Source organism: Eriocheir sinensis, chromosome 13 (genome assembly GCF_024679095.1).
Source record: "Eriocheir sinensis breed Jianghai 21 chromosome 13, ASM2467909v1, whole genome shotgun sequence".
NCBI lineage: Eukaryota > Metazoa > Arthropoda > Malacostraca > Decapoda > Varunidae > Eriocheir > Eriocheir sinensis.
Window position 1 is genome coordinate 17209263 of NC_066521.1, and position 135000 is coordinate 17344262.

At 41.1% G+C, this 135000-nt stretch overlaps 3 protein-coding genes and 1 long non-coding RNA gene across 12 annotated transcripts; 2 read left to right on the plus strand and 2 right to left on the minus strand.

Moving 5' to 3' along the window:
• The first annotated feature begins 8507 nt into the window (after positions 1–8507).
• On the plus strand, positions 8508–11964 carry LOC126998108 (beta-1,3-galactosyltransferase 5-like). 2 transcript variants are annotated; one of them, XM_050859505.1, is made up of 3 exons: positions 8508–8673; positions 9223–10230; positions 10868–11964. In XM_050859505.1, exons 2-3 carry the CDS (start codon positions 9239–9241, stop codon positions 11016–11018), a joined length of 1143 nt encoding a protein of 380 aa, XP_050715462.1. In that variant the 5' UTR covers positions 8508–8673; positions 9223–9238; the 3' UTR covers positions 11019–11964. The 2 variants fall into 2 exon arrangements, with proteins under 2 accessions (XP_050715462.1, XP_050715461.1); XM_050859504.1 differs by having other exon boundaries at positions 8509–10230.
• Positions 11319–17472, minus strand: LOC126998107 (sialidase-like). The gene is made up of 9 exons (XM_050859503.1): positions 17006–17472; positions 15095–16772; positions 14438–14567; positions 13900–14021; positions 13553–13672; positions 13169–13303; positions 12848–12956; positions 12513–12657; positions 11319–12082 (listed from the first exon to the last, which is right to left on the minus strand). The coding sequence occupies exons 1-9, from the start codon at positions 17450–17452 to the stop codon at positions 11996–11998; spliced, it is 2973 nt and encodes a 990-aa protein (XP_050715460.1). The 5' UTR covers positions 17453–17472; the 3' UTR covers positions 11319–11995.
• Positions 17473–25271: 7799 nt separating this feature from the next.
• LOC126998109 (sialin-like) lies at positions 25272–60847 on the plus strand. Of its 2 annotated transcripts, none has more exons than XM_050859506.1 (13): positions 25272–25468; positions 30709–30758; positions 31993–32145; positions 35168–35241; positions 37068–37184; positions 40440–40595; positions 42177–42264; positions 43340–43496; positions 44969–45185; positions 46106–46238; positions 49497–49652; positions 53041–53126; positions 58447–60847. In XM_050859506.1, exons 2-13 carry the CDS (start codon positions 30716–30718, stop codon positions 58675–58677), a joined length of 1611 nt encoding a protein of 536 aa, XP_050715463.1. In that variant the 5' UTR covers positions 25272–25468; positions 30709–30715; the 3' UTR covers positions 58678–60847. The 2 variants fall into 2 exon arrangements, with proteins under 2 accessions (XP_050715463.1, XP_050715464.1); XM_050859507.1 differs by having other exon boundaries at positions 35168–35235.
• A 28295-nt stretch (positions 60848–89142) lies between these two features.
• Positions 89143–90605, minus strand: LOC126998110 (uncharacterized). 7 transcript variants are annotated; one of them, XR_007752637.1, is made up of 4 exons: positions 90117–90560; positions 89928–90053; positions 89752–89864; positions 89143–89688 (listed from the first exon to the last, which is right to left on the minus strand). It is a non-coding gene; the product is annotated as an uncharacterized LOC126998110 (long non-coding RNA). The 7 variants fall into 7 exon arrangements; XR_007752635.1 differs by having other exon boundaries at positions 89752–90053; XR_007752633.1 differs by having other exon boundaries at positions 89143–89864; positions 90117–90559.
• Between the last annotated feature and the right edge of the window lie 44395 nt (positions 90606–135000).

Genomic DNA, 135000 nt, shown 5'->3' on the forward strand with positions numbered 1-135000 from the left:
TGAAGAACAAGAACAGGAAGAATAAAAGGAAAGAAGAAAAGAAAGAAAGAAAAAGAAAACAAAGACAACCCCCATCACGAGCACCCTTTCCTCCTCGCCGTCATCGTCGTCGCCAGATACATATTTTTATACGAGGCAAAAAGAGCGAGAGAGATAAAAGTGATGTGTTTTTATGTATCACGTGAGGCGGGGTCAGGAGGGGGTCACGTGACTGGAAGGGGCGGTGAAAGGGAGGGTCTGAGGAAGGCTGACCTCGCTCTTGACCCTCCCCGTGACCTGACAAGCCCTCGTGACCCTGCTTATTGGGGTCAGCAAATTTGACCTCCATTTACTTGAATAGATCGGTGCCATTTGTAACCTAATTCGTTTTACTTCTTCTTCTTCTTCTTCTTCTTCTTCTTCTTCTTTTTTTTCTTCTTCTTCTCCTTCTTCTCCTTCTTCTTCTTCATTTTATTCTTGTTCTTCTATTTCTTTATCTTTTCTTCTTCTTCTTCTTTTTCTTCTTCTTCTTCCTCTTTCTCTTTGTAGTAGTGGTAGTAGTAGTAGTAGTAGTAGTAGTAGTAGTAGTAGTATCATCGCGTCTGTGTATGAATGAGTGTCTTTCTGTCTGTTTATGTGTCTCTCTGCATCTCTCTCTCTCTCTCTCTCTCTCTCTCTCTCTCTCTCGACAAAGTAACACCCATCACGACACTCGCCTCGCCCCGCACCGGCCCTGTGACAACAAACAAAGGCTGCCCTACAATTAACGTCAACACAGCCACCCAGTCAGCCACCCACCGTGTTGTGTGCCTCTCCAAGACCCCACAATGCACTACTACTACTACTACTACTACTACTACTACTGCTACTACTACTACTACTACTACTACTGGTGCTGTTTTTCTTGCTACTACTACTAATTTTACTCTAATGCTGTTCTGACTCCTAATTCTGCTATTTCTACTACTGCTACAATAGTGGTTACTTATTTTCTTCTTCATCTTCATCATCTTTTTCTTCTTTTCTTTTTTTCCTTCTTTTCTTTCATTTTTTCTTTTTTCTTAATTTCTTGTTATTGTTCTTCTTGTTGTTCTTCTACTTCCTCTGTTACTACGGCTACTACTACTACTACTACTACTACTACTACTACTACTACTACTACTACTGATGTTACTGCGTCTTCTCATCCACTCTAGCTTCTTCACCACCCCAGCATTTCGTCCTCGTACACACATCTCTCTTCTTTCGTTCTCCTCTCTCATCTCATCTCATCCCCACTCTCCTCCCTCCATCTTCCTCCTCCTCCTCCCCCTAAGTGTCCCTCCCAGCCCTGGCACTTCTCAAATTCACGCCCGCTCAGGCCTCTTATCGTCCTCATTTGCATGTTCCACAGTAGATGATTGTGCTGATATCTTCCAGCATCCGCGCCTCTGCACATCTGAGAGGAGAGAGACGCGATGCCTCTCTCTGCGTCTCCCTCTGTCCTTTGATGTGAGGGGAAGACGGAGCGAGGGACCGGAGTATACGAGAAATTTGAGCGCGCGTTTGTGTTCCCCGACTTCGTTCCCTTGAGAGGTCGATTATTTCTTCTCGTAAACATTCTGCCATCTGGTCTTTGTCATCTGGTGCTGAGGGTGATGGGCGAGGCTTGAGGTGAGAGGTGGTAGCGATGGGGTGACGAGGTGAAGGGTGGTGGACAGGTGTGCCGCGTGTCCTCTTCATTTCGAGACAGGTGAAGGGACAGTGGCACCCGAGACGCCTCCTCAGGGTTGTGGCACCTCTCCTCGGCCCTCCAGCGCTGCGCCTTGGATAGTAATCACTCCCACCCGTTTAATGTTAATTGTGGAATACGTAAGGATCATTACTCGCCCTTTACCACCTCCTCCTCTTCCTCATTCTCTTGCTGTTATCCTTTATTTTCCTCCTCCTCTTCCTTGTTTTCGTTTTCATCATTCTTTTGTCTTCACTCCCCTCCATCATGTCGTCTTGTGTCGTATTCTCCTCCATTTTCATTCTCCAGGTTCTCACTTTTCTGTATTTTGCTTTTTGTCGTTGTTCTTCTTGCGTGGTGTCTTGCTTTCGTGTGTGTCTGTTAAGCTCTTCTTGTGTCTGTCAGTCCGCTGTGCTTTGTCTCCCCATCTTCACCCTCTTCATGGCTCTTCCTGCCGACGAAAGTGCGTACGGGAGGGCCAAAGTGCCAGGGCCAGGCCGAGTGCTGCCGAGGGCCTTATTGCCGCTCCTCACCCCGGGTCACCCCAGGAGCCACACCATTAATCGGGGCAGGGTGTTGACGGTGCCTGGGGCCGTTGGTGTGCCAGGCGGTGGGGCGCATCAAGGGTGCCACCCCTCCTCCGCCCCATGTCCTGCGGCTGCCAGAAGTATCCACGAGAAGCACACTTTCCTCGCCTCACACCTACCTCATTTAGCCTCACGTCATGGCCTCGTTACTCATTGATCTTTAAGTCTCCGGTGATCCGTTTCAGTGCTTTGGGAGTCTTGGGAACGTCCAGGTCGCGGCGTATAAACGAGGGTCAAAAGGCACTTGTCCGCACCCGTCTTATCAGCGGGACTAATTGCCAAGTGTTCCCGGCGTGTTCCTCGCAGCTGGACGCCGCAGGTGTCGACGACTTTATTATTTATTGCATTATTTACCGTCGTATTTGGCCGAGCAGCCTCAGCCACGACCCGCGCGTTTTTGCGGCGCCTCGCCCCGCCAGCCGCCCACACCCGCCCGCAGCGTTGTTTGGCGCGAGATTAATGCCGCGTCGTTAGGGGAGGCCACAACATGTGCTACGTCTCCTGCCGGCGAGGAAGACGGGGACGTAACTCGCCTCCTCCTCCTCCTCCTCCTCCTCCTCTATTTCTTCCTACTTTTCCTCCTCCAAGCAGCATATTTCACCGACTTTCTCAGCGGCAAGAATGTGTGCCATGTTTTATGCTAATGGGGAAGACCGGGACGTATCTTGCCTCCTCCACTTCTTCCTCCTCCTCCTCTTTCTCTTTCTCATTTTCCTCCGAGCTGCTAATTTTTCCGACTCCCGACTCTCAGCGGCTACGTGTTCTGGTGACGGGGAAGGCCGGGATGTAACTGACCCTCATCTTCCTCTTGTTCCTCCTCTTGTTCCTCTTCCTTCTCCTCCTCCTCCTCCGGGCAGCTTATTTTTCCGTCCCTCTCAGCGGCGGCGGGTCGTCAGCAGGGTCGCCACAGCCCCGCCTGACCTATCAAAACAACCAAGCTATTGAGGGGCGAGTGGTGCCGAGGCCTCCCGCCGGCGTATTTGTTTGGCTTGTCTCATTACTGTAATGTTGACGCGTGCAGGGCGAGGTGGGGGGCGCGGGGCTGGACGGGGCGGAGAAGAGGTGGAGAAATGCAGAAACGCCTTGACTCTGGGTTCATAGCTTTGAGGACATGTCTGAGTACGAGTCGTTTGCATACACAGACTTTATTGAGGTTGTGTGTTTTATGTCTTTTTTATTGTGTTTCCGTGAAGATGGGTAGACGAAGCACAACGGACTGACAGACACAAGAAGAGCTTAACAGACACACGCGAAAGCAAGACACCACGCATGAAGAACAACGACAAAAAGCAAAATACAAAAAAGTGAGAACCTGGAGAATGAAAATGGAGGAGAATACGACATAGATGGAAGTACAGTCTTTGCAAGCACATACTTAATTGCAGTTGTATATGTTTTTGTCTATTTGTTATTTCTAATGTAAATATGTACGAAATGTATGTAGGACCTTACCTGTGCCCTTAATACACACGAATGTCACTTAGTTAATATACGCTTTGGGTTTACATTAAAAATAACGTAAAATGATACAGCAACACATCAACAGCATCCGTCAGCCTCTTGCTAACCCCACGTCGTTATCACCACAATCAAAAGCAAGTCGTCAGGAGGAAACATAAAAACATGGAGTTGCCTGCAGGGAAGGATTAAAGCACTTTTGTACCTACTCTTGGATACGTTCAGTTCACTCCCGATGCAGCAAAGTGGCGATCAATGCGTTTCTTGAAGGAGTTGATGGGAGGAGAAGGAGGAGGAGGGAGGGAAGAAGAGGGAGAGTGAGGGTCGTGTGGTGGGGCGAGTTATCACCAGGACCAAATGTTTCCTCGGTGTCGGCCTGGCTGCTGGGACTCACTCATTGCGCCGAACAAGAGCCAGGCGGGGTGAGCAAGGGCAGACGGAGCACCCCCAAGACACACCCTCAACACCCCCCTCAACACACCCTCAACACACCCTCACAGAACGTGTCTTGGGTGTCCTCTTGCGCGTGTTGAGAGATTAATACATGTTCTCCCCTCCCCCCCTCTAACCCCGCTCCTTCCCCCTCATTCCTCCTCCTTATCCTCCTTCTGTCTAGCCCTCCCCTTCCCTTCTTCCTCCTCATCTCTTCCCCTTCATCTCTTACGCCGTCCCTCTTCTTTCCTTCCCAGCTTCCTCTTCCTCCTTTCCCTTATCTTCCCCCTCATCCCTCCTCATTCCTCATTCTTATCCTACTCCTCATACTTCTGTCTAGTCCTCCCCTTCCCTTCTTCCTCCTCATCCCTTCCCCCTCATCTCTTCTTTCCTTCCCAGCTTCCTCTTCCTCCTTTCCCTTATCTTCCCTCTCACCTCCTGCAAATTCTTCCTTTCTCTTTCTTTTCCATTTCCACCTCCTCCTCCTCCTTCCCAGCCTTCCTCTTCCTCCTTCCCCTTTATCTTCCCTCCTTATCCTTAACACCTTCCCTCTTTCTCCTTTCTCGCGTTTGCCCTCTTCATCCACCTCCTCCTTTTCCTTCTTCTTCTGCCCACTTGCCTGAACCCATCATTCCTAACGGCTCCTCTCTTCCGTCCTCCTCCTCTTCTTCCTCTCCTCCTCCTCCTCCTCATATGACTTTTGCTGAATGGTTCGTCGTCGTGGTGGTGGCAATGGGCGTGGCTAAAGAGATAAAAAGATTGGCCCCGAGGCGCGAGATAAAAATCGGGTTTATCTAGAGAGTAAATATGGTAATTAACAATCCAAACACAACTTGATACGAGCGAGAGAGTCAAGGGAGGAACCAGCCTTGTAAGAACCTCATGTCCCTCTTAACTCTTCCTCTTCTTCCTCTTCTTCCTCTTTCTGCTGCAAATTTTAATCCTCCTCCTCCTCCATCTCTTCCTACTTCTCCCCTTCCTCCTCCTCCTCCTCCTCCTCCTCCTCCTCCTCCTCTTGAATTAAATGTGATTTGTTCCCGCCTCGTGTCTAGTGAATGCAAACACACACACACACACACACACACACACACACACACACACACACACAAACACATGCACATAATCACACACTCAGAAGCATGCGTGACGAATTGACTTTATTAATTTATATACTTATTTTATTCCTTGTTTATAATGCCCTAAAAGTTGACACATAGGACGATCAAATTACTTATACTCTTAACTTGTGGAATTTAAGGTATTTAGAGCAGAATGATTAAAATGGTGAGTGAAAAAGAAAAAAGACGGTAGAATTTCATACAGTTTAATCGCGGGCCTTATTTTCACATTTGTTTCCTTTTTTTATGCCTTTGAACTGACTCTGCTGTAAAAAAGAAAAAAAAAAAAATCATATATTTTTTAAGCACTTTAATCAACCTCAGCAATATGAAAACGAAGAGTATAAAACCGTATCACCTTAACACAGGAAGAGATACAAACCTTTAACCATTAATTATATACTATTTAACCGCCCCATTTAGCACTATCTTGTCTTCTCCCTCCCATCACCACACCAAGGGAAGGAGATCAACGGGGAAGGGGGCAGGAGAGGGGTAAATGTGAGGGGGTATTTCCAAGGGATCTTATAACAACTTCTAAGCGTGGTTCAGGAGAGGGAGAGGGAGTGTAAAGAGTTGTCACGTGTCATTTCTTTAGTCCTCCCTTAAAGCATGAGATTTTCTGCTAAGTCCTTTTATCGTGTTGTGTTGTGTTCAGTCGTGTGTGTGTGTGTGTGTGTGTGTGTGTGTTTCGTGAGAATTATTATTGTTCTTTTTTTGAGCGGTTTAAAGGCCAAAACAGCTAAACCTAAAGCAGGAGAGAGAGAGAGAGAGAGAGAGAGAGAGAGTGTGTGTACAAGAGCTGCAGCGTCCCATGGGTTTTGACGACGCACACACACACACACACACACACACACACACACACACACACGCCCGCACAGGTGAGCCAAAAAAGAGACCATTAGCCAGGTATAGGACGAGGTATCTCTCTCTCTCTCTCTCTCAGAATAGACCGCCATTAGGGAGTCAATAATAGTAAAAAAGGAGACAAAACAAAGGAGAGGAACGCAACAGCCTCGCCCTAAATAGACTACAAAAGAGAAAGGCGCCTTTGCTCCTTAAGAGGGAAAAGGAACGCAGAGGAGAAGACAGGAGAAGAGAAAAGGTAGAAGGGAAAGAAAAGAAGGAGAGGAGGAAGAGAAAAGAACTAAGTGAGAGGAGGAATAAAGAAACTAGAAAATAATGCAGGAGAGAAGGAGAAGAAAGGTAGAAAATGATTGTAAATAAATAAGGAACACGGAAAAATACAGACGCGATGAGAAGAACGTAGAAGAGGGAAAAAGGGACGTAGAGAAGAAGAAAGGAGGAGAGAAAAAGGTAGGAGTGAAAGAAGAGGAGGAGGAATATAGGAGGAAAAGGAAACAAGAGAGGGAGAAAATAACGAGAGAGGAGAAACACGAAAGAAGAAAATAAATGGAGATAAACAAGGCGCAGAATAGAAAAAAAGGGACACTGTAGAAAGAGAGAAACACTTTGCGAAAAATAAATATATGGGAAGCTGAAGTAGAAGTAAGGTAAAAAAAAAAGTAGAAAAATAGTGAAAAGAAATATAGAAAATCAGGAAAAATAGCGATCGGAAGGAGTGACAATAGCGAAAAAAAGGAAAAATCGGTGGAAAAAAAAAGAAAAAATGCAGTAGATTGGAAATAACATAAAATTAGAATCGTGGAAAATAAAAGATAGACCACGATGGAAATATGTAGAAGATAATAAAGCAAACGAAAGAAATGAGAAACCGATAAAAGCAAGCAGATGATGATAACAGAGAGAAGAATCATCGTCATTTTGTGGTTGCAGGTGGTGGAGGTGGTCGCGGCGCTGTGGTTGAGGTCTAACGGATAGGCGGGTGTCGATGCTGGGATGTTTTGTTTGTTTTTTTTTCTCGCGCGCGCAGGTGAATGTGACCCTGGGTTGCGACATTACCTGTACCGTTTCATTCCTCAACTTTTCTGTTTTTATTTATTTATTTCATTTCATTTACTGTTTTTTTGTTTATTTATTCTACTCACTGTTTTTCATTCATTTTTACGCTGTTTATTTACTTATCCATTCTATTCATCTTATTTTTATTTATTTATTTACTTATCTCTACATTTGTATGGCTTAAAGTATGATGAGAATGTTACTTCCCTTACCATTTACAACTCCATATTTTGGGAGTATTTGTGCGCGACTTTTGTTTTTCTTTATAATCTCAAATGGAAGTTTACGGCACAGGGCATATAATGACGTCACTGTTTCGTGTCCGTTTATCCCTCACTCAGGCCTTTTCTCTTTTATTTTATTTTCTCTTTTATTTCTCTTTTTATGTCTATTTTTGTGAAGAGGGAATGGTTGAGAGGGATTAGTGTAGGGTATAGGGCAGACAGTGGGGGTAAGGGAAGGCAGGATGCAGTGCAGTAACAAAGAGGACATTCCCTACGTGGAGAGAAATGGTTTAGTATACTATAGAAGCGTTGTCGTTTTCTTGGCATGGTTTGGTGCGTAGAAAACGAGTCTTATGATGGCTTCCTAGTGCATATTGGAGCACCGGTCTTTTCCTACTACTATTATTAAAGAAATTGATAAGTTCATTCCGGGCCATTAACAACCGATCACCATAACTTCCATCAATTCATCACCTTTCTAGCCATGCACTTCACCATCATCACCATCACCACTATCATCACCATTTCCACCCTTCTCATAACCACCATCACTTTCATCTCCATCCCTTTTAACTAACACCCATGACTCATATCACTGTTAATTACCATCATTCCCATCACCATTGTTGTCTCATCATCATCATCTTCACTCTTTACATCACCAACAAAAACATCACAGTATCAACACCACCATTACAAACACAAGATCATTTTAGTTCCTGCTTTTTTCTCGTATTTCGTTTTTATTTTTATCTTTCTTCATTTCCTCATATTCTTCTTCCTTTTTTCTTTTCATCATCATCATCATCATCACCATATATCTTTTCATTTTGTCAATTTCCTCCTTTTTCTACTTCTTTTCATCTCTCCTTCTAGCATTATATTCACCATCATCATCATCATCATTATCATCTTTCCATCTTTCTCCATTTCCTCATTTTCTATTTTCTTCTCTTCCTCTAGCATTACAATCATCATCATCATCATCATCATCACACGAGCATCATTAAGTCCCGTTGCTTCAGGCCGCCACGGGAGCATTTTCTGAACCATAGCGCCGGAGGGTTTGGAAGACAGCCCACCCACCGCACCCCCCACACCCCCTTCTCACACTTCCCCGCGTTACGTGTGACTGGCGTAACGCAGAGTAACTGTTCCTGGGAGTCCTGCACCGCGTCGCTACGTTTGCCAGTCATTGCAGGCGGTGGTTAGCTCCTGCCACCTCCTCCTACACGCCTACAGTCAGTTCCTTCCTATCGTCCAGTTCCTCCACGTCTTGTCTCTTCTTCCTGTTTACCTTTGTGTGTTTTTGTTTCGCGTTTGGCTGAGTTGTGTGTTTGGTGTTTACGTGACTTTTGGGTGAGTTCAGTGACGATGTAAAGGAAGTGAAGTCCTCAGTCAGTTATACTTCCTTCCCTCCCACCTCCTCTACTTCGTTCTGTCTCTTCTTCCTGGTTATTTTAGCAGGTGTTATTGTTTTGCGTTTGGCTAAGTATTGTGTATTTTGCGTTTCCCTGACTGGTGAACTTAGTGACGTCCTGAACCAAGGGAAGTGAGTTGTCAGTCAGTTCCTTCTTTCCCTTCACCTCCTCCATATCGTTGTGTCTTTTCTTCCTGTTTAGTTATGTGTGTGTTCCTGTTGTGTTGCGTAAGTTGTGTGTGTTTTGTGTTGACCTGACTGCTGGGTGAGTTGAGTGACATAATGAAGTTTGAAAAGTGAGGTGAAAGAGGAAACCGATACGCGTGGATGTTTGTTTTGTTGTCTCGTGGATGATCGGACGTGTGCGTAGGTGGACCTATGATGTGATGACGATGACCTCCGTGGCTCAGCGAAAGTCACGTGTTCTGTTGGCGGACTGGTTGGGTGTCAAGACAATGTACATGGGCAGCAGGTCGAGCCCCCGGCGTGTGGTGGCGGCGGTGATGGTGACGGGGGTGGCGGCGACGCTCGTGACGGTGATGATGATGATGGAGCCTCGTGCCCTCTCGCTAACCCGCCAGGCACGCCACAGCCCCCGCGTCAGCCCCTCCCCCTTCCCGCCGCCCCTCCCTGAACACCTGAATACCGTGGACACAGAGGCTGCAGGTGGCCAATTCGACACCATACCTGGCTGGCCGTACGGAATGCGGATTAACGAGCCAGACACCTGCAAAGATCAAGACGTTTACCTGTTGAACACCATCACGACGAACCCCACGCAAGTTTACCACCGGAACCTGATCAGGAAGATGTGGGCGAGGAAGGACATCGAGAAGAGACTCAAGATCCGGACGGTGTTCATCATCGCCGCCGTTCGTTCGGAGGTCACGCAGCGGCACCTTCAGGAGGAGAGTGACAAGCACCGCGACATCATCCAGTTCGACTTCTTGGAGACGCGGAGGAACCTGACCGTCAAGTCCCTCGCGGCACTGCACTGGTTCAGGGCCTACTGCGGGAACGCCTCGTGGGTGCTGAAGTGTGACGTGGACGCTTACATCAACTTCTGGGCGCTGCTGGACGTGCTGCGGCCGGCGGAGGGGAGCCAGGATGCTGTTTGTGGCCGCTCGAAGTCGCGATCTGTCTGTAGGGACGCCAACACGATAGGATGCCTGCAGCGCTACGTGGTGAGCCCAGAGGAGTACCCGCTATCCATTTATCCTCCCTACTGCTCGGGGTTCGCTTACGTGCTGCACAGACGCCTGGTGGACCGCATGCTTGAGGTGGACGGAAAAAGGACCGGGCCGCCTCTGTTTCTGGAGGACGCGTATGTGACAGGTCTGCTCCCTCGTGACCTGAATGCCCGCTGGCTGAACGTGAGGTGAGATGACATCCTCGTGTACTTGTAACTATGTGTGTGTGTGTGCTCCTGTTTATATTGCAGTACAGTTATCTTTCTGTAGTTCACCTTTAAGCCCATATTTTTTCCTGCATTATCATAGAGTTTTCCATCTTCGTAATCCTTTTAATAATTTCCCTTTCTTAATTTTCGCGGCCATTCATTACCCCTCTCAACACACCTGTCTCCTCTCTCCCTTCTACCCCTTCTTCTCTAACTCGTAACATACCTGGATCCTCCCTATCTTCTTCCACTATTCATTACTGTAACTCACTTTCGACTCCCAATAATACACCTGCAGGCCTTCTCTCCCTTCTATTCTACACATTTATCTCTTCTCCTCCTTCCTCTTCGATTCTAACTCACTTTCAACACTCATAACACCACATCCACCTTCTCTCCCTTCTTCCCATTTTCACTACACGAACTCACCTTCTATGCTTTTTCATTCCTCTAACTCACCTTCATCTCTTTCCCATTACTCAAGATCACCTTCTTCCCCTTCTCATTACTCCTAACTCACCTCTATCCCTTTTAAACACACCTCCTCCTCCGTCCCTTCATCCCCTTTTTTCATTACTCGAACTCACTCTCTCCCCTTATCCCCCAACACCTCCAGACGCCGCATCATGGTCGTTCCTGAGTACATTCGGCCCGAGTACCACAACGGGACCTTCCTCTTCGTTCACGACCTGGACGGACAGATCGGCCAGGGCGCCACCAGCTACGTGTGGCAGAAGACCCTCCAGTACTATGGAATGGTGCCCTGAGAGAGAGAGAGAGAGAGAGAGAGAGAGAGAGAGAGAGAGAGAGAGTTTATGTAATATCTTATCAGTGGATTTCCTCATATTTAGGGAACTGTTCGCTTATCTTATTTTTATTTACTGCGACCTTTACCGGGGTGAAAACAGCCTCTCGTTTTTTTTTTTTCACCATTTATTGGCCCTCAGGAGCTGCTTTGAGGGTGACCTACACATCTTCTCACTCGTAGATAACACTGTGATATGTTACGTGGAAGAACAGGTTAGAATATATGAGATTGTAATGTCTTAGAAAATAAAGATGAGAAAAACATTGCACTCGTCTATTGTCTTATGGAATGTATGTATAAAGAAGAGTATGTAAGGAGTGGGAATAACTCGATGCTTACAATAATATCTGACAGAACGTTTACCAAAACATGTATATGAGTTTTGGAATCGTACCAGTGTCAGCAATATTACACCAGTCCCCCGTACTCGTTATCCATCCTCTTTACTTCCTTATATTCCTTACAAGACAGAAATTAAATGAAAAACAAAAATGAAAACAATCTATGTCATCTCGTCTCTTTTCACAGTAATTTCCTTGGAATATAACGTTACATTTATTTTTGTCCGTCATTCTTCAAACTACTTCCTATCGAAACCGCTTAACTACATAATTGACGATTTATTCGACTTATTAGAGTATTAAATGATTCCCGCTTTTCACAGTAATGAGTTGAACAAAACCTCAATCATACGGAAGGTTATTTTGGGATACAGGTTACCCTCTACAGAATGATCCAATATAGTTATCCAGCATCAGTGGTCATACGGTGTGCCAAGTCGCCAGCCAAGTCAGTCAGTCAAATGAGGTAGGTGAGTGGCTTGCAAGGTCCTGAGTTGATGTGAGATGTGGCTTAGCATGGCTCCCGTGGCTCCTGTGGCCCTGTATGGCTTTCCGGGGTGTGGGTGTAGGTGTGGGTGAAATGGCGTCGTGTGGTTCATGGAATCTGTTGTGTCGTGATTATGAAGTCGTCGAGAGCCACCACGTTGCCCATCCAGCTGCCCAAGTCCACCTCAATCACCAGCTGCGAAGGACGAGTGTGTGAGACATGTAGACAGACAAACAAACAGGCAGACAGACGGACAAACAGGCAAAGAGGCAGATTGACATACCCACAGACAGAGAAATATTCACCTTACATAAAAGAAACTATACTTGAAATCGAAAGGAAAAGAAGCCTCTAAAATAATGGTGTTAGTAAGTCCCATTTTCTCATACATTTCTGGGCTAACACACCCACATTAGACAAGGCTTTCTTAGAGGAGGTTGTGTTCGTATTTCCAGGGGTAGTTTTATGAGCCTGGTGATAGTTTGACAAGACTTCTGCACCATGAGAGTAAAAAAAAATCATGAGAATCTAACTAATCCCCTTTGTGACCTTTGGAAATACTGGTTGTGAGTGCTGAAAGCGTATGAGAATGAGGCAAAGGACAAAGGAGTGGGGGACATGTTACCTGGTACTGGGAGTCGCCGGGGCTCAGGGGAATATCAATCTCCTGGTCGAGCTGCAGCCACTGTTGGTAGTCGGTGTTCCCGTACTCACGCAGATCGATGAAAGGAAGAGCGTCGTAGGTGCCGTCCGGGGTCTTCATACGGATGCTGTGACGATGATGGTTTTGTTGTTATTATATATTTTTAACTGTTATTATACTCCATCGTTTTTTCATCCCTCCCTTTCTCTACTAGTTTATTCATTCATCCTTGCATCCACTCATATATTCATGCATAGAACTCGTCCATTTTGGTTTATCCATGCATTTATAAATCCTATCCCTTTGTCTGGCCTCACCGGAGCACCACAGGGTAGGTGACGGATCCCCTGACGTAGTAGGAGAAGGTGAGACGCTGCTTCGTGCCGTAACTCGCCTCCATGATGGGCGACTCGATGCTGATGACACCTAAGGGGAGAAAGAGAGATAGTTAGATAGATAGGTAGATAGATATATAATAGAAAGATAGGTAACAGAAATATAAATCGTCTCACAATTTCACGGGTTATGACATTAAAAAGTAGAAATGCTCGGCTAGGAATAATGTTTTAGAGAGAAAGACAGAGGGAGAAATTTTGGTGAGGTGGTGGGGGGGAGAGGGGGCCATTTAACAGCCTTACCGGAATAGATGTTGGACCTGGATGCGATCAGGAACTTTTCTCCCACTTCTGGCGGGGGGATGTTGAGGGCAGGATCGAGTTTGTCCCACGTGGTCAGCACCCAGATGCCTCCGTCCATCTTCCCGGGCATCCAACCTAAGCAGAGAGTAGGAAAGATGTTATATCCGCAGTGGAAAATTTACAGTCACTAGTAGGTGGATTGGTATGCAGTATATCAATTTATTCTTCTTTCACATTTCATTTTAGCGACACGGGACTTTTAACCATGAAATAGACTCTGGTAAGGCTCTTTGAATTCAGATGCCTGTTTTGGCTTTCTGTGGCCTCATAAATTCTCTCGATAACCAGACTCATAGGTTGCTGATCAGCTTTCGGGTTACATACCTCCAAGTCCTCCCTCGAAGTCAAAGAGTGTTGAGTTGTTGTCGTCGATGATCTTGACGCCGGTCACTTCAACGGCGCTCACGGCCACGTCGTTGAAGTTGTCGCCGCCCAGGGAAGCCTCTGAAGGGAGAAGGAAGAGGGAATGAAGGGTGTAATACATCTTGGGTTTCCTGACAAAGAGGACACCGATACTGGAGAAAATAACATTTGGACACATCTAAAGAATCTAATTTGCTCATCTTGCTAAACGAAATCCAGGTCTTCCGTTCTGTGTCTTTTATAATGCCACCTTTTCAAATCTACCTGTTGTCCATCAGTTCAGGTGTGTATGAAACGGGAAAACATACCCATGAATAGTGAAAACTCCTCTCCGATGATCACCGGCTTGGAGGCGGTGTAGGTGTACCAGACCCTGTTGCTTTGGTCACCGAAGGGATCCAGGTTCATCACAGGCGAGTCCTCGAAGGTGCTGAGGACATAAACATTGCCAGGTCACCAGAAACTGCACAGAATTATGAAAAAAATGTATTGTCTAATCAAGTTTTTAGAATCCTTTTTTTAATATATTACAGCGATTTATTAGATTTTGTGGTGTGTAGATTTTGTTCTCTTTGCTTTCATGATGTTTGTTTTTTGTTCAAATTTTGGAGGTTCTTTTTTTTTATCGGTTTGTTTTGGTTGTGTGGGAGTGGCTGTAGCTCTCTATGGTTCTGCGCTGGTTGATCTACAGTTGCCAAGATCTTCCCTACCTGGTCACTTGTATTTCTTCTCTGGTTGATCTAGTTTTCAAGATCTTCCCTCCCTGCTCGCTTTTGTTTCCTTCTGTGGTTGATCTGCAGTTTCTAAGATCTTTCCCATTAGTTCCGTAGCGCCACTCATACTTACTCGTAGGTGAACTGTCGCCGCACCTTCAGCTGTGCCGGGAAGGAGTCGGTACCGTTCATCCAGAAACTAACTCGCACCGTCATCTTTTCCTCGGTCGCCTTGAACCTCGGGCTCTTCGCCACCACAGTTCCTAGAGACATACGAAGGCAGGACGTATTAGTTTGAAGTCTCATGCAGCTCTCTTGGTCTGCTCAGGTTAAGTGGGTGGAAACTCTTTGTCCCCCTGCTCTTGCGCGCCTTACCTCCTCCAGACGCACGCACCTTACGCCCTCCCTTTTCATTTTTTGCTCTTTTGCGATTAGATAAAAGGGAAAACATACACACAAATAAGTAGATATTGGGCAAGATAAATCTATGGGCTGGGAAGGCATGTGGATATCCCTGTAGAGCAGTGATTGTCACAAAGTCAGGCAAGTTGAAAGACAATGAAAATTAAGGAGGCATGACAGACTTGACTGCCCCGTTAGAAATGCACATTTGTCAGGCAGGTGAGAGGAAACCAACACCAGCCCTGTTATGAATGTTATTTAGCCAGACAGGTAAGAAGACACAAGTATCAGCTTGTTAAGAATGCAAGTGAGTGAGAAAGGCGAGAGGAAGCAAATACCAGCTCTATTAAGAATGCAAATCAGTCAGACAGGGAGAGGAAACCCTTACCGGACTGGACGTCATCTGGGAAGACCTGCAGAACCATGGAGCCGCTGGGGGGAGGCTTGATGTCGTAGTGGTCGTGGTCGAAGTTCACCCTCCTGAAGGAAGCGTAGTTCATGTGCACCAGCGACCACCCGTTCATGTCATCCTCGAAGTCAAAGAAAAGGGGTCCTGCTGGGCCTTCCGTGGTGGTGGGTGTATCAGTGGGTGGTTCAGTGGGTGGTTCAGTGGGTGGTTCAGTGGGTGGGTCAGTGGGTGTATCAGTGGGTGTATCAGTGGGTGGGTCAGTGGGTGTGTCAGTGGGTGTATCAGTGGGTGGTTCAGTGGGTGTATCAGTGGGTGGTTCAGTGGGTGGGTCAGTGGGTGTGTCAGTGGGTGTATCAGTGGGTGGTTCAGTGGGTGTATCAGTGGGTGTATCAGTGGGTGGGTCGGTGGGTGTATCAGTGGGTGTATCGGTGGGTGTATCAGTGGGTGGGTCGGTGGGTGTATCAGTGGGTGTATCAGTGGGTGTGTCAGTGGGTGGGTCAGTGGGTGTGTCAGTGGGTGTATCAGTGGGTGTATCAGTGGGTGTGTCAGTGGGTGTATCAGTGGGTGTATCAGTGGGTGTATCAGTGGGTGTGTCAGTGGGTGTATCAGTGGGTGTGTCAGTGGGTGTATCAGTGGGTGTGTCAGTGGGTGTATCAGTGGGTGTATCAGTGGGTGTGTCAGTGGGTGTATCAGTGGGTGTGTCAGTGGGTGTATCAGTGGGTGTGTCAGTGGGTGTATCAGTGGGTGTGTCAGTGGGTGTATCAGTGGGTGTATCAGTGGGTGGGTCAGTGGGTGTATCAGTGGGTGTGTCAGTGGGTGTATCAGTGGGTGTATCAGTGGGTGTGTCAGTGGGTGTATCAGTGGGTGTGTCAGTGGGTGTATCAGTGGGTGTGTCAGTGGGTGTATCAGTGGGTGTGTCAGTGGGTGTATCAGTGGGTGTGTCAGTGGGTGTGTCAGTGGGTGTATCAGTGGGTGTGTCAGTGGGTGTATCAGTGGGTGTGTCAGTGGGTGTATCAGTGGGTGGCTCAGTGGGTGTATCAGTGGGTGTGTCAGTGGGTGTATCAGTGGGTGTGTCAGTGGGTGTATCAGTGGGTGTATCAGTGGGTGTATCAGTGGGTGGCTCAGTGGGTGTATCAGTGGGTGTGTCAGTGGGTGTATCAGTGGGTGTGTCAGTGGGTGTATCAGTGGGTGTGTCAGTGGGTGTATCAGTGGGTGTGTCAGTGGGTGTATCAGTGGGTGTATCAGTGGGTGTATCAGTGGGTGTATCAGTGGGTGGGTCGGTGGGTGCATCAGTGGGTGGGTCAGTGGGGGTATCAGTTGGTGGGTCAGTGGGTGGTTCAGTGGGTGTATCAGTGGGTGGGTCAGTGGGGGTATCAGTTGGTGGTTCAGTGGGTGTGTCAGTGGGTGTATCAGTGGGTGGGTCAGTGGGGGTATCAGTTGGTGGTTCAGTGGGTGTGTCAGTGGGTGTATCAGTGGGTGGGTCAGTGGGGGTATCAGTGGGTGGGTCTGTGGTGGTCGGGTCATGGGTGGTGGTGGTGGTGGTGGGGCCCGGGGTGGTGTTGTCATCATAGATATCGACGGCAATTTGGTCAATGGCGCAGCCGAGGAGTTGCTCACCTGCCCCAGCCGTCATTCCGCTGTAGCAGAAAATCTCAAACTGGAAATCAAAGAATCAATGTGACTAAAACTGAACCTGCAAGGGAGTTTCTATAGTGTGTCTTCATGGAAATTAGTATATAGTGAAGTATTGCAAAACTAAATATTTAAGGGAGGTCACCAATGTCGGTCTTCTTAATAAAGTTATTCCCGACGAGACTAACTAATGAACTAAATAACGCAGTATTGGATGTGGCAGAGGGTGCACTCAAGAAGAGGAGTGGCATCACTTACGCGAACATCGTCGTCATCTGGCGGCAGCTCCTTCTGGGTGATGCTCCAGTAGTAAGAGTCGGGCCGAGAGTACGCCTGGAGGTTGATGAATTCCATTTCTTGGCTCATTCTCTTGCGGGTGTACACCCTCAAGTCGTTGGACCCGATGTATTGAGAACGAACGTAGAACCTCATCGTAAAGTTCCCGCCCTTTGGAGCCCGGAAGTACGGCGTGTAAAGCTCGTCACTGGTCTCATAAGAGTCCATCACAGCTATGCCTCCCTTGAGGTCACTGGGGACGGTGGTCTGCAGTGTGGTCGAGTTTGCCCACCTCCATGCGCCACGCATGGTCTCCCATCCCTGTAGATCACTGTTGAAGTCAAAGACATAAAGAGTGTTTGCCTGAGTCCCCGCAATGAGGGCCAGGAAGACGGCCAGGAGGACGGGTGAGGCGGCGTGAAGACCCATGGCGGAAAGGGTACCGAGGCAGTAGCTCGCAGGGCTTTTATAGCGGCCACTCTTATCTCGTGCCAGGGCGAGGCAGGCCCTTCCGAGCGGCTCACGTCAAGTCGCCATAACCAGGGAGTGTGTGTGTGTGTGTGTGTGTGTGTGTGTGTGTGTGTGTGTTTTGTCATACACGTGATGTTGCGCAAGTGGTTTATGGATGGATATTTAGTGTCGTAGTAATGTTGTTCTTTTTATTGGTTAATTGGTTAATAACGAAGCTACTGCTTTTACTACTTCTATTATTACTACTACTACTATCACTACTACTACCTACTTCTCCTCCTCCTCCTACTACCTCCACTAATAATAATAATATTAATAATAATAACAATACTACTACTAATAATAATGATGAAAATAATAATAGTAATAATAATAATAATAATAATAATAATAATAATAATAATAATAATAATAATAATAATAATAATAATAATAATAATAATAATAATAATAATAATAATAATAATAATAATAATAATAATAATAATAATAATAATAATAATAATAATAATAATAACAGTAATAATAATAATAATGGGATACTTTCGACAAGATGAGAAAAGAGTTGAAAAAAAAATATGGGTGCAATGAAGTGAGAGTTTTCCCGACGGTATCCACATTATTATTATTAGCAGCAGCAGTATCTCTGTTGTTGTTGCAATCACCTTCGTCACCATCGTCATCAACATCAATATCATCATCATTAATGCGTTGGCAGGTCTATGGCAGCCTCTTTGCATGCTTAAATGTTGATGAGGTTCTTTGCATCATTATATAAGCAAGTATCCATGTGTTATCTTTATACTAGGGGTCTTGAGTGAGAAATTTTATTACCCTATGTTTTTTATTGGGAACATATTTTCTTTAATTGTTTCGAGTGTTTTTAGCTTCGTCGTGGTATTTTCGTCACTTTATAACGCTTATATAATCAACAGCAATCAAAAGTGGGTAAAGTTAAGGACATCAGGTAATAGCTACGCGTGGCCTCCGTGCTCATCTCCGTCTCTTTGTCCCTTGAGTCTGTGGTGGGTGGTAACAACAACAGTTATAGCCACGACAAAAAAAAAAGGGACAATAGAGTACCGTCTCGAAATCCGGGGTTGTGTGAAAGAGGGAATGCATTTTATCGGGCAGGGAATAAGGGTTTTGTGCGCCAGGTGGTCACGATAACATAATATTAGAAGGGTGTGTTAAGCAAGACTGTGGGGCCCAACACGTGCTCGGTCCTTTTCGTCTTTTCTTTTTATCAGGGAGGGATTACGGCACGGCCAGCGACAAAGGTAATAACACATACTTCTTCTTCGGCCGCTAGCAACACCCTCACCCGCCCCATTCTTTCTCCTCCTATTTCATTTCTCCTTCGTCTGTCTCTTCCAGCCTTTAATTCTTATCCTGAACCTCTTCTTCCTTATAATCTACTTCTTCGATATTCTGCTTTTCCATCTTCTCCTCCGACTACTTGTACGGCAAAAGCAAAACGTAAGACAAAATCTGTTCAGTTTTTGTCTCCTTTTTCTTTTTCTTTTTTTCTGATTCGTTTTCTTGTTTTCGTTCCTTTTTTTCCCGAATTTTAGCAACATTCACATAATCTGTTTTTTTTCTCAAGTCACAAACGTACCACATGAAAAAAAATATCTAGCTTTTTTTTCAGTCGTCTTCATATTACTTATTATTTGGACGCTTTCGAGAGGGGAGTATTAAGGCATTTCTGTAACTGAATTTAACTCTTTTCCAGCTGCTATTCCTGCTGTCATTTTTACGTGAGCCTTCTCTATACCATATATATATATATCCTTGATCTACCTTCTTTACTTAAACAAATAATAAAGAATGTCCGGGATTTCCTTTAATTTCATGCACGAAAGTTAACGTATCTTGACATCTTCCTTTTTTTTCTCTCTCATCCGTCAGCCTTATCTCGCCTCTAATCTGCTTTCTGACGCAAGAGTTCAAGCCCCACCGTGTGATGCTGTGTTTTCCCGGACCTTATGTTGATCCCTCTTCTTAAGCTTCATCATCATCATCATCAGCAGCAGCAGCAACAGCATCCATTTCCTGTTTAGCATATTTCACTTCTTTTTCTTCTTTTACTTTTTTCTTGTTATTGTTCTCCTTCTTATTCTTGTTCTTCTTGTTCTTGTTTCTTCCTCTTTTTCTTCTTCTTTGTATCGTCGTCATCATCTTCATTATCTTTACCTGCCTTTTCTCTCCTTCTCCTTCTCCTTTTCTTTCCTCTCGTCATCCTCGTTCCCTCTACTTTTTCCTTCCCTTCTTCTCCTCCCCTCTTCTTCTCGCTATTATCCTTCCCTTTCGTTCTCCTTCCCCTCCTTCTCCTTTTCCTCCTCCTCCCCTCTTCTTCTCGCCATTCTCCTTCTCTCTCGTCCTTCTTCCCCTCCTCCTCCTTTTCCTCCTCCTCCCCTCTTCTTCTCGCCATTATCCTTCTCTCTCGTCCTTCTTCCCCTCCTCCTCCTTTTCCTCCTCCTCCCCTCTTCTTCTCGCCATTCTCCTTCTCTCTCGTCCTTCTTTCCCTCCTCCTCCTTTTCCTCCTCCTCCCCCTCTTTCTTCTCGCCATTATCCTTCCCTTTCGTTCTCCTTCCCCTCCTTCTCCTTTTCCTCCTCCTCCCCTCTTCTTTTCGCCATTCTCCTTCCCTCTCGTCCTTCTTTCCTTCCTCCTCCTTTTCCTCCTCCTCTCCCTTTTCTTCTATCCATCCTCTTTCCCTTTCGTTCTCCTTCCCCTCCTCCTCCTTTTCCTCCTCCTCCTCTTTCTTCTCGCCATTCTCCTTCCCTTTCGTCCTTCTTTCCCTCCTCTCTTGCAGACTCCTTACGTTCTTATGTTCTTATGTTCTTCCTTCCCCCCTCCTCCTCCTTCCCTCTTCCTCTCCTCCTCCTCCTCCCACCAGTTATACCCGTGGTGCCCTCTGCGTGCCATTAAGAATAGTCACCGTGGTAGTAAGCAAGGTGAGTATGGGTCTGCCTCCTGCTGTTACCGTGTCAGCCTGTGCTCCTCTTGCGTAAGGGCGAAGTAATATGCTGGTACTGCTGATGGGGATGTTGTTGTTCTTGTTGTTTACTTCTTTTCGGCCGCCAGTAGCACCCTCATTCATCCTCTTCCTCTTCCTCCTGCTCCTTCTCTTTCATTTCTTCTTCTTCCCGCCTCTTCCCCTTCCTAATCCTTATCGTAATCCTTTGTTTTTGCCTCCTTTATAATTTGTTTCTTCAATCTTTTTCGTTTCCATCTCCACCTCCGACTGTTTTTGCTGTTGTTGTAGAATGACAAAACTAAATCAATACAAGAAATCAATCAGTAAATAAATGAAACTGGATAAACTCACCCCTGATTTCCCTTTCATATGTGGCCCCTAAACTAATAATAAAAGGCAAGAGGGAGTGATTGCGTCAGAGAGAAGCACTTGCGCCTTCACTACGCACGCATGACTTGCAACCAAAAATATTTATCTCTGCGCGGCTGGTAAAAAATAAATCATGTATCTTGGTAAACCCAGATAAGAGAGAGAGAGAGAGAGAGAGAGAGAGAGAGAGAGAGAGAGAGAGAGAGAGAGAGAGAGAGAGAGAGAGAGAGAGAGAGAGAGAGAGAGAGAGAGAGAGAGAGAGAGAGACAGACTTTTTAGGCCTATTTGGATGTTATGTCAGCAACCTAGTGATGGAATTTAACTGTCCCTTTCTCTCACGGTTTAAGAAGGCACCAGGGAACGCCATATTATTTTCTGTTTAACTAGACGCAGGAGACTAAAAAAAGAAAAAAAAATCGTTCATGCTGAAACACACACACACACACACACACACACACACACACACACACACACACACACACACACACACACACACACACACACACACACACACATCACGTTATGGTAGTAAAGTCCGAATAATAACTCCCTTCACCAATCCACTATAAGTCCCTTCCAGCTTATCACAAACACACAAACACACTATTAGGGTTTAAAGGGCTTTGGTGGAACGTAGTAAACAAACCAAGTATAGGGGTAGTGAGGTGGGAATGTGTAGAGGGACTAGGCAAGGTGGAGCAGCAGGGCGTGGGGTAGATATATAGGTAAGGTATAGAACATAAGAACATAAGAACGTAGGAGTCTGCAAGAGGTCGGTAGTCCTGTACAAAGCAGCTCCTTTGAACCTAAGCTCCCGTGAATCTACCCCCACCTATCACTGTCCATGAGTTTATCTAATCTATTTTTGAATGCGACAATTGTATTGGGACTCACCACATGACTGTTCAGCCTGTTCCACTCATCTACCACTCTGTTAGTAAACCAACTTCTGCCTATGTCCCTGTTGAATCTGAATTTATCCAGTTTAAACTCATTACTACGTGTCCTACCCGGTTTACTTACCAACATAACCTTATTAATATTCCCCTTATTAAAGCCCTTTATAGATATAGGTAAGTAGGTAGGTAGAAATAGAGGTAAGGAGGAACAGATGCAAGGAAATTAAGTGCAGGCAGAAACGTATTTTAAAGGTAGCTATAGATGGTTATTAGTAGGCAGATAAGAAGGTGAAAAGGAAATAGATTGGAATAGTAGGTAAGAGTATTAGGTAAGTATGTTCGAAGGTAAGAAGATAGTTAATAGGTATGGAAATAGATCGAAAGGGAGGTAGAAATTAACAGATAAAAGTGTCTAGAATAAGTAAGGGGGTAAGGTAGGAAGATAATCAATATGTATTAAGTGGGGATGCAGGTTTTGGGTAGGCGGTAGCTGAGTGGTTAGCGTGCGGGCAGCGCATTCACCGCGCCTTGGACAACGTCGGTTTGAATCCCCACGCTACCACCTGGGATTTTTCAGTCACCGCTGAGTGGCCTAAGACTACCCACATGCTGTCCAGAAGGCCACCCAGCAAGCCGGACTCTAGAAGAAACCGTCCAAATGAATCAAGAATGAGTTCCGGGGGGCAGCATGAGCCAAGCATAACTGGCGGCACTATAAAAATTGCCTGCGCTTTGACGGGCTTGAGCCGACCACCAGGCTCCTGAAGAAAGCCTATTGGCGCTACAGGCGGAGATGAAAAAAAAAAAAAAAGTAGAAGAAACAGAGTAAGTAGACAGAAAGATAAAGGAATAGATAAGACAGTTTGTTAGTCCGGCAGGCAGATAGATAGGCAGGTAGCACGGAGGAAAAGGTAGTAGAAGAGTAGGTAGAGTGGTTGGAATTAGTGGGGATCAGGCAGGTAGAAAGGTAAGAAAAGGTAAGAGAGTTTGTTAGTCCGGTAGGCATGCAGGTAGGTAAGCACATGGGAAAAGGCAGTGGAAATAGGTATACGAAAAGGGTTGGATGGGTAGAGGAAGGAGGGAGAAGGCAGGGAGAAGGGTAACGCATGGGAAAAGGTCATAGGAAGAGGTACAGTACGTAGAAAGGGGGTTGTGGTAGAGTAGGTAGGTAGGGAAGAGAAGGGAGAAGCTAGGAGGGTAGTCAGCACATGGGGAAAGACAGTAGCAATAGGTACAGTACGTAGAAAGGGGTTGGAGAAGGTAGCGAAGGGAGGGAGAAGGCAGAGATAGGTAGAGAGGCAGACACCATATAGGAACAGGTAGAAATAGGCAGGCTACGTAGAAAGGGTTGGCCGGTTTGGGTCTGAGTAGGTAAGGGAGGGAGGAAGGGAGAAGTTAGGTAGGTAGGCAGTACGTAGGAAAAGGCAGTGGAAAATAGGTACGTAGAAAAGGTTTGCGGTAGGAAAGGGAGAGAGGGAGTGGGGGAGGGAGGGCCGTGACGTCGTTCCTTCCTATCCCTCCGTCCTTGCAACGCGGGATCCACTCTACCGCCTCGCCCGCCCAGCAAGGCACCATAAGGCCGGGTTGCTGCGTCCATCTACCGCAGCGGCCGGAGCGAGGCGGAGGCTGAGCTCAATTTTAGCCTCACACTGTATTCCCAGCCTCTTACCACGCGTCACTATGCTATTTTTTCGATGTTTTCTGTCTGAACTTCGAGTGAAAGAAGGGTAATAACGTGAGAAATAGCGATTACCCGAATACTTAACCATATATTATTACACGCCCTAAGCGAAGCAAATGTTTTAAGCTCGATTTTGGCATCATATACCTTCTTCCCATTCTCTTTCTACGCTTCATTAGGCTATAATATCGGTGTTTTCTGTCTGAGCATTGAGTATATGAAGGAAATAAGGTGAGAAATAGCCAGTGGATCAAATACATTATCTCATTACAGTATCTAAGGGAAGCGGATCTTTGAGTCATACCTTCCTCCCATTCTCTTTCCACGCTTTACTAGGCTATAATATCGATGTTTTCTGTCTGAGCATTGAGTATATGAGGAAATAAGGTGAGAAATAGCGAGTAGATCAAATAGATTATCTTATTTCGATATCTAAGGGAAGCGGAGGTTTGAGCTCGATATAAGGCTCACACTGTCTTCCCATTCTCTTCTTCACGGCGTCATTAGGTTACTTATCGATGTGTTCTATCTGAGCTTCGAATATAATAACGAAATAACAACAATAGCGAGGAACACAATACCTTACGTCACTTAATACAATACCCGGACGTTGCTTCTTGTTCATTTCTCACTCGGTAACATCTTTTAGGCCGATAACGAAGGTAGGTTTCAGGTAGGTGCACTGTATAGATTCCCCCAAGGATAAGATAATCTGGCGGGGCCTGGTGAGGAGATATGTGAATGTGTTTACCCGGATTAAGAGTGATGGTGAGAGGAGATTGTGTGGTGGTGATGGTGGTGGTGGTGGTGATGGTGGTGTATGGTTGTCCGATATAAATAAAATACGTTAAATGTCTTGTTTCTTTTATTCGTTTGTCTCTTTCTTGTAGCGCTTCTTTCAGGAATATCAGTACCAGTGTTTGATAAGGGAATGCCGAGATATGGAGAGCACACAGACACACAATTACAATAGCTAGGCTTCCAATATCGTTTTCTACAGAGCTCGTCCGTCCACCATTCTTCCGTGAGTCTCATGGTGGACCTCTCTATTTTTGGTGTTGTCTCATCCATATTCCCCTGTCTTTTTACTGGGGTTTGGAATAAGTCATCGTGCAAATAAGCCACGGATTGATAAGTGAGGAAAATACTATATTCTGCTATAGTGAAATCAGACTGATGAGATTATTTTTTGTGGGTCGATCCTTTCCTCCCCTCCTCTCTGCCACATGTGTTAGCTATAGGTGACACATGTGAGGGAGAAATATATGTTGGGACTGTGTGTGTGTGTGTGTGTGTGTGTGTGTGTTATACACGTGATGTTGCATAAGCGGTTTATGGATAGATTAGTGTCGTAGTAATAATAATGAGACTAGAAGAGAAATGAATAAAGAGGAAAAAAATAAGATTGAAGGATTTAAAAAGACTCATTCACGTGTGTGTGTGTGTGTGTGTGTGTGTGTGTGTGTGTGTTTTGTTATACACGTGATGTTGCACAAGCGGTTTATGGATAGATTAGTGTAACAGTAATAATAATGAGACTAGAAGAGAAAGGAATAAAGTGGAAAAAATGAACATTCAAGGATTTAAAGACTCATCCAGGTGTGTGTGTGTGTGTGTGTGTGTGTGTGTGTGTGTGTGTGTGTGTGTGTGTGTGTGTGTGTGTGTGCCGGCTTTCTAGTTGCTGCATTCGTGGCCTAAGTAGAGAACACAAGCCAAATATTAGGCCAAAGTAGACGTTTCCTGTACATCTCTCCTTGCCTCTCACTCACCCCCTCCTGACACGTCTGGGACTGAAGGAGGAGAGAGGGAGGGGAGACAGAGGGACAGAGGGAGAGAGAGAGAGAGAGGAGTGATGAGTACGGAGATAAACAGAACAAACTAAACATCGACAAGGAGGATAAGACGACTGTAAAGATGAACATGGATAAACAAAATAGATAAGAGGAAACGGAACCATCGAATGAGTGTGCCGAGTAACCATTTCTGATGTAGATTGGTGAAGAGACGGAGAGGGGAGGTCAGTCTTGTTCTCCGTGTCTCCGAGGTAAGGTGGTATTAATGGTGGTGGTGGAGGGAGGTGAAGTGAGAGAAGATGAGAGGCGTTTGAAGTGGAGTTAGGGATGGTGTGGGCGTTTCATTCTTCTCTATATGTGATTGTATGTGTGGAAAAGGAGGCGTAATGACATCAAGAAGGGAGGCATGAGAAAGATATAACAGTTAACGAGAGATGGTGAAACATATGGATGTCTGATGCTTCTCTGTGTGTTTTGTGCGTGGAAAGACGAGACGTGATGGCTTGTAGAAGGAGAGGCATGAAAACGGTGTAATAGATAAAGAAAGGTAGGATTATAAAAGCAAACGGGTATAGATTGTGTTTTGTGTTGGTAAAAAGAGAGGGAGCAATTTGACTTGAAATGTGAGTTAGGAAAAAGGTTGACGGTGGTGGAAATGGCTGCTGAATTGTAAATAGGAAACAGATGAGGTTGCAGTGCTTGGGTTTGAGGGAGAACAGATCATGTGCGGGAAAGGATGCGGGTGTGAAAACATTTGAAAAAGATGAAGAAAAAGACGGAAGAGGAAGAGAATGAGATTGAAATGTTGTTTGTGAGTGAAAATGGGAGTGAACGTCGATAATGTTGAAAGTGATGATGCGATAGACTAGGAAGGAGGAGATTGATAGGAGTGTTAAGAGGCTAGGAACGAGAGTACACTAAAGAGAGATGGGTTAGTGTGTCTGGGGAAGGGTGGATGTGTGAAGACTACTGAGAACGGTGAGGGGAGAGAAGGGGAGAACTTGATAGAGTAAAAAAATAAATAAATAAATAAATAATGGAATGAGACTTTAATGTTTGGTTGTTGGGGAATACGTGAGGGAAAGAGGGGAAGCTTGAAAACTGTAGAAAATGGTGAGGGAAGAGATAGTGCAGACGGCGATGTAATTCCGTAGAAATTTCATGCCCAAATTGAGTAGTGTGTGTTATCGCTTCCCTAAGGTCTAAGGTAATGGAAATGATGGGTGACAAATTTTTCCGACTCCCGTAATCATGGTAACCGTCAAAATCCAATATGGCCGCCGTCACTCATGAAAATTACGAAAAACGTCACATCTTTGGAAATGATCGTCCGATTCGAATGATGTTTGTGTCTATTATAGGATTTTACAACATTTCTGATTGATTGGAATATGTTTCATTGCGATCGGGTGTTGAGATCTGGAAGACATCATCCACTTGTGTCTGTCATACGGAAAAGTACTGTGTGCTCAATGCACCTCGTTATATTCAGAACATGTTCATATCATGTGTCCACACATACATCAGAGAGGACACGTATAAGATTTTTATCACGAACTCTCTGATAAACAGTCCAAGGTAACCCAATAGACAGTGGTGTCTCTGAAATGAGAAAGATATGACAGGTAACGAGATGGTGAAAAAATATGGGTGTTTGACGCTTCTCTGTGTGTATTTGTATGTGTGGAAAAGGAGGCCTAATGACATCGAGAAGGGAGAGATAAGTAAAGAGTAGAAAAAAAAAACACAATGGAATGAGACTTTAATGTTTGGTTGTGGGGAATATGTGAGGTAAATGGGGAAAGCTTGAAAACTGTAGAAAATGGTGAGGGAAGAGATGGAGAAGGAAGGGGACATGGTTGGCAAATTGTATAAAAAAGCAAGATGAAGTTGTAATGGATGCTGCAGCGGGAAATGGATTGTTTGGGGGAAGAGAGGAAGCGCTGACACTCTTAAACGATGCGAATGGAGGTCTGTAAAGTGTAAAGTGAATAATGATGCCTCTTAAGGGGGAAGATCAGGGTTGAACTAGTTAATTAAATGGAGAAATCTTGATGTGAGCAGCAGAGGTCAGGTGATGGTCAGTTTGATGAGATTAATGCGGAAAAGTATCTGAGGAGAGACTGACAGTAATATTAATAAAAAAATAAATAAACTTGGAGGTATGAAACAGTTGACCTTCCCTGACCTTGACATATGGAAGAGAACAGGTGAACACTGGAGAGAAAGGTCAAAGGTGAGATGGGAGGAAATGTTGACATATCCGCAAATCTCTATAGAGAGTATCAAGTTAATGGGATGAGGAAGATTGAGTGAGTGAGTGAGTGAGTGACTGACTGACTGACTGACTGACTGACTGACTGAAAGTGAGATTGAGAGTGTGCGTGTGTGTGTGCGTGTGCGTGAGTGAGAGAGAGAGAGAGAGAGAGAGAGAGAGAGAGAGAGAGAGAGAGAGAGAGAGAGAGAGAGAGAGAGAGAGAGAGAGAGAGAGAGAGAGAGAGAGAGAGAGAGAGACTGGGTACAGAATCATGAGACAGACATAAGGAGGAAAATGCATTGAGAGGGCTAGACTGAAGACAGGAAACCGGGAAGACAACATCTATAAACAAACAAACAAAGACACAAACAGACCAAGTCCATCCTTCTCTTCTGCAATCCTTCCCACACTCTTCCTCCTCCTCCTCCCCAGTCTGACTCTTCCTTCCTTCTGTAGGGGGAAGAATAGATAATCAAATAAATACTCATCTCTCTTTCCTTAGTATACTCATTTTTTGTTATGAGGTTAGATTAGATGCTTGTTAATCTTTTTTTTTTACGTATATAATGGGTAAAAATAGGCAAGGGAGACTTAGAGGATAACTAGACACGGTGGAATACTGAAGCAAAGAGGGAGGGAGGTATTTGTATGAATGACAATGAGTGTAAAGAGACCACCACAAGCCGACTTAGCGTATGGTGAGATAAAGGAAAGATAAATTTAGCGAGAGTAGATATGGAATGGCGGAGACAAGGCAGGCAAGGCGACTCGAGACACGTTGATGTGAGTGACAGACAGAAGATGAAACGAAGGAATAGATAGTAGAAAGAGATAATGGAATAGTGGACACAGGGGTTGAAAGATGACCACAGATACGTTGATGTTGATGATAAATGAGATAAAATAAAGGATTGAACAGATAATGGAATGGAAATGGGAATAGCAAACACGGGGGTAGACATTAGTCAGCATGGTGTTTCTAGGACAGAAAGGAAGGAGGCAAAAATGTACCCTGCTTTTTTGTTAGCTTATTTTCTCATTAGTTTGGGAGCCGCTGTTGCTGCTGGCTCTCAATGCACTTACTGAACTTTCCTCCTCGTCTGTAAGAGCTTTCCTGGATCTGGACTTCCTCTTTTATTTATTTATGTATTTATTATTTATATTTTTACCTGACTAAGCTTTGGAACTGTGACGATAATAATGATGATGATGATAGAGATAGTAAAAATAATGATGATAATGATAATACGTTGCAATGAGTTAATATTCCTCTTCTGTCTAATAGTTTACCTGTATTTCAACATTTTCACTTTTTGTCTATCTATTATCTATCTGTGGTGGGTAACTTTATCTATTTACGTTGAACTGAAGGAAAAGAACGTCAAAATATAAATACCTAATTACTCTCTCTCTCTCTCTCTCTCTCTCTCTCTCTCTCTCTCTCTCTCTCTCTCTCTCTCTCATAAGCTACTAATGATGATGATGATGATGATGATGGTAGTGGTGGTGATGGTAACTCTGCGTAACTCCAACAAAATACAGTGATTACGTAACATCATTTTCACGTGTATATGACAGGTATTAATCTGATAATGGGAGTGTATTCTATTAGGTCATTATGCCTGCCGGATACTTCATTAGTGGCCTGTATTATGTAATGTGAAGCTCGTTATGTATCGTGTCATTCAGCCGGAACACACACACACGCACACACACACACAAACACAGACACGTTCGCTGCGAGTGAGTGCATAAATGTTGTTACCTGAGTTCTTTTTTTTTTTGTCCAATTATAAAAAGTGAGTGATTATTGTGTTTGTTGATTCATATATTCATCTAGTTGTCGTAATGCACTGACACTGGAATTAAAACATAGAGAGTATTTGAAGTTTGTTGTTTATTAATTATTATGAATCTGGTAGACACTGGAATTAAAACATAGAGAGTATTTGAAGTTTGTTGTTTATTAATTATTATGAATCTGGAAAGTAATGTAGAAAGTAACGTAGACACTGGAATTAAAACATAGAGAGTATTTGAAGTTTGTTGTTTATTAATTATCATGAATCTGGAAAGTAATGTAGAAAGTAACGTAGACACTGGAATTAAAACATAGAAAGTATTTGAAGTTTGTTGTTTATTAATTATTATGAATCTGGAAAGTAATGTAGAAAGTAACGTAGACACTGGAATTAAAACATGGAAAGTATTTGAAGTTTGTTGTTTATTTACTTATTTTGAACCTGGAAAATAATGTAGAGAAATAATAATGGACAGAATAGGTAGTATAGGTAGTTATAATACGAAGAAAACTATTGGAGAAAGAAATAATGCAGAATAATGTTGAAAAATAATATCGAAAAAAACAGTGGATAAAATAAACAGCATAGGTAAAATAGGTAGAGTAAGCAGGTAGATAAATTGTGCAGGAAAAATATTGTAGAAATGTAGTAGAGAAATAGTATAGGATAAAATGATGAGTACAATAAGCGGGATAGGTAGAACAAGTAGAGTAGGTAGATGAAAAAAGGTAGAAAACAATGTATGGTCCCCCTCGTTATGTCACTCACGAGGAAGAAGTCAATTAACCTTTCAGATGTCCATTCCCCTTCCTTTATTCTCCCTACTTTCCTCCCTTCTCCCTTTTCTTCCCATCCGCCCCTTTAAATCCACCCTCGCTCCCTTCCTCCCTCTTCTCCCTTTCTCTCTCCTTTATCCGTTGCCCGCATTCCCTTTTCTCTCCCTATTACCCTACTTCCTTGCTTCCTCCCTTTTCTCATTCTCCTTTCTCTCTCCCTTAGCTGGTGCCCGCATTCCCTTCTCTCCCTATTGCCTTACTTCCTTGCCTCCTCCCTTTTTCTCTTCTTCCTCTTCTTCCCTTCCCTTTTCCTCTCCCTCGTGTATTCTTCCCCTTTTCATTGGTCTCTCGCCCCTAGTTTTCTCCCCTTCTTCCTCCTCTTTTTTGTTTTCTCTCAGCCATTTTCCTTCCTTATCAGTTTTCTCTCTTCACATTTTGCTTTCATATTCTCTCTTCTTCCCTCCATATTTCCCTCCTTCCCATTTCATCCCTTCCTCCCTGCCTTCCCTCCTTTCCTCCATCTCTCCTTCCCTTCCTCCTCTCTTTCAAGGACATTGTGGAAGGTTAACACACACTCACACCCACACACACACACACACACACACACACAAAAAAAAAAAAAAGCGCACTCTAATGACTCCTGTTCCATCTTGCAGGTCAAATATGGAGCAATCCTGCATCAACAGAGTCCTGCAGCGGCTGTTTGGTAAGTCCTTCGGCAATGAGTTCCTTTCTATTAAGTTATCCTTCGCCTCCGCCATTTTTTCCTTTTCTTTATGTTTTTTCTTTTTCTTTCAAGCTTTTTTTTATTTATGTTTCCGTGTTCCCGAGGCGTTCGTTTTTCTTTTTTTTTCTCTTCTCTCTATTTTCCTTTATCAGAGTTCCATACTTCATGTGAAAGTTATGGACACGTGCAAGTGAGGGCTTACCATTTTTTTTCTTTTTAGGCAGATGATATATGTAGCAGCATATGGCGGCAGCAACCTGATAGATAAGAAGCATGACTCGGCTCCAAAATGCTAAATGTATGCATATGAATTTAGCGTGACCAAATTTTCAGCGTTTTCTTTGATCTTTCTGCTTTTAAATTGATAGACACACAAGGTTTCAGTATGACGAATGACCTCTGCTTTAACTTTTATTGATTACTTTTTAGCGTCTTTTGCATCACTATTTTCTTGCCCCTTTCAGAGACGGAAGGTGAGGTGATAGATAAAGGTTGTATTTGACTGAGTACGCCGATTTCTCGCTTTCTTATTCTCATTTTAAGGAAGGTATACAGAAGGCATTACCGTAATCGAAAATGACCACGTATTCACAGATCTCTCCCCATCCTTGCAAGTTAAATGCCTGTTGGGGTCTTATTTTTTAAAGTGTCACTACATTCCCCTTATTTATCTAGATGTAAATAAGGTTTTAGTTAGGCCGGTTTCAACGGTTATCACTCTTTTTTTTTCATTTTCCGCTCATTCTTGTAAGGTGATATGACAGGTAGAGTTTCTTTGGACCTGTTTTTTTTTTGTTGTTATTTTTTGTTTTCTCTGACACTACAGTTTTCATGCTTCTTTATCCTTTTAAGCTGAGGTAATAGGTAACATTTAAACTTCTCATGTGTTTACCTTTCCTTCCCTCCTCTCTCACATCACTACACTTTTCCGTCTCTTTCTCCCTTCCATCGTTACAATTTTCCTTTCCTTCCCTTCCTCCTTCACATCGCTGCACTTTCACTTTCCTTTCTCACTTTCCCTTCTCTTCCCTTTTCTTCCCTTCCCTTCCCTCCCCTTCCCTTCCCTTCCCTTTCCTTCTATATCATTCCCTTTCCTTTTCTATCCTTTCCTTCCCTTCCCTTTCTTTCCCTTCCCTTCCATTTCCTTCCCTTCCCTTCCTTTCCCTTCCCTTCTCCTTCCCTTCACTTCACTGCACTTCCCTTCTTCCGCCAGGCAAGGTCCCGGCGCGGATCTCCCTGGGCGCCCTCGCCTTCCTGGGGTTCGTGGTGATGACCAGCGTGCGCATCAACATAGCTGTCGCCATCGTGGGTATGGTGCGCCAGAACGCCTCCTCAGCCCTCACCGCCCAGGCCCAGTGTCTCGGAGGTAAGGGTATTGCCAGGTGTAGGTGGGTGAGGAGGGATGGGGGTGTGTGGCATAGTGTGTGTGGGTGTGGCCGGGTGTGTGTGATAGATGGGAAATAGGAGGAAGAAGAGGAAAAGAGAGACGAAGAGATGAAAGAAGGAAGAGAAGGAGAAGGAGAAAGAGGAGGAGATAGAGGCAAACAGAGAGGAGGAAGAGGAAAAGGGAAAGGGGACGGAGAAGACAGCGCAAGAAAGGAGGAAAACTGAGCGGTAAAAAGTGGAGGAAAAGGAAGAGGAGCAGGAGGAGATAGGTTATAATATGGCCAGAATATAGATAGACAGGTGAATGGAAAGATAGATAGATGAATGGAAAGATAAGTAAGAAGAGAGATAGAGAGATAGAGAGAAAGGTGACAGCTCAAGCGAAAAACAGGAGTACAAAAAAGCCCTCTCGCAATACTTCTGCAAATAGTGTATAGTAAAAGATATATCGATAGAGAGATAGCTAGGCGGAGGGAAATAAAGTAAGGTTCAATAAGATTCAGGTTAGGTGTAAGGGAGAGCGAAGGAAGGGTCATTTGATATAATTGCGTCCCCGTCAAGACCGAGCGTGAAAAACAGGAATCACATCTCACAGACTAATTATAGCACCAGGGAACAGTTCTGAAGCATAAACCCGAATATCCTGCACCGCGAGTTCTCCTTCTCTCTCTTTCTCTAATGATCTCCTTACTCCTTAATCCTTGTCTTCCTTTTTCTTTAAGAGCTTCTCCGTATTCCTCTTCTCAAGCGTATCGGAATCATTGCCAAGTAAAACCGTAAGGATTGAAAGGAGGAGGAAGAGGAAGAGGATGAGGATGAGGATGAGGATGAGGATGAGGATGAGGATGAGGAGGAGGAGGAGGAGGAGGAGTGTTCTTTTAGGAGTTTTATTATCATTCCGAAATGCTTATAAACAGTGTCTTCCTCGCTTCTGTATAACTGTTGGATCAAGGACGCTGAACTCGAAGGCTCCCAAACGCTCCCTCTCTGTCGTGTCATAATTATTTCATCCTGTTCCTTCTTCTCCTCCTTCTATTTCTCCTCTTTCTATTTCTCCTCTTTCTCTCTGTATTGCCCCTCCTTTATCTCCTCCTTCTCCTCGTATTCTTTCTTTTTGTCCTCCTCCTCGTCCTCTTTCTCCTTCTCTTTCTCCTATTTTGTCCTTCTTTTCCTTGTCTTCTTTCGTCTCCTCCTTTTCGTCATCGTACTCGTCTCCATTCTCGTCCCCATCCTCCTCCTCCTCCTCCTCCTCCTCCTCCTTCTCGCTTATCCTATCTCTTCTTTTCCTATTTTAAGTTCTAAGTTCTTGCTGAAAGTTTCATTTCCCGCTTCTTCTCTGGCTTAAAGGTTGTATTTTTTTGGCTTTGCTCGGCTTAAAGATTCCGCTCCTGAGACGCTGTTGTTCTTTTATAATTACACACGTACGCACGAAGACTTAAATAATGAAGTAAGGGATGTTGGTTTTCGTGTATGCTGGCGCTGGTTGAATGTTTATGAAGTTTTAAGTTCCCCCGAAAAAGAATGATGTTTATATTCCACAATTCCTTTTTTCTGTTCTATTTCTTTTCATTTTTTTTTTTATTTCTTCTCCGTTCATTAAGTTTTAAGTATGGCCGAAAAAAAATGTGTATATCTTACCTCTCCTATTTTCTTTTCTATATCTTTTCATTTTCTTTTATTTCTTCTCCGTTCATTAAGTTTTAAGTATGTCCGAGAAAAATCATGTGTATATCTCACCTCTCCTATTTTCTTTTCTATTTCTTTTCATTTCTTTTAATTTTTTCTCCGTTCATTAAGTTTTAAGTATGGCCGGAAAAAAACATGTATCTATTTTACCTCTCCTATTTTCTTTATTTGTCATCTAATCTTCTATTTCTTCTCTGTTCTAACTTATTTTACCTGAGCAGTATTTAGCGGACATTCTTTCGTATTTGTTTTTGCCTTTTAGCTTCTTTCTTTGCCGTAGATTAAAAGGTTCACAGGCAGAAAAAAAAATGGATTCCTGTGATTTTTTTTTGTGTGTGTGTGAATTAAAAGTCATATTTATCTCCCCCTTTAAATAAATCCGCATCATCAGTTCCCATTCTCTCTAACCCCCCCCCCTCCCCCCCCCCCCTCAAGAAAAGGTTTACATACTTCACATTTAATTAAACATCCTTGATCTCTTTCCCAATATGTATTTTTCTCCTTGAGTCTCCCCGTTAAATAGAGTCAGCGCGAGCCTCTAAGTCCGTTTACAAATATTTACGAATCGAATGTGAGATATTAAAATTTTCCACCTTCACGGCAATATGAGTTCAAGATCATTACCTGGAGGTGTAGGTGGCCAGGTAGGAGGAGGAGGAAGAGGAAGAGGAGGAGGAGGAGGAGAAGGAGAAAGAAGACGAAGAGCTTTGCGAGTATGAAAGGAGGAGGAGAAGGAGAAGGAGAGGAAGCTATGAGAGAAGGAGGAGGAAAAGGAGGAGAAGAGAGACGAAGAGCTTTGAGAAGAGGAGGAATAGAAAAAGGAGGAGGAGGGAGTGATAGTTGGAAAATAGGGGGAAGAAGAGGAGAAGAAAGACGAAGAGTTGAAAGAAGGAAGAGAAGAAGGAGAAACAGAAGGAGACAAATGCAAACAGAGAGGAGGAAAATAAAAAGGGAAGTGGACGAAGAAAACGATGCAGGAAAAGAGGAAAATTAAGCGGTATAAAGTGGAGGAATAGGAAGCAGAGCAGGAGGAGATAGATGCAAACAGAGGAGGAAAAGGAAAAGGGAGAGGGGACGAAGAAAACGATGCAGGAGAGGAGGAAAACTAAGGGGTAAAAAGTGGAGGAAAAGAAAGAAGAGCAGAAGGAGATAGATGCAAACAGAGGAGGAAAAGAAAAAGGGAGAGGGGACGAAGAAAACGACGACGTAGGAGAGGAGGAAAACTAGGAGGGAAAAAGTGGAGGTACGAGATGCGTGTGACTGAGCACCTGGAATTACTAATTAAGGAGGAAGTAAAATTACCTTCCGCCGGCCAGGTAATGAGACCAGGTGGACGGACGGGAGGGCGAAGGAAGGCGACAGCAACAGGACCATCTTCCCAACGGTGCGGGTGAGTAGGCTGATGATGCGGATGATGGTAATGGTGATGGTGGTGGTGTGTGTGTGTGTGTGTGTGTGTGTGTGTGTGTGTGTGACTTGTAGGTGGGTGAAAGTGGATGACTGTCATATTACCTCCATTAAATCCTCATAAAATTTGATTATAATAGTTATCCTTCCCCTTCTCTCTCTCTCTCTCTCTCTCTCTCTCTCTCTCTCTCTCTTTTTATATGCTTTTTTCTCTCGTTTAATGTCTTCCTTCCTTCCCTTCTTGCACCCTTTATTCCACTTTCTTTCTTTCCTTCATCGATTCTTTACTTTTTCTTTCAGCTATCTTTCGTTGTACTTATATTCCTTCCTTTCTACCTTCTTCTCTATCTTCAGCTATTTCCATTCCCGTCTTTCTTATCTCCATCTTCCCTTTCATCCCACTAAAACAAAAGAAACGAATATGAACACAACACTGGAGCAGGCGTACACCCTCCCTTACACACCTTCCCCCACCTTGACCTCACAAAAAAGGCTCAAGTAGACGTAAAACATGACACGTTATCTCAGGCCAAGTACATATTTTTACCGGGGACTCGCTTATTCCCGTGTTTTCAGGCCTGTTTGTCTCCTCGCACACTGCTTCCACGCTTCCTCTTCTCTTCTACGCGTGTGTGAGGGCTAAGGAAGGGAAGGAAAGAGAGAGAGGGTGAGGGAGAGTGAGGAGGGCAAGGGAGGGATGAAGGCAGATAGCAGGAGCCGTATATTCCCCGTCTTAAGTAGCTTGAAAGTGCGAGGAATAGATGCCAACGTAGGGAAAAATCAATGCACGGGTTACTGCAGTGGGGGAGGGTTGCGGCGGCGTTGGCAGGCTGAGTGGGGGTGAAAGAGCCACGTTTTAAGATGGGATACTAGGTGAAATTAGCCCGGTTAGTTTTGGGGTTTTATTGTGTGTGTTTAGAGAGGGACACTTTACACTTTTCCCCCACTTATTCCATTTACCAATCGTTCTTTTCCTATCCTATCTGTCACCTATTAGCTCGGTTGTTTTTTGAGTTTTGTGTGTTTAGAAAGGGAAATAACTATGCACCTTCCTCTGACCTATTTCCTTTTCCAATCATTCTTTTCTATCCTCCATTAAAACACTCTTCTTTCACTTTCTCCCTTCGCCATCCATTCTACTTTTCCATCCTCTATTCCCTTCACGAACCCTTACTATTATGCTTTGCCCTCTCACCTGTTTCCTTTGCCATTCATATTTTTCTATCCTTCATTAAAACACTCGTCTCTCACTTACTCTCTCCGCCATCCATTCTACTTTTCCATCCTCCATTCCCTTCATGAACCCTTATTATTTTGGGTTTTATTTACTGTTTGGAAAGGAAAACTATTCACTACTCTCTCTCCTGTTTCCTTTACCAATAATTCTTTTCAATCCTTCCTTCAAACACCTTTCATTTTCATCGAGTCTCTTCACCGTTCATTCTTTTCTATCTTCCATTTCCCTATGAACTCCTCCATTCTTCCCTATTCCCACTCTATTCTCCATTAAAATACCCTTCTATCTTACGTACTCCCTTCACCAACTCCACCCCCCACACCCACACACCTACACAATACAGACTAGAACAATTATTTACATTCACTTTCCACACTCACGTAACACAGTTCTTTCCTCTGTCTACAAAATACAGACTAGAACTCCCCCACCGCACCCATACACACACACAAACACACACAAAAAAAACACATTCTCATTCTTTTCCAGCATACTTTCCTCTCTTGTTATTTTTCACCTTTCTACATCCCAATTGTTTACCTCTTTCTGCATCCCTTCCCTTCCAACACCAGGAGGAGCAAGTGGAGCAAGGCGAGGAGGAGGAGGATCAGGGCGACATGCTGGACTGGGACGAGGTGACGCAGGGACTTGTCATCGCCAGCTTCTTCTACGGTTACACATTCACACAGGTACGAGGAAAAGAGCCGAGGAGAGGAGAGGAGAGGGAAGGAGAGGAGAGAAGAGAAGAGGAGAGGAGAAGAGAAGAGAGGAGAGGAGAAGAGAGGAGAGGAGAGGAGAGAAGAGAAGAGAAGAGAAGAGAAGAGAGGAGAGGAGAGGAGGGGAGAGGAGGGAAGGAGGAGAGGAGAGGAGAGGAGAGGAGGAGGAGGAGAGGAGAGGAGGAGAAGGAGGAGAAAAGTGAAAGGATATTGATGAGAAGGGAAATAAACTGGGAATATTGTAGGCTGATAAAGGAAGATAGAGGAATAGAAGATGAGACGAGATGGATAAGAATGGAGGAGAAGGAAGAAAGGAGGAGAGGATAGAGACAAAAGGATGGATAAGGAGGAAAAAAAGTGAAAGAAAATAGTAAAATGAAAAAAAGAAAAGTAGGAGTGTAAAGAAAAAGAAAAAGAGGAGAAATACAAGCGAGAAAATACAATAAAAAAGTCAAACAAAAAACAAACAGATAAAAAACACGAATAAGAAAAGCAAAAATAAAAAAGGAAGTAAAATCTGAGAACCTGAATAAAAAAAGAAAGAAAAGAAGAGGAGCGGGGTGGCAGGAACCTTTAAAGTCACCGTTAACACGCGCTAAGGCCATGCTGTAAAGTCAGGGCTAAAGGTCATCTCTTAAGGTCAAGGTCACACTCAAGGTGATTCTCAGGTCATCCCCGGCGGGTACAGACGCGCCGCTGGGGTCATTAACTCTCTCTCTCTCTCTCTCTCTCTCTCTCTCTCTCTCTCTCTCTCTCTCTCTCTCTCTCTCTCTCTCTCTCTCTCTCTCTCTCTCTCTCTCTCTCTCTCTCTCTCTCTCTCTCTCTCTCTCTCTCTCTCTCTCTCTCTCTCTCTCTCTCTCGTGTAATTATCCTTGTCGTCTCATTTTTCCCATTTTCTTTGCTTCCTCTTGGCACGTTTTCTTCCTTGTTCCGCTTCCCTTTGTATTTCTTTTATTATTTGATTTTTTACCATTTTTTGTGTGTTTTGCTTTCGCTTTCTATTTTTGCTCTGATTTTTTCTTTATTGTTTGTGTGTGTGTGTTTTGATTCCTTCTCTTTATCTCGTGTTTCTTTATATTCTGTTTTTTTTTTATATATGTTTATCCCTCGTATGTAACTTCCTTTATTTCTATTTTTTCTTCTCTTGTGTTTTTGTTCTCTCAGTTCTTTTATCGTCTATTGTTTCTTTTTATACTTATCGCCTTTTTCATCCTGTTTTTTTTTTTTATTCTCTCCCTGTTGCCGTCCTCTTCCATCTCTTTCCCCCCTTTTTTTATTCCTTTATCTCACGTCCGTCTCATATTTCCAACGTTTTCCTTCTTTTCCGGCTTGTTTTCCACTTATCCTTTTTTTTCAACCCTCTGACAGTTTTCCTTTCTCCTCTTTGATCTCCTCCTCTTGCCCTACATCTTTCTTATCTCTCAAATTTTTGCTCTTCCTTCCTTCTTTTTCTCTTTCGACCTTTCATTGCTCTGTTTAGCCCCATGACCAAAATATCCACACTTCCCATTCTCTGTTTCATTCTCCTTCATCCTCTGTTCTATTATTTCTCCTTCTCATTTTCTTTTCTCCGTCTCATTTTCCCTCTACCCAATTTTTCCTTTTGCTTTTCCTGATTCTCTCTTTCCCATTCTCCTTCTGTTCCATTCTCTCTTTTCCCCTTTTGCATTCTCATTCCTCCTCTATCTCCTTCTCCTTCTTCATCTGTCCCTCTTCCTCTGTCCATATTTTTCCCATTTCCCTATGTTCCATTCTCTCCCTCTTTATCTTCCCCATTCTCCCTTTTCCTCTCCCCCGTTTTTTTCTCCCCCATTCCCCCTTTTCCTCTCTCCCTTTTTTTCTTCCCCATTCACTCTTTTCCTCTCTCCCGTTCTTTTCTTCCCCATTCTCCCTCTCTCTTTCGTTCTCTCTCTTTCTCTTTCTTATTCTCCCTCTCCCTCCGTCCCATTCTCCTTCTCCCATTCTCCCTCTTCCCTTGTCCCATTCTCTTTCATATCCTGTCCCATTCTCCTTCTGTTCCATTCCTTATCGTCCCTGTCCCGTTTTCTCTCTTCCCCAATTCCCATTCTCCCTCTCATTAAACGGGGGAGACTATAGACACTTTTTGGTGGGTGCTCAAATGGCAAGTTTCGTATACACCTTCATTTCACAAGCAATTTAACCCCGCCGGCCGTAGCAATATCCATTCCTCTTTTACACTTGCGCGTTCCATATCTAATCGCAGTTCCCTTCCTTTTCCTCCCTCCCTTCCTCTCTTTCTCCTTATGTTAGCAAAGTCCTCCATACTGTCTGGCCCTCGCCCTTAAACCTGGAAAAGACAGATATTATTAAGGCCTGGAGGTCCGTACGTTAACTTGTAAGGGGGTATTGATTTTGTGAGTCTTTGATGTGTTAGTGATTTTTTTTATTGAAGTGGTGGTGTTTGACTTATTGATCTTGAGCGGCGAAAGGTTAAAGATTGTGGAAATTTCGATATATCGGTGTTTGTATCGGTAGTAAGATTTTGTTTGCTTTATTATTTTTTCATTTACAAGTCTTTCGATATTTTTGTAGTTGTATCAGCAGTAGGGGTTTGAATGCTCAGTTTACTTTTTCTATGATACAAGTCGGCTTTTCCGTCCATATAATACTAACGAGTTCCAAAATGGATATAAATCTACGGAAAAAATAGTTTCTCTTTATTTTAGTGCTGTCTAAAGGACCTCTTGGACGATCCCATCCCGTTTGTGGCGCAGGCGGATATTATTTATAGTAACTGCCGTGATGTATGACTCCTGCTTGGCCCACGCTGACCCCCCGGTGCTCCTCTTGACCCTTGATCTGGGCTGGATTTGTTTATTTGTGGATTTATAGCTTTCTTTGTATATAGCGGGCTTCTTTTTCATATTTGTTTCTTTTTTATTCCCTTGAACTGACTCCTTTGCTATAAAAAAATACTCTTCCACAAGGGATTATTTTCTATGTAACTTTAACTTGTCTCCATTTGAATATCTCTTTCTTTATATTTACTCTTTCACAAGGGATTATTTTCTATATAACTTTAACTTGTCTCCATTTGTGTATCTCTTCCTTTATATTTACTCTTCCAATGGGGACTCTTTTCTATATTAACTTAACTTGACTCCATATTTTTATCTCTTTCTTTGTGTATATTTTTCCAATGGGGATCTTTTCTATATCAACTTATCTCCATTCCTCTCCCTCTTTACTTACCTGGTACTTCTTCAGATCATCGGAGGTCGCCTGGCTGAGAAATATGGGACGCGCATCACCTTCGGGATATGCGGGCTGACCAGCGGCTTCTTCACGCTGCTCTCCCCCGTGGCGGCGCGGTCACACTACGGGGCCCTCATCGCCGTCAGGGTGCTCATGGGCTTCTTCCAGGTGGGTGAGGCAACGCGCAGGTGACTCAGGAATGACGGGAAGGGAGAAAAAAAGGTAGACTAGAGAAGAGGTTTGCGAGAGGGAGGCAAAGAGGGTTGATATGAATTAGAAGGAGTAGATTTTGTAGTACAGGGAATTAAAGGAGGGTGAGAGGGGAGAGGAACGGGAAGAGGTGGAAAAACGGAACTGGTATAGAATGGAGAATGGATGGAAGGTATGGAAAAGGGTTGGGGAGCAGAGTTTGTAGTGTAGGTAATTAAGAGAGGGCAGGAGGGGAGTGTAGAGGGAGGAAATGCTGGTTTAAGGGTGAAGAAAGAGCGGTTTAGGGAAGGGAGGACGCAAATGATGTCCGTTGGAGAGAGGGAGGAAAAGAACGAAGAAGTGTAACTGAGGAAAGGAGAGGAAATGTTTAAAGGATGGTAGGAGTAGAGGAGGGTATCAGGACACCTCTCCCCCCGAAACTGGCACCTCTTTCGGCCACCTCTTTAGATTCTTTTTAGGAGCAGCGAGTAGCGGGCTTTTATTTTCTATTATTGTTTCCTTTTTTTGTGCCCTTGAGCTGTCTCCTTTGTTGTAAAAAAAAAAGGAGACAGGAAAGGTAGCGGAAACGATAGACGTAGTAGGAGATAGGGAAGGACGAGAATTATTGGTGTACAGGATAGCAAAAAAAATTGTATAATTGGAAGGATTAATGAACGATCGGCATAATAATCAGTCGGATTAGCAGAGGATATACAAATGAATAGAGAGTGCGAGGGGGAGACGTGTGGTGGAGAGAGCGTGTAAGAGGAAGAGGAAGAGAAAGGATGGGGGAAGAAAGGAGGGAGGGAGGGAAGAACGGAGAACAGGAAGGTTGTTAGGTGGAGATGGACAGACTTGCTTGCTATTGTTCCTGTGCAGTCTGCTTTGTTTGGGGCTAAAAGGGTTAGTCTGCAGGAATGAACACACACACACACACACACACACACACACACACACACACACACACACACACACACACACACACACACACACACACACACACACACACACACACACACATTTAATTAGCATGATTCCCCTTGCTACAATTTCCTGTTGTGTGCGTCTTTATTTTTTTCTACCTGTCCGCACGTATTGTAAGCTTCAATCATGTGTCTACCTGGTTAATTAGGAAACCATTCATTATCATCAGCTCTTTCATCTTCTCATTCCTTCCTCCTCCTTCTCTCACTTCTCTCCTCTCTGCTCTGCTCTTCTCTTCACCTCCGCTTTCTCTTGTGCTCCTCTTCTATAAGTAACTCATTTCCTCATACTCGACCATTGTTTTCTTGTCTTCTCTGCTTGCTCTCCTTTTCTTCTCCTCCTCTTCTCTCTTATCCGTTTCACACCATCCCGCTTTTCACCTCTGCTTTCTCTTCTCTTTTTTACTTTCCTCTCCGTCTCCTTTCTTTTCCTCTCTGTCCCTTATTTCTTTTCTCTTTCCTGCTATTACTGTTTTACTTTCCCATCCTTTACTTTCTCCTCTCTTGACACTCCTCTTTAGTCCCCTTCCTTTGTCTCCGTCCCTCCCCTTCATGCTCCGCTCTTCTCATCTCGCAGGGTCCCATGTGGCCGTCAATGCACGCCTTGGTGCCCCGCTGGATCCCACCGCTGGAGAGGTCCCGCTTCATAGCTTCCGTGTACTTCGGTAAGTAAAAGAAAATTAAAACAGGGAAAACTACACCTACTATATATATTAGCACTTGTCTACCGCTTCTTTTTGTAAATTTGTACTGAAAACTTTTAACTTGGAGGGAGAGACAGGTAGTTTTTTTTTTTATTCCATATTCAAACGAAGTGATTCTGTGGTGCCTAGGTCTCGTTCGTCAGACCTGTCTTTATTGATTGGATTCATCTCCGGCTGTTATGGAGGTGTTCTTTCAATATCACATTCTCTAGTGCTACAGGCTTCTGTATCATTTGCCTTAGCTCGCTTCTTATACAAGATAAACAGTTATGGTTTACACTATTACACTTAACATTTATAACTGTAAAACTCACTTGTCTTTCAGAAAAAAAATAGTAAAAAAAAAAGAATTTGAGTAATATACATATCATTGCTATTTGCAAGTGTTATTGAACCAATTCTGAAATATACCAATTCATCCTGTAAAGAGAAGTCTTCTGAGTACAACAGTTTATTCAGACTATTTATTACATGAGATATCAGCGATCATTTCCCTTTGCCCATCACGGAACCCGTCAAGTAATGTAAACGCGGCTCCTTGTGTCCGTAGATTTTTACGCGTAATTGCTTAGGTAACGCTCAGCCTGTAAGAAACTTTTTGTCATGTAGATATTGGAATGTTGGTTTCAGTCTGGTGGAAATTATGCTAAGAAATCGGCTTTTTTTTTTTTTTTTACAGCAGAAGAGACAGTTCAAGGGCGCAAAAAAAAAAAGAAAACAATAATGAAAAAAAAGCCCGCTCTTGTTGTGGAGATAAAGATGGCTGAAGGTTTCCCAAGACTTGCGTAGGTCCCAGAAATATAAAATAATAGTATTACCATTGTTCTTTTATAGATCGACAAGAAAAAGATAATTAAACCATATAGAAAATAAAACAACTCCCTCTAGCAACAACCGCCCACACACATCCTCTTTAGGAAAAAAAATAATACGCAAGAAACAATACAAATGTGAAAAGCAAGTTATTTGCGTCATATCGTTGTTAGCTGTAATTGAAAGAGAGGGAAGTACAACAGTTTACATTTTATTCCCTCAGCTTCAAATCTCAGTATGATGGTTACTATGGCGACCACGGGCGTCATTGTGGCTTACCTTGGTTGGGCCGCCGCTTTCTACATCCCCGGGACTCTCTGCATCGTGTGGGCGTCGTTCTGGCTGCTCCTCGTGTCTGATGACCCGAGCCAGCACCCCAGGTAACGACTCTAATCCACTCGCCTTACACCCGAGTATTATTTTTCCGGATAACTCCTCTACTTCGGAAATGATAATACTGAAGCTCTCTTGATTAGTTATCTATCAATACCCTGCTTTACACCTTCTTACTCTTCCTTTTTTTACTGTTCTCTATTCTCTACTCTCCCTCTCTTTATTCTCCGCTTTACATCTACTTACTTTTCCCCGTTAAACCCATTCGGTTCTCTGTGTATTATCGTGTTGTCCATTTCGTTGATTATTCTGCTTTTCTCTCTTCATTATTTATCTCTTTATTTCCTTTCCCAGTTTTTTTTTCTCCATTTCTGGAACATACGCAAGTCTTGTGAAACATTCAGCTAACTTTATCTTCAGAAGACTATAAAGGAAGATTTTTCAGCATAATATCCACCAGACTGAAACCAACATTCCAAAACCTGCCCATTCTCTTTTCTACTTATCATCTTGTTACGTTATGTCCTATGTCTATTTCGTAACTGGTAATTCTGTTATTATGTTCGGTATTCATCCTTCTATTCTCCGTTTTACACCTACTTACTTCCCTAGGTAAACCATTTTGTTCCGTACTTATTATTCTACTGCTTTCTTATGTGACATTCAACTATTTTCCCCTAGCAACACTTCCGCCCCTATGCCATGTAACACGCCTTTAATTCCCCAGGTAACACATACATGATGCCCCAGATAGCTCATGCCCCCAAGTAATAACTCACTTTTCATCCAGATAATATAAGTAAACATCACATTCTTCTCCACATCTTTTTTTTTTGTAATTCTTCCTCCTGTAGTTTTAATACTCCCACCGATAACAAGTAAATTTCCATCACACATCCTCTTTAATACTTTTTTTTTATTTCCTCAGGTAGTTCTAACATTTTCACCAGTATTACCAAGTACATCTCCATCACACATCCCTTTTGACACCTTATTACTCCCTACGGTAATTCTAATACTCCCACACCACTTGAGGTCTTAACTAAATTCCCGCAAGTGGTATCCAGGTAAACGCTCAACTATTCCCAAGGTAACCCTCCACCGTCTTCTCAGGTGACTACCCACGACCTTCTCGGATATGACTTGGGAGTAGGCAGGGAGGGGAAGTTAGTCGGTACGCGGCGGCGGGGCTCAGGTTACGTGGTCTTCCATTAGCGTGGGACAAGACAACATAAGCCAAACCGAAGCTGCACAGAGTAGGGGGAAAAGAACCGGACGACAAAACACCCCCCGAACAACAACGAAAAGAAAAACACGCTTGAAAAAAGACAACAAGCATCGGGATCACCAAACACAACACACAGCACACACACAACAAACAAGCCTCACTCACAAAACAAAGTAGAAAACCTAAAAAAATGGTAGTGGGGAAAATGCAAAAACGACACCACAAAAAACACAGGGAAGCCAGAATACACGGGAACTCTTTTATGTACCCTGACGCGAGACCATTTCACAGGATCAGCAGCGAGGAAAGAGAACACATTGAGAGCACGGTGAGGAAGGCGGGCAGTTCGAGGACGAGGCCGCAGAAGGTACCTTGGCGGGATGTGTTCACTAGTTTACCTTTTTGGGCCATCATCATCCCTGATATAGGTAATGTTTTTGGCCTCTCAGTCTACTCCAGCCACCTGCCCACCTACATGAAGAACGTCCTGGGCTTCTCCATCAAAGAGGTGAGAACAGTGTGTATGATTTTGTTGGTGGAAGGGAGTGTGTGATCGGTGGAAGTTTGGAGTATTGGGGGAAGGGTTGTTGAGTGTGGTTGTGTGTGTGTTTGTGGAAGGGAATGTGTGTGTGCGCGTTTGTGTAGGTGTGGGAAAGTGTTGTTCGGTTTATGTACGTGTGTAGAGAAATGATTAAAATATCTGCTTGTGTAATTAAAGTCTTTTGTTTCTTTGTTTAATCTGCTGGCTAAGGTGAGAGACACAGACAAACATACGTACCAAGATGCAGACAGATACACAAGCAGACACATAACAAACAAGTAGGAAGAGACACACACATCCGATTAAACACAGAAAACATCGCCCTACATATCCACAACACAACTTCACCTAGAATGCAAGTCGTACAAAAGAAAAAGGTTCCAATTCATCATATATAATAGGTTCCAATTCCATTAGTCATACATACTTAAGACGTTCCAATTTAACTTAAAGGGGGTTGCCTTTAAATTAAAACATATACATTCACTTATTCTTGAGATATATAAATAAGGGTTAGGATTTTGTTTTAAGTTAGGGGATGTTAGTAGAGAGAAGAACAATGTTTTAATGGAAGAGGTACTGAAAGAAAATAGGGTTAGGGTTGCCGGGGGTGAGTTAAGAGGGCTACTTTAAAATTAAGGGAAAATGGGGTCAGGGTTGCCTTAAACATAATAGGTTCCAATTTTAGTCATATATATAGTAGATTCCAATTCAAATAATACATAATAGTGATGCAGTTATGATAGATTCCAATTCAAATAATACATAATAGTGATACAGTTATGATAGATTCCAATTCAAATAATACATAATAGTGATACAGTTATGATAGATTCCAATTCAAGTCGTAAATAACAGGTTCCAATGCTCCTCCTCCTCCTCACCAGAACGGCCTCCTCTCCAGCCTGCCGTTCCTCTGTCGCTATACCGGCGCCAACACGTTCGGAGCTCTATGTGACCGGCTCTTGGCATCTAAACGTATCAGTCTCCTCATGTGTCGCCGAGTTTTCAGCGCTATCGGTACGTTCAAGAGCAAGTCCATTTAAGTTTGTATCAGAGGCGTAGAGCAGGAGAGTTCGGCCACCTTCTTCACCACCGGCGATATGTTGTTTCCAAAAGAGCTGCGTGGAATTCAAATGATTCGGATACAATAGTGTTTTGAGGGTTTAGGCACGTCTTGGAATTCCTAACGATACCTAGAACACACACAAGAAACGCGATTATATGAGCCTCAATTTGAATTTCGCGCGGTTCTTTGTTTGCAACATGGCGCCAGTGATGTAAATTGGCCAAGCTTCTTTTTTTTTTTATAACAAAGGAGACAGCTCTAGGGCACAAAAAAAGGAAATAATAATAATAAAAAAGCCCGCTACTCGCTGCTCCTAAAAAGAATCAAAAGAGGTGGCCGAAAGAGGGGTTTTATGTCTCTAGCTCTTATAGATAATAAAAGTCCATATTATTAGACATAGTTAAGTATCCCCAGTGAAGTCAATAGTTAAGTCTCTCATAAGTAAGTTGAAGTAAGTCCCTAGAAGTGTTTTAAGTAAGTGTTCTAAAGTTAGTAAGCTGGTAAGTAGTTCCCGTGTAGAAAATAAGTAGTGACGTTAGTTCAAATTCCTTCCTGCTGTTAGTTAGTGTTAGTATTTGTAATGGACACTGTAAGTAGGTTATTTTTTTCTCAATTTTCGCTGCATGTTTGTTTGGGTATATAAAGTGTTTTCAGATTGTGTCCTCTCTCTCTCTCTCTCTCTCTCTCTCTCTCTCTCTCTCTCTCTCTCTCTCTCTCTCTCTCTCTCTCTCTTTTCGTTTTCTCCCTGACGCTTGCTTGTAACAATAGAAATAACGTCACATGAATACATAAGAACTCCTACACTTTTGCTTTCCCCGCCATGTTCCTCGAGGTATGAAATATGCACGGTAATGCTCTTGGCTACGACTTGTATACTGTTAGTTTTGGGCTCGGTCTTTTTTCTCCTCCTGTCTCAACCAAAAAAAATGATAATAATAACCTTGTCTGTGTCATAAGCGGATGGAGCTGATGCTGAAAGAAATCTGATGCGTTTGTGTATTGCTTATTGTTTTTTTTCTATTTACACTTGCAATACATTTTTTTTCTGTCTATTGCAATGTCATCACAGAGCAGCAATTCCTGGAGATCTGTTTGTATTTATGTATATTTGAATCTCGCTGTCCTTTATCCTCTTCCTCTTCCTCTTTCTCTTTCTTTTCAGTGTTTTCGTAATGTGTATTTGAGCCCCACCATCTGTTTCCCTCTCCCTCTTCCTCCTCATTTTCGCTTATACATATATCTGGAAGCACCTCCTCCTATCTCTCCTCCGCCGTTTCCTTCCCTCTTTTTACATAAACGTATATTTGAAACTTAAAATGTATTCTCGCCGCCACCCGTTTCTCCGCGTTTCTTTAAAGCTCAACAATTTCTTTCCTTCTTTCTCTCTGGCATTTTACATTTGTGTTTGAAGTTCGCTGTCTTTTTTTTCCACCTTTTCCTTTCCTTTTCATATGCAAACGTACGGAGCCACATTTCATCCTCCGTTTTCTTCTTCCTTTATTTTCAGACACGCACTGCAACACCTTACAATTCTTCCCCATTTCCTCTTACCTTTGTGGTCTTCCTCTCGTTAGGTTGCGCATCCTTACAACGCGTCTTTGCATAAGATTCAGCGGTTTTTAGTTTGTCTTCGGTTATTTTTACGCATGAAGATGACAACTGGGCTAATTACGAGTGTTATTTCTTTTCTGTATATCTTATCATTGTCTTGCTCAATCCTTATGACTCTCTGCATTTGAATATTTTTACTCTTTCATGCTTTTTACATTATATTATCTTCAGTTATTTTTACGCATGAAGATAACAAATGTGCTAATTGCGTATCTTAATTCTTTTCTATATATCTTATCATCGACTTGCTCAATCCTTATGACTGTCTGTAATTGAATATTTTTACTCTTTCGTGCTTTTTACATTATATTATCTTCAGTTATTTTTACGCATGAAGATAACAAATGTGCTAATTGCGTATCTTAATTCTTTTCTATATATCTTATCGTCGACTTGCTCAATCCTCTCTTCTGGCCACTCTTTTCTTATATCTTTTATAGGAGCGGCGAGTAGCGGGCTTTTTTTTTGTACTCTTTTTGTTGCCCTTGAGCCGTGTCCTCTGATGTAAAAAAAAAAAAAAATCCTTATGACTGTCCGCATTTGAATAGTTTTACTCTTTTATTCTCTCTACATTATATCACACACTATCATTCCGTCTTCATGTTATTCTATTGTATTTCTATAAAATGACTTAACTCCCATCCTATTTTTCTAAGCCATTTTTTGACCGATGAGTTTTTATTTTATTGGATGGAGATAAGATTTAGTTTACGGATAATCTTTTCTCTTATCCTCCTTCCTTAATCCTGTTTTTCTATGCTGTCTTATTTATTTAACGTTGTCTTAAGTGAATGCTGATGGAAGTTAATTTCTCATCCATTCCTAATTTATTGGAAGGAGATCAGATTTAGTTTACGGATAATATTTTCTCTTATCCTCCTTCCTTAATCCTGTTTTTCTATGCTGTCCTATTTATTTAATGTTGTCTTAAGTGAATGCTGATGGAAGTTAATTTCTCATCCACTCTTAACCTCCTTCCTTAATCTCGTTCTTTCCACACCTTTCTCTTTATCTAATGTTATTTTTTTAATGCTGATCAAAGTGTATTATTTTTTTATCCATTTGCCTCTTCTCATTCCCTTTCCGGTGCCCTGTTTATCTAGTGCTTTTTTTTTCTTCAGTGCGGATCAAAGTTTATTTTTTCTCATCCTCCTACGTCTTCTGTTTATCTAAGGTTATTTTTTTTAATACTGATCAAATTGTATTATTTTTTATCCATTTGTCTCTTCTCATTCCCTTTCCGGTGCCCTGTTTATCTAGTGCTTTTTTTCTTTAGTGCAGATCAGAGTTTATTTTTTTCTCATCCTCCTACGTCTTCTCACCCTTTACTCAATTCTTTTTTATCTCTTGTTTCTTTTCAGTGCGGATCAAATATTATTTTATCCTCATCCTCGTGCGTCTTTTCATTCCCTTTCCATATCCCTGCTTATCTAATGTGTTATTTTATTGTATGCTCATCAAAGTTTGTTATTTCGCATCCTCGTGCGTCATTTCATTCCCTTTCCATATCCCTGCTTATCTAATGTGTTATTTTATTGTATGCTCATCAAAGTTTATTATTTCTCAACCTCGTGCGTCGTCTCCCTCCCTCTCCACAGCGCTCTTCTTCCCCGCCATCTTTTGCATCGCCACCGCGTACTCGGGCTGCTCCGCCACGTTAACCGTCATCTTCCTCTGCCTCGCCAACTTCACGAACGGCGCGATAGGCAGCAGCATTCTCGTCAACTACACGGACATCTCACCGAACTTCTCAGGTAAGGCACAGGTGAACGCGAACACGGGATCTTTTTTTTTTTACAGGTGTTCGTCAATTTGTGTCAGGTAATGCATGATCTTGTTTGACCTTGTTTTGTTTTCTCTTCTTCAGTAAGTGTGTGTGGGCTGTCATCAGGTAATACATACATGATCTCATACACCTGGATTAATTATTGCCAGGTGTGATTCAGGTTGTGTCAGGTGATGTATGTGGGAATCCTTCTGCCGGTATCTTTATCTTCACCTTCTTATTTTCCTCCACCTCCTTCTTCTTCTCGTTCAACCTCCTTATTCTCCTGTATGGGGTTGGGCAGGTATGTGTAGGGGGTGCTAACTAATGCATACCCTTGTGTACCTGGAGTTTTGTTTTTGTTTGGTATGTGTCAGTTTGTGTCCACTCAAAATTTACCTCTTTTCTTGACCTCTAGTTCTTATTTCTTTTGTCTGGCGGTCATTTTTGTTATGTTATTGTTATTGTTATGTTGTTGTTGCTGTTTTTGTTATTGTTGCTTTTTGTGTTGCTGTTTGTGTTGCTGTGTTTTGTTGCCTTCCTTGCTGTGAAAATAAGAACACAATGAATTCGTGCACCTGCGTTTTTTGGACACGTTAATGAGATTCAAGAGTCAGGTGAGGAATACACAAACCTGCTTTTACACCTGGATTCTTATTAACAGGTGTATTTGAATTCCTCTCAGGTAATACTCACCTTGATAGTATGCACACCTGGTTCTTCCCCTTCTCATTTGCTCTTCTTAAAGGTGTGTGTGTGCGTCAGTGTGTCTGTGTGTGTGTGTGTGTGTGTGTGTGTGTGTGTGTGTGTGTGTGTGTGTGTATTGGTATAATGTCAGTTGTGTATTGGTGTGGTTACGACCGGAGTTAGTACAATGTCAGTAGCGTTTAGGGCGGAAGTGTCAGTGGAATGGTATGTCTGTGCGTGTGTGTGTGTGGCGGGCTGGCGTGTATGTGATGCGTCTGCTGGTGGTGGCGCCTCGTGTGTCTGCTGTGGAGATTTATTTTTGCAGTCCAATTTTTTTTATTACTTATTTTCCTTGTAGTGTAATTATTCAGTTCTGGAAGCGTGTGAGCCATCCACTATTTATTTTCTGCTTTCTGATTCTGTTTTGCTCCTCTGGGGTGTTCATACGAGTGGTTTTGAGTGTCCGTGTGTGTGTGTGTGTGTGTGTGTGTGTGTGTGTGTGTGTGTGTGTGTGTGTGTGTGTGTATGATAATCCCGGGGGTTTGTTAAAGTGTACCGCAGGGTTGTGTGTGTGTTTCCAGTCACTTTGAGATATTTTCAGCTGACTGCGTGTATGTCAAGGGTGCTTAGAGGTGTATTAGGTTGTGTTTACTGGTTTAGGTCTGTGTAATGTCAATGGTAGGTTTGTATGCGACTGGTTCGTCCGTAAATTCAGGGTTAGTCTTGTAGTGTCTCTGGGTCACATTCTTAAACATATCGGCGGCCAAACACACATATTTAACATGGCTTTCGTAGGAGTTTTTAGCATTTCCAGGGGTAGTTCTCTGACCCTGGTGGTAGTTTGACTTTTCTTCTGTACCAATAACATAGAAAAACACTCACCAGAACCCGATTGATTTCCTCTTTGCCCTTTGGAAATAGATGATGTGTTAGGCGGAAGCGGAGCGGCTGAGAATTCCAACCCACGTCAGAGAACGTTTCGGGGTACGTTTGTTGTGCGTCACGTGTTACATAAAAAGAAAAGGAGTCCACCAGCGACCTACCTGGCCACGTTACCTGAGCTTCAAAGGAGCGGTAATTACGAGGCTCGATTAATCCGATTTTCTTCCGTCTGTTGGGTTCCGGGGAGCGAGGCGAGCGTGGAAGAGGCTTGTGGTGATGCGTGATTGGTTCGTGGTCTGCCGTGTCCATTGTTTTCGGTAAAGTTTTAAAGACAATGATGTGGCGCGTGTTTTTCTGTTTATTTTTTTTTGCTGTTTTATTTTGTTGTTTTTTGTTGTTGTTGTTGTTGGTGGTGGTGGTGATGGTTGATGTGGTTTGCGGTCCCTGGTTTTCATTGTGGTTGTCAGGAAGGTTTTAGAAATAATGATGTGGCGTGCTGTTTTTTTGTTTTGTTTTTGTTGTTGTTTTGTTTTCTTGTTTCTGTTGGTGGTGGTGGTGATGGGTTTATGTGGTTTGCGGTCTCCGGTTTTCATTTGTTGTTTTTAGTAAATTTTTTGAAATAACGATGTAGCGTGGTGTTCTGCGTTTGTTTTTGTTTTTGTTGCTCTTTTGTTTTCTTGTTGTTTTTCTTGGTGGTGTTGATAGGTTGATGTGGTTTATGTTGTCTGAGATTTCATTTGTAGTTTTCAGTAGAGTTTTAAAGATAACGACGTGGCGGGCTGGTTTATATTTTGTCTTTGTTATTATTTTTGTTTTGTTTTCTTGTTGTTGTTCTTGGTGGCGGTGATGGGGGTGTGGTTTAGGTTGTCTGTGGTTTTCATTTGTAGTTTTCAGTAAAGTTTTAAAGATAACGACGTGTGCGGGCTGGTGTATATTTTCTCTTTGTTATTATTTCTGTTTTGTTTTGTTGTTGTTGTTGTTGTTGTTGTTGTTGTTGTTGTTGGTGGTGGTGGTGGTTTTTAAGATAATGATTTGGGGGCCTACAGTTTATGTTTTCCTCCTACTTTTTCAAATTTTCGCCTTTTTTTTAATTATTTTTTTTTATATTATATTTTTATTCCGGTATATTTGTTGTTGCGATTATAAAATATTTCTCGTCGTCGGCCTTCGAGTGTCCGTTTTGCCGAGTGCTTTTTTTTTCTTTGTTTATTGATTTATTTTGCTGTGATAGTTCTCTTGTAAGTCCTTTAATCAGCAAAAAAAAAGAAAAAGAAAACGATGAACATTTTTTTTCCAAAGCATTAAATATTCTTACCGGCTTAACATGCGATCCGATTAATATTCTTTCTGTTGCCCTTGACATTCAAACAAAACAACAACAGGAATAACAACAACAACAACAACAACAACAGCAGCACCAGCAACAACTAATTCCCCGCCGCGTAAAGTAGGACTGTTTATGTGTACGTTTTTTTTGTGTTTACATTCACGTATTTCCCACGCACACATAAGCGCCCAAAAAACACACACATACGCATATACTTTTTTACCCGAATGCATATTTGTACACACACACACACACACACACACACACACACACACACACACACACACACACCGACGCCTCTTTGCGCAGTCATGTATAAAACTTCCAAACCACAGCACTCACTCTAACAAATTTCTCTTCTCTTTTCTCTTCGTTTTTTTTATAATCCCATCGCCTTTAATTTTTCCGTAATACTTCGGTCACGTGTTATTTTCTCTCTCACCTCCAGTCACGTTTTTCTTTTCTCTCCTCCACTCCTCAGGGACGCTCTTCGGTATTGGCAACACTTTCTGTTCCTTCATGATGTTCCTGGCACCTGTCTGCGTGGGCGCCATCATCCAGGGACAGGTAAGGGACGTGTGTGAGTGAAGGTGCGTGGACGAATGACAGGTGCAAAAATAAGAGGAAAAAAAGGAGAGACAAAACGTGAATGGTTGACGTGGATATGAAAGGAGCATGGGAAAAAAAATGTGAGATGAGGAGAATGAAAAGTGGGAAAAGAGAAGGCGGTTATGCTATAGGAGAAAATGAGAATGAAGAGAAAAGAGGAGAAAGGTGAAAGAGAGACTGGTAAAAGAGGACTGTGACGGGATGGATGATTAAAGACAAAAATAATAAGATCTAGAGCCACAAAAGTTGCAAGAGGAAATGAATACTGAAGAAGGGAAATGTGAAATGCAGGAAACACAAGAATTGGAAAAGTGGAGTTGAGTAAAAAAATAATCCGTGAGTTAAGAAAGTAAAGCTGAGCGTGGGGGGAATGAGAACAAAAAAAAATATATATATATAAAAGAAAAATTCGCGGAAGGAGAGAAAGGGAAAGAGGGAGAGTGAAAGGGGAGAGAATAATATGAGCAGAATAATAGATAGAATATATAAAAATAGAAAAAAATAGAGCAGATAGAAAGAAAATCAGGCGATAGAAGACTGATAAAAGAATACACATAGCAAGAATAAGAGATAGTGTTGTTTAAAGGGACAGAGAAACAGGTAAACGGGTGGACAGGTGGACAAACAGGTAAGCAAGGTTAGTAAGCAGGTAAACAGCGCCATAATGTTCCTGTTTTTTACCTCTTGTTTTTTCTTTACTCCGGTGTTTGCGTGCGAATTAGGAGGAGATTAACCTAATTTCCCGCGCTCTTTAATATATACATTTTTTTAGGGGCCTGATTATCTATTGAAATTACTAAGAGTGGAGGTTGTTATTTTTACGGTGAAGCTTCTGAAGTGTTTCCATTATTCTCGGATAAGTTGTGATGAAAAGATGAATAGTGTATGATTACGGGAACTGCCCCATGTGTGTGTGTGTGTGTGTGTGTGTGTGTGTGTGTGTGTGTGTGTGTGTGTGTCGAAAATAATCCCATAAGACCCAACAGCTTATATTTTCTTCAGCTCTTTTTGCATATTTTTTTTTTTACATTTTCTCTTAAATATTTCTAGCATATGAAAATACATACATAGCCGTTTATTCCTCTGTCTGTCTGTCTATTTGAGTGTCCTTCGTCTGTATGTATATATATGTGTATGTATGTATGCATGTATATATGTTTTTTACGGTAAAGGAAGCAACTCAAAGGCAAAACAAATGAAAAAAGCCCACTAAGCACTGTATGTATGTATGTATGTATGTATGTATATATGTATCTATGTATGTATGCATGTATATGTATATGCGTGTATCAGAACCCCAATACTTCATCCACGCTTTGATCTATCTTTTACGCATTCCTCTTTGCCACGAACACGACTGACGGCGCACGGAGTCTTAATAGAGTGAACACATTCAGTATAGCAACATTTTTTTTCTTTTCCACTCACCGTCCGTCCAAGGCAGGTAATTGAGGTGCGTCGGGCCGGAACCTCGAGGCTTGACCAGGTGACCCAGCAAAACACATTCATTAAATTAGGTGAATCCAGGTAATATCGTAAGGCTGATATCACCGAGACCCGGATTTTAGGCTGTGGGTGAGCGGGGAAGGTTTGCCAAGCGTCGCAGCGTGCAGTAAAGGACATGCAGACGGTTTACGGAAAAAAAGGCGGACGGTGGATATTTTGTTTTCCCCCGCTGGCTTATTCACCCGTTTGATGTTGCGTTGTGAAAGAGGAGTCCGCGAATATCAACGAATGGAGATCAAAAGTTGTAAGTGGAGCGGAATCGGACTCAATGCGCATTCTACCTCGCAAATTGGTATGTTGCTTTGGAATCGTATCAGAGGGAAAGTTTTGGAGCCCGGAATACATGTTAGGTGACCTTGCACGCGTAATTACAAACTTGCATTCGCAGACATAAATAGGCGACGCACTTATCAATACATACGGTGTAATGTAGCGTGACGCGGCGGGGTAAGTGGCGTTGCAGGGGCCGTGTTATACGCAGGGACCGTTACGAGAGTGGCCGATGTAACGCTGTGATGTAGCCAGCGAAGTAACGCTATTTTTTTTTACCTCAAAGGACACGGCTCAAGGGCAACAAAAGAGAGTACAAAAAAAAAGCCCGCTACTCGCCGCTCCAATAATAGATAACAGTAGAGAGTAGCCAAAAGAGAGGTCAATTTCGGGTGGGGAGGTGTCTTGGTACACTCTTCTCATGCGATCACAAACCAAAACTAGACATTGGACACTGTAACGAGTGCAAACCGACCGCTGCCAACACCCTCTGGTCGGGGTGCTCAAAATGTGAAAATATGCAATTAAGTCTTGGGCGAGGTCCTGCCCTGCTTAACCTCTCAAAACTCGTGCCAGTTTTATTTTTGACCTCGGTGACCTTGACCTTTGACCTTGAAAATCGAACTTGTCCTGTGTGTGGCCATTAGTAGTCCACCGATGAAGTTTCAACATCCTAGCTGTAATGGTTCAAAAGTTATCGTGTTACAGACAAAAAAAAATTACACAGCTGAAAACAATACTTTCCGCAAATATCTTTTGCGGGCGGTAAAAATACAAAAGAAATGAAAATGCGTGAATATGGAAACCGGAGGAAACAGAAGGAAGGGAGGAATGAAGGCGTAAAGGCTGCTAGACGGGCAATACAGTGAAGAAAACCGTGTAATGTAGCAAGCAGAGTAAATAAAACAAAACAGATGCAGCTGTGTGATGGAGCAAACCCGAAAAAAAGAATGGAGGGAAGAAGGAAGACGTAAAAGCTGCTAAATGGACAAAACAATAAAAAAAACTATAATGTAGGAAGCGGAGTAAATTATACGATACCAAACTAGGAAAAAAAAAGACAAATGAAAATACGTGATAAAGGAAACTCCCAAAAAAGAAAACAGGAAGGATAGGAAGTGAAATGGCTGCTAAATAGGAAAAACAATCAAGAAAACTGTTTAATCTAGCAAGCGATAACAAACTAAAAGCAAAACAAATGAAAAAGAGTGACTGCGAAAACCCGAATAAAGAAAACAAGGGAGGAAGGAAAGCGTGTAGACAGCTAAAGGGGCAAAGCAATCGAGAAAACAATGTAATATAGCAAGATAAGTAAATTCAGCGATAAAAAACTAAAAAGAAAACAAATGAAAATGAGTGACTGTCGAAAGCCGAATAAGGAAAGCAAGGGAGGGAGGAAGGAAAGCGTGTAGACAGCTGAAAGGGTGAAGCAATCGAGAAAACAATGCAATATAGCAACACAAGTAAATACAGCGATGACAAACTAAAAACAAGAGACAAATGGTGATATAAGATGGAGGAAACCCGAAGAAAAATGACAGAAGGGAGGGAGGGAGGATGGCATGTAGACAGCTGAAGGGGTGAAGCAATCGAGAAAACAATGCAATATTGCAACACAAGTAAATACAGCGATGACAAACTAAAAACAAGAGACAAATGGTGATATATGATGGAGGAAAGCCGTAGAAAAAAATAAGAGAGGGAGGAAGGCGAGTAGACAGCTGAAGGGGTGAAGCAATCGAGAAAACAATGCAATATAGCAACACAAGTAAATACAGCGATGACAAACTAAAAACAAGAGACAAATGGTGATATAAGATGGAGGAAACCCGTAGAAAAAAAAAAAACAGAAGAGAGGGAGGAAGGCGTGTAGACAGCTAAACGGGCGGAACAATCAAGGAAACTGCGTGTATTAGTTCAGTGTTATGCTGCGTAACGAGGAGGAAAAAGAACCTCGAGTGTAATGCATTGTGCTGGAAGGTAGCGGAGTGGAGCGAGGCGGGAGTAATTCATTTCCCTGACGTTATGTTGTGCAATGCCCCGAGCGGAGTGGTGTTAGGAGTGCGCGGAGAAGCGGAGTGTGAAATCGTGTTAGGCAATGTAGTGTGGCAGGGAAGTGGTGGTGATAGCATTCTACGTTTTGTCAAAGGAAAAAAAGGAAAATGTCGATAGTATTACATCCTGAAGCCTCTCTCTCTCTCTCTCATGTGTGTGTGTGTGTGTGTGTGTGTGTGTGTGTGTGTGTGTGTGTGTGGTAGTATGTCACAGTCTGTTCGGGGTGTCAGGCAGCAACAAAGTCAGAATTGTTGAAGTAGTTAAGCAAGAAGCCTCAAGCGGTGGAGAAGAGGAGACGAAGATGATGCTACCCCTACCTCCTCCTCTTCCTCCTCTTCCTCTTTCTCTTTTTCTTCCCTCTCCTCCTCCTCCTCCTCCTCCTCCTCCTCTTCCTAAGAACCTCAGCGATCCAGATAAAGGAAGAAGAGGAAAAAAAGTCCCTCATATACACGTGTTGTTTTTCCTTCCTCCATAAAGATCATCTGCAAACAATCCAGTGAAAAATATGTGAGAGAAAAGAAACACTCACTCCCTTTTTTACATTCCCCGGCGACACTGCACCATTAGAGTGATTAGAATTTTCTGCACGTGTCACTCTTTCTGATTACGCTCATATTTACCTGTACGCAGAGTCCCGAGTACCTGCCGGGTGATTAAGGAAGAGAAAACGTAATAGAAAACGAAAGTGCAGGTATATTCTTACTTCCCATGGCAACAAGGAAGCAAGACAGGACTGAATGTTTTCTGTGCATGTAATTATTTTATTTTAAGTTGGTCCTAGGTACGTCTAAGTTACCATAAGGACAAACATGCATAAACGGAGGAATAATCATGTCATAAGTTTTTCGTCCCATACCAAAACAAGGAGTCAGTGGGGAATGTAAGATGTTTTCCTGTGCATGTAATTATTTTTAAGTTGCTCCTAGGTACGTCTAAGCTACCATACGGACAAAAATGTATGAAAAAAGAGGAAAAGTTTGTTTTAAAGTTTCTCGTCCCTTACCAAAACAAGAAGTCAGTGGGGAATATAAGATGTTTCCGTGTGAATGTAATTATTTTTAAGCTACACCAAGGTACGTCTAAGCTACCATAAGGACATAAATGCATGAAAAAGAGGAAAAGTTAAGCCTTAAGTTTCTCTTCCCTGAGCAAACAATAACAACAGAAAATTAGAGGTGTTCATTATGCACGTATAAACACCTATCCTTAAGTATCTCTAAGTCAAATCGACAAGGAAGAGTTTAAAAGAAAGGGACATCAATTTCTTTCTTTTACCTTCATATGGCAAACAAGAGGCCAGTGAAACAACAATTAGATATCTTCAATGCACGTATGAAGCATGCTTACTTATAATACAAGAGCTCCAAAGTACCTCTAAGCTAACGTAAGGCTCGGAAAGTATAAGTAGGAGTGGAACATTTAGGGTTTTCCTTTTAACCTTCCCTAGCAAACGATGAGCCAGTGGCGGAAAGTGTTCTGGGCGTGCGTGCCTCTCTACGCCCTGACCGAAGTCTTCTACCTGCTCACCAGCTCCACGGATGTCCAACCGTGGAACTCTGCCGGCGAGGAGGAGGAGGAGGAGAAGGCGAAGGAAGGAAAGGAGGACGGAAACTGCACCACCACTATCACCCCCCTCATGGTGGAAGAGGCGACGAAGGAGCTGAATAATAAAGAGTGAATGATAAGAATCTGGAAGGAGGAGGAAGAAGAGGAAGAGGGAGATTAGAAGAGAAAGAATAAAGAGGAAAAAAAATGAAGATTGAAGGATTTAAAAAGACTCATCCATGTGTGTTTGTGTATGTGTGTGTGTGTGTGTGTGTGTGTGTGTGTGTGTGTGTGTGTGTGTGTGTGTGTGTGTGTGCAGGCGTTCGCAGAAGGAAAATAAGGTGAAAGGTGGAGAAGGAGGAGGAGAAGGAGGAGGAGGAGGAGAAACTAGGAATGGCGTTGGAAGATAAATGGAAAATCTAAGTGGAACGTTGAGAGACTTAAAAAAAAAAAAACCTCCATCTTTTATGCAGAGGAAACACTGCGTGAGTGAGAGTGAGAAAAAGAGAAGGAGGATGAGAAGGCTAATGGAGGACGGATGACTGGAAGAGAACGATAGACATTTTTCCATCAATTATAAACCACTAAAAAGCCACGCTAATGTTTGTTTTTTTATCTTATTCTTTATTCTTCTTCAGTATCAATTCCCTTATTCATTTAGTTACTGTTCGTTAATTCTCTTATTCATTTGGTTCCTGTTTGTTAATTATCTTATTCATTTGGTTCCTGTTTGTTAATTATCTTATTCATTTGGTTCTTGTTTGTTGATTCTCTTATTTATTTGGTTCCTGTTTGTTAATTATCTTATTCATTTGGTTCTTGTTTGTTGATTCTCTTATTTATTTGGTTCCTGTTTGTTAATTATCTTATTCATTTGGTTCCTGTGTGTTGATTATTTTATTCATTTGGTTCCTGTTTGTTAATTATCTTATTCATTTGGTTCCTGTTTGTTAATTATCTTATTCATTTGGTTACTGTTTGTTAATTATCTTATTAATTTTGTTACTGTTTGTTAATTATCTTATTCATTTGGTTTCTGTTTGTTAATTCTCTTTTTCATTTGGTTCCTGTTTGTTACTTATCTTATTCATTTATTTACTGTTTGTTAATTATCTTATTCATTTGGTTTCTGTTTGTTGATTATCTTATTCATTTGGTTTCTGTTTGTTGATTATCTAATTCATTTGGTTACTGTTTGCTAATTCTCTTCTTCGTTTGGTTAGTTTGTTTTCTTGTATTATTTCTTTCGCGTTTAAGTCATCACTACCAAAAGCTTCACACGCGCCACTGTGCTACAAAACCTCATCATGGAATCAGAAACGCTAAGAAACATGAGACGAACACCAAGTGGCTCCATCAGACAAACATTCAGGGCCTCACCGGAAACACACACGCAACACAGCAGCTCACTAACTCTTCCTAACACCGTCACGGCTTTCATTTGTCAGGTAACTAATCTCTCACCCGTTATGGCGCGCTATGCATGTGAGATAATCCGATTAAGCCGGGCTGAGAGACACTGGGGCTAAAAGCAAAGTGTCGGCAGGTCTAGAAGGATTAGGAGGCCCCGAGAGTGAGTGAGAGCTGTATAAATTGATGCTTGAAGTTGTAAATAAAAGGTCAGACGAGAGTTGAAAGGAGAGTGGAGCAGGAAGGCGAGAGTGAGGCGGCCGGAAACAAGACTCGTGAAAACGTTGGCAGTGAGGAATAAACTGCTTGTAATGAGAGAGAAAAGTTTAGAATTCTCGCAACAGGATGAGGTGAGGCAACGCGAGTAAATGCAACACCTGCCTCCCACGCCTTGCAATCCAGCAGGTATATGGTGTTACCTGTGTTGCGTGGAAGTGCTGAGCTTACCTGTACAGTCTTTTGCTATATAGCACGTCTTGCTGAAGGATTTATGTTCTGAAAACAGTGATGGAAGTTTATAGTTTACGTTAGAGCAATGGATAGTTAAGTGGAGTTTGTGGTTTGAGAATGGAGTAAGAATTAGTTAGATGATTAGTTTATATTTCAGGAAGTGTAGGAAACATAATATCTAAACAGGGAATTGGCAGCAACGTCGAAGGCTTGTGTTCGTGTGTGTGTGTGTGTGTGTGTGTGTGTGTGTGTGTGTGTGTGTGTGTGTGTGTGTGTGTGTGTGTGTGTATAACGCGGGTGAACGTGTAATAAACGAGTCACACGCTGTATAATAAAGATAAATAAACGTTCCATAATCCGGGGCGTGACTTTGGCTCGCTTCCGCAATAAGTGTAATTCCTCTGTGCATAAAATAAGCTCCATGTAAATACATAATTCTAAAGGAGAGTTTGTCCCTGCTTCATGCGCGTCCCTATTGTGTTTCTAAAGGAGAGTTCAAAGGTAATAAGTAACATCACATCTTCACCATCATCTTTATTGGAAGGTTCATCACTACTACCATCATCACCATCACCTCCATTATTGACACGTGTAGATAACCCTGTAGTTCCATCATCACATTCGTCAATACTATCATGATCATTTTTTACTTCATCATCATCATTATTAGAACGTGTTGATGCTTTAGCAGTTACATCATCAACATCGCCATCATCCTCATCATCAAAATTATATCCATCTCCCTTCCTCTTCCTTCTTCCATTTTCATCTTTTTTTTTTCCTTCTCCCTTACATCTTTTCTTCTTTCTCTCTTCCATTATCACCAAAATCATATCCATCTCCCTTCCTCTTCTTCATTCCCTTTCATCTTCTTTTTTCACCTTCCTTCCTTCCTTCTGTTCCTTTTTCTCTCTTCCCTTTATCTCTCAACCTCTCCAGCCTACAAACTCTTCCTTTCTCATCATCCCTTTTGCTATTTCTCCCTTCCGTCTCTTCTTCCTTCCCTTTCATTTTTACCGCCCGCAAAAGAATTTTGCGGAAGGTATTGTTTTCAGCTGTGTAAATTGTTTTTTTGTCTGTAATGCGATAACTTTTGAACCATTACAGCTAGGATGTTGAAACTTCATAGGTGGACTACTAATGGTCCCACACAGGACAAGTTCGATTTTCAAGGTCAAAGGTCAAAGGTCAAGGTCACCGAGGTCAAAAATAAAGTAATCCTTCTTCTGACAAGTCTTGAGAGGTGAAGCAGGGCAGGACCTCGCCCAAGACTTAATTGCACATTTTCAGATTTTGAGCACTCCGACCAGAGGGTGTTGGCAGCGGGCGGTTTGCACTCGTTACAGTGTCCAATGTCTAGTTTTTCTTTACCTTTTCCCTTATATCTATTTTTCCTTCTCTCTTTCCTTTATTTCTTAACCTCACCAAACTACAAACTCTTCCTTTTTCATCATCCCTTTTTACGATTTTTCCCTCCCATCTTGTCCTCCTTCCCTTTCATCTTTTTTTACCTTCTCCCTTACTTTTGTTCCTCCCTCTCTCTTCCCTTTATTTCGTAACCTCTCCAAACTACAAACTCTTCCTTTTTCATCATCCCTTTTTACGATTTCCCCCTCCCATCTTGTCCTCCTTCCCTTTCATCTTTTTTTTACCTTCTCCCTTACTTCTGTTCCTCCCTCTCTCTTCCCTTTATTTCGTAACCTCTCCAAACTACAGACTCTTCCTTTTTCATCTTCCCGGTTGCGATTTCTCTTTCCATTTAGATTAAGTAATTATAGCCCTTCCTCCTCCTCCTTCTCCTCCTCCTCCTCCTTTCTTTACTTCCCTTTCGTTGTCTTCATCTTTCTCTTTTTCCCTTATCCCTTCCTTCCCTTCGTATTACTTCGTTCTCATTCCATCCCCTTCACTTTGTTTTCTTTTCATTCCCTTCTTTACCCTTCTCTTAAATACCTCTCATTTTCCTTCACGTCCTTCCTCTCCATATACATACTTCAATTTCCGTCGTATTATTTTGTTTTCATTTTCTTTGCTTCCATTTTCTTTCAATTCACTCCCTTCTTTTCCTTTTTCTTACCTACCTTTCATTGCCTTATCTTCCTTTCCTTTCCCTCCCCTTTCCTCTTTTTCATATACTTTCCTCAATTCCCTACTTTTACCTTTCCTTCCCTTGCTTCCTCCTACCTCTCCCATACCCACCTTTTATTTTCCTCTTCTATTCATCCCTTCTCTTCATTCTTCTCTTCATTCTTTTCCCTATCTTATCTTCCTAAATTGCTTTCGTCTTAAGGTAAATCACCCTTCTCTCCTTTCTTCCTAGTAGTCCACCCCATTAAGCTTGATAATGCCCTTTACCTGACCTATTACGGCGATACAAGACGATACCTTCCCTTTCCTAACTCCTTTTTCTGTCCCTCCGTATCTCTTTCTTCTAATCTTTCCTTGCTATCTCATCAGCAGCTCACATAAACACACTATCCTACTCTCTTGTCCACTCCTCCTTTCCCTCCTCTTACTTTCTTTTTTTTTTGTTTTTTTGTTTGTACTTCATGTTTTTGTTTTTGTTTTTGTTTTTGTTCCTGCTCTTATTCTTATTCTTGTTCTTCCTCCTCCTACTCCTCATCTTTATCGTACTCCTTCGTTTCCTTCAGTTCCTGCCCCTTTCCTCCCTCCTCTTACTCTTTCTCTTTCTCCTTTTCCATCTACGTTTCCCTAACTTCCTCCTCCTCCTTTTCCCCCACCACCTCCCTTCCTTCTCGTCCTCTTTCTCCTCCTTTCACCCACCCCATCGCCCCCTCTCCCCCTCCGTCTCAAGTCAGAATCATTTCCGCCAAAGTTTTCCTTAATACAAGAAGTTTACATGAGTGCGTTCCGTCTCTCGTCAGGCGGAAAAAAGTTTTATAACATATTTTCATCTCTTTCTATTTTTTCTCCCCTTCTGGCTTGACACTCCCCCTCCCCCTCCCCCCCCCTTCACCCCCCCGTAGAACAAAGTGGGAATCGTTTAAAACCGTGAAATTGAATACTGCCTCTAAACTTTTTCCTTCGTTTCTCCCACGCCTAGATCGAAAAAGGGATAGTACATAAAGAGAAATGATAATAAATGGTTTTGCAGACGTATGGAATTAAAAGGAATAGGTGGAGAGAAGGAAAAGGGGAAAAAGAGAAGAGGTAGAACGCGCTTTTTCCCTTCTCTCTCTTCTCTCTTCTCTGCATCTTCATTTATTCCTCCATTCTTTCTTTCATTGAGTTTTTTTTTCCTTTTTTTATATCAACGTTTCCTTCTTTAATTTCTAGTTGTTTTATTTTCACGTCCTATTTTCCTTTTTTTTTCCGTCAGTTTGTATTTTCTTCACTCAGTTTCTCTTGCTTTCTGCTTCACATTACATATTTTATTTTCTCCATTTTCTATATTTGCAGCTTTTCCTTTATTCAGTAGGTTTGTATCTCCCTCATATCTTCTATTTCTTTCTTTCATTTATTTTCTTTAGTTTCATAGCTTATATTATTTGTTTGTTTATTTTTTCATTCATTTATGCATTTATTTAGTTTGAATCTCCACATTTTACCTTCTCTCTTCATTATGTATTCCTTGACATCTTAATTCCTTCCTTCCTTCCTTCCTTCCTTCCTTCCAGCCACCCCTTCCTTCCTTCCTTTCTTCCTTCCTTCCTTCCTTCTTCCCTTCCTTCCTTCCTTCCTCCCTCCCTCTATCTCTTCCTTCCTTCCAACCACCCTTCCTTCCTTTCTTTATTTACCAGTTATTTACTTTGTCTGTCTTTCTGCTATTTGGTCATCGTCATCGCCGCCGGGGGATGATATGAATAATGTATACTATTTAAATGCCCCTGTACGTACGCGTGTGCATAGCTCTCGGCGCTTTGGCAAGTTGCTGCCGAGTTACTGCCGGTGGTGGAGGTAGAGGTGGTGGTGGAGGGGGAGGTGGTAGTGGAGGAAGGGGCAGTGGGGGGAAAGGGTAAGGGTGGTGGTGGAGGTAGTGGAGATGATGATGGTGGGGTGGTGGTAATCCGGATGGTGTGGGGGAGGTGGTGGTGAGGAAGTGGAAGGGGTGAGGTAAGGGTGGTAGTGGGAGGGTTGTGGTGGGTTAGGGTATTGTTGGTGGTGATGGGAGTGGAGAGGAGGGGGGGGTAGGGTATTGTGGTGGTGGTGGTGGTGGTGAGGAAGTGGAAGGGGTGAGGTAAGGGTGGTAGTGGGGGGTTGTGGTGGGCTAGGGTATTGGTGGTGGGAGTGGGAGTGGAGGGGAGGGGGGGTAGGGTATTGTGGTGGTGGTGGTGGTGGTGGTGGTGGTGGTGCATCATCTTAGGGAAGTTTGCAATGCTGGGAGAGTTTTGTTGGTGAGTAAATTTAATAAAAGAAAGCCGCAGGATGATACTTAATGGCTCGCCTCAAACTGCTGCGGGAAAAGTCGTGAGTGAGTTCAGGACGGAGTTTAGTTCTTGCCGTAAATCACGTTTGAACTGAATATAGAATTGATTTTAACGTCATTATTTTATCGCCTCCTTCGTGTTCACTTACATTCTTCAATTCTTTTCTTTTACCTTTCCTACTCTTCCCCATATTATCGACTCCTTTTTCATTTACTTTCTTCAATTTCCATTCTCTTACCTTTCCTTCCCCTCCCCATAACATCGCCACCTTTTTAATTTACTTTCTTCAGTTCTCTTCTTTTACCTTTCCTTCCCACTTTCCTTTTCATTTACTTTCTTTAATTTCCCTTCTCTTACCTCTCCTTCCCTTGCTACCCACATAACATCGCCACCTTCTTTTTCATCTACTTTCTTTTCTTGTTCCCTTCTCTTACCTTTCCTTCCCTTGCTATCCCCATTATATCGCTACTTTCCTTTTCATTTACTTCCTTTAATTTCCCTTCTCTTACCTCTCCTTCCCTTGCTACCCACATAACATCGCCATCTTCCTTTTCATATGCTCCCTTTTCATATTCCCTTTTTAAACCTTTCCTTCCCTTGCTACTTCCATAACATCGTCACCATCCTTTTCATTTACTTTCTTCAATTCTTTTCTCCTACTTTTCCTTCCCTTATCGCTACCTTTTTCATTTACTTTCTTCAATTTCCCTTCTTTTACCTCTCCTTCCCTTGCTACCCACATTATATCGCCACCTTCTTTTTCATTTACTTTCTTCAGTTTCCCTTCTCTTACCTTTCCTTCCCTTGCTATCCCCTATTTTTTTTCCATAACTACTATTTGCTCCTTCCTTCTTCCCTTTCCCCGTAAGCTACTGGAGAGAGTCTGTTTATTTTTGTTATTTTTTTAGTCCTGTTCAATCACAATACAAAGGCAAAGTTTAGTTGAAGTTATAAATTCTGTTTTATATAGATGGAGTTTGACATTATTTTATCGTCAACTCCTTATTAACAATACTACTGAAGAGTCTTTGTTATTTGTTTAGTCTTTTTTATCACAATTCTAAGGCAAAGTTTAGTTCAAGTTATAAATCAGGTTTGCTTTTTATATGGACTTCATTTTGACTTTTTTTTCCTCCTCCCCTCTTATTAACAAAGTTACTGAAGGGTCTATTTGTTGTGTTAATTTTTTAGTTATTATTTTTATCATAATACTCCGCAATGGAAGCCAAATAAAACACCCACATTCGTTTTCACTGCAATTAGAGAAGCTATTCATCATTTGGAGAAAGTTTGGGGCATGAAAAGTGGTCTTCATTTACATGCAGTCAGAAGGATGCTATTTTTTTTTCGCGCAATTAATTCATTCGTTATTTATTTCAATGGAACGCGAAGCACAACAATGAGGGGACGACGGCGCTCTTCAATGTGTGTGTGTCGAGGCCCATTTTTCATTCGCGTTTTGGCTTTTCTTCCGCCCGACTGCCGCGAATAAAAGGTATCAAGGGGAAAAATCATTAATATACTTCTCATTCGCGTTTTACCGGAAGGAGAGAGAAGCAAGAACCAAATAAAGGGAAACCCCCAAAAATCACTCATATACTTTTCATTCGCGTTTTACCGAAAGGAGAGAGAAGCAAGAACCAAATAAAGGGAAACCCGAAAAAAATCACTCATATACTTTTCATTCGCGTTTTACCGGAAGGAGAGAGAAATAAAGAGAAACCCGAAAAACATCCCCACAAAAGTCCTGCTCTTGTGAAGGATCCGAGGCAGGTTACAATTATGAGTGGACAGGATTTTCACAGCGTGTATATTTTTGAGTGTGTGTGTTTTTACTTCCTTCCTTCCTTCCTGTATCTCGTTTGTGTGGTTTTATGCTGTTTATTTCTGGCCTCAAAAAGACTCGTACGGGACTGAAAAAAAAAACAACGTTAGCATCGCCTTTACCAACCTCATAATCAACGTGCAGCGTAAATATGTGACTTGTGTGTTGAAAGGAAAGAAAAATGAGTTTGTTTTGTTGTGCCCTTATTATGATTGTGTGCTTGTGTGTGAGGGAGGGTAGGATGCATGTGTGTGTGTGTGTGTGTGTGTGTTTGTGTAATGAAGCGGCACAGATTGCTAATTATCATTCTTGTGTGACTTTTTTTTACGCTTTCCTTTTTTTTCAGATAACCAAAAAAAAAAAACAACGAACAAAAAAACGAAACGGGATTAAAAAAAATGAAGTAAATAAGTTTCCGTCATGATTTTGCTTTATAGTTTATTTTTTATTATTTTTATTTTCTTGTCAATATTTATCTTTTAGAAATGCTGTATGTTCTTTGTCAATATTTAAAATCATCCTTGTCGCTTTTTTTTTTTTGAGAGAGAGAGAGAGAGAGAGATTGGCCTTAATCCCTTCAAGACCAGGTCGCGGATGTTTATTGCGAGCCTTTTCATCCCCTTGTCGTCGTCTTTGTTGTCGTGGGTTTGCGTGGTGCATCCCAAAGCAGTTACTGATATTTATGGAACTTATTTAATCCCTCCTTTCCTTATCTTCTTTCGTTTGTGTGTGTAATTTGTGTAATCCTTTCATTCCTCGTTTTTAAGTTGGATTCATGTTTTTTGTTTGTTTTGGTATGAGGAATTTTTGGTTATTGGTATCTGTGGAAATTATATAGCTCTTCCGTTCGCTATCTTCTTTTAGTTGTAGGTGTAATTTGTGTAATCCTTTCATCCCTCTTTTTTTCAGTTGGATTCATATTTTGTTTAGTTTTGGTATGAGGAATTTTTTGGTAACTGGTATCTGTGGAAATTATATAGTTCTTCAGTTCCTTATATCTTCTGCTTTCGGTTAGGTTAGGTTAGGTTAGGTTACCAGTGGGTATATTTTGTGTAATCCTTTCATCCCTTACGTTTTCAGTTATTTTTACAGTAAAGGAAGCAGCTCAAGGGCAAAAAATAAAATAATGAAAAATAAAAGCCCGCTGAACACTGCCCCTATATAATAATAATAAAAATAAAAACGTTCAGAAGAGTGTTAAAAGAGAGGTCAATTTCGGTTGGATTTGTGATTTAGTTCGTTTTTTTTGTGTGTATGTCTTACGTGTGTTGTGATGAGGTTTTGGTTATTGATATCCTTGGAATTTATTTTATCCTTCCGTTCCTTGTCCTCTTTTAATTGCGTGTGTAATTTGCATAATCCTTTCATCCGTTTATCTTTTTTTTTTCTTTCTTTTGATGTGTTTATAATTCATTTCATTATTTTATGTTTTGTTTTACGCGTGTTTTGATGAAGTTACTTATTTTATTTTTGTTCCTTATCTTCTTTCATGTGTGTGTGTAATTTATGTAACCCTTTCATCAGTTACCTTCTCTTTTCATCTTAAGTTAGGTTCATAATTTATTTCGTTATTATTTTTTAGTTTTGCGTTTGTTGTCATGAAGTTTTGGCCTCATTTCATATCTATATCATTTCTCGTATACATTTATTTTTTATTTGCTTTTTACGTGTTTGTTTTCGTGTATATTTAGCAGTAGTGGCCTCGAAAATGAATGCAGCAGAGAGAAAAAAAACCTTGCTCACAGTATTGATATTTTTTTTTTACAGAGGTCATCATTATTGTATTAGAGTGACCTGCAAAATATTCATGTCAAGAGAATTTACGTTTCATATGCAGTTTAATCCCGCGCAACCAATTCCATGAAGGACAAACACGGAATTAAAACTCGTGCACGGAATGATAAAAAAAAAAAACTAGAATGAGGGAGAGAAACAAAGTGAGACGAGAAAATAGAAACCGAGTGACAAATAGAAGACCAACAGAAAAACAAAGAGAAACACAGACAGAGAAACAGAGTTAGACAGAGAGAGACAAACAGGCATCAAACAAAGACGAAGGGACAGAAACAGACTAATAGATAGAAATAATAGTAATAAACAGAAAAAACGGACGGATAGACATAGTTAGACATAGACAAACAGACAGACATGAAATCAGGTATATAAAAAGACAGACAAACAAAGACAGAAGAGACAGAAAGGCAGAAAGAGACATAAAAACATATACTACTACTACTACTACTACTTCTACGCACGTACCTCAAACCTACACATCTACACAATAATCCCTCCCTCACTAACATCCTTCCCCTTTCCTTCCTCCTCTATATACGTATTCCTAGAGCCTTTGACGCCAGATTTTAAGATTCTTGGCTCTCAATCTCTCTCTCTGTGTCTTGGGCCATTGTTCCAGGCGTATGTGTGTGTGTATATCATCCTCGGCATATGTTTTTGCGGGGCGGGAGCGACTTGCGAGGGCGTTTGATCAATGGAACCAAAATAGAGTCACTTACTGAATAAATTATGTTATCGTACGCTGGAAAAAAAAATGCAAGACAAAGGACCCGGGAGGAAAAAGAGAGAGAAAAAGAGTTAAGGAAGCGTCGGCGGAGAGTGAACGGGAAGGAAAGAAAGTGGAAAGAAACCGAAACAAAGGAAGGGAAGGGAAAGGTATTGTGGGAGGGAGACGGAAAAACAAGATAGGAGGAGGAATATGGTAAGGAAGGAAGTGAAAAGTAAGACAGAGGGAGGGAAAGGAAAAGTATTAGCGGAAAGGAAGGAGGAAATATAGGAAAAGTAAGGGAGGGAGGAGGAGGAAAATAGAAGGAAAGGAAGTGGAAAGGAAAGGAAGGAAGGAAGGAAGGAGGAAATATAGGAAAAGTAAGGGACGGGAGGAGGAGGAAAATAGAAGGAAAGGAAGTGGAAAGGAAAGTAAGACAAAGGAGAGGAAAGGAAGGAAGAAAGGAGGAGGAAATACAGGAAAAGTCAGGGAGGGAGGAGGAGGAAAATAGAAGGAAAAGAAATGGAAAGGAGAGTAAGACAAATGAAAGGAAAATAAGGAAGGGAGGAAGGAGGAAATATAGGAAAAGTATGGGAGGAAGGAGGAGGAAAATGGAAGGAAAATAAGTGGAAAATATGAAAAATGAAAGGGAAGGAATAGAAAGGAAAGTGACACAAAAATAAAGAGGAAAGGAAGGAAAGGAAGGAAGGAGGAAATATAGGAAAGGTAAGGGAAGGAGAAGGAGGATAATGGAAGGGGAGGAAAAGGTACGAATTTGACACAGAGGGAAGGAAGGGAAAAGTATAGAAGAGGGAGGGAGGGAGACAGAAATCTAGGAAAAGCAAAGGAAAGGAAAAAAATAAAGACGGAGAGGAAGGAAGTGAAAGGAAAGCAAGTAAATGGAAGGAAGGGAAAATGATAGAAAGCGGAGGAAGAAAGAAATAGAGGAAAAATAAGAGAGAGAGAAGATGAAAAATATGAAAAATAAAAGGGAAGGAATAGAAAGGAAAGTGACACAAAAATGAAGATAGATATAGTAAAGAAAAAAAAATGTGAAGAAAGAAGACAAAGTAGGATAATTTAGCGAAGAGACGAGAGAAGGGAATGAAAGAGAAGAGAGTGGGAGGAAAGAGAGGAAAAGAAAAGTTAAGCAACGTAAAGAAAGAAAGTGATAAACAAAACAAAGGGAGTTAATGAGAAGACAAGAAAGAAAAACACAAAAAAATAAGTAAAACAAAAAAATAAAAGAACGTAAGAATGCAGAAAGGAAAAAAAAAGGTATAAAAGAGAAGTTGAAAAAAAAAGAGAGGAAAAAATTAAGAACATGATAGACAGAAAGGAAAAAAAGTATAAAAGAAAAGTTGAAAAAAATAGACGGGAAAAATTTAAGAACATGATAGCCAGAAAGGAAAAAAAAGGTATAAAAAAAGTTATAAAAATAGACAGGAAAAATATAAGAACACGATAGACAGAAAGGGAAAAAAATAGTATGAAAGAAATGCAAAAAAAAAAAAAAAATAGACAGGAAACTACAAAACACGATAAGGTAAAAAGGAAAAAAAAATATAAAAAGGGAAAGTAAAAGCCAAGAAAACGCAGAAAACAGATAAAATCGAGGAAAAGAGAGGAAAGAAAAGAGAGCAAGGAAAATGAGAAAATACCTTGCACACAAAATAACGGCAAATGTTTCCATAAAGAGAATGAGTCGCTCCGATTATGGCGGAAAAGAGGCCGTCGCTTCCTGCCCACAACCACGAGAAGAGGAGGAAGAGGAAGGGAAGGAAAAGGGAGGAAGAGGAAGGGAAGAAAAGGGGAAGAAGAAGGGAAGAAAAAAGAAGGAATAGGAAGTGAATAAAGGGAGGAAGAGAAAGAAATGGGAAAGGGAGAGAAGAAATAAAATAAGGAATAAGGAAGTGAAGAAAGGAGGAAGAGAAAGAAAAGAGAGAAGAGAAGAAAGAAAGGAAAATATGGAAAGAGGGAAGGAGATATAAGTAGCGGAGAAGAAATAGGGATAGAGGGTAGGAAGAAAGAAGAAAAGGAAGTAAGGAGGGAAGAGAAAGAAACGAAAGGAAGGAAGAAGGAAGAGGACAGAAGGAAGGAGAGAACCACGAGAGGAAGAAGAGGAAGGGGAAGGAAAGGGAAAAAGAAGAAAGGAAGGAGACCCGAAGAGAAAAGTAGATACAGGATAGTAGAAATGAAAGAAAATGGAAGAAAGAGAGGAAAGAGGGAAAAAGAAAAAAAAGACCGAAGATGATAGAAGAAGCAAAGAAAAATAAACACAGAGAGAGAGAGAGAGAGAGAGAGAGAGAGAGAGAGAACAATAATCTTTCTCACAACCATTTACCTCCAACTTCGCAAGAGAATGTGTGTGTGTGTGTGTGTGTGTGTGTGTGTGTGTAAAAGGGAAAATAGAACGACCAATAAAAAAAGAAGAATATTATGATTGTTTACATTAAGGGAAAAGAGGAAGAGGAGGAAGAAGAGGAAGTGGAGGAGGAAGAGGAAGTGGAAGATGAAGCTAAAAGGAATAGCGGAGTAGCAAATTCAGGCTTAGCAGGATCAGGACAGAATGAGTAAGAAAGTATAAGGTGGAGGAGGAGGAGGAGGAGGAGAAGGAGAAGGAGGAGGAGGAGAAAGAAAGAGAAGGAGGTGTAAAAGATGAAGAATAAGGAGGAAGGGGAAGGAAAAGAAGAGAAAGACTGTTACTAGAGCAGAACATGGAACCGAAGTGCTGGAAAATGTATGAGTCAATCAGTCAATCAGTCAATCAGTCAGGCAGTCGTTCAGTCAATGAGCCAAAAAAATATCCTTTCTCACTCTCAAACTATCAGGTAAAAGAAAGAAGAAATAAAAAAAATAGAAAAAGAGAGAATGAAAAGGAAAGAAAGAAACTATGAAAGAGAGACAGACAGACATACAGACAGACAGATAGACAGACAGACAGACACAAAAATATTCAAACGAGGAAGTGAATAACGAAATAAAGGATAATAAATGTTACTTTATGAGAGAGAGAGAGAGAGAGAGAGAGAGAGAGAGAGAGAGAGAGAGAGAGAGAGAAAATAGAACGACCACAACATAAATTCCAATGTACTCAATTCATAAACTGTTCGTACAAAGAAAATCGTTTATTGACCTTGGACTTTAAATCTTCTTTCGCCGATACCGATACGGAGTTCTTTGTGGCAACAGTCTTGAACCGACGTCCTTCTAATCATTAAACTCTGTTCCTCGTTTTTTACTTATTTTTATATACGTTTACTCCTTGCTTTCTTACCTGCATTATTTTTTTTTTTAGTTTAACTTACTCGCATTTGTTATTAACTTTTCTTACATTTTCTTTCTTTTTCGTTGTTTCCTGCATTCATGTTTTCTGTCTTTCTTTTCTCTTTTCCTTCTCTCTTTCCCTTTTTAATGTGGTGTGTGACTTTTTCTCATTTAATATCAATTTTAAAACATTGGTCTTTCTTGCATTCCTTTTTTTTTGTCTTTTCATTTTTTCTTCCTTCCTTCCTTCCTTTTTTCATTCCCCTCTTTCTTTTCGTTTCGCTTTTCGTTCTTTCTTTCCTTTTTTAATGTGGTGTGTAACTTTTTTTCATTTAATATCAATTTTAATACATTGATCTTTCTTGCATTCCTTTTTTTTTGTCTTATAATTTTTTCTTCCTTCCTTCCTTCCTTTTTTCATTTCCCTCTTTCTTTTCGTTTCGCTTTTCGTTCTTTCTTTCCTTTTTTTTAGTGTTGTGTGTAACTTTCTCTCATTCATTATCGATTTTTAATACATTTGTCTTTCTTGCATTCCTTTCTTTTGTCTTTTTATTCCTTCCTTCCTTGCCTCCTTTCTTCATTTCACTTTTTCTTTTCGTTTCGCCTTCCGTTCATTTTTTCCCTCTTTCTTTCCTTTTTTTAGTGTGGTGTGTAACTTTCTCTCATTCATTATCGATTTTTAATACATTTGTCTTCCTTGCATTCCTTTTTTCTGTCTTCTCTTTCCTTCTTTCCTTCCTTCCTTTTTTCATTTCACTCTTTCTTTTCGTTTCGCTTTCCGTTCATTTTTTCCCTCTTTCTTTCCTTTTTTACTGTGGTGTGTAACTTTTTCTCATTTATTCTCAATTTTAATACATTTGTCTTTCTTGCATTCTTTTTTTCTCCTCTTTTTTTCCTTCCTTCTTCATTGCACTCTTTTCTTAATTTAATGTGACATGGGACTCATTTGCTGTTATTTTTTTTACATGTATTTGCTTTCATTATTTTTTTCTGTCTTCCTCCCTTCTTTCCTTTTTTATTTCACTCACTGATTCATATCCTTGTTATTCTTATCCCTACTCTTGTTATTCTCTTTTACGCCTTTTCTCTTATTATCATTTATTATCTCTGTTTTTACATTGTTCATTCATTTTTCTGTCTTTTCATTCCTTCCTTATTATTTTCATTTTCTCATTTTATCTTCATCTAAGTATAAATGAGTTAAACGTACCAATCCAATACGTGTACAAAACCAGTAAACACAATCCCACACAACCAGCTAATATCACACACTTCCCGTTTTCCATTCACAACACACAGAACACACAACGCAAACGACAACACAACTCTCATAACCCACACAGGCAATGGACGAATAACCCTTTAAACTAATACAATACGACACGAGAGCCCCAATTAATCAAGAACAACGACTCTTAATCACTCTGCCGCCTGCTTGTTTGTAGTCGTCGCTCTGTCGTTTATTCTGAGGCAGCGGCGGCGTGGCGGAGTGTCGTGCGCTGTCGTGTTGGAAGATTCAGATTGCCGGCGGCGGGCGAGCGTTGGTCTGGCTTTCGTTATCGTCGTAAACTGAGCTCAGGGCAACGAGGCAATTTAATTCGTAGCTTATGTTGTCCACGCTCGTCCTGACACACTAGAGAAAGCCTTGAGTTTCCCTTCTTTTCCCTCTTTTTTCCCCATTTCTGCTGTTTATTATTATTTTCCCCATTACTCTCATTTTCTCCTTTTCTTCCTCTTCTAGTTTTCTTTGTTTACTTTTTTTCCTGGTTCTCCTTTTTTGCTCTTTTCTCGTGTTTTCTTCTTTTTTTGTTCTCCTTTTCTTCCTCTTTTAGTTTTCTTTGTTTCTTCATCTTCCTGCTTCTCCTTTTTTTAACTCTTTTTATCGTGTTTTCTTCTTGTTTTGGTTCTCATTTTCTTTTACTCGTCCTTTTCTTATTTTTTTACCTCCATTCCTAGAGTGAGCCTATTAGTCTTCTTTCTTTCCCTCCTCTTCTTCTTTTCCTATTCCCCGTATATCTTCATTTTTTATTTTGATTTTCTCTTGTTCATCTTTGCCCTTTCCTCCACGTCTTCCTTGTCTCCTCTCTTTACCCTGTCTCTCTTATTTGCTTTCTCCCTCTTTACCCTCTTCTCTTCCCTCCTCTTCTTCTTTTCCTGCTCCTCCTCTTCTTTGTCCCGTTAGCTGCATTTCTTTATTTTTATTTTCATTTTCTCTTGTTCATCTTTGCCCTTTCCTCCACGTCTTCCTTATTTCCCCTCTTTACCCTGTCTCTCTCATTTGCTTTCTTCCTCTCTCCCCTCTTCTCTCCTTCATTTGCATTCTTTTTATTTTCTCTTTAATGTCCTTTTCTCCTCGCCTTCCTCATTTTCTCTCTTTAAACTGTTTCTCTCATTTGCCTTCCTCCTCCTTCTCCGCTTTCTCTGTGCTCTATTTTCATCCTTCTTCTCCTCCTCCCCTTTACTCCATTTACTACTTGTCTTTTTATTTATCATCTTTTCCTCTTATTCCTCCTCACTGTATAATATTCTCTTTCCCTTCTCTTTATCATTAGTTTGTCTCTCTCTTTCCTTTCTCCTCCTCCCCTTCCTTCTGTTTCCTCTTGTTCCCCCTTCCTTCTTTATTCCTATTTCTATTCTTCCTCTTCCCTCTCTCATTGCTGTGCGTCTTTCTTTCTTTCTTTCTTTCTTTCTTTCTTTCTTTCTTTTTCTCTCTCTCTCTCTCTCTCTCTCTCTCTCTCTCTCTCTCTCTCTCTCTCTCTCTCTCTCTCTCTCTTCACTTCTCTTATTACGCTTCTCATTTCATCACTTTGTTTTCATTTTGTTGATTTTTCCTTTCGTCATTTTTCTCTTTCGGGTTCCTTTCTTGTGTTGTCTTATTTGTCTTATTTTTCTTATAGCTTTTGTGTTATTCTCGTCTTTCTCCTCCTCTCACTCCTCCACCTCGTCCTCCTCCTCCTCGTCTTCCTCCTCCTCCTCTTCTTCCTCCTCCTCCGCGTCGCCTCAAGACAATTCCTCTTTGGGCTCACGTGCGGCTGTGCTTCTTAATTTTCTTCTTCCATTTTCATCTTTTGTCTTTCCTTTTCTCTTTTATTTTTGAGTGGCTGCGTTTTCTCTTTCCCGTAATTTCATTGTTGGCTTCTTTCAAGAGGACCAAGTGACTCCCCCCCTCTTTTTTTTCCTCTTTTTTTTTAGGTCTAATTTGTCTCGGTTTTGAATTTTCCCGGTGAGTGATTTTTTTTTTAACTTTCTTTGTTTATTCTTATTTTTTTAGGGGGGGTCTAAAGTTTAAGCGATTCATTGTTGGGTTGGGTAGTGTGTGTGTGTGTGTGTGTGTGTGTGTGTGTGTATGTGTGTGGGTGTGTGTGTGTCATTTTTCTTATCTTATTCTCTCCTGTTCATTATTATATTTTCTCTCTTCCTTTCATGTCCGACGTATTAATTTTTTTTCTGGGTGTCAAGTTTCCACGCCTTTGTTTTCTCTCGCATTTTCTTCTAATTTATCACGTCTTCTCATTTATACGTTTCTCCGCCGTGTTGTCTTTTCTCATCTCCTTCCGCGTCCTTTCCCTTCTTCATTTCCTGCCTTTCTCTTCTTTTCTTTCTTGTGTCAAGGTAATATTTTCCTCCACTCCTTCATGTCCCCTTTCGTTCTTTTTTCCTCCTTCCCCTCCCTTCTCCTCCACCTGCTTCTCCTCCTCCTCCTCCTCCTGCTCTTCCTCCATTTGCTCCTTTTTCTCCTCCTGCTGCTCCTTCTGCCCCTGTTATTGCCCCTCCTCTTTCTCCTCCTTCTTTTCCTCCTCCTTCTCTTTTTTCCTCCCTCCTCCTCTTCTTCCTCTTCCCTGTCTTTTGCTTCTTTTATTCTCTTTCTCTCATTATCCTCTTATCCTTCTTTTAATATTCTTTTAGTGGATCTTTCTCTCCCTTCCCTTATTCTCTCTTTATTCATTCATTCCCTGTTCCCTTTCTTATCAGCTTCTCTTTTTCTCATTTATTCTAAGATGTATATTTTTGATGTTTAATATTTTTTTTTTACTTTCTGTTTGTTCTTCCCACGCGTTCATTAATCTCCTGAATCTTCTCTAATATATCTTCATCCTTTGTCTGCCTTTCTCTTTTAATATTGCTGTAATCTGTATATTCTCGGTGCTCGTGTGCTCTCTCCCCTGTTGAATATATATATCATGAGGGTTAAGTTCTTCGCTACATTCGACGTGTTTTCAAATTATCTAACGTGTTTTGGATCATGTATTTCTCTCTCTCCTTCAGTCCTTCTCTTGTCTTTCCTTCACCTCTTCTCTTTCCTTCAATCCTCATCTCTTTCCTTCGCTCCTTCTCTCCTCTTTCCTTCACGCCGTCTTTCCTTTCTTTCCTTTCAAATTATATCTAAGGCGTTTTGCATAATTTTGTTCCTCTTTCCTTCATTTCTTTTTAGTTCATTTTCTCGTGTCTCAAAACATCTTCTTTCTTTCATCTCCCCTGTTTATCCCTGGTTATCCTCTTACTTCTTGTCTTTTCCTTATTATTTTGTATTTCCATTCCCCTCCTGGCAGATTTTCCTCTTCTTTTTCCTCGTATCGTATTCATCCCGTTCCTGGAATTTGCTTATCACCTTTCCACTTTTTCCTGTCGTGTTCGTTTGCTTGTTTGTTTGCTGGTTTTCAACTCTCAAACGAACTCTCATCCTTACAAGTTCTTCCTCCTCTTCTTCATGTTCCTCTGTATTTTTTTCACTTTTTAATTTTCCATCGTTTTCTTTCTGTCTCTCATTGTAATTGCATCCCTTTTTATACTTTTTTATATTTTCCTTTTTTTCATGCTTTCCTACCTCCAATTTGCCTCCTTCATGTTTCTTTCGCCTCTCATTCTTGTTATTCATTTTCACTCTTTCTCATTTTCTATTTCGCCTTCCTTTCCTGTACTCCAGTTTTCCTCCCTCCGTCGTTTTCTTTCCTCGCTCCCTCTTCATGCATAAATTCTTCATATCATTATTTTACTGTTTTTTCGTCTTTACATAATTTTTTCTTCGTTCCTTTCAGCTGGTTTTCTTTCCTTGACTTTCCTCGCATTTTCTACATGCAAAAAATCTTCATATCATTATTTTACTGTTTTTCCGCTTTTACATAATTTTTTCTTCGTTCTTTTTAACCGGTTTTCTTTCCTTGGTCTCTATATGTTTTCTTTATCATTTTCTACACTAATTTTCTGCTTTTATCTTTAATTTTCTCTCATTCCTCACTTAGCTTATCTATGTGCTTTTCTATCTTTCTCCTTTTACTTATTCATTAATTCCTCATCTCATTTGTCGTCATCGTTTTTTACCTTTCCTTTTTTTAATTTTACTTTCCTTTCATTCCTCACCTGCATTTTCTTCCCCATGCATTGCTACCTTTCTTGTTTAATCTATCTTTTTTTCTCTCATTCTCCACTTTATTTTTCTTCTTGCATTTCCACTTCTCTTCCTTTTTTTTTCCATTACGAACTTTATTTTACTTCATACATTTCAACATTTCTTCTTTAATCTATCCTTTTTCTCTCATTCCCCACTTCATTTATCTTCTTGCATTTTCACTTCTTTTCCTTTTCTCCCATTGCTAACTTTATTTTACTTCATACATTTCAACCTTCCTTTTTCTACCTTTCCGTTTCTCTTATTCCACACTTCCTTTTTCGTCATCCTTTTTCTCCCATTCCGGGCTTCACTTTTCCTCATACTTTTCCTGTTTTTCTTTCATCTTTCCACTTCCTCCTTCCTATTGGTCCTCCTCGTCCCTCCCCTCGAGAGCGTGTAACAAGGAGAGCAGATCAGTCGGTCCAGGAAAGCCTCGTCTGGCCCTCACTGTGAACACACCTGAGGAGAGAGTGAGTCAGGTGTCCACCCACTCAGGCAACGTCCTCTCACCTTTCCTTGCCAAGTCCTCAGCTGGGATCTTTACGTCTGTTACTTTGTCTCTTTGTCTAGGTGGGTTGGGTGGTTGGTTGGGTAGATTGGAGAGTAGCAATTTCTTTATTTGTTTTTTTTGTCTGTCTGTGTTTCTGTTTGCATGTTTGTTTGTTTTTGTGTTCGTTTTCTGTGGTACTGTCTTTCTCTTTGTCTGTCTGTTGCTGTGTAGGTAGGAGAGTAGCTGTTTTTTTTTTATCTCAGTTTGTCTGCCTGTATGTGATTGTGTGTTTGTTTGTATGTATGTGTGAATGTTTGTTTATAGTGATCTCTGTCTTTTTGTTCGTCTATATGTTGTTGGGTACGTAAGGAAGTAGTTAACCCGGTAGCAGCGACGGGCCAAATTTGTGGCTTTACCGTGTACCAGCAACGGGGCCAAATTTTCGCCATGATATAAACCCCCCAAAATAGATGATGCATAAACTGATCACAAATGCGTTGATATATATTATGAAATGGTTGACGTGAGTGATGATTTTTTCCACTTATTCTCGCTTAGAGGGAAGGGCCTTTATGAAATATGATCCCTGCATCTACCGGTTAATCTTTATCTAACTGCTTGTCCGTCAGTCTGTGTTTTTCTGTCTATTTTTTTTTTACAGCTAATGAAGCAGCTCAAGGGCAACAAAAAAGGTGTAAAATAAAAGAAGAAAAAAAAAGCCCATTAATCTACCTGCTTTTTGTCTATATGATTGTTTGATGTCCTTTCTGTCTCTGTCTCTTTGTCTGACGTTGTTATTGTTGTTGTTATTGTTGTTGTTGTTGTTGTTGTTGTTGTTGTTGTTGTTGTTGTTGTTGTTGTTGTTGTTGTTGTCAAGGGAAGGCGTTTGTGTTTTGTTCTCTTTTCTTGGCTTTACTTTATTCGTTTTTTTTTTTTACTTTATTTCGCTTACTTTTTTCTCCTTTTCCCCTTTGCTCTCTGCCTCTCATCACTTCTCTGCTTTACTTTATTCGTTTTTTTTCAACTCTATTTCGTCTACTTTTTATTTTCTCCTTTTCTCCTTTGCTCCCTGCCTCTCATCACTTCTTGCTTTACTTTATGCGTTTTTTCTCAACTTTATTTCGTCCACTTTTAATTTTCTCCTTTTCTCCTTTGCTCTCTGCCTCTCATCACTTCTTGCTTTACTTTATGCGTTTTTTTCAACTTTATTTCGTCCACTTTTAATTTTCTCCTTTTATCCTTTGCTTTCCTTCCTCTTATTATTTATGTATTAGTGTCAGATCTATTTACTTTCTTAGCTGCTTCCGTTGCTGTAACAAAACGACACCAAGACGCCTTTTGTCATTCGTTTTCACCTTCATTACCAGCCTGCCTACCTCCCGACCACTATACATGATTTTTTTTTCTCTGTCCGCTGTCTGGTTTTATGTAGCGATTGTGTAGTTGGCTTCTATATTTCCTTGTCCTTCCTCGGGTTTCTGTTTTTTGTTCCCGCTGATGTTTGGTGCTCGCCGGCTTCATGGAGTGCTTGTGTGGCTTTGTCAGGTAACGAGTTTTGTCAGAATTGCTCGCCTAATACAACAATGATAACGATAACATAGTAATAGCGGGCTTTTTTTTAACGGGCTTTTTTCTTTGGGGGCTTTTTTTTAGCGGGCTTTTTTTTAACGGGCTTTTTTCTTAGCGGGCTTTTTTTTAGCGGGCTTTTTTTTATTGTTTTTTTAGCCGGCTTTTTTTTAGCGGGCTTTTTTTTATTATTGTTTTTTTAGCGGGCTTTTTTTTATTATTGTTTTTTTGTGCCCTTGAGCTGCCTCCTTTGTAATAATAATAATTCCTGTTTTCCACTCAGGGTAAATAATATGTTGATTACGTATAATTGCTCTTCTTAATCAGCGTGGGAGTAATGTTACGCGTGCCACATCTCTTAACATTAAACTTTTTTGTCAAGAGGAAGAAAAAAGTAGAAATATAACATGATATCATTACTTACTCAACACCATCTCTTCTTGTTACTTTTTTCGTTCTTAAAAAAGAGAAAAAACTATGAAGGTTGCGAGAAGAAAATGATATATACAGCATCTTCTTTTGATAATATTCTTTTGATCAGTATGTGAAAACAAAATAATCAGTTTCAGGAAAAAAAAAAAACGTTTGAATTGGAGTTGTCGAAAGAGCCGAGAGGATTGGCGGCATCACAGGGCAAATATTTGTAGTTATTTGAATATTACCTTTGCATCAATAGCGCTTTGAAGGGCAGGAGGAGGAGGAGGAGGAGGAGGAGGAGGAGGAGGAGGAGGAGGAGGAGAAGGCGATGGAGGAGGAGGAGGAGGAGGAGGAGGAATAGGGGGAGGAGGAGGAGGGCCAATGGTTCTTCCTGGTCTAGCCTTTGATTGAAATTAGATACACGACAGACGGAAATAGATACCTCCTCCTCCTCCTCCTCCTCCTCCTCTTCCTCCTCCTCCTCCTCCCTGCGGGCGTGTGAGTGCAGGAGGGAATATGTCACAATCAATGTTTGACCAATAGTATTGAACAATGATTAATCTGCGAGAGATAGAGAGAGAGAGAGAGAATGCAACGTAACTATAAATAACCGCTCGTCGTTTTCGGTCTCTCTCTCTCTCTCTCTCTCTCTCTCTCTCTCGTAAACTCCTTGGAATGGATATCGTAAGAGAAGAAGAGGAAGGAGAGTGATTCCTGTCGACAATGAAAGCAAGAATGAAGGAGGAGAAGGAGGAGGAATAAAATGCATACTTAAACCTCTACCACCACCATCACTACCACCATCACCACCACCATCACCATCACCACCATCACCACTACAGTCATTCCCTCTCTCTCCTTTCGTCTTCGGAGCGCACCAAATCTGTCCTCAGGATATCGCCAACGTGGCCTGACGAGGAACGGCGGTGAATATGCGATGGAAAATCAATTGCAATGCAGGTATTTGGGTCGCTCCAGAGAGAGAGAGAGAGAGAGAGAGAGAGAGAGAGAGAGAGAGAGAGGGAGAGGGTGGGATGATAAGGTTAGTAGCGGTTTTGTTACAAGTTTTCTGTATAGTGATATACTTTACATTTTCGTCCCCGTCGCTGTTTGATCCGCTCTGCAAAGTGTCCGATCCTCTCTGTTATCCTCTTACTCTTTCCCTCGCCTTTTGTCATACGTTTTTCCCCTCCTTTCCTCCTGCCTACCTACCTCCCCACCTCCTCTTCTTTATACATGCATGAGCGGAGGGCGAGAGAGAGGACGTCTGTTTGTATGGAGAATAGAATTTGATCCGAAGATATGAATTGTAATGCCGAAAACTCCGTGATCGTATTGTTATCATATTCGTTATTTTTGATATGGCGTGTGAGTCTCAGGTGTTGCAGGAGGAGGTTTTTCTCAAATGGCTTCGGATGCAATGGTGATTTACAAGTGTTATTAAGATGAATTATTGATAGGGAAGCGAGAGAGAGAGAGAGAGAGAGAGAGAGAGAGAGTGTTTATGGTGCGTCTGTCATTTCGTTTTCTTCCATTGATATCGTGATGGAATTGCTTGTGCTTTTCTGAATTAGTTTTTTTTTTTGGTGTATTTTCTTTTTTCCTTTTCATATTACGGTTTTTAATAGAGCTAAATTAAAATAAGTAATTATCATCTCTCATTGTTTTTTATCTGACGTTATTTTATTTTCGTGTTTCCTCGTCTGTTGTCTTGTTTGTTTTCTTTTTCCTTTTTTTCACATTTTTCTGCTTTTTTTTTCATGGTACCAAATTTAGCTAAGTAATTAATATCTCGTTTTCATTAATATTTTTTTTCACGTTATTTTATTATCTTGTTTTTTCGTGTCTTTCCTTCTGCACGTTTTATTTTTTTTCCTTTTTTCCACATTTCTCGTTTTTCTAATAAAGCTAAATTTAACTAAGTTCATAATTATTACCTCCAGTATTTTTGCTTTAATATTCTTCTACGTTATTTTATTATCGTGTTTTCTCGTCGGGTTATTTTTCTATGTTGAATTTGCTGATCCTTCTCCCTTTTCTCATTTTACTATTTTTTTCATTGTGTCAAAATAATCTAGCTAATTCTCCTCTCCACCCATTTTCTTTAACATTTTCTTCACTTTATTTTAGCATCAAGTGTAGGTGTTATTTGTTTTCTGAACTCACGTCATTTTTAGGGAATTTTTCGATTCTCCTTTTTTCATTTTGGGGAAGCGGAGGTGAGGGTCGCAGGCAGGCAGGTGGGCGGACGGGCGGGTAGGACTAGGCAGCGTAGGGGAGCCATCCGTCACTTTGCCTCGGCCTTTCCTATTGTTTTGTTTATATTTTGCCCGACAGCTCCGATATTTGTTCCGTGTTTATGTTCCGTGTTGCCTTTTGCTTGTTGCTCTCCGTTTGTCAAGCGCAGATTTTCCTCTCGTTTGTTTTTCTCTACTTTTTTTTATACTTGTTCAAGCCTCGTATTTCTACTCTTTTCGATGTTTCTCCACGTTCGGTTCTTGTCTGTCTCTTTTTATTTATTATGCTACAAGTTAATCCTTTTAGTATTCTTGTCGTTGATCATTCTTTTAGCTGTTTCGATTTTGTTTTGCTCTTCGTCCTGAACGCATGTAAGGATTAATCGTGTTGATCTGTTTGTTTGTTTTGTTCGCGATTGTGTGTGTGTGTGTGTGTGTGTGTGTGTGTGTGTGTGTGTGCGTGCGTGTGCGTGTGCGTGTGTGTGTGCGTGTGTGTGAGTCCAGCTAGTATTCCTCCATGCTAATCAATTGCTTTTGTTTTGATTTTGTTTTGCTCTTCGCCCTGAACGCATGCAAGAACTAATCGTGTTGTTCTTTTTTGTTTGTTTGTTTTACTCGTGTGTGTGTGTGTGTGTGTGTGTGTGTGTGTGTGTGTGTGTGTGTGTGTGTGTGTGTGTGTGTGTGTGTGTGTGTGTGTGTGCGTGTGTGTGAGTCCAGCTTGCCGTCCGCCGGGGAGAACTGTTGCGTTTAGTCATTCGTGTAAAAAAAAGTTTGGACCGAATTGAAATCTGGCGTGAAAAATCGTCGAAAAAATAGAGAAAAATCGAAATTGAACATTCTCCCCTGATGTTCCTTTCGTCGTTTCTCTGTCTTTTCTTTCTTAATATATTTTTAGAGATCACGGAGAGCTTACTTTATTATCTTTTTTATTTATAAGTAACGGAGAGTACAATAATAAAATCCTTAATCCTAGAAAAAATGTAGTCACTTAAATAGTGGATCAGTTTCGTCATAACAGTTGCAAGTATTTTTTTTTTTATGAACGACGTAGCAGAAAAAAATAAACTAAGACGAAAACAAGAAAATAAAGTGAAAGGAGAAAGCGAGGAAATATCAGACGAAGGAAAAAAAACACAAATGAAAGACGAGAAAACGTAATTAAAGAGATAAAAAAAGAAGCAAGAAAAATAAGGAAAATGAGCGAGATGAAAGAGAGAAACGAAACCAGGAAATTACATAATCATTCTCTCTCTCTCTCTCTCTCTCTCTCTCTCTCTCTCTCTCTCTCTCTCTCTCTCTCTCTCTCTCTCTCTCTCTCTCTCTCTCTCTCTCTCTCTCTCTCGAAAAAGAAAGAAAGAAAGAAAGAATTAATTAAAGGAGGAATAAATAATGAAACGTGAAGAGAAGAAAGAAGAGAAGTAACAAATAAGCAATGAGGAGAGAAGAGAGAGAGAGAGAGAGAGAGAGAGGCGGAGAAAGGGAGAGGAAGAGAGAGAGAATACCCCAACCTTTTTCTCCTCTAATTTTACCTTCCCAACACAAAGGGAGCGATCTAGAGCATTAACGCGCTTGCTGGGATGTTTGCAGAAGAGCGGAGATGTTATAATTACACTTTTTTATGCTCTTTCCGGCCCCCTAACAAGGTTTTAATTAGAGGCGAGACCACCGTAACGCATTCCTCTACCTGCTCCCAACCTACCTACCTGCATACCTTTTGCGTAGTAATTATTCATCGTGGGAACAGGTGGGAGCGGGGTCTTGGTTTGTGTGTGTTTGTGTGTGTTTGTGTATGTTTGTTATCTCCCTTGTGTCTGCTTTTTTACCTCGGTCTATATGACTGTTTGTTTCTATGTTTGTTTTCTCTCATTCTCTTTTTTATCCATCTTTTTTTGTCTGTGTGTGTCTGTCTGGCTGTTTATTTCTTTTTCTCTTTCTCTTCCTCTTTTTATTTTTATCCATGTCTTATGTCTTATGTGTTTTTTTCCTCTCAGTCTCTCTATCTTTTTCCATGTGTTTGTTTTTCTCTCTCTGTTTTTGTGTCTGTCTCTGTCTTTGTGTTTGTCCCTGTTTTTTTTTTCTCCTACTGTCTCTCTCTATCTTTGTGTTTTTCTGTTTTTTTCTCTTTCTGGCTCTCCCTGTATGTATTTGTTTGTCCCTGTTTTTGTCTCTTTCTCTATCTCTTTGTGTATGTATGGCTGTTTTCTTCTCTCTTTTCCTCTCTGTTTATCTATTTTTCTATCCGTCTCTATTTCTTTGTGTTTCTGTCTCTGTATTATTCTCTATTTCTCATTCCCGCTTTCTATCTATCTATCTAATTCTCCCTGTGCTTATGTCTGTGTATAATTCTCTCTTTCTCTTTCTCTCTCTCCTCGGCAAGTCTACGGGTACAAATTCTCACTCGCCTTCGATTTTCTTCCTCAGTTTTTAAGAAATGTTATTGGGTTCCTCTTCCCGACCCTTCCCTGCGTGTCTTTGTCTGTCCGTATGTCTGTGTGTGTCTGTCTGTGTTTCCGTCTCATTATCGACCTGACTATCATTTTCTCGCGCTGCAACCTGAGTCTTTTTCCCTTCATTATCCACCTGTCTGTCTTTCTGTCTGTCTCTCACTCGCTTACTCCTTTCGCACCTGTGTCTTTCTACCTGTCAGTCTTTATTTGTGTTTCGGTTTCCTTTGCCTCACTTTCGACAAGATTCGCTTTCATATTTTCCGTTTTTTTTACTTCACTTTTTACTCCTTTATTTCACATTTCCTCTTTTACGTTTCTTTCGCCTCTCATTCATTTCATTGATTCTTCAACTTTCACGTTTTTCATTTTGCCTTCCTTTCCATCGTTTACTTTTCTATTTCCTTCTCTTACCTCACTTTCTGCATGATTCTTTTTATATTTTTTTGTACGTGTGCGTCTATTTCGTTATTTGCTACCTGTTAGTCAAGTCTCATCGTGTTTTACCTGTCTATTTTCATTAAGTATTAGAATATCTTGAATTTGTCCCTCGATTTCACATGATTTGCTATTTTTCTGTCTTTTCTGTCCGTGTGTCTGTTTCTTTCACTATTTACTCCCTGATTATCATGTTTTCTTTTCTTTTTATCTGTCCATTTTCATTTAGTATTGGAATATTTTAAATTTGTTTCTCGTTTCCACTTTTCACACTTTCCACAAACTTTAATATTCGCTATATGCGTTTGTGTCTTCATTCACTATTGTCTACCTGTTAATTATGTCTTATTGTGTCTTATTGTGTTTTTATCTGTCCATTTTCATTAAGCCTCGGGATATCTTAAGCTGATTTCGTATTCTAAGTTCCCAGGTGTTGATAGCAAGGCAGGGATGCATGAGGAAAGGAGAGAAAAGTGCATCAGGATATTTTAAGTTCGTTTCTCGTTCTAAATTCTCAGGTGTGCGTGGATAGCCAGGAGCAACATAGATAAGGAAAGACGAGAAAGGTGCATAAGAGACGACGCAAAGAAACTGATAACTCTTCCCGAAACTTAATAACGAACACAAATTGACGAAAAAGGAAGCAAAAAGGCGAGGCGAGAATTCTTCGGTTGAGCTCCAATTTTTGTGCCGCGGAAGAATTACACGGAAGACCAAAGAAGAAAGAGAGAACACAAAAAGAAAGAGAAAGAGGACGAAGAGGAGAAAAAAGAGAGATGGAAGGATAAAGCAAGAGAAGAAGGGAGAGAGATGAAAAAGAAAGAGAGAGAAAAGGAGAAAAAAAGAGAGAGAAGGAGGAAAGGAGAGTGAGAGAGAAAACATAAAAAGAGAAAGAAGGAGAAAAGAAGAGAAAAAAATTGAAAAAAAGAAAAAGAGAGGGCGAGAAGGAGAAAAGAGAGAGAGAAAGAATTAAAAGGAAGCCCAAGGAGAGAAATAGGAAGAAAAAAGAGAAGGGAGAAAAAGAAAGAGAAAGGAAAATAATAAACGGAAGCCCAAAGAGAGAAAGAGAGGGAAAAAAGAGAAGGGAGAAAAAGAAAGAGAACGGGAAAGAATTAAAATGAAGCCCAAGGAGAGAAAGAAGGAGAAAAAAAGAGAAGGTAGAAGAAAGAAAGAGAACGGGAAAGAATTAAAATGAAGCCCAAAGAGAGAAAGACAAAGTGAGGAAAAGATGAAAAAAAGTGTAAGAGGAGAAGAAAAAGAAAGAGAGTGAGAGAGAGAAAAGAGGCTCATGCGTGCGGAGGCTTGAGGCAGAGACTGAATCTTTATTGTGCGCCAAAGAAACAGTCCATTAGCACGAGGACGAAGTGAATGCGGACCCGAATAAAGCCTCGAGACCCGCGGTTGAGTGCTTCATTTGGGACGAGTCACCGAGCGGCGAGGGAGGGAGCGAGGACGGGAAGCTCGTTTTGCAGTGTTCTCTCTGTCTTTGTCTCTGTCTATTTTTGTCTCTGTTTCTGCCTCTCTCTCTCTCTTTCTGTCTCTCTGTCTTTTTGCCTCTGTTTCTGCCTCTGTCTCTCTCTGTCTCTTTTTATCTGTTTCTGCTTCTGTTTCTGTCTGTCTCTTTTTCCTTCTGTTTCCCTCTGTCTGTCTCTGTCTTTCTCTTTCTGTCCTTTTGTCTCTGTTTCTGCCTCTGTCGCTCTTTCCTGTCTGTGTCTCTCCATATCTCTGTCTCTCTTATGTCTGTAGTACTTTCTCATATTTTCTTTATTTTTTTACTTCTTTCGTTTTCTTTTGTATATTTTCTGTTTATTTCTATCACTTTTTTTTTCTGTAGATATTCGTGATTTTTTTTTGCGTTCTTCTATATATTTTTTGGAGGGACATTTTTTTATATTATTTCCGTATGTCTCTGTGACTAGTCTGTTTCTGCTGCATATGTTTCTTTCTTTTTCTTTCTACATTTCCCATAAGCTCAGTGACTGTAATAAAGGAAGAGGAAAAGTAGGAGGAAGAGGAAGAGGAGGAGTAAAAAGAGGAGGAGGAAGAGTAACAGAAGGTGGAGAAGGACGAAGAGGAGGAGGAGGTGGAGTAAGAGGAGGAGGAAGAGAAAAAAGCTGTACAGGTGGCGTGGGAGGAAAAGTTAAAGAAGAACTGGAGGGGAAGAGAGAGACAGTGAGGGAACAGGAAGGAATGGAAGGAATGAAGGAAGGAAAGAAAGCAGAAAGCGTGATAAGAGAGAGAATAGGAAACTGGGGAAATGGGAGGAATTGGAAAAAGAAAAGAGGAAGACAAACACAGAAGAAGCAGGACAATCACTATAAAGAAAAAAAATACATAAAAAAAGGACTTGAAAACGGAAGAGGAAATGGAAAATTGAAAAGAAAATATGAAAGGGAGAGAGGAAAAGATAATCAAAAGAACGAAAAAAGTACATGGAAGAAAAAATCAACAAAAGAAAATGAAAATGAATAAATGATCGCAGGAAGCAAATATGAAAAAAAGGAAAGAAAAAAAGAATGAAAATGAAATAAACTACTGAAGAAACCAAATAGGAGAAAGAAAGGAAGGTGAAAGGGAACAACCAGTAGGAATGAAAGAGACGACGAAGATAGAGGGAAAAAAAAAAAAAAAGAGCGAGAGTTGCGTCACGTCGGTATCAAGTGAAGGAGAATGACAGTATCCAATTTATGCCGTGAAAGAGCTTCCTGTCGGGACTTAATCAGAATGAAAAAGTACGAAGCCATCCCCCATCCGCGTTCCCTTCACGGCTGGGGGCGAGGCGAGGGACCTGTCTTCTTAACGTCTTGAGGAAATAACGAGTTAAGATTCGATAATAGAACGTTGTGCGGCGTGATTAGATGAAGGGGAAGGCAATGAGGGGCTTGTCCTCCGGCGCGACTTGCTGGACGAGGAGGGTAAGCAGTTCTTGAGGTCCAGTTTTTGCCTTCGAGTTGTTTATTTCAAAGTTGTTTCGCTATTACATATATGAAGTTCCTCTGTACTTGTGTCAGCTACTTATTACTAGTTAGGATAATTATTTAGTGTACAGGTTAAATTATGTGCCGTTGAGGTTAGGTTATCGCATCCCAGTTATTTCTGTAAAGATAATTTAAGTACTAAATCTAAATCGCTCCATAATAAATTTAAAAGCATCAAGTCAGTCCCCACGCAGTCCAGGTTTCGCCAAAATATGCAAGTTAAGTTTTTCAGTCTTATCGTCCTCAAAGCAGGTCTGGGCGTGAGAGAGACTTAGGAGTCCTAGTGAGCGCTGACCTCCGTCTTAGGGCTCAATGCATTCAGGCTAAAAATCGGGCCAACAGAGTACTGGGTTTCATCTCAAGGAGCGTAAGCAATAGGAGCACTGAAGTCATCCTCAAATTTTACTTATCAGTAGTTAGACGTCATCTCGATTATGCAGTTCAGTTCTGGTCCCCCTACTATAGAATGGATATCAAGATGTTAGAATCTGTACAGAGGAGGATGACGAGAGAGAGAGAGAGAGAGAGAGAGAGAGAGAGAAGGTTTGAAAGAATAAGAAAAAAATACAAAGACACATGGAGAGCAAGGAAGAAAGAGAGGGTGGAAGGGAAGTGAGAAAGAAAGAGGGAATCAAATGCCGCGCCGAAATCCGTCTCGAGTATTTCTTTCTATTTTGTTGACGCTGTCCCGTTCCCGAGGCCCTCCGACTTTCCATCCCAGAACCTGCAAACGCGGTGCGCGGCGCCCTCACAGTGTTTGTGATTGATTTAATAATCCCGTCTGGCATTTTTAGAGATGCGCGTTCTTGCACCCGCCCTCCTCGTATCGTCGGGGCTGGGGAGCGCCAACGAGCCCTTGGTCTTGCTGGTGAGCATCGCAGGACTGGAGGGGCCCCGGTAGGGCGCCGTGGCTCCCCCGGGGCGTCCATGGCGGTGCCAGGGATCCCGAAGGTCCGGCGGGGGGGGCGTTGAAGTTCCCGCAAGACGTGCTGACCTTCCTAAGAAGTAGCCAGACGAGGCGTGACCCTTATATCAGTTTAGGTCACCGGTACAAATCACCATAATCATAATGATTGACACCTTCAAGAGGAACTGCCGCGCGGGGAAGAAGAAATCCCCCCAGCAGGGCAGATTGTCACTAACTATAAAAACATAAAAACAAAAAAAAAATCATAAAACAACAAAAAACGGTACTGTGTGTTGGTAAGAGTGAGTCTCATCTGGGGAGACTGTGGCTCATCCAGACCAACAGACAACGCCCAAGTTATAGCTGAGACTCTTCTGGGGAGACAGCGGCTCAGCCAGACTAAAAAAACACACGGACTGACAACTCCTGACGACCCACGACCTACTGACCCCTGACATACCCCTGGCACTCTTTGGACATGGACTGACAACCCGATTATACGACCTACTGACCCCTGACAGACCCCTGGCACTCTTTGGACATGGACTGACAACCCGATTATACGACCTACTGACCCCTGACAGACCCCTGGCACTCTTTGGACATGGACTGACAACCTGATTATACGACCAACTGACCCCTGACAGACCCCTGGCACTCTTTGGACATGGACTGACAACTCGATTATACGACCAACTGACCCCTGACAGACCCCTGGCACTCTTTGGACATGGACTGACAACTCGATTATACGACCAACTGACCCCTGACAGACCCCTGGCACTCTTTGGACATGGACTGACAACCTGATTATACGACCAACTGACCCCTGACAGACTCCTGGCACTCTTTGGACATGGACTGACAACCTGATTATACGACCTACTGACCCCTGACAGACCCCTGGCACTCTTTGGACATGGACTGACAACCTGATTATACGACCTACTGACCCCTGACAGACCCCTGGCACTCTTTGGACATGGACTGACAACCTGATTATACGACCTACTGACCCCTGACAGACCCCTGGCACTCTTTGGACATGGACTGACAACTCGATTATACGACCAACTGACCCCTGACAGACCCCTGGCACTCTTTGGACACGATGGACAACCCGATGACGACCCACGCGATAATGCCCCTGACATTTCCTGACCACTCTCAGAACAATGCCTCCGGACAATATCTCGACGTTTCTCTAATGTTTCTCAACAACAAAAAGAAGAGTTCAAAAACTCACGAATGGCTTTCTCACTTTCTTACTTTTCATACCAAACTACATACACGCTACACACACACCATTTACTCAATAATCTCAAAATTTGCTACGAAAATAGTCAATGGCTATGCCTCGGAGGGGCTTATGATTGTTGATTCTTGCTTCTTTCTTATACCTTAAGTATACTTAATGTTGTTACTCTTACTAAAATTATATCATTATCATTATTATTATTGTTATGCTACTACTACTACTACTAATACTAATACTAATACAAGATATCAATACTATTACCAGATAGATAAAAAGAGAGTTAAATTTACATGGATTTACATAGATATTTAGAGCACACAGACCCTTTGATCCAGACAGGTGACTCTGCTAATTATTGGGAGGGCGAGTGAGTTAGTATAAAAGCGAGTTGTTATAAGGAAGAATTAGTATATGGGGGAATTAGTATTACGATAAGTTAGGATGAGGCAAGTATGGACGCTTCTCCTAGTAATGTAAATATCTAAGATGTGTACCTTTTTTACAAGACGGGAGAGAGGAGACATATAATAATTTAAGTACTACATCTAAATTGCCCTTGTTAATCTCCATTATAAATTTAAAACCATCAAGTTAGTCCCCACGCAGTCCACGTCTCGCCATAGAATGCAAGTTAAGTTTTTTAGTCTTATCGTCCTCTAAGCAGGTCTGGGCGTGAGAGAGACTTAGGAGTCCTAGTGAGCGCTGACCTCCGTCCTAGGGCTCAATGCATTCAGGCTAAAAATCGGGCCAACAGAGTACTGGGTTTCATCTCAAGGAGCGTAAGCAATTGGAGCGCTGAAGTCATCCTCAAACTTTACTTAGCAGTAGTTAGACCTCATCTCGATTATGCAGTTCAGTTCTGGTCCCCCTACTATAGAATGGATATCAAGATGTTAGAATCTGTACAGAGGAGGATGACAAGGATGATTCAGGGGGTGAGAAACTTGCCTTATGAAGACAGGCTGAAGCATTTAAATCTATACTCTCTAGAAAAGCGAAGGTTGCGAGGAGAATTGATCGAAGTCTATAAATGGATGAAGGGCTTTAATAAAAAGGATGTCAATAAGATTTTGATAGTAAAAGAGCCAGGTAGGACGCGTGGCAATGGTTTTAAGTTAGACAAATTCAGATTCAACAAAGACATAAGCAAGAATTGGTTCACCAGTAGAGTGGTGGACGAATGGAACAGGCTTGGGAGCCATGTTGTGGGTGCCAATATCATAGATACATTCAAGAAGAGGTTAGATATAGCCATGGATGGTGAGGTAAGGTGGGGTTGAGTGTACAGGAGCTGCCTTGTATAGGCCAACCGGCCTCTTGCAGACTCCTTACGTTCTTATGTTCTTATGTTACACTTTTTTATTATAGGTGTAGATGTTTATTTGGTTTATGGACTAAGTTATGTGGAGGCAAAGTCAATTTCTTGCCGTCAAATTATTTTTTTTATGAATGTTGTTGAGTCGCTACACCTGGCAAATACTTTTTTCACCTGCTCTTACCTGAGTTTCAAGTTTACGCGCTTAATCGGTGCAGGATCGTCATGTGAAATACTGTCAAAATTACGCAAAAAATTGACCTCTTCTCCCGAAATTGACCCCTCTCTCTGCCACTTCTTTGGATTCTTTTTTAGGAGCAGCGAGTAGCGGGCTTTTTTTTTTTTATTATTGCTTCCTTTTTTGTTCCCCTGAGCTGTCTCCTTTGTTGTAAAAAAAAAAGCCAACTAAGGGGAGTGTACAGAGTCGTGATACAAGTCAGGTCCAATCCAGGTTAACGAGGAAAGGTAAGTGAAACGCGTGATTAGCGACGTCTTACCTTCAGTCTCAGGTGTATCTTAAGCCCTCCCTTTACAGCCTCCCTCCTCACTTCTCCACCTGCCTCTCACCTGACTGCCTCTCTGCCTGCCTCACTGCATCTCCGCTTCATCCCGCTTCGTTTTTTTCTTTCCACTTCCTAACTTCTCCCTTCCGTGTCTCTCCTCTCTGTGTATCTATCTGTCTGTTTATCTATCTTTCTCTCTTTCTCGAATTGTCACCCCTCACACTTCAATTTTTTTCCTACTTTAACCCGGTTCATTCTTTTATTTTCTCTTCCTAACTTCTCTCCTCCCTGTCTCTCATCTCTGTGTCTATCTTTCTATCTATCTGTCTATTTATCTCTCTTTCTCTCTTTCTCGAATTGTCACCCCTCACACTTCTATTTTTTCCCATTTTAACCCGGTTCATTCTTTTATTTTATCTTGCTAACTTCTCCCTTCCGTGTCTCTCATCTATGTTTCTATCTACCTACCTGTGTATCTATCTATCTTTCTCTTTCTCACGCTGTCAACCTTCACAGTTCTATTTTTTCCCCCACTTTAACCAGGATCATTCTTTTTCTCTTACTAACTTCTCCCATCTCTGTCTCTCATCAGTATCTATCTATCTATCTATCTATCTATCTATCTATCTATCTATTTATCTACCTTTCTCTGTCTCATGCTGTCACCTTTCACAATCCTATTTTTTTCCTACTTCATCCCGGTTCATTAATTTTCCCTTACTAATTTCTCCCTTCCCTGTCTCTCATCTCTGTATCTATCTTTCTATCTATCTATTTACTTATCTATCTTTCTCTTTCTCACGCTGTCACCCTTCACACTTCTATGATTTTTTTCCCACTTCATCCTGGTTCATTCTTTTTCTCTTACTAACATCTCCCTTCCATATCTCTCAACTGTATCTATCTATCTATTTATCTATCTTTCTCTTACTCCGTCTCACGCCGTCACCCTTCACACACCTCTATTTTTTTTCCACCGCCCCCTTCATGCCTCGCCCTCACGCCGGTCTCATGCTGTCCAACCAAACTTTTCTGTGTGATGCTGACTGACAACTGAATGTAATAAACCTGCCTTCCCTTTTTCGCGCAGTGTTGCCTTTGACTTTCACTTCTCTCGTCCTCCTCTTTCTGTTGTCACACTCTCTGTCTGTCTCTCATCAGTGTTGATTCGTTCTTTTATCCCCGTGCGTTTGAGATGAGATGGGAATGAATGCGTGTGGAAATTAGCAAGTCTTTCATTGAGGAAGGTTGGCTAATGAAAAGCGTGTTAGTCAGTTAGTTTGTTGTTTTGTTGCTTGTTAGTGGTGGTGTTGAAGAATGTGATTTAAATGGAGATAAAAGGTTGTGAGGAAATTATTATAACTTATGGTATAAATCTACAAAGAATGATGAAATTATTAAAACTTAGTGTAATTATTATAACTTATGGAAGAAATTATTATCATTTATGAAATTATTATAACTTATGGTGATGAAATGACTAAACTTATGGTATAAATCTACAAATAAATTATTATAACTTATGGTATAAATCTACAAATATACAATTATAACTTATGGTATAAATCTACAAAGCATGACCTCACTTTGTTGTATGGATAGTCTCATTAGTAAGGAATCATATATGAATTTTCTGAGTCAAGACCTATAGTAACTGTTTGGGGTTTTGCTAGGTTAGGTTAGGAATTTTACAAACCTATTCGAAACAAACACAAACGTAAGCAAAACAAAAAAAAAATACATATCGCCAACATTAACAAAAAATCATTGATAAGAAAATGCGAAAGACCAACACATCAGCGTCTCATTGCACGCAGCGGTGACTGATGCACTGCCTATTAACGCTGAAGTCTGCTGGGGCTGACGAGCTTCTGAAACTTTGATATCAACTTTGGAACTCCGAAAATTGGGTAAATGTATGCAAATTTTGGTCCTCTCCCGCAGCTCCGAACTGGGAAGGAAGGAAGGATGGAAGAAGATGGCCAGGAAGAAGGGAATAGAGAGAGAGAGAAGGAAAGATGATGATAGATAGAAGTGGGAGGAATTTTGGTCCCCTTCTGCGGCCTTGAACTGGGAAGGATGGGAGGGAAGAAGGGAGGGAAGAAGAGATGGCAAGGAAGGGAGAGAATAGAGAAATGGAGGGAAAGGATGATGATGACAGAAGGATAGAAGTGGAAGGAATGGAAGAAGGATGGAAGAATAGATAGCAAGGAAGAGGGAGAGAATAGAGAGGAAGGAAAAGGAGACAGACACAGAGATAGAGTTGGGAGGAAAGGAAGACAGGGTTTGATTTCTCTTTCCAAACATGTCGATTTCGTGTCTTTCGCCAATATTTCTTACCTCACTTCTTTCATCTTCTCTTTCTCCCTTTCTTTGGCTCCTTTATCTTTTCTTTATCCTTCCTCTCGCTTTATTCTTCCTTTCTTCCTTTGTCTCCTCGCTTCTTTCACCTTTCGTTTCTTCTTTCTTTGGTTTCTTTATCTTTTCTTATTCTTTTTTCCTGTTTATTTGTCTCCATCATATTCTCTTCTTCCTCTTTTTCCTTCTTCCTCGTCTTTTTCCACATGTTCCAGTAGTTCTTTTCTGTTTACTTTCTTCTTCCTCCTTTATTCCTCTGTTTATGTATACCTCCACCGCATTCTCTTTATCTTCTTGCTTTTGTTCGTCTTTTTCAACATGTTCCTCTATACCGTTCCCATTTTTTTATTCTTTATATCGGAAGGCTCGTTGTAAAAGCTTCTGACATGTCTATTTGTACAGGCAGTCAGTTTGCAATCATTCAGGAGACTTGTATCACGAAACATTTTGATCTGCGGGACAAAGCAATGTCGGGTTGGAGAAAAACTATGATACGCGGTTTCATTTTTTTGGCCTTTCCATGAACCGAAAAAAAACTCCCTGTGCTGCCCTTGTCCTCCCACAGTGCATCCCGATTGATAGACCTGACGTAGCGGGAGTCTAGAGGAAAAATAACGTGCCTTTTCGTCCCTCAGTGAAGAAAAGTGACACCAACGTTTCCTGTTTTTTAATGACGAAGCAGCAATATTCTGTGCGCCATTCAAACGCCTATTGATGCTCTTTTATTCATTTTTCAGGTGAGCTTGTGGTCTCGGGGAGCAGCGCCGCCCACATGTACTTGCCGGTGAGTACGTCGCTTTGTGTTTGTTTATTATGCTCACCTGTTTTTACCTGTTTATTGATGGTGATGTTTGTTGACGGTGACATCGCAGGTAAAGAGTACGCACCCAACCTTACCTTACCTTACTTTGCTTCGCTGTGTTGTTGTCGAGTTCGTGTCTCCGCAGATGCGAAAGAATGATAAAAAAGACGGAAAGAGTAACGAGTGAATATACAAAACGGAAGATACTGACTCAGGAAATGGTAAAAGAGAGAAAGAAATAGTAACTAGTAAATATATGAGACGGAAAATAATGAATCAGTGAGGATACAAAATGGAAAAAAAATGATTGAGAAAATGGAAAGAATGATAAAAAAAGGGAAATAGTGACGAGTGAACGTACGGAACGGAAGATAGTGACTCAGGAAATAATAAAGGGAGAAAGAGATAGTAATTAATGAATGTACAAAAACGGGAAATATTGAATCAGAAAATAATGAAGAGAGAAATAAATAATGATTAGTGAATGTACAAAACGGTAGATAATGACTCAGGAAATGGTATAAGAAAGAAAAAGATAATAACTAGTAAATAAAGCGGAAAATAATGAATCAGGAAAAGGTAAAGAGAGAAAGAAATAATAATCAGTGAATATACAGAACAGAAAAAAAATCGGAAAATGGGAGAAAACTGAAGGTAATTTAGAGAAAGGAAAAATGAAGGAGTGGCAACAAATAATGAAATAGGAAATGGCAAAGAGGGAAAGAATTAATATCTAGTAAATGTCCAAAACGTGAAAAAAATGTAATCGGGAAATGGGAGAGAACTGAAGATAATTTTGAGAAAGGAAAAATTAAGGAGTGGAAGCAAATAATGAATTAGGAAATGGTACAGAGAGAAAGAAATAATAACAAGTAAATGAACAGAACGAAAAAGAAGCGAATCAGGAAATGGAGAGACCTGAATATAATTTAGGGAAAGGAAGAATGATAGGAGCGAAAACAAGAAGGCGAAGAAAAATGAACAAGGGAGAGGAGAGAATAGGGAAAAGGGTAACAAGATGAAAGAAAGTGAGGAAAAGATGAAGAAAGAGTTCCGTAAAGATGAAAAATGAAGACGTGGAAGGGAGGAAGTAGAGAATGAACGGCAAGGAAGGGAGAGGTAAAAAAAGAAACGAAGGAAAAAGTGCTGAGGAAGCGAGAAGCAGGGCAAGGGGGAAAAATATAGTGTGTAGGTTCAAACGGGAAAAAAGAAAAAAAGGACGGAAGAAATATTAACGAAAATGGACCAAAGATAGACAAAAGGAGCAATATTCAAAGAGGAGAAAGAAAAAATGTTGAAGTGAGTTACCATAAGTAAATAAGGAAAAAAAGGACGGAAGAAATATTAATGAAAATGGACCAAAGAGAGAGAAAAGGAGCAATATTCAAAGAGGAGAAAGAAAAAATGTTGAAGTGAGTTACCATAAAAAAATAAGGAAAAAAATGACGGAAGAAATATTAACGAAAATGGACCAAAGAGAGAGAAAATGAGCAATATTCAAAGAGGAGAAACAAAAAAAGTAGAAGTGAACTGACATAGGATATAAAGAAAAGAAAAGACGAGAGAAAAAAAATAACAAAAATGGACAAACGAAAGAAAAAGAGCATTATTCAAACAGGAGAAAGAAAAAAAAACAGAAATCGAGTAAGCAGACGAAAATGTAGAAGAAAAGGATGGAAGAAAAATCAGTGAATATGGACAAAAGAAAAGAAGCATTATTCAAACAGGAGAAAAAAGAAAAAAATTAGTTCGCATACGAAAATATATGAAAAAAAGGACGAAAGAATTATTAACGAAAATTAATTAGAGAAGAAAGGGGACATTATTCAGACAGGAGAGATAAAAAAAAGTGTAAGCATAAGAAAATAATGAAAGAAATTACGTAAAAAAAATTAACGCAAATGAACAAAAGAGGAAAGAAGCGTTACATTCACAAATACGATGATTTAAATGGGTTACGAAATTTAAGGAACCAACAGAGCGTATGAAAACGAGTCCACCAAACATTAATATACTTATCTACTTCACGCCTTCCTGCTTCTTCATCTTTCCTTTTATTTTCCTTTTTCTGTTTTCTGGCTTTTTTTTCACATTTGTTTCCTTTTTTATGCCCTTGAATTGACTCCTCTGCCGTAAAAAAAAATCAATCTCACCCTTTTCTTTTCTTCCTCCGCAAACTCATAAAAAGGTCCAACAAACATTAATATTATACTCATTTACCTGTCATGCAATTTCCCTCATCACTTTTATCTTTTCCTTCTCCTTCATTCATCAATCTCACCTTTTTTTCCTTCCTCCGCTAACTCATAAAGAAAGTCCATTAACCACTAATATCATACTCATTCAGCTGTCTTATAATTTCCTTCACCACCTTTAATTGTTTCTCTTCATTCATCAGTCTCTCCTTTTTCTTTTTTTCTCCGCTAACTCACTAAATAGTCCAGCAAACATTAGTATCATACCTATCTACTTCATTCCTTTCCAAATACACCTCGTCAGCTGTCATATCATCATCATTACCTTCTTCATCTTCTTCTCCTTCTCCTGTCATCAGTCTCACTTTTTTATCTTCCTCCGCAAAACATCAATATCATACTCATCTACTTCTTTCCTTCCTAAGTGCAGGTTTTCAGTTATCATCTTATTTCCTTTATCATCTTTTCCTTTTTCTCCTCCTCCTCCTCCTCCTCCTCCTCCTCCTTCTCCTGTCATCCATCTCATATTTTTTTCCTTCCTCCGCGACTCATCTTGGTTCTTATATTTTAGTTCATCTTCTTAAAACGTCGCGGGTCTTGATATACTCTTCCCTGCGGTCAGAAAAACAAAAAGACCAGAGAGGATAAGGCCACCACCACGACACACCGCCCATACATTTTACCTCCGCGGCGGGAAATGGACTTAGACGATCATGTATTAAGGAAAAACACAGAAGGGGGGATATGGAGTCACTCGTTCATATATCAAGGAAGAGTCATTTGGGGTTACATGTTCGTGTCATTGTAGAAGAATAAGAAGACCGTTCGTATATCATATAAATGTAAGATGTATGACTTATAACTTAAAGAATGTTCGCGTGATAAATAAAAGAACATTCATATATTAATTAAGAACTTCCGGGTATCAGATAAATATAAAACGTATGACTAACTAAATGAATGTTCGTGTAAGTAGCAAAAGAACGTTCATATATAGTTAAAATTAAATGGAGTAAAGCGTTCATGTTAAAGTTAAAAAAAATAAAAAGAGAACGTTTGATATTAAATGAAAATAGAATACATTATTAACTAAACGATTTGTCTATAATAAGTAAAATAAACGTTCATGAGATAATTAAAAGGCAAAATGCATTAACCGTTCACGTATAAACTAAAAGGAAAATCGAGTCAGACATTCATATATTAATAAAAAAAAATAAAAAAACGTAACGATCCTTAGATGACAAATGGGTTATGTTTTTTCCTTACCTTCACCTTCCTAAGCCTTAAAATGCCACCTTCCCGTACAAGTGAGGTGAGAGTGACTGGTGGGAGAGGAGGAGGGAGGGTAAGGTAAGAGTATCAGGGAGAGAATGTGTATGATAGAGTAACCAAATTTAAATAACTTTTACTAACATTTACGAACTTTACAAACAACCACAGATTCCTCTACATCAACCAAAGTAAAAAAAAAAAAAAGACAAAAACACAAGACAAAAAAAGTGCCTATGTGATTTTGAGGATGTGGTGGAATTGAGGGGGAGAAGGGAAGAAGGGGGAAGAGGAGGGAGAAAGGAGGGAAAAATTGTCAGGGGGGTGTCAGGGGAGTGTCAGGGGGGTGTCGGAGGGGGTGAGAGATGGAGGCCTCGTCAGCAGGGCGCCCCATGTCCCTGTTTCCAAGCACGGCGGACGTTTCTTTTGCGGGACTAAATTTGTTGACCCCCCGCAGACCCGCGAGGTAAAAAGTGGGCGTGTTTTTCTCCACCACGAGCGGGGCGTCAGGTGCGGACTGGGGAATGAGTGTGTGCGTGCGTGTGTGTGTGGAGGGGTCAACTGGGGTCATGGTGGTAGTGGTGGTGGAAGATGGTGGTAGTGGTGGTGGTGGTGATGACGATGAAGGAAGGATTTTAGAGACTGAGAGGTGATGATGGTGATGTTGGTAGTGGTGGTGGTGGAGGATGTTGAGGGAGAAATGATGTTAGGGACGTTGATGTGATGATGGTGATAGAAGGAAGTGAGATGATAGTTTAAAAAAGTGTTGGTAGTGGTGTGGGTGTTGAAGAGACAAATAAAAGGGAGTGGAAACGTGTAGAGGAACAAGAAGGGGTAGTGGCGGGGATACAAGAAGAGTGTTAGTGGGGAAGGAGATAAGAGGAACGTGGAAGGGAAAATAATAGAAAAAAGCGGTGGTGACGTTATGGAAAGCAAATATAAGAGTTAGAAGTTGACTGAAGATGGAGGTTGGTAAAAGGGTGTATTATCGTAGTGGTGTGTGATGGGACATAGTTATGGTGAGGATAATAGACAGTTTTAAGGAGGCGAGAAGAAGGATGAAGGAACAAAGGTAGAGGTAGAAGAATATTTAGTGACTGCGGTAGAAATGGTAGTTGAGGGGAAAGCTTAATAGTGGAGATAAAATTGAACGAGAAATAAAGAACGAGGGAAAAACTAAACGAAACAGAGATATGAAGTGAGACCGTAAATAGAGAAATAGAGAAATGAAAAGATAGAAATGGTAGTTGAGGAGGAAATTTAATAGTGGAGATAAAATTGAACGAGAGATAAAGAACGATGAAAATACAAAAACAAAAAAGAGAGATGTATGGAGTGAGACCGTAAATAGAGAAATAGAGACATGAAAAGTTGAGGTGAGAGAGGACACACACACACACACACACACTAGAGGTTCAGTCGAAATGGAATAACGGAAAAGGACGCCGGGAAAAAAAAGGAAAAAGAAGAAAAAGAAATAAAAGAACGAGGTAGGAGGGAAGTGGCAGGGAGCAGAGGAGACCTGGAGGTGCATATGGCCAATAGTTTATGAGGCGTTGCGGGTCGTTCGAGGGTCCTTCATGCCCTTCCTAAAAAGACCACAGTGAAAGGGTGATAAATAGAAGGTATAAGGAGGGAGGAGTGAATGAGGGAGGAGAGAGAGAAGAGAGAGAGAGAGAGAGAGAGAGAGAGAGAGAGAGAGAGAGAAGCAGAAATGTGGTTTTGGGCTACCGTGCTTTCCTACCTTCTTTTTTTTTCCGTTTCATTCCTCTCGTGTTCTATATAAATTGGTTGCGTTTGTGCGTGTGTGTTTTTATTTTAGAGGGATGATACAGCGACCCGCCATTTGTGAGTTTATGGAAAAGTGAAAGGAAATAAAAATGCCGCTCAGCTATCTCTTGGTTTTATGTTCTTCGGTGAATCGACACACACACACACACACACACATACAGATACACAGATACAGAGAGAGAGAGAGAGAGAGAGAGAGAGAGAGAGAGAGAGAGTTTTGAAGGTCACTTCTCATTTTTTTTTAACATTTTTCAAGGTTTTCCGTTTTATCTTCTTTTCTTCCTGTGTTAGTTTTGAAAGCATTTGGCTCTTGAGAGAAAGAGAGAGAAAGAAAGAAAAAGAAATAGAGATAGATAGAGACTAAATAACAGATATATTGATAGTTAAAGAAACGAAATAACAAATAGAGAAAGAGAGAGGAATAGACAGACAGACAGACAGACAAACAGACAGACAAACAGGCCGTATCAATAGCGATGAACTGCAATGAAGTGTGAAAATGTCCCTCAGGCTCTTTCATAACTCTCTCTCTCTATGGATGAACTCTTTTTATTTTATTTTTTTCACTACAAATTACTTCACTACTTCGCTGCAGGAACGAACAACCGTATCTCCATGAACGACCTGGACACTTTGAAGCTAGATAATTGCTGTTGATCCTGCTTTCCTTCCTCGCTCCCCTCTGCTATCTCGCGGGACGGCCATGCATCTTCGGCGCCCTCTTAATGCCTCTACTTAACAGTTTTGTTCCCCTCGGCCGTCCCTTTATCTCTCCCCTTGTCTCCTTCCTTAATTTATCCCGCGCCGGCCCGTCCGTCCCTGCTGCTGCTGCCTCCCCTCGCCTGGCTGCTTTTACGTCACTCTCGCCCTTCCTCTCTCTTTCTGTCTTTATTTCTGTCTGTTTTCCTCTCTATCTATCTATCTATCTAACTCCTACTAGTCTTTCTTGGCATATAGTCTTCAACAGTCCGCTAATATCACCACCATCACTAATACCAATACGCAACACCATTAGCATCAACACCATAACCAACAGTAACATCAACACCATCATTCTTCTCTATTGCTGTTTGTCTTTCTCTATCTATATTTCTATTTTTATCTTACTTAGTCTCATCCCCACCACTAACACCAACACCAACGCTGTCCATCATAAACAACAACAACAACAACAACAGCAACACCTACACCATCATCACCGCCACCACTGCCCACCTCCATCATCACCATCACTAAGGACATCTGCGACGCCATCACTACCACACTCTCCACCGCCACCAGCATCCTTCCTTTCAATAGCTCACCCTTAAGCCTGACCCTGAATGAATAGGATTATTACCAAAAATGACTCCCCGCGTTTCCACAACATGATCCCCCCTTACGCGCCCTCCTCCGGGGTCACTGCCACCCTCTCTACGCGGCTCATCCCGCTATAAAACCCACGATAACCATTACACTGAGAGTCAACCCGGGCCGAACTGGAATGGGCGGGAGGAAGGCGAGAAGGAGAAGCAGGAGAAGGAGGACGTAAGAAGTAAGGAGAGTAAAGACAGACTGGAGGGATAAGAAAGAAGGAGAGGAGAGAAGGAGGATGGAGGAGGACGAGAAGGACGAGGACGAGAAGAAGAATAAGGTGGTGGATGGGAGAGAGTGAAGACATACAGGAGGGATAGGAAGGAAGGAGAGGTAAGAAGGAGGGAATAGAAGAAGGACTAGGACGAGGAGGAGGAGGAGGAGGTGGTGGATGGTCGAATAAGGGGGAGGGTCGAGATGGAAGGAGGAGGAGGACAGAATGAAGATAAGAAGGATGAAAGGAGGAGAAGGAGGGAATAGGAAGACGGAGGAGGAGGAGGTGGTGGATGGTCGAATAAGGGGGAGAGTCGAGATGGAAGGAGGAGGAGGACAGAATGAAGGGATAAGAAGGGATGAAAGGAGGGAGAGAAGGAGGGAATAGAAGAAGGACGAGGAGGAGGAGGTGATGGATGGTCGAATAATGGTGAGGGTCGAGATGGAAGAAGGAGGAAGAGGACAGAATGAAGGAATAAGACGGGATGAATGGAGGGAGAGAAGGAGGGTAAGAGAGAGCTATTAAATATAATCTCAGTGGATGGAGGGCGAGAGGGAGTTAAAGAAAACGAGAGTGTGGAAAAATTTGTCCCGTGAAGCTCTGGGTCTTTTCTCAACGATCTCTTAGTCTTCTTATTCCTCCTGCTCCTCCTCCTCTTCCTCTTGCTCCTGCTCCTCCTCTTCTTCTTCCTCCATCTCCCTCCTCCGGCGTCTCCTTCCCCTCCCCCTCCTCTCCCTTGTTTTTCTATACCTTCATCCTTCGCGCATCAATTAATTGCAAATGGATGGCTTAGATAATGCAGAGTGACCCGCCGGAAGGTGAAGGAAGATACATACTCACCTTTTTGTTGCCTCCTCTTCCTCTTCTTCTTCCTGTTCCTCCTCCTCCTCCTTCCCTTCCCTTCCCTACACTTCCCTGCCTTCCTTTCCTCTCCCTTCCTTTCTCTTCCCTTATATCCTCTCCCTTCCTTTCCCTTCCTTTCCCTTTGCTTTCTTTCCCTTCCCTTCCCTTCCCTTCCCTTCCCTTCCCTTCCCTTCCCTACGCATCTCTCCCATTGCCTTCCCTTCCCTTCCCTTCCCTTTCCTTCCCTTTCCTTTCCCTTCCCTTCCCTTCCCTACCCATCCCTCTCATTATCTTCCCTTCCCTTCCCTTCTCTTATATCCACTCCTTTCCTTTCCCTTCCTCTCCCTTTGCTTTCTTTCCCTTCCCTTCCCTACCCATCCCTCCCATTACCTTCCCTTCCCTTCTCTTATATCCTCTCCCTTCCTTTCCCTTCCTTTCCCTTTGCTTTCTTTCCATTCCCTTCCTTTCCCTTCCCTTCCCTTTCCTTCCCTTCCTTTCTCTTCCTTTCCCTTCCCTTCCTTACCCATCCCTCCCATTGCCTTCCTTTCCCTTCCCTTTCCTTCCTTTTCTTTCCTTTCCCTTTGTTTTCTTTCACTTTTCCTTCCCTTCCCGTCCCTTCCGTACCCTTTCCTTCCCTTCCGTTCTCTTCCCTTCCCTTCCCCCACAATATTCTCCTCCTCCTCCTCCTGCGTCGCCACCTGTACATGTTCTTCCTCAGTTTTCTCTCTCTTTATCCACCTCCCGAATTTTCTCGCTTTTCTATCTCCAATTCTTGCTGTAAACTAATAACAAAAGACAAAGGGGCGGCCTTGAAATTTAGGAACATCAAAAACATCGACGCTGGATAATTTTTCATCTTTTATTTTACTTTTTTTCTCAATTTAGTTTTGTTCAGAACAATAAATATGATGTAAAATGTTGTATTATTTTTAGGAACGATTATGAAGATGAAAGGAAAGGAAAGGAACGATAGGAGTCGGAATCAGAGACGTTCTATCACTGGCAGAATAAAAGAACGAAAGAACGAAAGATAAAAAAGAGCAAAAGAACAAAAGAAAAAGAAAAAGAGGAGCAGAAAAAATAATTGAGATGAACGTGTCTTTTCCCTCGCCTTTTGAGAGATCGTGTCAGATACAATATACTTTTTTCCTGTCCCTTTTCTTCCATATTTTTTTTTTATTACAGTTCTCTTTTTCGATCACGAGTTACTTTTACTTCTTTTTGTTTTGCTTTTGAAGAGTTGCTGTTTCTCTCACACTTTTCATCAGTTCCCTGCTACTACTACTACTACTACTACTACTACTACTACTACTACTACTACTACTACTACTACTACTTTTTTTTTAGACTACGGTCTTCATCCATTAGAGTTGCGTTGAGAGGTTTTTTTTCTTATAGTCTTGCGCAAAGCAATTCATTGGCCCCAGCCCGCCAATGACTGCGGCCGACAACCATCTTTATTTAGTATTACAAACACTATTAAACATATTGTTCTTAAGCTATCAGAACTTGTGGTTGATACGACTATCAACCACCATCGCCTCAAAGTCCAGGTCGGCAATGTGGGTGGTTTTGGGTGCAGGTGACCTGGTTCCTCTCAGGCAGACCAAGGCTGATCTCAGGAGGGAGAAGGACAGCCTGCATCTCATCCAGGCGACCACACTGATTCTCGGCTGCTGTTTCTTATCCGCCGTGTTTCAGCGAGTCTTGTGTAGAAGCTCTGCGCCCTTGGTCCCATCCCTCCCGACGTCGTGAATACTAGCGGGGTGAAGGAGCCCTGGTCCACATTCTGTATTCTTTCTTCATACGCTCTGTTTTTCTCTTGTTCATTTCTTCTGTGAGCTGCATCGAGGGTCAGGTCTCTGTGGCAATGGGCCATGGGATCAAACTACTACTACTACTACTACTACTGCTACTACTACTGCTACTACTACTACTACTGCTACTACTACTACTACTACTACTACTACTACTACTGCTACTACATACTTTTTTTTTACCTTATTTCTTCTTTGGGTGATAGACACAATATTCTTTCTTCCTCTTCTTTTTGTTCTCTTTTTTACTACAGTTTCCTACATTCCATCACGGGTGACATGATTTTTTTTCTTTATGTCGGAAAGTCGCTGTTTATTTCACGTTTTCCTTTGCGGGTGACTGTATACACATTTATTTCTTCCTTTTTGAAACGATGAAAACAACACACTTTTTTTCCTCTTCTTCTTGTTCCTTTTTTATTTCAGTTTACCATTTATTTCCATCATGGGTGACTTTTATATCTCGTTTTTATGTGTTGAGAAAACGGCTGATTCTCCCCCATTTTGCCTCGTGGGGCTTCATATAGACTACTTTCCTTTCCTATTTTTCCTTTTCTGATTGCAGTTTGCCATTTTTCCATCCTGGGTGACTTCTTTTATAGTCCTCTTTTGCGTTGGAAAGTGGCTATTTTTTCCTCTTTGCTCTACGTGTGTCTATAGATATACTCTTTTTCCTTTTTCTTTTTTGGAGGTTTCTATTTCTTTTCCTCTTTCCTATAAGTGTGTCTATATGTATACTTTTTTTTTACTTTTTTTCTTTTTTTGAGGTTGCTATTTCTTTTCCTCCTCCCTCTACGTGTGTCTCTATATATACTTTTTCTACCTATTTTTCTTTTTGGAGGTGGCTATTGCTTTCCTCTTTGCTCTTCGTCTGTCTATATATATATACTCTTTTTTCCTTTTTTCTTTTTTCTGTGGGGTATTTTTTTCCCTCCGTTCCGTGCGGGTGGAGCTGAGGATCGTAGGAGGACACTCAAGCAGGGAACCCTCATCTAAATCTCTCCAACAGGTCCATTGTAAGGGAGGAGCTAAAACATATTGCTTCATAACAGGGTCACGGCTGTCCTCCCTACCCTCCCTGGGCCTCCTTCTCCTCCCTCCTGTTCCTCTCTCTCTCTTGCCCCTCCCTCTGCCCCCTTCCCCTCACACCCTGCCACCGCCATCCCTCTCCCCTATACCTCTCTCTCTCTTGCTCTCTCGGTCTCGCTCTCTCAATGTACCCCATGTCTTGCCTATTCCTGTGTTTCTGATTTCCTGTTGTTCTCCCTTTCTTCCCTGTCTCCTTTATCTCTGTTTTCTCCTCCTATGTCTCTTATACCTATCTTCCTGTCTTTCATATCCTTTGTCTCCTCTTCTCTCTCTCTCTCTCTCTCTCTCTCTCTCTCTCTCTCTCTCTCTCTCTCTCTCTCTCTCTCTCTCTCTCTCTCTCTCTCTCTCTCTCTCTCTCTCTCTCTCTCTCTCTCTCTCTCTCTCTCTCTCTCTCTCTCTCTCTCTCTCTCTCTCTCTCTCTCTCTCTCTCTCTCTCTCTCTCTCTCTCTCTCTCTCTTACTTATTCCTGTATATCTGCTCCCTTGTTCCCCTTCTCTTCTCTGTCTTCTCCTCTATCTCTCCTATTTTTTTCTTTCTCTCTCTTTCTCCTTTCTTTCCTCTTTTCTCCATTCTTAGTATCCGCTGCTTGTTATCCTCATCTTCTCTCCTCTATCTTCTTTATCGCCGTCTCCTCTTCCTCTGTCTCCTATACTTATCTCCCTGTGTCCTATCCTCTCTGTTTCCTCCGTTCTCTCCCATGTTATTTCCTTTCTTCCCTCCTTTTTTTTCCATTCTTAGATTCTGCCTCTTCTTTTCGTCAATTCCTCTTTTTCTTGTCTCCTATCTCCTCTGTTTATTTCCTTGTTTTCTTCCTTTTTTTTCTTTTTTTCTTTTTTCCGTTTTCTCTTCTTCTTCCCCGTTCTCTTATTTTTCTGTTTTTTTTATACTTATCTTCTTGTCTTTTTCCTTTGTTTCCTTTTGTGTTCTGTCTCTTCCTTCCTTCATTCATTCTTTTTTTTCATTTTTTTATTCTTCCTCTTATGGTTACCTTCCTTCCTCCATTCTTCATTTCTCCATTTTTAGGTTCTCCCTCTTATGGTTACCTTCCTTCCTCCTCCTCTTCTTTCTCCTGATGTGACACTGCCTCTCTCCGTCCTTTGCCTCTTCAATACGCCTCTTCCTCTTCCTCTCCTCTTGTACCTCAACCTATCACCCGCTCCTCTCTCCTCGCCTCTCCACCTTTCACTCCCTCAATATCTTTCACCTACTCCATCCTCAACTCCACTCCCCTCCTCCTCCTCCTCCTCCTCCTCCTCCTCCTCCCGTTGCCATCTCCTACAGTTATATGAACGTTCCCATCTCTCTCTCTCTCTCTCTCTCTCTCTCTCTCTCTCTCTCTCTCTCTCTCTCTCTCTCTCTCTCTCTCTCTCTCTCTCTCTCTCTCTCTCTCTCTCTCTCTCTCTATCTATATCTCTATCTATCTATCTATCTATCTAGCTAGCTAGCTTGCTAGCTAGCTGTTTGTGTGCTGGGTAACTTAATTATTTGCTCGGAATTGAATTAAACTAAAAGTACATCAGAGTATAAATACCTGGTCTCTCTCTCTCTCTCTCTCTCTCTCTCTCTCTCTCTCTCTCTCTCTCTCTCTCTCTCTCTCTCTCTCTCTCTCTCTCTCTCTCTCTCTCTCTCTCTCTCTCTCTCTCTCTCTCTCTCTCTCTCTCTCTCTCTCTCTCTCTCTCTTTATCTCCCCCCTCACGAGATGAATAGAGAGATGAATAGACGGCTCTCTCTCTCTCTCTCTCTCTCTCTCTCTCTCTCTCTCTCTCTCTCTCTCTCTCTCTCTCTCTCCTCCTCTCTCACCGTCTTATCCTCTCTTTTTATTATCCCTCCCCCCCTTCGAGATGAATAGATAGAGATAGATAGACATTAATTTCCAATGACAATGACCCTGGATGCTGGTGACCCCGCGCGACACAGACGAGGGCATTTCTTTGGCTTCTCTGTGCTGCTGTTTGTCGACGTGTTTACGCTGCGCTGGTAATTATTTTTTTTTTTGTGTGTGGGTGGAGTTGTTGTTGTTGGTGGTGATAGTGGTGGTGGTGGTGGTGGTGGAGTTGGTTGTCGTGTGTCCGTCTGTCAGGTTCTGGGTTCGTGTTTCTGTGTTTGTTTCATTAATTAAGGGAGAGAGGTTTTGTGTGTGGTTTTGTGGGTTTTTTCGTATTGTGGTTTTGTTAGTATGTTGTTATTGTGGTGTGTTGTTTTCTGGTTTTGTTAGTGCTTTGTTGTTTTGTTTTGTTGTGTTTTCGTGGTTTTGTTTGTGTAATTTGTTTTGTGATATTGTGTTTTTTTGTGGCTTTGCTCGAGTTTTCCTGTTGATAAGGGAAGGAGGAAGGGAGGGTGCGTTTTCCTGAGCTTGTGTGTAGCCGCTTTGTAATGAGTTGGAATGTAGGAGATAGAGTAGAGAGGAAGAAAGAGAATAGAGGATAAATAGTAGATAGGAAGATAGTCATATAACTTCATGGATAGGGAAAGAAAGTATATAGGAAGAAACAGAAGACAGGAGTAAGAGCAGAGAGAGAGACAGGAAAATAAACACATGAATAAGGAAAGGAAGTATACAGGAAGAAATAGAAAACAGGAGAAAGAGTAGAGTGGAAGACAGAAATATAAACACATGAGTAGGGAAAGGAAGTATATTGGAAGAAACATAAAACAGGAGAAAGAATAGAGAGGAGGACAGGAAAATAAACACATGAATAGGGAAAAGAAGTATAAAGGAAGGAATAGAAGACAGGAGAAAGAGCAGAGAGGAAGATAAACCGAGAAACAGATGGAACTTGAAGAAGACTAGTTTTTCTTTTTCTTTCCTTTTTTTTTTTTCTTCTGCCCGTCACTTGTGTTGTAGGAGGGTGGCACGTCGCTGAAATTGAGTTTACATTTTTAACTAAAGGAATATTTAGTTTTTTTTTCTTTCGTGTAAGTTTTAGAAGTTAAAAAGATTAAATTTGTCTTTTTTGGGAATATTTATGAGTAGAAAGACTTTCCGAGTTGTGTTCATTACTTTACTCTGACATAATTTTCAGTTTTTTTCACTTTGACATACTTTCTGCTTTTTTTTTTCACTTTGATATAATTTTGTTTTTTTCGCTTTGACAACTTTTTTTTACTCTGACTTAATTTCCAGTTTTTTTTCTGTCTGGTGAAATATTGAACTCCGGAGGGTGAGAAACACAGAATTCAGGTGTTCAAATATATCTTTCTTTTTTTATGTTATGGAGAGTGAGTGAATAAAATCAAGAGAATGTAAATTAGACTAGATGTTTCCTCTTTTATCTGCCTCGTGTAAGTTTTAATTGAACTAAAGGACAAAAAAAGGTTAACTTAAGAACGTATCTGAATAATTCTCCTCATCCTTTGTTGCTGAGAAATTAGTGAAAATATTGAGTGTTCATAACCTGATTCAGATAAATATTTACACTTTCTTACCGTCTCGCGTGATTTTGAACTCGAATATTTAACCAAGCTTGAATCAGAGCGTGTTTTCAGATAGCTTCTCAGTATTTTTATTTATAAGTGTAAGAGAGAAAAAAAAGATTCGATGTGTATGTGACTCGATGTGGATTTGTGTTATTTCTCTCTTGTGTAAATAAACTCAGTGTAAATGTTTAGGACTCAGAACGTGTTTCAAAATAGGATCTCAAATAATTTTCAGCTATTAAAACGTAAAGAAAAAGTTAACATTGATTCGGATTTTAAATAAGAGCGAAGCATCGGAGAATAAACTAATGCGAGAGGCGAGATGAAGATGAGCCGAAATATAACTTCATATAAAAAAAGATAATATTGAATCCTGTTTAAATGCGAACGAGGCACCAGAGACTAAGCCGACGAGAGAAGTGGGATGAAGATGAGCCAAAATCAGCTTAATAAAATTTTGCTGAGTCAGGAATTCCAGCTACGAAAAAACACACGGAAAGCCACAAATAGACCTTTCGTAATCATGGAAATCGAGAGAGAAGAGGAAAGCTTAGAACGGACCAGACCGACTTTTTAAAATTCCACACTCTTGAAAGCAAATGAAACCGCAGTGGATGAATGAATAAATGAATGAGTGACTGGATGAATGGTGTGAGGGCGGGGAGGAGACTTGATGATTGAGGAGAGGGATGGGAAGGTGGGGAGGAGGGGAGAGGGGAGAAGGGGAGTTGGGGCGGGGTGTCGATGCTTTTGAAATTCGTTTTTTCTTTCCGCGGCGGGGCAGTGAATAAATTGCTTCCTTTTGACAGCAAGACCAATAGCGATTCGTCTCAAGTTTGGACGCTTGAGCAAACTTAGGCAAGGAAATTGGGAGAAGAGTGAGTGAGTGGGGTGAGATCTCTTCCTCCTCCTACCTCTCCTCCTCCTCTTCCTCCTCCTCCTCCTCCTCCTCCATTCTTCCCTCTTCTCATCCTCCTTCACTTCAGTTTTCCGAGTCAGGAAGGGAAGCGAGAATTGAAGAGGAAGAGAGAGGAAAAAAGAGGAAGGGATGAAAGTTATGGAAGCTCGCGAAAATTCATATAAGTTAAGGAATGATAAATCGGTAACGAATACTTCCATTATTTTACCTCTCCTCTGCTGCCTGCCCCCCCCCCTCTCTCTCTCTCTCTCTCTCTCTCTCTCTCTCTCTCTCTCTCTCTCTCTCTCTCTCTCTCTCTCTCTCTCTCTCTCTCTCTCTCTCTCTCTCTCTCTCTCTCTCTCTCTCTCTCTCTCTCTCTCTCTCTCTCTCTCTCTCTCTCTCTCTCTCTCTCTCTCTCTCTCTCTCTCTCTCTCTCTCTCTCTCTCTCTCTCTCTCTCTCTCTCTCTCTCTCTCTCTCTCTCTCTCTCTCTCTCTCTCTCTCTCTCTCTCTCTCTCTCTCTCTCTCTCAGATCAGTATTTTCAACGTTGTAATCTCTCTCAACGATCTCTCTCTCTCTCTCTCTTTCGAGAACATCAACTTTAATTTTCTCGTTTATTACTTCCTTGATAAGAGGCAGAGGAGGAGAGGAGTAATCGAAAAGAGGAAAGGGAATAGGTAGTAAATGAGATGAATAGTGAAGGTCAAGAGAATGGGAAACTGGTGTAGGTAAGAAGCGATGTGAAGGTGGAATAAATGGGAAGGAGGAAGAATGGAAAGAAGGAAATGAAAAGTGAATAGGGAATAAATAGCAAAAGGAGAGGGATACCGCGGGACAAGGGAAGGAAAATTGGTGTAGGTAAGAAACTGTTTGAAGATGGAGTAAAAGAAAAGAAGGAAGAATGAAAATGAGGAAATGAAAAGAGAGAATGAAGAATGGAAATAAGGAGAGCAAAGAAAGACGAACGGAAAGAAGGAAATGGAAAGAAAACAGCACGAAAACAAAAGAAAAAGCTACACGCGTCCGAAAATAAGACGAAGAGAAGCAGGAGATTACAAAATACATATTAGGTTACGATAAGAAGAACAATGAAGATACGAAAAAAAAAATAATGATAAATACCAGGAATAAGAAAGAAAGAATACGGCGATGCGGAAGAGGAAGAGGAAAAGATCAAAGAAATGAGAGACAAAGAAGGTGGGATAAGGAGGGCATTGGAAAGAGATGAAAAGAATATGTTGGTTATTTTTTTACGTTTTTTTAATCTATTTTCTTACGTTCTTTTGTTGCCAGTCTATCTATCTATCTGTCTGTCTCCATTCCTGTTTCTCTTATTTGTATTTATCTTCATTCTCTTTATTCCTCCCTCTCTCTCGTTTCTTTAATTTATTTACTCACTCCTCAATGCTTTTTCTTACATTTAACTCATTTATTGCTAACTTCATTCTCACATTCGGCCACTTTCCTCTCCATTTATCTCTTGTCTCTTTCCTTTTAACCTCGTGTTCATACATTTTCATTATACATCTACATTTTCGATTTATTTCAACGCTCTCTCTACTGTATTTTTTCTTCTCTCTCATTCGCTGACTTCGTCCTTCTCTCTCTCAATCTCTCTTTCTCTCCTTTTGAACGCCTTTTCCCTTGCCCTCTTTTTTTGTCCTCCTCTTCATCACTTTTATTCACCCTCTGTCACCTCTTCAGCTTCCTCTTTCCTCTTCCTCCTCTTTTTCCTCCTCCTCCTCTTTTTCCCGTCCACCGCCTCGTAAGGAACAGGAAGTATTTGGCGGATTATTGTCCCTCATCCTCTCTGCATTTATTCCTCTATTTCTCAGGTGTAATTCTCAGGTGAGAGGGAGAAAACACACACACACACACACACACACACACCGGTTTCATGTATTCCTCTTCCTTTCTTGCCGTCCCCTTGAGAGAAGTATATTTGGGGAAGGAGGGAAAAAAAAAATAAAGGTGAGAGAATACGAATACTTTCCCTACTTCCAGCACCTCGATAAACCTCTCCTCTTCCTCCTCCTTTTCCTTCTCTTCCTCTTCCTCTTCTTCCTATCGTTTGTAATCACATTGGGTTCCCGATTTGTGGGCTGCAGCAGAGTTTTGGACGTGTTGTTTAGAGGAAGGCGAGAAGAGGAGGAGGAGGAGGAAGAAGAGGAAAAGGAAGGAGGAAGGAAGGTGGTTTATTAAAGGAGTGAAGAGGAGGACCTCGCTGTGGATGCATTTGATGGGCTTAAGGGAGATTTGGAGGAGGAGGAAGAGGAGGAGGAGGAGAGAGTGTGATGGAGAAGGAGGAGAATAAAGGCGACTTGAGCGATACTACAACAGACTATATGGTGGAGGAAGAGACAGAGAAGGAGAGGAAGAAAGAGAGAGAGAAAGGAAGGAGGAGGAGGAGGAAAGTAGGAATGGAGATCGAGTTTGTGTGTGTTGGGAGGGAATATCTGAAGGAAGTTGAAGAGAAGGAAAAGAAAGGAAGATGAAATAAAGGATAAACAAACAAGAGAAGAAACATCGGTGGAGAGAATATCTGAAAGAGTGATAGACTGAAGAGAAGGAAAATAATGAAAGAAAGAAGGAATGAAGGAAAAACAGATAAAAGAGGGGAAGGAGTGAAAGACTAGTAGAAAGGAGAAGAAAGAGAAAGGAAGAACGGGCGAGGGAGAATACCTGAAAGTGTTGTAGACGGATTAGAAGGAAAAGGAGGAGAGAAAGAAGTAATCAGGGAAAAACAGATAAAAGAAGATAAATAATATGTGAAAGAAGTGAAAGACTAGAAGAGGAGAGAAGAAAAAGAGAGGAAGAACGGACGAGGGAGAATACCTGAAAGTGTGATAGACTGATAAGAAGGAAAAGGAAGAGAGAAAGAAGGAACGAAGGAAAAACAAATAAAAGAAGGGAAATAATGTGAAAGGAGTGAAAGACGGGAAGAGGGGAAGAGAAAGAGAGGAAGAACGGACGAGCGGGAATGGAAGATGGACAGGATAGGATACAAACACATAAAGATTGGTTGTTTTTGGAGTGAACGAGTATGTCTCTCCCTCTGTTTTTGTCTATAGGCCGAGGAAGTTGTCCCAAGAGGTATGGACGCTGTATTGGGAAGTAGATTTTCTCTCCTAACATCGTGGTTTATTTGTGTATCTGTTCGCGTTTATTTCCTTCTGAGTAAAGGTAGACAGACAAACAGACAAATGGACACAAAGATAGACGGACAAACAAGCAGATGACAGAAGTAAAAAACAAATAAAGACGCGTAGTATGCCAAGTCGATGTTGTGTTGTTTGTTTACGATGATACTTGTGAAATAGATCTTAGTCTCTTGTTATTAATTTCTTGTAGGTGTAGGGAATTTTTTTTGGACAGTTTGTCATGATTTTTTTTTTTGTCGTAAAGGTTGTATTGGTTCGCATGTTAGTTGATCTGTCTCCTTAACGGATGATTGCGGATGACTTCCAATACTGATGTACTTGTTTATTAACCCAAGCTGCATCTTTTTATTATATTTAAGTAATCGCGTCTAATATTACAGCACTAAAGAAATAAGGTATTCAGTTATTGACATCAAACAGTGAATAATCAGGTTTTGAACTCCTTTGTCTTGTGACCTTCAAGAAACATTTACCACTGAGGATAATATAGTAATGCAGTTTGTCTTTTAATTCTCTGCATTTAATTTCAAGTTAAAAGTCTCGTCTTAAAATGGCGAAGAACTGCACTTTTATTTCTCTTTTCTCGCCAAGTGAGAATGATGCGTTCGTAAGAGGAGCGTTAATTTGCATATTAATTGTAATTCTCTTATCTTTCCTCTGCGAATTTCGACCTCTGCGTCAAGGGCTGCCACGAGGCGGCTTACACTCAGCCGTGGGAGTTGAGGAGTGCGGGGGGCATCTCATTTCTCCTTGTCAGAACAATTAGCGACGTAAGTTCACTAACTTCCCAAATTATCGAGCCTCGCGGGCCATGACTTGGGCCTCTGGAGTCCATCCGCTGTCCACTTCCCGCCGCCGCCTCGGGAAACTGAAGAGCGTGTGTTAAGCATCTCCTCGGCTTCTCCAGGGTGTTTAAATAACTATGTAATGTGCAGTTCTTAAACTTATATTATTTTTACCTCGTTCCAGTTTCCATATTTAGCAAGGACCTATTAATACAAGAGCTCTATTTTCTATCTCGTCATCTATTAAAATCTCGGTTATTTTTACGGCATTTTTAAGAAATGCCGTAAAAATAACAGAGATTTTAATAGATGACGTGATAGAAAATAGAGCTCTTGTATTAATAGGTCCTTGCTATTACTATTTTTCTTCCTCACATTACTTCCTTTATTTAGCGAGAAATCACTAAAACAAGCTCCTCGTTATCCATCACCTCATCATCTGAAATCCTCATGTTATATTTAGGTTATTTATGACTGCGTTTCTGACACTAATAATTTTGCCTCACATTAGTTTCCATATTTAGTAAGAAACTATCAATACAAGTTCCGTTTTATCCATCAGCTCATCAGTTAAAATGCTTATATTTCACTCGGCTTATTTTCATTGCAGTTCTTTCAATAACACTTTTTACCTCACCGCTTCCGTATTCAGCAAGAAACTATTAATACAAAATCCTTGCTCTCCATCATTTCCTCAATTAAAAGGCTTATAGCTTACTCGGGTCACTTTCAATGCAGTTCTTACATTAATACTTTTACCACACATCAGTTTCCGTAATCAGCAAGAAACTATTAAAACCAGACCCCTGCTATCCATCAGTTCCTTAATTAGAATGCAAACATCATACCCTGGTTATTTGGCTGCAAGTAAATACGTGAGTTTGGCGTTACTGAGTTTTTCCTGGTATCGGCTCGTATATTTAGATGGATCCACAAATAGAAACGCCCATTACCCGGTCTTCATCTCCACCACGGCATTCGGAAAAGACTCATCCATTCTCCATTACATCCGCAAGCTTCCCATGTCTCCACCATCGAGCCATTCACCAGGTCCATCGCCAACCCTCCAGCCACCTCACCAATCACCAACCTCCCTAATCAGCTGTCGGTATTTACTTTATTATTGTTCTTATTGGTATTATTGCTATCATCATCATTATTAATTGAGGTAAACATACAGAAAAGGCGCGAAAGGGAAGTCAAGTGTTAGGAGGGACTGAGTATAAACATCATATATATAATTTTTTTCGGGTCAGTGTTTTATCTGAGACTTACCAGATATCGTGTTCATCCCTTCTATTTATCTATCTATCTATTTATCATCCTTTTCTCTCTCTTTGTATATATATTTATTTATATATCGACCTATGTGTCCATCTATCTACGTATATCTCTATCTATCTATCCATCGTTGTATATATTCCCTTTTTTCTTCGTTTTCCCTTCCTAGTTTTCTTCTTTTCTTCCTCAGGCCGTTGCTCTATTTATCTGTATATCGATCTATGTATCACTATGTATTTATCTACGCATATCTCTGTCTGTCTATCGATCCATCTGTCTTCCTCTTTCCCTTCGCCTTCCCTTTCCTATGTCTTGCCCAGGCCGTTGCTCCCTCTCGCTCGTTACCTTCCACTTTACCATCAGTCAGGCCGCCCATTACGCCGCCCTTGAAGGAGAGGAGATTAGAAGGGGAGCGACGGGCAGAGAAAAAGGAGAAGCGGGGGTCAATATTCTAATCAAGTCACCGCTCCTGGACCTCACTCTCTCCCCTTCCCGCCCCGTCACCATCGCTGCTCACCTCACAGTCATAATTTACCTGCTAATCACGTAGTCCTTCCCTTTTTTTACCCCTTGATGCTGTGCTATTAATCCTCGTTAAGGCGTAGGGAAAGGCGTGAATGCTGGAGGGAGGCTGCTGCTTCTGAAAGGGGGTCAAGAAAAAATGGGAAGTGTACGGATAGAAAGAAAACGGAGGATGGGATCAGCGTTCTCAGTAATATGGTGTTGGGGGTTTTGATACGAAGGGAAAGGGATGAAGAAAATTTCCATCTCTTCCACCGGAGTGATTTCGCGTGTCTTTTATCGTCCGTTGAACTTGGCTTGCTCTGAATCCCAAGCTTGTTTACGATTTCACAGAGAGGACGACAGGAGAAGCCAAGGTTATAAGGGAGAAGATGAAGACAAAAAATTGATGTCCATGAACCTCCGCGTGACGCAGTAGAAAGTAAGGGGACAGAAGGAAGGGAGGAAAAGAAAAGAGAGATACTGTATATAGGGAAAGGTATAAGATAAATAAGGAGGAGAGGGAGTGAAGAGTGAGGAACGACCGAAGATGGAGAAAAAAATAAAATAGTGTCACTGAACCTTCATGTGACGCAGTAGAAAGTAAGGAGATGGAAGAGAGAACGGCAGCAAGGGAGAAAGAGAGACACTGCACGTAGAGAAAGATCAAAGGCGAAAAGGAGGAAGAGAGTGAATGAAGAGAGTGAAAGATAACCGGAGATGAAGAAAACGGCGCACTGGAAAGAAGGAAGAAAGAGAGAAAGAGACTAAGGAAGGAAGGGAAAGAGAAGGACACCACAGGCAAAGTAAGATCAAAGGAAAGATCGACGAAGTGAGTGAAGGAAAGGAGATTGGAATTACGGATTAGAGGGTCAGAGAAAAAGATAGGAACCTCGGCTGACAAGCAACAGCAACGGGATGGAAGAAAATACGAGAGGGAAATAAGTGAAAGGAAGGTCGTCGAAGGGAAGAAAGAAAAGGGGAAATATCATGAGTTGAAATCAGAACCCATGAGAAGGAAATAAGGGAAAAGGTGACAAGAGGAAAGGTAAGAAAATGTAGAGAACGAGGCAAAAAAAAAGAAATTATATGTTAAGAAGAAGGAATGAAGGAAAAAAGGGGAAATGTCAGGAGTTGAAAGTAATGCGTTCAAAATTAGAACCCATGAAAAAGAAAAAAGGGAAAAGGTGACAAGAGGAAAGGTAAAAAAAAAAAAATGTAGAGAACGAGGCAAAAAAAGGAAATTATATGTTAAGAAGGAATGAACGAGGAAAAAAAAAGTGAAAGGGTTAAAAGTACAGAAGCAGCGAGTAGCGGGCTTTTTTTTATTATTGTTTCCTTTTTTTGTGCCCTTGAGCTGTCTCCTTTATTGTGAAAAAAAAAAAAACAGACGAATATGGATGAGACTAAATGGAAAACAAATGAAATGAGACGAATAGAGGAAAAGTAAAGAAAAAAAAAGTAGAAGAATATAAGAAGGAAAACTCGGAATCCTGACTCAATCTCTCCATCCCTTGCGTAACATTCTCGGGTGGAAGATGCATTTGGGTTAAGGCAAGTTTTTTTGTCTCTGTATTGAAGTCCCCTTTTTCCTGTATCTCTCTCTCTATTTGTCTCAATCAATCAGTGCATCAGTCTCCATCTATCTCCCTAAGCCTGTTTTTTTTATCATTTTTGAGACGAAGATACAAAGAGATAGATTGATGAAGATAGATAGAGAGAGAGGGAGAGACAGACAGACAGACAAATAGATAGGCAGACAGACAGAAACCCATACAGATAGATGAATGGATATATAGAAAGGGAGAGAGAGGGAGAGACAGACAGACAGACAAATAGATAGGCAGACAGACAGAAACCCATACAAATAGATGAATGGATATATAGAGACAGACAGACAGACAGACAGACAGACAGACGGACAGACAGACAAAAGCAACAATATAGATGGATGGAGAGATAAAGAAGGAAAGATAAAGACAGACAGACAGAGAGACAGACGCAAATAGACAGACAAATGGATAGCTATAAAAAATGAAAAAAAAGGAGAGACAATAACAGACAAACGAAAATACACAGATAGTTAGAGAGAAAGAGATAGACAGACAGACAGACGGACAGACAGACGCAGCATGAATGGAAATGAGAGACACGTTGAGGATGCCTTGGAGTCTGACAAATGAAGGTTCCGCCGAGACCTGTCCGATATTGGGCCGAGGGTATAAAGGGAGTGTGAAGGGCTGCCCGATGGATTGATGCCCTCTTATATCTCCCTTTTTTTACCCTTTTTTTCCCTTAGTTATGCCTCTCCTCTCCCGTTTTCATACCCCATTTTCACATTTTTTTGCCAATTCCCTTTTCCCCTTTTCCCCCTGTCTCCAATTTCCCCATTTTTCCATTTCCCTATTCTCACTTTTTTTGCCATTTTCCTTTTTCCTCTTTCTCTCTTTCTCCATTTCCCCATTTCCCCCATTCCCCATTCTCGATTTTTTCCCATTTCTTTTTTCCCCCTTTCTCCATTTCCCGTTATCACCATTTCCCTCATTTCCCCCTTTCCCCATTCTCCCTTTTTTGTCTTATCCTTTTCTCCCCTTTTCCCTTTGTTCTGTCTCCCTTTTTCCCCTTTTCCCCTTTTTTCTCCCATTCTCCCTTTTTTGTCATACCCTTTTTCCCCCAATTCTCTTTGTTCTGTCTCCCTTTTTCCCCTTTTCCCCTTTTTTTCTCCCATTTTCCCTTTTTTGTCATATTGTTGTTCCCCCTTTTCCCTTTGTTATGTCTCCCTTTTTTCCCATTTTCCCTTTTTTCTTATTCTATTCTCATTTTTTTATATTTTTCTTACCTCTCCTTTATGAGCTTTCCTTTTGTCTCCTCTCTCATATATCCTTGTCTCCCATTTTCCCTTTTTCTTATCTAATTCCCTTTTTTTTCGTATCCCTCTTCCCTCTCCTTCTCCTTTAACTCTCCTCTCGTCTTCTCTTTCTCGTGTTTCCTTCTCATCTCGTGTTTTTCTGTGTATTTTCTTTAGTTTTGTTTTCTCTCTGCTTAACTTTTGTCGTAACTTCTTTTATTTTCTTAGTTTTCCGTTTCCTCTCCTCTCCTTTCTTCTGATCTCGTCTGCTTTTATATGTTTTCTATCGTTTTCCTTTCGCTGTTTTTCTTACATCGTTCTCTTTTTCATTTTCTTAGGTTCCCATATTTCATTTATTTTTTTCCTTCCCATCACTCCCTTTCTTCTTTTTGTTTAAGCCTTCCCTTTTCTTTTTTCATTTTTCATAGAGACTTTCCTCCAGTTTTCTTTGGTTGTTGTTTTTCCATCTCTCGTTCTTCTTCTCTTACCTTATCCTTGTAATCCTTCCTTTGATCTTTATACACCATTCCTGTCTGTCTTTCCTCTTCCCCCTTTTTTCCTTCTCCTCTTCCTCTTGTTCCCAGTCGATTCCTTTATCTCCCTCCTTTTTCTCTCTTTTTCCCGTTTTTTCTCTTGGATTTGTATCGGCTAGACAACACAAAAACACAAACAGAAAAAAAGAAGAACCAGCTCATTCGTCTGAAACAAAGAATCATTTTTTTAACGTATGAGGGAAATAGGAATAAGCGAGGGATGGAGAGGAGAGAAGTGATAGAGAAAAAAAGAAAAGGGTTGACAAGACTCGATGGAAGAAAAAATAGATGTTGTTAAAGATGAAAAGACTTGGGGATGAAAAGGAAGAAAGGAGGGATGAAGAAAATATGAAGAGATTTGAAAGGGAGGATAAGGAGAAGCTGGGAGGGAGGTTGATAAGAACAGAGAAATGATGGAGAAAAGAAAGGGATCAGATAAGAAGAAATGGAGGAAAGAACAGAGGAGATAGCGAAAGAAAGGGCCAGGAATGAAAGGAGATAAGGAAAGGAGGGATGAGGGAGAGATTGAAGAGGTTCGTGAATAAAAAAAATACAGGAAAAGAAAAATGAAGAAACAGCGGATTAGGAAGGAAGAAGGAAGACCACAAGAGGGAAGAGAGAAAGAGGAAGAAACTAAGAAGAGAAGAGGTGGAGGAAGGGATGAAGAAATAAAATGCAACAATCAAAAGGTCTAAGATTGAAAACGGAGGGAAAGAAGAGATGAAGAAGAGGAAGGAAGAAAAGACAAACAAACAAACAGACAGACAGACAGAAAGACAGGTGACAGGAGTGGAAAAAGTGAGACACGTGTAGTATGCCAAGTCGATATTTTGGTTTCTTCCTTTCTTTTTTTTTTAAGCCATTATCGATTTTTTGTTAGTTCCGTCTTGCCTTTTGTCTTTGGTCCCTCGCGTCTTCCCATTCTCTCCACCCGCCCACCGTGCCCTTCCACCTCATTGCCCTCCACCTTCTTCCTCTCTCACGTCACCATTTTTATCCCAATCCTTCATTTTTTTCTCTTGTCTTTTAACTCCTCCGGCATCCTTAGATCTTGTCCCCTCGCTTCCCCTTTCATGTATGTGTGTATGTCTGTTTTTTCGTGTATTTGTACGTGTGTGTTCGTAGTTTTATCTTCTCTTTCCTTTTTATCTGTGTGTTTTTTTTCCTCCGTTCTCATTTGTTTCCCTTCTTTTTCTTATCTCCTACTTTTTCTTGTGTCCTTTCTTCACCTTTTTGCTTTCTATATCATCCGTTCCTTTCTGTGTTCTCTCTTATCTGTTCATCCTGTTTTTCATATTCGTCCTTATTTGCTTCTACTTTCTTGGGCCATTTCTTTTATCTCGCTTTCCTGTGACATCTCCTTTTGTTTCTTCTTCTTCTTTGTCCATGAATATACGCTGCATTTTTATTATACTACCTGGTACCATCTTTTCTCTTAGCCATCTCTTTTTCTTCTTCTCCTCCTCCTCCTCCGTTATTTGCTTCGCTACTTTTAATTTCTCTGGGGTCCCTTCTTTCCTTTCTTCCCTCTTCCCTTTTCTTGCATTTCTTCTTTAAACATGGCATTTCTTCACTACTGCTCCAGCATCGTTCTGCAAAAGCTGGAAGTGAAAATGTTTGCCAAAAAATATATATGAAGCATGACAAAGTGATTAGACATGGCTGTGATAATGGATGTAGAGTTATAATGTTCGTAAAAATGATAGTGAGTTAGAATGTGACTTGATAATGTAGTGATATTTGTAGCAGGGATAAAGGTCAGACAAATGGTACCACATAAAAAGGTTGTTGTATTTGACAATGAAAATGAATAAGAAAAATTATGGTGATAAAAGTAACAAATAAAAAGGCCATTGTTTTCACGCTATACCACATGGAAAATGGATTGTACTTAGCAACAAAAATAGACAAGAAACTAATACTGTGATAATAGTTATAGATAAAAAAAGGGAAATGGATTATACTTAGCAACAAAAATGGGCAAGAAACTAATAATGTAATAATAGTAGTAGATAAAAAAATAGAAAATGGATTATACTTAGCAACAAAAATGGACAAGAAACTAATACTGTGATAATAGTTATAGATAAAAAAAAGGGAAATGGATTATACTTAGCAACAAAAATGGAAAAGAAACTAATACTGTGATAATAGTTATAGATAAAAAAGGGAAATGGATTATACTTAGCAACAAAAATGGAAAAGAAACTAATAATGTAATAATAGTAATAGATTAAAAAATAGGAAATGGATTACACTTAGCAACAAAAATGGACAAGAAACTAATAATGTAATAATAGTAATAGATAAAAAAATAGGAAATGGATTACACTTAGCAACAAAAATGGACAAGCAACTAATTATGTGATAAAAGTAATAGATAAAAAAAAGTAATGTATTTTAGGGTATACCATAGAGGAAAGGGATTATATTTGACAATGAAAATGGGTAAGTAGCTGAAAATGTGACAAAAGTAATAAGTAAAATAAACGATTATATATTTCAGGGTGTACCATATGAGAAAGTGATTATATTTGACAGTAAAAATGGACAAAAAACTTATACTATGATACTAGAAATATATATAAAAGTATGATAACATATTTCAGAATCAGTGTGTCAGAAAATTTTAATATTGCGGACGTGGGATGACTTTACCGGCGCTCTGCATTATTGATGAGAGATAAATGATGCAAGTGAGGCGAGCCAGGTAGCCGCCAACTTGTTCCCAGGTAACTAAAACATTAATGTGACGAACAGATTGGAAACTCAAATCAAAATAAGCTCACTCGAAAACAAATTCACTAGAGTGTCGTCAACGCATTAAATTAAAACAGAAATGGTTGCTCTCTTTTCATCTTTATTTTTTGTTTTATTTGTTTTTATTTGGCTTCCAGCGATGTGATTGAGGTCGTTTTATTCCAGTTTTCATTTTTAGGTTAATTGCATGACCTCGTTTCTATTCGTCGTCGTTAACACTATTAAACCTCGCAGCTCCAGTGTGGTATTTTATATTTGTTTACGTTTGAAACAATACAACTTTCGATAAACTTGAAATAATACAACTTTCGATGAACTTAAAATAATACAACTTTCGATAAACTTAAAATAATACAACTTTCGATAAACTTAAAATAATACAACTTTCGATAAACTTAAAATAATACAACTTTCGATAAACTTAAAATAATACAACTTTCGATAAACTTAAAATAATACAACTTTCGATAAACTTGAAATAATACAACTTTCGATAAACTTAAAATGATACAACTTTCTGTAAACTTAAAATAATACAACTTTCTATAAACTTAAAATAAAACAACTTTCGCTAAAACTCAAAATAATACAACTTTCGATGAACTTCACACAAACAAAAATCATCCTTTAATAATATCTCTATAATACAATAGCTCCTATATTTCCTTTTACAACTCAAGTGCCCTTTACTCTCCCTCTTCCGTCCATTATTTTCTCTCTGTAAGGCTCTGATACTTTTTTAGAGGCTGCTTTTCATAGATAGAGTTTTCATAGGTAGAGAATTATGTCTGGAGCGTAGTGTGTTGCAGTTCACTACGTACTAAACATGATTTTCTACCTATTAGTGTCTTGATCATTCATTTTATTTATTTATTTATTTTTTTACAACAAAGGAGGCAGCTCAAGGGCACACAAAAAAAGAAAACAATAATAAGAAAAAAAGCCCGCTACTCGCTACTACGTTGGCTTATCTATATTGATCATACCCACCTTGCGACCACTCACCTCGTTTCACTTTCACCTTCATTCCACTGGCTATTATTTCCTCTTCATAACGTTATCTTACTCCCATACATCATACCTTCCCTTCGACCACACACCTTCAGTTTCACTTTCCTTCCATTAATTTGTATTACCTCTTCATAACTCTGTCTTACCTCCATACAGCATACCTTTCTTGCGATCACACACTTCTATTTTTCTTTCATTCCATACATCAACATTTCCTCTTCATTACAATCTTGCTTTCACACATCATTCCCTCCTTTTGACCATGCAACTCCACCTCCACCTTCTCTTTCCTCATTATCTCCATTGAGCGTGGCTTTGTAAGGAGGCAATCAGGTGACGTGAGGCAAGATAGGGTACGGTGTGTGATGCTGTACTCACCTGCCTTATCATCCTTGTTGATTGGAGAGCTCAGGTATTAATAAGACGCGGGCATTTCATCCTTTACCTTCCTTTTCCTCATTAACGCTAGACGATATAAAGGAATTGAGTACTACTTCTCACTATTCACTTTCCTCATCGTACTCTTTCGCCCCTGGTCTTGGGTACGCCGATGGGGAGGAGGGAGTTCAGGGGATGTAGGTCAGGTAGTCGTTTTATCTACCTCCCTCATTATCCCCCATTAACACCTGGCCTTGGCTTCGCTGGGGCTCAGGTGATGTGAGGTTAGGCGGGCGTTTCATCATCTTGCTTCCTTTGATCCTCCTTCCGCCGCCGTGCCCCCAGGAATACGTTGGCCCTGAGTCTTGCTTGCCAGCCTTCACTCTTTTTGATATTTTCGCTTCATGGAGTCCCGGCCGATTCGCAGGCCAGACGCGGCGAGCCTTCACAAGCGGGTCTGTTTATTTTCTTGCCTGCAGATATCGCGGGGCGGGAGAGTGAGCGGGTTTGGTCTCGGCGATACACGGGTTACGAGGAGGAGATACACCGACGGAGGGAGATGGAAAGCGACTCAATTTAAGGAAACTAGAACAACTATGCTGACGGAAAGAGATGGAAACCGATACAAAGTAAGGAAACTAGAACATAAAAAGACGTTTGGTTTAGTCTCAGCGCTGCACTGGATGACCCGGGAGAAAGTATATTGAGGGAAGGAGAGAGTAACGGACAAAATCTAAGGAAACTAGAAAAAAAGACATTTGGTTTAGTCTGAGCGGTGCACAGGATGACAGGGAGGAAAATACACTGACCGAAAGGAGAAAGAAACCGACATAATCTAAGGAAAGTAGAATCAAAATTAGATCGACGGAGAAGACATTGGATTTGGTCTCCGTGATATGCATAAAGACGGGAACAAATGCAATCACGAAAGGAGATTTGAACCGACCAAATGTAAGGAAAGTAGAAGAAAAGAGAGTTCAACGGATGGTCTTGCCTTTTGTCAATGCTGAGTGAATATGAAGTGAACGAGTTAATGAAAGTCAGTGGTGGATTACCGTAGAGTTTTTTGCACCGACTGAAGGAGAATGAAGTACAGGATATCGACAAAGAAAGTAAATTGTACCGATGTGTGATTCCGCTTATAAATGCCGGATCAGAAGAAAAGGATAGACGGAAAAATATATCCAATAAAACTCAAAGCGAAAAAAACAGAGGTCAACATTTAGTTTCTCCGTTTTACTTTCATTTGGGTCAAAGGAGAGAACGATAGGCAGGAGTTCGACGTGGGCGTTTACATGCATATTCATTTTTCATCACCTTGACACGGGAAAAATTGTTCATGGAAGAAAGCGAGAGGGAGAGAGAGAGAAATAGAATGTATGTGAGAAGAGAGAAGAAGGGCAGAGATGATAAAAGAACCGTAAGATAAATGATAAAAATAGAGACGGAGATAGACAAAAAAAAGATGCACTTGGAAAAAAAAAGAAGCACAGAGAGAGACAAACAGAGATAAACCTAGGGAAAGAAAAAAAACACGAGCAGAAAACAACTACACAGACAGACAGTTGAACCTTGGACGGAGTGGCCTAGATGAGAAACAGGCGAAACACAGACAAGGCGGAGACGAGTAGCGACCAGAACAGGAATGGGAATGGGGGATAGGAACGAGGAATGGAAACTGTGTGAGTGAAGAGGCGGAGTGGTTATTGGACTTCAGAGCATGTGTGTGTGTGTATGTGTGTGTGTGTGTGTGTGTGTGTGTGTGTGTGTGTGTGTGTGTGTGTGTGTGTGTGTGTGTGTGTGTGTGTGTGTGTGTGTGTTGTTTACTGTTGCGTGCTCGTCAAGTGTAAACAGCAAAAGCAAACACCATTCTTTCAGCGCCCAGCTTGATTTCAGGGCCATAAAACATCGAAGGGAGTCAAACAACAGCCAGTGTTACCAGATGAAATGAAAACTGACACGAGGCACCAATTGTAACCCTCTTTTTTTTGTGAGCCACGAGTCAGTCAGTCAGTCGATCAGTCAGTTGGTCAAGAAACAATCACTTTATCACCAGTCATTTACCAAATAGTCCTTCTCCAGCCGACTAAAAGATCACAAAGTAGTCAGTCACAAATCAATCAGTCACCATTTAATCACCAGTCACTATCCTCCTCACCAGTTACGCTTCAGAGCAGGAAATCACTTAAACAGTCACCAATTAAAGTCTGACAGCAATGAATCAATAACAGACCAGTCACCTTTCAGTCACAAAACAGTCACCAAGTAAAACTTAGCATCAACGAATCACAATAATACCCAGTCACCTTTATCACAAACCAGTCAGTCACCACTCAATCACCAGTTATCAAACAGTCATTAAACAGCTACTCACCAGTCATTTGAGATCAGTAAGTCATCAAACACTCACCAAGTAGAGTCTGACATCAACGAATCACAAAAATAACCACTCATTTTTTAATCACAAAACATTCAGTCACCAAAACAGTCATCAAGGCGGTCAGTCATCACTCTGAAAGCAGTCGATCAATCATCACTGCACTTATCACCACTCAAATGTCACTAACCAAACCAGTCAGTCACACAGGAGCGCACCACGAGTCACCAATCACCCAAACGGTCAATCGGTCACCAGGTCACGGATCGCCAGCCCATCACACGGGTATCAAAACCACGTCACTCATATCGATGCACACACACAAAAAAGAGAGAGGGAAAAAAAGGGTTGAAACGTTTGGAAATGATTCACGTTTGACGAATTTCGTACACCGGATAATGCATGTGTGTGTGTGTGTGTGTGTGTGTGTGTGTGTGTGTGTGTGTGTGTGTGTGTGTGTGTGTGCGTGTGCGTGGCGGGTCTATGCAGCAGATGGGAGGGATGGCATGAGTTAGGAATGTATATGTGGGAACGGGAATCGATGGGAAGTATAGGAATGGAGGGACGAGGGAATGACGGGAATGAGGTGGCCGAGATGATTGGGAAAAGCCGGACATCATCAACTGCAGTCAATATGGACCTTCATAACCCCGATAGATAGATAGATAGATAGATAGATAGATAGATAGATAAAGAGATAGTATAGGTAAAGAATTAATGGAGAAATATCAAATAATAAGAAACGAAATATAGAAAAAGAAACAAAAAGAATGGAAAAGCATGGAATTTCAGAATGAGAGAACTTTGAAGCGAAAGCAAGAAAAAAATAAAGGAAAATGGATCACAAAGCAAAGACATAGTTAAAGAAAAAGAATCGAGACAGGGAATGGAAAGCAAACAGATAACACCCACATGAGTAGATACCAAAAATCGATACATAATTTCAGGTTGAAGATTAACAGCGTAACGAAAAAAAAAAAAGAGTATTCTACCTCTCGCCATATTCCCTATAAAACAACAAAAGAGAATATCTGAAAAAAAAATCGTGTAACATACAAAAAAAGAAGAATACAATAACATAAAATTGCGATATCCCAGAAAAAAACACGAACCGAAGAAACAGCGCCGGAGGGAAAAAAGGAAGTGTATACGTTTGAGAAGTGCATCCGGTTCGGGAATAGAAGAAAACATACTCCGGTAGCGTTGGAAAGAAACGGTATGGAAGGAAAAAAAATGCTCGGTTCGTCCATCTGTATATATTTTCTCTTCGTCTTCGTCGCCGCGTTGAAAGGGATGCTCGAGGGATGCCCAATTCTATAGCGCTCAGTTTTATTCCGCTGCTTCACGTCTTTTCTTCCTTTTTCTTTCAAGTGGGAGATAAGACTCGTATTACTTTTTTTCTAATTCTAATGCTCCTCCACGTAAGAATAGTGGTAAGAGGATTGGAATCACTTGGTTTAAACGAGAATATCGAGTTTAAGTCTTCCTGTTTTTACTTCTTTCTTCACCCAGATGTATTGGTTTATGTTTTAAAAGTGTTGTTTGTCTTTTAATCATACTGACGGAGCTGCCATTGTTTTACTGTAGACATTTAACTTCTATCTAGATTATAATTTCTAGTTCTGGTTTTTAAGCCGAGAAACGAAATGTAGACTAAGAAAACAAATATTAAGTAGCATCTAATTTCAGGAGACATTGTTAAAAAGAAAGGAAACACACGTGAAGGGAAAAATGAAGAAGAGAGCAAAGACAAATTAAAAGAAAAATGCGAGATGTATGGAATGAAAAAAAATAGTCTCTCAATTTTAGGCGTCTTCATTTACCTTTAGAAGAGGTTTTCCGTCAGACCGTCAACATATTTGTCATTAGACTTGAATTCTGATACCCCAACCAATAAGTCGATTTCAATTTCCTCTTGATTAAACCTGATCCATTTCCTCCTCCACCCCCCTACCCCCCGCAACACACACACACACACACACACACACACACACACACACACACACACACACACACACACACACACACACACACACACACACACACGCACACACACACACACACGTAATAAATCTACATGAACGTTTTTTCCTAGTCTGCCGGGCACTTAGCCTTCTCAAATTCATCTTCGTAAAGACTGATGGAAACCTTTCAGCTAATAGTCTACTGGCGGAGCTTTTTCCACCGTTTTTTATTATATTTTCTTTTTTTTTTACGAGAGACCAACCATTTACTCCCGCTCAGGAAGTCCATGTAATATTAATGTTAACGTGCGTCTTTTCCATTCCGTTCCCGCGAGCACTAAGAAACGCTAACACACCGAAGATTAACTATTGAGGAGATGGAGAGGAGATGAAAAGAGTAAAAACAGTAATGAAAACAGTTATCCCCTCTGGTTATCGTCCGCCAGTCACACGGAGGATTATAAAATAAGCCCTGAAGAAGATAAGTATATAAAAAGTAGACAGAGACGGAGTATTGAAAAAGATAGAGTATACAACGGAGTAAACAAAGAGATTGGTTATACAAGGCGGAGTAGAGCAAAAAGATAAAGTAACACAAAGTTGAATATACAAAGAGGGTAAGAGTTTAGAAGTTAGTGTATATCAAACAGACATTATGCAAACCAGAGTAAAGAGAAGGATAGAGAATAAAGGACGGAGTATATACGTAAAGAAAGATTATAGAGGATTTAGAATACAAAGAGACAAGATTCAGAACACAAAAAGACGACGAAAAACAATAAATGACGGAGTATATACGTAAAGAAAAATTATAGAGGATTTAGAATACAGAGAGACGAGATTCAGAATACAAAAAGGTGACAAAAAATAATAAATGCTGAAGTATTTACGTAAAGAAATATATAGAAGATTTAACATACAAAAAGACAAAATTCAGCATACAAAAAGACGACGAAAAGTAATAAATGGTTCAGTATATACGTATAGAAATATTATAGAGGATTTAGAATACAGAGAGACGAGATTCAGAATACAAAAAGGCGACAAAAAATAATAAATGCTGAAGTATCTACGTAAAGAAATATATAGAAGATTTAACATACAAAAAGACAAAATTCAGCATACAAAAAGACGACGAAAAGTAATAAATGGTTCAGTATATACGTATATAAATATTATAGAGGATTTAGAATACGGAAAGACATTACTTAGAACACAAAAAGGAGACGAAAAGTAATAAATGATGAAGTATATACATAAAAAATATTATAGAAGATTTAAAATACAAAAAGACAAGATTCAGAACACAAAGATGACGACGAAAAATAATAAATGATGAAGTATATACATAAAAAATATTATAGAAGATTTAAAATGCAAAAAGACAAGATTCAGAACACAAAAAAGACGAAAAATAATAAATAATGAAGTATATACGTAAAAAAATATTATAGAAAATTTAAAATACAAAAAAGACAAGGTTCAGAACACAAAAAGGCGACGAAAAATAATAAATGACGGAGTATATACATAAACAAAATATTATAGAAGATTTAAAATACAAAGAGACGAGATTCAGAGCACAAAAAGGCGACGAAAAGTAATAAATGATGAAGTATATACGTAAAGAAATATACAAGATTTAGAATACGGAAAGACATTATTTACAACACACACACAAAAAAGACGACGAAAAGAAGACCAACTATACAGACAGACAGACAGACGGGGAGGCAATTCAAAACAAAAATACCCACCACTTATTTACCTCCGCACTCACGCTTTACCTGAAATGAATGAAAATTGAACACCTGTGGACACCTGGATACCTGAATGATCCACCTGATTGAATACTTCGCTCGTACTTTTATGTTGATTTATAATAAGAATAATTAGTGCACATAATACTCGAGGGCTGAATCAGATTTTAGTTTATTGTTAATATTTTTGATCGGTATAGACAGTATTTAATCATAATTCATGTGTAATGTTTTTTTTTCTTTTTTATTTGTTTTTGCGTCTAATATTAAGCGGAGTCATTTGCATATTTTGCCATCACGCATATTTTCCTGGTGATTCTGTGTACGTACCTCTGAAAGCCAATCGTGTGTGTATTCCCAGAGGCCATCGTGTGTGTATGTGTTTGCGAATTCCTTTGTTTACTTTTCTTCCAGTACATAGACATAAATTTCCTTCAATGGTGCGTCGTAAGCGTAATTCTCTCGTCTAGGTTTATAGAATATCTAAAAACTACTGGATATCTCTTTGCGTTATGGAAGATGTGAATACTCGATAATGTTGGTACTCCTGCACGTCTTATCTCTCTAAAATAAAGCCGCTACATATTGTCCTCAGTAAATAAGTCTTCCCAGAATGACAACACAGGGCCAGTAATACCAACTACTCTGGTCCTTTATTTCTTTTCACTATATCTCGTCTGTTATGTCATTCCACGTTGGGCTGTAATGGTGTTTTATATAGTTTTGTTCTTCTATTGATCTCTTTTCTGCTTTATATCTCCGCATTTTCAGAGCTTCTTTCTATTCCACGTATTCCATAGACTTAGGACTCCATTTACGTCCACTTTCGTCCATTATATCATACTGAATGGGGCTATAGTAATGGTATATCTATATTTGTACTCTTCTTGATATCTTTTCCGGCTCTTCATCTTCACATATTCAGAGCTTAATTTCTTTCCACGTATTCCATCAACACAGGACTCCATTTGTATCGCCATAGGTGCGCAAACACTTCTAATCTATTCGTACGTACTCCTATGTCAACGGTCCCCTTTGCGCCCTTACCTGTGCTGTTGGTATTCTCAGGTGTCACAGTATACATGTTTCCACTATTCCCTTGCGAGCGTACACAGCCACACCATCATCTTTTTCGACGCAGGTACACGAACCCATTGTGCAGATGTAAATTATTCGCCTCGGTTCTCCTTATGGTCTCAGGGCCTTGTATTTTTTGGTGTCGTTGTGTGTGTACTGTTTCTGTGTTCCCCGGAGAGCATATACAACACACATGGTACTTTTGTTTTCTTAATTTCCTCATATTTCTGTCACATCCCTGCGTCTTCCTTTTATTCTTCTACTACCTTCTGTTTTTCTCTATCTATTTTTTTTTCTTTTTATACCTTTTTCTTCCTCTCCTACTTACTGTTTTTCTCTATCTAGTGTTTTTTTTAATAATTTTTCTTTCTTTTTCTTCTCATACTACTTACTGTTTTTTCTCCTTACTGTTTTTTTTTTATCTTTTTATACCTTTTTCTTCTTCTCCTCCTACTATTTACTCCTTTTCTCTATTCCGACCTCCTTCTGATTTTTCTTCGTTGTTTTCTTAATATTTTTCTACCTTTTTCTTCTTCTCTTACTGTTTGCTGCCCGTTTCTATCCTTCCCTCATCATTATTCTTTCTCTGGTGTCTCCTTTATTCTTCCACCGTTTTTGTTTGATCTTTTTTCTACCTTTTTGTTATTTTCTTTTACTGTTCACTGCTCTTTCCTTTCCCTCGCTCTTCCATATTAATTATCTGGTGTTTTCTTCATCATTCTCTACCGCTCTTTTTATCCCTTCTTTCCTCCCACCATTCCTTCCTTCACCCGTCTATCCTTCTTTCCCATCCCTTTCCATGATCGTTCTCCACCGTTGTTATTACCATTCTTCCATCTCCCCATTCTTTCCTTCACCCGTCTATCCCTCTTCTCCATCTCCTTCCATTATCCTTCTCTACCGTTCTTATTATCCCTCCTTCCCTCTCTTCTTCCCTTCACCCGTCCATCCTTCTTCCCCATCCCATTGTTCAAGTATACATATTTCAGACGTTCCCTTTGCAGCTCCCATCTACGTATTCTCTGAGGTCATCGCGTATGGCTCCGTTCCAATAATATATATACCTTACTGAAAACCCATTAGATTTCCTATGGGTCGTTTTGGGTCCAGTTATACACGTTACAGAAGCTCCCTCTACAGTCTGCCTTCAGTGTATGTATTCCCGTGGCTCCGGAAGTCCCAGTGGAAGGCTCTCGTGTCCCACCGTCGCTTATTCCCGTCACGAGCTACACGCCACCTGCCGCAGATTTCATGCAGGCGCATTGTCCACAGCCGCCGCCACCACCGCCGCTGCCGACCACGAACTTGCTGTCTGCTCCTCTTGCGGAACTATATAGAGGAGAGAATGGGAAGGAAGAAAGGAAGGAAGGGGAGTAAAAAAGACTAGATAAATGAGAGAAGTTTCGAAAAGAGGGACAATGAGGAGGGGAAAGGAAAGGTTATACGGAGAGGATAAAAATAGAAGAAAAGAAGAAAGAAGGGAGAGATGAAAGAACAGGGTGAGGATAGTAGATGAAAAGCAAGTATTAGCATAGGGAAAGAAAAGCGAGGGAAGTGAAGGGAAAGAAACACGAATGAACTTACAAAGGGGACAAAAAGGAGAGTATAGAGGATGAGAAAAGAGAAAGATTTAGAGGAAAGAGAAGGAAAAGGAGGAGAAAATAAGAAGGGAGAATAAAGGAATAAAATGCAGAGAGAGAGAGAGAGAGAGAGAGAGAGAGAGAGAGAGAGAAGGGGGGAGGGGGGGAAGCATATGCGGTCAGGCAGACTAAAACAGCTTTCCACAACTGCCTACGGTGGTGCGTGGCGGCAAGTGTGTGTGGCTGTTTGTCTGTCTGTCTGCCTGTTTGTCGCTCTGGGGAAGTTTTCTTGTCAAAAGCATTTACGAATTTCTCCCATTTAGTTTCTCTTGCCTCTATTTGTCTTTCGCTGTGTCTTTGTCTGTCTTTCTGTTTTACCGTCTGTTTATAAGTCTGTTTATCTGTCTATCTGTCTGTCTGATGAAGCATTTTTTGTATCCTCTTTTTCTCTTGTTCTTGTAAAATAATGTCTGTGTGTCTGTTTTGCTGTCTGGTTTATCTATGTATTTGTCTGTCTGGCTATATGCGGCCATTTCTTCCTCTTTTCTTTTCCCTTGTGATTCCTGTTTGTATGTCCGTCTGTCTGTCTGTCTGTATGCGGCCACTTCTTCCCATTTTCTTTTCCCTTGTGATGCCTTTTTGTATGTCCGTCTGTCTGTCTGTCTGTCTACTTCACTATCTATCTATATCACTTTCTTTCCCATCCCCCTCCTCCTCTCCCCTCGCCCCCTCAACTTCCCCTCTTAGCGAACAATACCTTCCCTTCTAGCATGGCACTGTATCACTCCTTATTACCTGCTTGAGAAAGGTCGCCGCGTCTCACCTTCCCGGTATTTCATTTATGTCAGGAGGGACACGTGTGCAGCGCCCGCCGGGATCCCACGTTGTCCCCTTTGAGAATTCAACAGAAGTGCAGATTTCAATTTGCTAGACACGAATCCCCTTAGCGAGAACAGCGATGGAGGAGAAAGGGCGTGCGATAACAAGATGAAGAAAGAGGAGGAGAGGAGGAAGAGGGAGATAAGAAGGATACGGAGAAGGAGGAGGAGATGTGGAGAAGGATATAAGGATGCGGAGAAGGAGGAGGAGAGGTGGAGAAGGAGATAAGGATGCGGAGAAGGAGGAGGAGAGGTGGAGAAGGATATAAGGATACGGAGAAGGAGGAGGAGAGGTGGAGAAGGATATAAGGATGCGGAGAAGGAGGAGGAGAGGTGGAGAAGGATATAAGGATGCGGAGAAGGAGGAGGAGAGGTGGAGAAGGATATAAGGATACGGAGAAGGAGGAGGAGAGGTGGAGAAGGATATAAGGATACGGAGAAGGAGGAGGAGAGGTGGAGAAGGAGATAAGGATGCGGAGAAGGAGGAGGAGAGGTGGAGAAGGAGATAAGGATGCGGAGAAGGAGGAGGAGAGGTGGAGAAGGAGATAAGGATGCGGAGAAGGAGGAGGAGAGGTGGAGCATGGGGGAGATTAGAAGGATACGGAGGAGGAGAGGAGGAGAAGTGAACAAATGAGAAGGATACAGAGAAGGGGGAAAGGAGGAGAAATGAGTAAACGAGGATACGGAGAAGGAGGAGGAGAGGAGGAGAAAGAGGGAGAATAGAACGATACGGAGGAGGAGAGGAGGAGAAAGGAGGAGATCAGAAGGACACGGAGAAGGAGGAGAAGAGGAGAATGAGAGAGATAAGGACATAGAGAGACAGACAGACAGACAGATAGGCGGACAGACAGACAGACAGACATGAAGAGAAACTAAGGATGTGGACGATGAAGTGATTTGAGAAGACGGAAAATAGTTAATGAAAGAAAGGAGATGAAAAATATATGAACTCTTGTTGTAATAGATTTGGAAGGACAGATAAGGAGGAAAAAGAAAGCAAGAGAAAGGGAAAGACAACACATATATACGATAGGAAGGAAAATTTTGAGTAGATTAACTTACTAAGAGAATGAAAGGAAGGAAAGAAAAGGAAGAGCTATGGAAGGGATATAAAGAAAGATGATCTGTTTTCTACTTTTCTTTATAGTTTTCGAGTTGAAGGAAAAGATGGAGAGAGAGACAGAGATGAGAAAAAACTCTGATTAGCCGAATTCAAGTTAGAAATGGGGGAAGTAAGGACAGAAGGCAAGATACAAAAGGGAGGAAAAGAAAAGGACGGATAGTTTTTCTTGAGGTCTTTTTGAGGTATAGATTCTGTGTTGTTTCTGGACTGGTGGGAAGGAAGTAGAATTTGATACGAAGAGCTGAAGGGAAAAGACACCGCGGTCACAGGACGAAAGATATCACGTCAAAAAGGGTCTCTGGCTTTACAAAACTACGTCAACCCTTTTTTTTAAGAACCGTAATATGATTTTTTTTTTTTTTTTTTTGGTTCACGTCGCAGCAAAGACTTTCAGGTTTTATGATTTCAGCGTAATATCCATCATCGTGTTAACTTTTTTTTCATATTCTATCATCATTTTTTTGTATCACTGCCGTCGTCAGTAACATTATATTCACTATCATCATAATCAACAGCAACAACAATAGTAACAACAAAAACAGCATATTATTCCCCTCCCCCCCCCTTTTTAAAACTATTTTCTGGTATTTCTTTGTTTCAATATCCTCGTCA

Coding starts and splice junctions, on each gene's coding strand:
- LOC126998108 (XM_050859504.1), top strand. CDS start 9,203: ATGATCGGACGTGTGCGTAGGTGGACCTATGATGTGATGACGATGACC. Junction 10,231..10,867: donor GCCCGCTGGCTGAACGTGAG/GTGAGATGACAT, acceptor CAACACCTCCAG/ACGCCGCATCATGGTCGTTC.
- LOC126998107 (XM_050859503.1), bottom strand. CDS start 17,452: ATGGGTCTTCACGCCGCCTCACCCGTCCTCCTGGCCGTCTTCCTGGCC. Junction 14,022..14,437: donor CGGCGACAGTTCACCTACGA/GTAAGTATGAGT, acceptor TTATGTCCTCAG/CACCTTCGAGGACTCGCCTG. Junction 12,083..12,512: donor CCGGCGACTCCCAGTACCAG/GTAACATGTCCC, acceptor CGTCCTTCGCAG/CTGGTGATTGAGGTGGACTT.
- LOC126998109 (XM_050859506.1), top strand. CDS start 30,716: ATGGAGCAATCCTGCATCAACAGAGTCCTGCAGCGGCTGTTTG. Junction 35,242..37,067: donor CCATCTTCCCAACGGTGCGG/GTGAGTAGGCTG, acceptor TTCCAACACCAG/GAGGAGCAAGTGGAGCAAGG. Junction 53,127..58,446: donor GCGCCATCATCCAGGGACAG/GTAAGGGACGTG, acceptor AACCTTCCCTAG/CAAACGATGAGCCAGTGGCG.